Here is a 144,179-nt window from a genome sequence, read left to right as displayed (position 1 = left end):
CATTATGAATTCATCCTTGTGAGGATGCAATCATCCGTGACACCTCCACAGCTGCGGGACGACTCAACTCCTGCATTGCAGCTGTGTCTATGATAGACATAGTTTGATGAAAGTTGCTGTCAGTTATTTTCTGTGGCCAGTTTCACCTCCTCTCTCATAACGTTTGAATCTGCTGTTTACATTAGAGAGTGCTGATCTTAGATCAGTATGTAAAGTTTACAGTCTTGGAGGAGAGAAGCGCAGTCCTCGACTGCCCTTGGTCAAAGTCATCTGGCTGTGATCTGGCAGCACAAAGCCAGCTGTATAAATAGGGGAGAGTCTTGCATTTTACGGGTCACTCTGAATAAAACATGAACTAGAGAAGATTGATTATTAATGACCTCAGGGCTGGAACAGAAATAATCTGTTAGGCCTTGAGTCCTCCATTTTTACATTTTTTTTCTCCACTTTCTCTCCCACATTCTCAACGCACCTTCATCCGTTGTTCGTGCACTTTTCCTTTCTGTTTCCTGTCTGATCGGCACTGCATTAGTTGTTTATTTTAGGCGACTGTTTCCCTTTAAACTTGCGGTGGGAATCAGCAGGGACCTGGCGATACGATATTATAACAATATCTGGTTTGAGATACAGTATAACGATATATTGCTGTTTTTTTTTACATTTTGTTTCTCCCTTTTTTCCCTTTCTCTGTGTCATTGCACCTTCATTTATTGTTTACTCACTTTTTCTTTCTGTTTCCTCTCCGATAGGCTCTGAGAAACCTCAGCCCTTAGTGTCATTGGCAGTTCTGATGTTGCTTTGGTTCTGCGTAAATTAAATGCTGCATCAGAGCAGCCTTAAACTGCGTAGTTGTTATGATAGAGCATATATTTCATATTTCATATTCAGATTCAAAGTTTTATATTTAAAACATTAATCTCATAACATTATTTATGCCATTGCAATTGCTGTGTAAATGCATTTATGCCACCTCTGATCAGCATTAAACAGTCTGTGTAAATGCACCTTTTCATGGTATAAATGCCACTTCAGATACAGCCTCTGTACATTTGCAGTGTTAATCTTGTGCGACCCCGTGGCCTCATGCTAGGACTCGCTATTTTGGATTTGCTATACGCAACGCATCATTTAAATGAATAAAACCCGACTGAATACTGTTCACATGACTCTAGACTGTCATTTAAATGGTTAATTTCTGCAGACAGACAGCACACTGAAGGTTAAGTCATTCACTAAATAGTGAGCAAGGGAGTATCCTATAGCTTTCTATGCAGCTAAGTGCATTCAATCCTAAAATCCAAAAGTTCAGTTTCAGGCTGCAGATGATGTTTGGACCACTCACAAGTTTTATTTTAACATGGTTGGCAGTGATTAGATGATGCTGGCCTTTCAATAAGAATTATTTATTCAGCTTTACAGAAAATCGAGGAAGAATTATTTGAAATTTCAAAAACATGAATATGAACATGGCTTTCTATAGCTTAGTGTTATTTAAAACTTCACATCCTAGTCTCTCTGTCCACATATGTGGACATTAATATTTAGGGAAACTATTTGCTCTAGTAAAAAAAAAAAAAAAGTTTTGCTTGTTTATTAGGTGGTACTAGTTACAAATCAAAAAGGGAAATGGAAAATGTACACAGCAGCCATGCTCAGGACTCAGGAGGTTAGATGGCTTTGGTCATTTTATTTTATGCATCTGTTCCCTTTTTAAACTAGGGGTGGGCATCAGCAGGGGATGAACAATACAATATTATTAAAGAAAATGTGGTTTGCGATGCAATAATATTACGATTTCGGTAACACTTTATAATAAGGTTCCATTTATTAATATTAGTTAACTACATTTGTTAAAGGAATAGTTCACCCCAAATTTTTAATTATCTCATCATTTACTCCATCTAAGATCTGTATGACTCTTTTTTTCTGCTGAACACAAACAAAGATTTTTAGAAGATTATCTCAGCTCTGGAGGTCCATACAATGCAAGTGAATGGGTACCAACATTTTGAAGCTCCAAAAAGCACATAAAGGTAGCATAAAAGTAATCCAGATGCCTCCAGTGGTTAAATCTGTCAATGTCCATTCTTTTTGCGTTCTTACGTTCTTCTGGACTTATTTGACATCATCACCCACTTCCAAAAAAAGAAAATATTTAAGAGGTTGTTGAATCTTACATATCACTGCACATCTCAAAACTTGCATAGATGCGTTTTATGTCCTCAAGTCTTCCGAGTTTGCTCTTTCAGGGTAGTTAGATGACTGATTTTCACAAGAATGCAAGAACAAGAACACGTTCTTAGCATTGAGAAACACCCTGTATCTTCAAAAGCAATATTATTAGTGTGGTCGAGAAAAAGATCAGTATTAAAGTCCTTTTTTACGATCAATTCCCACTTTTACATTCTTCTTTTGTTTTTGCTAATTCACATTATTCGTGCATATCGCCACCAACTGGGCAGGGAGGAGAATTTATAGTAAAAAAAGGACTTAAATATTGATCTCTTTCTCACCCACACCTATCATATCGCTTCTGAAGACATGGATTTAACCACTGGAGTTGCAAGAATTACTTTTATGCTGCTTTTATGTGCTTTTTGGAACTTCTAGATTTTGGGACCCATTCACTTTCATTGTGAGAACCTACAGAGCTGAGATGTTGTTTTAAAAATCTTCATTTGTGTTCAGCAGAAGAAAAAGTCATATACATCTGGGATGGCATGAGGGTGAGTAAATGATGAGAGAATTTTCATTTTGGGGTGAATTGTCCTTTTAAAATGAACGAACTATGAACAATATTTTTACAGCATTTATTAATCTTGGTTAATGTTATGTTTATCATTTACTAACATACTTTTAAAAGTTGTATACTGTATGTTAACATTAGTTAATGCAATAAGAACTAACATGAACTAACAATGAACAGTTCTGTTTTAACAATTAACATGAACAAAGATTAATAAATTCTGTTTAAAAATATTGTTCATTGTTATGCTACCAAATGGAACCTTATTGTAAAGTGTTACCGAGATTTCTTTGTTTATAGTGTTTTGCAATTCAAAACTGTGCTATATTGTGATCTGTTACTCACTTGTTTCTCATTCTTCTTCAATGGACTTCGGTGCTTTGCGCAACAAGTGCTGAACTTGCTGCTTTACTTCATCGTAGAGCCACAGAAGTAGCTTAGCACATTGGCACGGCAGTTTAAGTAAAAAAATAAATAAATAAATAAACACGGGGAAATATTATACCTTCCAGTATGTTTATCATTACATGAAAAACCTCGCAGTCTAGTTGTGCAGAGGATCTGTACGGACCTCTTTACAAATTAAACAAAACTTGTATTCTTAGATTGTTGTGAGTTTGTATTTTGCTAGAATAGAAAAGAGTTTGTTGACCTATTGATGTAGTATGTTTCATCTTGTCACAGACTTGATGTTAATAGTGCTCAATGTCTTTTCTCCATGTGAAAATATCGGTTTTTGGAGTAATAATACGATACAGTATTGTGAGGTAAAATATTGCGATACTTTGTTACACCAATGTTTTCAATGTTTTTCACCTACTTGATTATTAACAGATAAAAAGTTCAATCGTGATTCATGCAGACCTTTGCAATGAATCACAGGCTCACACCTGTCAGGCCTGGCATCAGTTCCCTGTGTGGGCTCTTAAGGAAAGACTATTGGTTTAGAGCAACAGGAGCTGGTTCTGGATGAGCCCCCTGATGTGCTTTGCTGGCGACTACAGCGAACTGTGCCCAGTGGGGCAGGCTGACAGGGCCATGAATCCAGGGCTGCGTAAGTGCAGTGTAATTTAAACAGGCAGGAAATGGGGGTAAACATGGTGGAACAAGCCCACAACCCGCACGATTAATGAAAGCACATGGAGTCACCCCATATGTCTGTTGAAAGTAGGACTTTACATTAGGAGCTTCTCTCTCTCTCTCCCTCTTTCTCTCTTTCTGTCTTTTAGGTACTCACTCGCATCATTGATCTTGTAATGTTTGTCAGTAATAGCAGTAGTCATCAAAGAGTCACAAAGGTGTGTGGCTGCTTTCAGACAGTTTAATGTAGACGTTGGGAGGCATCTGTGAACAAACACTCCCTTAAGCAAACACATCACAGAGACTGAAGGTGAGACACAAAGATGTCATAGGCTGACCAGCTATTTAATTTTGAGGGGTGGATTATAATTAGTCATGCTTACTATTGCTCATGCTTGGGGTTAGGAATTTGAACAAACCCCTAAACAATCTCCTTTTGTTTTCCACTGAAGAAAGAAGGTCATACAGGTTTGGGTTAACATGAGAGTAAATTATGATTTAATTTTATTTTTTGGGTGCACTATCCCTTTAAACTTTGTAGTGAAACTCATCCCACACATTTGTGATACAGACACGAATGATACCTCAAATCAGAATACTTTAGCAACTGCAATGCAACACCCTGGCTACCACCCACAATAGCCTATCATCATGGCGGCGAGTTTTGCATAGGCAAGCACTTCCACATTTTCATATGTAAATGTAAATGTCTAGTTTTCAGGCTAATGTTGCTTTGGCTCCTTTTGTATTCAGTTTTCACAGCCCCATTCTCAAAACATTGTGTTTGTAATACCTTGTTTCAATGAATGCTAATCGGACCAAACCAACAGACTTCTCAACCGATCCCTAAACATCCAGAGCGAGGAAAAGCACAGCCCCATCTTCAAAGCATTGTGAGATGAGCCCATGGTGCCCCACGCTTGTCTGTTCCAAGACTTGCTCCTCCTTTATTTTTCCAACCATCGCAAATATGTGTGAAAGCGCATTGGACTCCAGACCTGGAATAAGGGCTCGTCTCTTACACTAGACTCCTGAAGCAATTCAGAACGAGGAAGAATTATATATGAAATAAATACCCCCAAATGATGAAACCATAAGTGGGATTGAGCCATCTCAGCTGGAGGCCGCCAAGGCAAACAACTAAATACTTCAGCAGGTTTATTGTGATTTTCACGCCCTGACGAATCAGAGCTTTGCATTGTTGCGTTCCTGAGTTCATTGCAGGCTTGGGTTACATCGACAGAGCCACAACAGCATAAACTACACCAGCTGAGTGGACATACCATAACACCAAATCTTTTAATCATAGCCCTACCATTTCTACTTTTTATGTATATTAAAGGGATAATTCACCTAAAAAATACAATTCGATCATCATTTATTCACCATCATGTTTTTCCAAACCCCAATGACTTTCTTTCTTCCATGGAACACAAAAAGAGATTTAACGCAGAATGTAAGCCTCAGTCACCATTTACGTTCATGGCATCCTAGTGTTCTTTTGTCGTTTGAAAGTAATCAGGGCTTCTGTCTTAAGGCAGCAAAATATTTCTGAGGTTTGTCACTCAATCAGCCAGCTGATGAATCATCCCGCCAAGAGGGAAGCTGTCAATCTGCTGCACTGCTTTTCTGATGGCTTTATTTGCGTGTTCGCTTGCGACAAAACCTATACCATTTGCAGCCATGGCATCTGTTTCAGATTGAACTTTGGCTTGGAAAAAGATACTCTGATGGATCTGACTCTTTTGCTTGCAGTCTGTGCCAATCGGCAGCCATATTATGAATCTAATAGCTCATTCAGGGCCTATCTGATTAATAACGGCCATTTAGAATTGAGGAGGGTTTTATGAAACTCCATGTTTGAAAAAGGGTTATTTTCCACAAATATTTAATAGCCTGTTGGGCTCTTTTAAAAGCCAAGTGCTTCCATGCTAACAGTCAAGCAAGTTTGTTTAGGTTGGGACATGTTCTATTAAGATCTATTGCTATAGAAACACCAGCAATTGGCGTGTTGACAGTGCTGTTTATCGCCTCATACAATAGTAAATTTTCACATTGCTTGGTTTCCCGATTTTGTGCAAATAAGGATTTGCAACAGTCTAGCCATGATCGTTAAGAGCGACTAGGAGAGTTTGTGCTGCCTGGAGCCTGTGGAGGAATGTGGTTGTAATTTATCCATATGCATCCTAAAGGCCCTGCGGCAATTTGGGCTGAGTCATTGAAGGGAAAAATATCTGAGCAGTGCAAAATCAAAACTGGGCTTTCATCATCTTGTGGTGGGTGTTAACACTGAAGTTATTTCGATCTGGGTTTTTGATCATGATTGCGTCCCTAACTTCACCGGCTTGACCACATACGTCGTAATAGTGCCCCTGCTGATCAAACCCCCCCTCCACTAAATTCCTTTAACCTCATTCATAGTTGCGGGGTGGGGTGCAACTCATTTGTCCGCATTCCCCCCGGAAACTCAATTAGACTTGACTGATGGGGTGCACAGATCCGCTGCTGCTGAGGTTGGTGGGCGGTACTAATTAGATGCGGTCGCTATAGACTCACTTTTTATAAATGGCCATGCCCCTCCCCCACTGAGAACTCTGACTGGCTAAGATGGGGCTGTACGGATAACTCCACTAAGCCTAGCCGCGTTTGAGAGCTTAGCTCTGAAATTGAGGCCAAAATAAGGGGATAGATGGAAGATAAAGTGGTATATTAAACTGCTAGGATTGTTTTTGGTGCTTTAAGGAGAGGATAAGAGAGAGAAAGACAAACAGAGAGAGATCCCGGTTTAAGTAGCTCTTAGCAAAGCCGCAGAGGCTTCCTGCTCTAACGAGGAGGAAGTGGGGGAAAGAGCTCGTCATGAGCTGATCACGATCCAAAGAGACCATTTTTGGAGATATGTGTATGTCTATGTCTGCTAAAGAAAAAGGGGGAGCCAAGGGAAGAATAAGACAAGAGTTAAGAGAACAAAGAGAATAGTGAATGGTTTAGTCTTAAAGATAGACCAGATTTCAGAGATATGAGCTTGTAGTGTAGCCACCCAACCATGACAGTCAAGCTGGAGCAAACATCCTCCTCTTAAAACTCTCTGCTAAGAGTTCTCGCTCTGAGACTGGTGTCTGCAAAGAGGAAAGATTTAAGCTTCTGAACATTTTGCCCTGGTGACTGCAGTATAGTGTTGCATAACCAGACTTTGCAATTTATACTAGGCAATAAACGCCCACTCAGAGAGGAAGAGATTGTTTGATTGACATGTAAAGCAACCAACCACAGTTTGCTTTGTTTTTACGTGTTGTTTAGGGATGAGTTTATCTGAAACAGTTGGTATCATAATAATTGACTCATTTAAATAATTGTACAGCAGTGTCGGTCAATGGTCTGTTGTTCCAGTGGGGGCCCAAAAGTTTTTGGAGGATTTTCTTAAAGGAATGTTCTATATTCAGTACAAGTTAAGCTTAAATGTCAGCATCTATGGCACTATGTTGCTTACCACTAAAATGATTTCGACCCCTTTAAGAATAAGAGGGGGCCTGGGTAGCTCAGCTAGTATTGACGCTGACTACCACCCCTGGAGTCATGAGTTCGAATCCAGGGAATGCTGAGCGACTCCAGCCAGGTCTCCTAAGAAACCAAATTGGCCCTGTTGCTGTGGAGGGTAGAGTCACATGGGGTGACCTCCTCGTGGTCGCTATAATGTGTGGTTCTCACACTCGGTGTGGCGCGTGGTGAGTTGTGCGTGGATGCTGCGGAGAATAGCGTGGGCCTCCACACACGCTACGTGTTCAACAAGCCATGTGATAAGATGCGCGGATTGACGGCCTCAGATGCAGAGGCAACTGAGATTCGTCCTCCACCACCCGGATTGAGGCGAGTCACTACACCACCACAAGGACTTAGAGCGCTTTGGGAATTGGGCATTCCAAATTGGGGAGAAAAAAAGAATAAAAAAAAGAAAGCAAAATGGTGGTTACAGTGAGGCACTTGCAATGGAAGTAAATAAGGCCAGTCCATAAATATTCAAATGCACACTGTTTCATAAGTATAGTCACAAGATGTAAACATTCTACATGTTAACATGATTTTAGTGTGATAAAATGAGGGATTTACCGGTGTTAGAGTGTTTACCAGATTACAGGGTCTACTGTCATTATGTCATCATGACAAAAAGCTGTAATATTGAAAATAACTTTACACAGATTAGCTTAGTAGATGATTTTATCACACTAAAATCATGGTAACATATACTGTAATGTTTATGTCTTGTTCATATTTACCTACATTTTAAGTCAGAAGTTTACATACACCTCAGCCAAATACATTTAAACTCACAATTCCTGACATTTAATCATAGAAAACATTCCCTGTCTTATGTCAGTTAGGATCACTACTTTATTTTAAGAATGTGAAATATCAGAATAATAGTAGAGATAATGATTTATTTCAGCTTTTATTTCTTTCATCACATTCCCAGTGGGTCAGAAGTTTACATACACTTTGTTAGTATTTGGTAGCATTGCCTTTAAATTGTTTAACTTGAGTCAAACGTTTTGGGTAGCCTTCCACAAACGTCTCACAATAAGTTGTTATTAAGGAATTTTGGCCCATTCCTCCAGACAGAACTGGTGTAGCTGAGTCAGGTTTGTAGGCCTCCTTGCTCGCACACGCTTTTTCAGTTCTGCCCACAAATTTTCTATCGGATTGAGGTCAGGGCTTTGTGATGGCTACTCCAATACCTTGACTTTGTTGTCCTTAAGCCATTTTGCCACAACTTTGGAGGTATGCTTGGGGTCATTGTCCATTTGGAAGACCCATTTTCAACCTTTAACTTCCTGGCTGATGTCTTGAGATGTTGCTTCAATATATCCACATCATTTTCCTTCCTGATGATGCCATCTATTTTGTGAAGTGCGCCAGTCCCTCCTGCAGCAAACCCCCATGCTTCACGGTTGGGATGGTGTTCTTCGGCTTGCAAGCCTCACCTTTTTTCCTCCAAACATAACAATGGTTATTATGGCCAAACAGTTCCATTTTTGTTTCATCAGACCAGAGGACATTTCTCCAAAAAGTAAGATCTTTGTCCCCATGTGCACTTGCAAACTGTAGTCTGGCTTTTTTATGGCGGTTTTGGAGCATTGGATTCTTCCTTGCTGAGCAGCCTTTCAGGTTATGTCGATATAGGACTCATTTTACTGTGGATATACAGTGGTGTGAAAAAGTGTTTGCCCCCTTCCTGATTTCTTATTTTTTTGCATGTTTGTCACACTTAAATGTTTCAGATCATCAAACAAGTTTAAATATTAGTCAAAGATAACACAAGTAAACACAAAATGCAGTTTTTAAATGAAGGTTGTTATTATTAAGGGAAAACAAAATCCAAACCTACATGGCCCTGTGTGAAAAAGTGTTTGCCCCACCTGTTAAAACATAACTTAACTGTGGTTTATCACACCTGAGTTCAATTTCTCTAGCCACACCCAGGCCTGATTACTGCCACACTTGTTCTCAATCAAGAAATCACTTAAATAGGACCTGCCTGACAAAGTGAAGTAGACCAAAAGATCTTCAAAAGCTAGACATCATGCCGAGATCCAAAGAAATTCAGGAACAAATGAGAAAGAAAGTAATTGAGATCTATCAGTCTGGAAAAGGTTATAAGCCATTTCTAAAGCTTTGGGACTCCAGAGAACCACAGTGAGAGCCATTATCCACAAATGGCGAAAACATGGAGCAGTGGTGAACCTTCCCAGGAGTCATCTTGATGATCCTCAAGACTTTTGGGAAAATACTCTGTGGACTGACGAAACAAAAGTTGAACTTTTTGGAAGGTGTGTCCCCCATTACATCTGGTGTAAAAGTAACACCGCATTTCAGAAAAAGAACATCGTACCAACAGTAAAATATGGTGGTGGTAGTGTGATGGTCTGGGGCTGTTTTGCTGCTTCAGGACCTGGAAGACTTGCTGTGATAAATGGAACCATGAATTCTGCTGTCTACCAAAAAATCCTGAAGGAGAATGTCCGGCCATCTGTTCGTGACCTCAAGCTGAAGCGAACTTGGGTTCTGCAGCAGGACAATGATCCAAAACACACCAGCAAGTCCACCTCTGAATGGCTGAAGAAAAACAAAATGAAGACTTTGGAGTGGCCTAAGTCAAAGTCCTGACCTGAATCCTATTGAGATGCTGTGGCATGACCTTAAAAAGTCAGTTCATGCTCAAACCCTCCAATGTGGCTGAATTACAACAATTCTGCAAAGATGAGTGGGCCAAAATTCCTCCACAGCGCTGTAAAAGACTCATTGCAAGTTATCGCAAATGCTTGATTGCAGTTGTTGCTGCTAAGGGTGGCCCAACCAGTTATTAGGTTGAGGGGGCAATCATTTTTTCACACAGGTCCATGTAGGTTTGGATTTTGTTTTCCCTTAATAAATAACAACCTTCATTTAAAAACTGCATTTTGTGTTTACTTGTGTTGTCATTGACCAATATTTAAACTTGTTTGATGATCTGAAACATTTAAGTGTGACAAACATGCAAAAAAATAAGAAATCAGGAAGGGGGCAAACACTTTTTCACACCACTGTAGATACTTGTCTAGTTGTTTCCTTCAGCATCTTCACAAGGTCCTTTGCTGTTGTTCTGGGATTGATTAGCACTTTTCGCACCAAACTACGTTCATCTCTAGGGGACAGAATGCGTCTCCTTCCTGAGCAGTATGATGGCTGTGTGGTCCCATGGTGTACTATTGTTTGAACAGATCAACGTGGTACCTTCAGGCATTTGGAAATTGCTCCCAATGATGAAACAGACTTTTCCTGAGGTCTTGGCTGATTTATTTTGATTTTCCCATGATGTAAAGCAAAGAGGCACTGAGTTTGAAGGTAGGCCACAGGTACACCTCCAGTTGACTCCAATTAGCCAATTAGCCTATCAGAAACTAATTGCCTAAAGGCTTGACATAATTTTCTGGAATTTTCCAAGCTGCTTAAAGGCACAGTTAACTTAGTGTACATAAACGTCAGACCCACTGGAATTGTAATATAGTCAATTAAAAGTGAAACAATCTGTCTAAAGAATTGTTGGGAAAATTACTCATATCATGCGCAAAGTAGATGTCCTAAACGAATATGAAATCTTTGGAATGGTTAAAAAATGAGTTTTAATGACTTCAACCTAAGTGTATGTAAACTTCTGACTTCAGCTGTAATGTTTATGGACTGGCCCCATTCACTTCCATAATAAATGCTTTAGAAATGACTTTCTTTTATATATATATATATATATATATATATATATATATATATAAATGAGGGACAAGATGGAATTATTTTTTATTGTAATCAACATTATGCCACTAATGCTGTTGATTGAGCTTAACTTGTATTGAACCTGGAACATTGCTTTTAATATGAGCTGATCTGGATTGGTGTCACCCCCTCCCCAAAAATGCTGAGGACCTTTTAATATGGTCCCATGATACAAAGAGTTTCCTGCTTAAAGAATTATTGTTTTCTCTCAAAATACTGTAGCAGTGTCACATTTAGGGGAAAGGCTGGTGTCTTTTTTTCTTTATGCAGATTTATTGAGTATGGTCTTGATTGCTTTAGCAGAGATGGTCAATTCTCCACACCCCAGATCTCGCTTTACTTAACGCTCGCTTTTTCTCTTTAATGGGAACTCAAGAGCTATACTGCAAGGAGTTATATCATTTTCTTAATTAGTATTTTTGTCTTGTTTTCCAGTAAACATATTTAAACATCCTTAAAACAAGACACACAAACTTGAGACACAAAATGGCATAAGATATAAAGTCTTGTTTTCAGAGAAATCTAATCAAATTTATTGAGGTAATGAAAAATAGTGTTAGTTATTCCTACCCCTTTGGCAAATAGTTTTTTCTTGTTTTAAGCATAAAGCTCACTAAATTTTGATAGATTGTTCCTCAAATTGTCCACAGGATCTGGAGGAAGAAATGTTGTGGAGGCAAGAGTGTGTCATCCAGGGTGATGAGCAGAGAGCGGATTTGCTTGAAGGGTTTGTTAGAAGGTTTGACTTTTGCCGTTTGATCTCCATGTGCCACTCCAGGCGTAAATGTGCGACGCAGGATTCATTGATGAAACACATCCTCTATGAGTCATTTTCTCTGATTCCTTCAATGCCACCATATGGAAGAGCATGATTAGAACTGTCAACACAGCCCAGACTCTGCCAAAACTCATGCGTGATGGTCATTGTCTTACTGGGATGACCCATTGCTGCCTACATTAATGTAGCTGCTGTTTATCAAGACTGACCATAAACATGCAGTCACATCTGATAACAATCAATGCAATGATAACAAACGTTAATGCACTCCTCTCATCATCTTCTCTTTCCTCCTGTTTTTGGGTCAAGACTGTGGAAAGGAGGTGGCATGGAGACTCATAATGTGACAGATATTTCCCCTGTATGAAGGGCTTTAAATGTTATCTTTACAGCTCTGTTTTTTCAAGGATTTCTGTTGAACACACTGTCATAAAAGAGGATGTCACAGCCATAGCTCTATTAAACTTTTGTCACACAGGGGAGCTTATTTTCTTGTTTGTGCACCTGCTTAAGTTTGTTTGGGTATTAGTTGGAGTAACCATTTATAGGTGCACTCCTGAACAATTCCTGAAAAACACTGTTGATATTCGAACTCAACTGCCAAAAAAAAAACACATCCCTACCTTCAGTGCTCCTTTGGAAGCTCCCCCCCAAATTAATGCACGCGAGACGGTTTTACGCACACCAGCTCCATACACTCACAACTCTTCTGCTACTAAATCTAACATCACAACAACAGCATATATGGGTTCTGTGAAACATAGCACAATTTATGTTACCCACCTATCGAGAAGAAAAAGAGCAATTCTGCATCCATCTTCAAGCCTTTTACCTCTCGGAGGTCTCTCCACCGCCAAAAAGCCTTGCAGATGTTGACGTGGCTCCTAGCCCTCAATTTATCATAATCCCTCTTTTTTTTAAATTTTTTTTTATATTCATCTGACCTTTTTCTCTTGGTCTGTTTCTCAGCCATTTGTCCTCCTTGGAGTTTAGAAAGTTCACATCAGCCGGATTTGCTGTCGCTCTTCTAATGAATTACCCTCTCGCTCTGCCCCCACCCCCCATCCTGTGCACACGCAAGAACCACCCCCAGTTGCTGATTGGCTGGAGTAGTGTTGTGTGGATCGGTCTGATCAACTTTGTTTTTGTCCCATTTATAGAGCCAGGGTTGTTTACAAATACTAGATTTTTTTCAGCCCATCCACAGAACGGCCAGCTAGCAGACTGTGAGGAGATATTTGTAGAATTTGACAGTGTATTGGATTAGAATTACTGAGTGCACCTTTAAATGAATATTTATTTATTGCTTGTATGGTTTATTTATTTATTTATTTTTTCAGATTAAAATTGTTTTATTGATTCACATAAATGATCACCGTAAAACAAAACATATACAGAATCAATCTTAACCCCCACTATTACCCCTCCCAATCCCAACCTGAACCCAACAACATCACAGTGGTCTCAAATGATGGATCTCAACACACCCCCAAAAGTCATGGGTTATGTCTCCGTCATCTGATTGGCATTGCCAGCAGGTGGGTGTGTCTTTAAGACCAAGCCTATACAATTTAGAGGGGGTCCAATAGAACCGATGTAAAATCATGAATTGCATAAGGCGCACCCTTGCATGTCGATATGCAGTTTTGAATTTTTTTTTAATTCTAGCCCACTCTCCCTCCTCCAATTCCAAGTTTAAATCTTTCTCCCATAATCTCTTAAGAGTGGTTGTAGCTCCATCCCCCAGACTCTGAATTAACAAGGAGTAATACACTGATGCCTCATGACCTTTTCCAAAAGCAGTAATCACCACTCATAGTATCTGCTGCTTAAGGGGGGTGTATGCTATTCCCAAAAATAGTACAGAGCAAGTGGCGCAGCTGTAGATATCTAAAAAACCGAGATCTGGGTATCCCAAAATGTTGAACCAAATTTCCAAAGGATCTCAACACACTACTCTCATATAGGTCACCGAGTGTAGTAAGCCCCTTCACAATCCACTCTGACCAGCAGAAAGGGAACTTATTAATGCATAGTTTGGGTTTAGCCATAAGCTCGAGGCAACATTTAGATAAATATCCGAATTAAACACTCTGGACACTTTTGTCCATACCGAGTGCAAATGCAAAATAATGGGGTGTGATTTTACTTCTCTGGTTAGATTGATAGAAAGGCTTTGCAATGGCAAAATAGGGGCAAGAACTTCCTGTTCAATACAGAACCAGGGAGGGGCTCTTTCAGGTGGAAGCGACCAATGAGCCAAATGTCTGAGACCGAACACTTAATAAATAAACAAAATCTTGGGTAGGCCTAGCCCACCTTTGTCAATCAGTCTGTGCAGCTTATTAAAATGTAATCTGGGGTGCTTACCATTCCAAATTAAAGACTTCGCTATGCTCTCAAATTGCTTGAAATAAGAGAGGGGGACATCTGTAGGGAGTGACTGTTGCAGGTAGTTGAATTTTGGAATACAGTTCATTTTAATAACATTAACCTTACCAATCATCGATAAATGTAATGAAGGCCACTTGCCCACATTGCTCGAAAACCTTTTTATTAAAGTGTCAAAATTAACTCTAACTAAATCAGACAAATTTGCTGAGAATAAAATACCCAATTACTTAATGCTCTGTTTGGGTCACTGGAAGGTGCCCAGTTGGAAGGCCGTTACTGGACAGTACGCTGTCAGAGCCAAAGCTTCGGATTTAGACCAATTGACTTTGTATCCTGAGAACTTGGAAAATGAATTAATAATTCTGTGGAGGCAAGGCATAGATCTAGTAGGGTCACAGACGAATAATAAAATAACATCTACATAAAGCAAAAGCTTATAACACCTCCCGCCACCATCCCTGGAAAATCAGCCTCCTTTCTTATCACGGCTGCTAATGGTTCCAGAGCAAGACAAAACAATAATGGGGAAAGAGGGCAACCCTGCCGGGTGCCCCATCCAGAGTAAAATAATCTGAAATTAAGCCATTGGTTTGTACTGCCGCAATTGGGTGTCTATAAAGTAATTTAATCCAACCAATAAAAGTATTCCTGAACCCGTACATTTCCAAAATCTTAAAAAGATAATCCCACTCTACCATAACAAACGCCTTTTTGCCATCAAGTGAGATGGCAGTGACCGGAGTCTGATCATTTGCCACTGACCACATGATATTGATGAAACGCCTAATGTTATCAGAAGAGCTACGGCCCCGAATAAACCCCACCTGATCTATATGTATAAGAGATGTCATAACTTTACTTAAACAGTTAGCCAAAATTTTTACATCTAGCTGGATCAGGGAAATTGGGATGGTAACTCTTACACTCACTTGGATCTTTGTCCTTTTTAAGAATCAGACTGATCTGGACTTGTGTCATGGTTGGCGGAAGCTTTCCATTCTTTAATGTTTCCGTATAAACTTCTAACTAATGTGGAGCCAGTTCTGTAGCATAAGATCTAAAAAATTCAGCAGCAAAACCATCTGGCCCCGGAGCCTTGCCTGTAGGTAGGGCCTTAATTACCTCGTCAAACTCCTCCAAGTTATCTCAGAATTAAGATAATTTTTTGCTCAGTCATCAATTTAGGGTGTTTAATGGTTCCACAAAGTTTCTAATATGTTCATCAGTAGACGAAGACATGGAACTATAAAGATCAAGATAGAACTCTTTAAAGGCATTATTAATATCAATGGCTGAGGTAAAAATGTCACCACCAGCAGATTTCACTGAGGGAATGGCAGAAAAAGACTCTCTCTGCTTTATATATCTGGCCAAAAGCTTCCCTGCTTTGTCCCCTGACTCAAAGTATGACTGTCTTGCCCTGAATAACCAAAACTCCACTTTCCGCGACAAAATAGTATTATATCTGTATTTCAATCGGGTCAGTTCTCTGAGGCTATCAGATGACATTCGACGCTTGAGCTCTGCCTCAGCACTTTTAATATTCCCTTCCAACTCCACGAGTTCTCGTGCTTTGGATTTTTTGATGAATGAGGCATACTGGATGATCCAACCACTAAGAACCACCTTAAGTGCCTCCCAAGCCACACCCACAGAAGATACTGATGACCAGTTGGACTCCATATAGACAATGTTCAGTCTTTTACATTTATTGGAAATCAGGATTTTGCAAAAGTGATACATTAAAGCACCAGCTGTATGATTTCTTTTTCTCCATATGTGGCAAAACCTCTAAACTCACCAGGGCGTGATCTGAGACCAAGATGCTTCCAACTGAGCAATCAACAACAGATGAAATGAGGGACTTAGATATAAAAAAAAAAAAATCTATTCTAGAATAAATCTTATGAACTGATGAAAAGAATGTATAGTCCCTACCAGATGGGTTCAAAAGTCTCCAAATATCTGCAAGACCAAGATTTTTACACATCCTGAGAAGCATCAGTGTTGCTCTAGGGGGCTTACACACTTTTGCTTCTCTATGATCAAGGACTGAGTCCATCAAAAGATTAAAGTCTCCTCCCAATATTATATCATGAGGGGTGCCAGCGGCTTGCAACATCCCTTGAAGATCTATAAAAAAAAAAGCCCTGATCATCAGCGTTAGGTGCGTAAATATTAGCCAAAATCAACCTTTGCCACTGAATTTCAGCTAAAACAATAATGACTCTAACTAATTTATCTTTAACCTGTTTGAGACATTTGAATTGTAGATGTTTACTTATCAATATAATGACTCCCCTGCACTTGAGCCAACACTAAAGAAAACATGCCCACCCCATATCTTTCCAAATTTTGCAGCTTCCTGCGGGGAAAGATGCGTTTCTTGAAGAAACACTATATCATATTTTTTACATTTAAGTAGAGAAATAACCTTCCTTCTTTCTATGGGGTGCCCCAACCCATTCACATTCCACGTGGAGAAAGACAAACCACTCCTATTAACATTTGACATTTTGAAAAAAATAGATTTTGTGTCAAAAATAAAATTCTAAAGACCACATTCCCCATTAGTGCAACAATCAAACCCCGAACTTCCCCCCCGAACCAAACAAACAGAAAAAAGAAAAACGTGCGCATTAACCCCGTACGCGACAGCGCCAACCGGCGTCATCCCTCAAACTCCAGGCCACAGGAGGCATAGGCACAAAGATTGAGCAGATTCATCCACAGCTGTCCTGAAGGAGTGTTATTCCACAAAACAAACTCCAGCCACTAGGCGGAACCAGCACAAAAAGAAACAAAACAGGCACCCAGCTTCCTCGGATGGTCAAGTGTATGTTCAGCGAGACAGCTCATGGTGTGTGAGAAACACACCATGACTTCCTCAGTCAATTGATTTTATGAAAGACATCACTTGCTGTGGGCATGCGAGTACCTGTGGCCATCCTTAGCATCCAGTTTCTCTCTTGTCGAATTCTCAAAGTCTGGGAACAAGAAAATGCTGTGATTCTTCTAAGAAAGCTTTCCTTTGCTCCTCGCCTCGCGTAACACGAGATCTTTATCGGATGATCTCAGAAATGTTGCCAGAATTGATCGGGGCCTGTCTCCCTCAGCAGATCTGCGAGCCAGGACTCTGTGAGCTCGCTCGATTTCCAGTTTATGGCCTGTTATGTCATGCAGACTCAGGAAGAGCTCGTCTTGGAATTTCACCATATCTCTGCCTTCTTCATGCTCAGGAATTCCAACAGTTCAGACATTATTTCGCCTACTACGGTTCTCCAAATACTCCAGTTTTTCCAAAACTCGTTCCAAATCTATCTTGGTCGCTAGCGGATTAGCAGCTACTTCCCTCTCCGATGACTCCAGATAATCAATCCATCTCTCGACTTCCCTGATTCTTGTAACCAACTCAGAGAATTTTGTTTCCATCGACGTAGTCAGCTACGACCTTCGCCAACATCAAAGACATGCTCGCCAGTTGCCGCTGGATTTCTCCCACCGCACCGTCCAAACCGAGTCCCTGGTCTGTGGGCCTATCTGAAGTTTCAGCTTGAGCACGTAAATGTCTTTTAATATCTCCAGAGCCTGAGGATTTTGAATTCTTTGACATGTTGACTTCAGAGAACAGATATATAGCAGGGTATATCGAATCTCACAGGTCTATGACATAAAAATGATCAAAAACTAGCAAAGTGCGCAGAGCTCACCGTTTACACGTCTGCTCCTTGCATGGCATCACGTGACTCCCTGTATGGTTTATTTTTAATTTATGATATGCTATCAGATCACTTCATCATTACCAGATTCATCCTTGACATGCAAACATTCAAACAAACTTTGTTCCAAGCAGTGTTGGTGGTAACACTCATCAACATGCATTGCATATTCTGATTAATTGGATGAGTAAATCTATGCGTACATCCTAATACCGGAGTTACTCTTAAAGTAGCATGCATTAGTTTAAAAAAAAAAATCCTCAATAATGTAATCACATTTACCTACGCAGTTGCAAGATAGATTTGCTATGCAACAAAATAAGATTGTTCGCATAATTTTGGAACTCCCACCAAATTTTCCTCCACACCATCACACTTGCTTGCCCACTCAAACCTCTGAGCCCTGTTGCAACCAGACCATATTGTATATGTAGCAACATTAGCCACCCCCTGCCCAGTCATTCCCTCTGCTCCAGTTCTCAACTGTCTGTTTCTAATGGGGTTTACAGCGGTGTGCTTTGCCAAGCTGCGCCCTCATGCAGCTACATACATCAGCCCCCGACGAGCCTCATTAACCCTCCTCTCATGACCCAATACTCTCCTTCTCTCTCCTTCACCCATTCTTCTCTATCATGCCCTCTCCTGGCTGACTTGTCAAGCTCCAGTCTCCCATGAGTGTTGTCAAAGGTGACAAGGTCAGAAATAAGTAGTTAAATCGGGGTAGGGCAGCTCTATGTAAGTGATGGGTCACTCAGATCGGACAAGATACGGAGGGCGATTTCCAATGGCTGTCATTATTTTTGTGGTTTATGTATTTTTATGCTTGCTATAGAGTATTGCACTGTTAGCTTAGCAACATGCTAATGTCAAACTTTATTGAAATCAATCAAAACTATTCCTTTTCTGCACGCAGAGTTGCTGCTTATGAAGAACGTTCCAAATTAGGCACTTATGAGGTCCCATGACTTGTTTCCATATCTTCCTTGGAAGGCAGCTGGCTAGATAGGCAGTGAGGCAGATCACTAGGTTTTGGAACAAAGCTTATTAATGTTTACTGAGAAATTAGCTCAGTTTATAAAAATTATAAGTAGTGATAGACTAAGATACACAGTATTAACCAGGCTGTTTATATGTCAGTATTGGGCCATTTTGAGATTATTGGCATTGGCTAATAACAATGTCCTCTTGGCCTATAAACAGAAGTGTTATAAGCGATAGTGTTCTCAATGTTTTAATACAAAATTAATTTAATACAAAAAAATCTGTTTTCAAAATTTTGTTGTGAATTTGGAGTTAATATTGTGTAAATTAAGTGTTAATTTAATTTCGGCAAATTCAAAGTGTTTATTTCAAACCACCCTGGTTTGAAAGCACTTTATTCAGAGTAGTGTTGTATTTAATTTCTTGACAGGAATGACAGCGAGACTGTGAGGGTTAAAAGTACAGTTTCTGCAATGGATTGTACTGTTGTTTAAATTGCAGTTGATCGTTCAGCCAACGAAACATTGAAAAAACAAATCTTCCCAAAAACATTCAGTAGACAAATAACTTTCTAGTAGAAAATAGAGTTCTGACAATTAGATGTGATCTAGGACTTTTATGCTGTGCATGCCATTGTACAGACTTTATTTCTGTCAAGAATTAAGTATGGTGTCACTCTGACTACAGTCTATTGTTATCAGCTCCGGCCATTGGAAAAACCCACATCAGTCAACCACTAATAAACTCACATAAGCAGTTGTATACTTGGGTGCGTATTTCACATGTACATCTTTGTCTTACGGTCTCCCTTTTACAAAAATTTGACCACTCAAGGAAAACATTTTTCATTCTTACGTAACATTCTGCTAGTCATAAATGTCAGTGCTTTGCGTTATGCCTGTTTTGCCTGCTTAAATCCTGGCCAGGTCCTATATCCATGATTTGACCAGCCCCCCCCACTTCTCACTCCTGGCTCAGTGGCCTTGAGATGGAAAGACTTTCCTGGGCATATCCATCACCTCCCCTTTCAAAACCCCTTTAGAGTCTGAGAGAGCCCAGCTTAGCTTTAGCACTAGCTGGGTGGCTCATGCAGGGGGCGGGTCTTTTTTCCCTGCACTGTTCGGGTGTGTTTGCCCTACAGTTGTGCAAACACCCATCTGAAAGATCGCTCGGCCTGCCCCCGGTGATCCACCATGGCATGTTTTGTTTCATTAATTATGAAATAGTAGTATGGGCCAGGCTTGCACAAAAACACACATTAAAGGGGAACATATTTTATGATATATGAATATTACTTCCAGTTATTGTTACAGATGTCTTTATCATTAACCTTGTTAAAGTTGCCGTTCATATGTCAGGAGGGCCAAAGAAAATACTTTTGTGGGTTTTTGTGAAATATTCCACTTATGGGCTTTGGATCAATGGCTCTTGTTCAGATCTGAAAAGCAATTTAAAAAGGGTGCAGTGCCATGAAACACCAATTGTAGTACCTTATTGTCTTTTTGTTCTTTTTTTGTCTTTTTTGATGCAGTTTTGTTTCTCAAGTAAATGCATCTTTTTTAGAGAGTGATTTGAGGGTGAATGAAGCCTACATTTAGAACCATTAAGTTTGTTTGCATTTTTTCTGTACACTTAAGCACATTGCCCCCCCCCCAATTGTCAGTACTTTACAATGCCTGGATATTTTACTTTGCTTTTCCCATTGTTTCAATGATGATTCACAAGATGCTGTTATGCAGTATTTTTTTTTTTTTATTTATTTAAATTTGTGAAAATGAAAGGGAGGACCAAAGGAGTGCTACTCTGATGTATAAATGCTTTACTATTTAAATAATATAAAATTTTTCATGTTATAGCAATTACAATTGGGGGGTAAAATGTGCGTAACTGTAATGAAAAAGTCTTAATGGCTTTAATTTTTTATGCGAAATATATTTTCATTTATTATTATTATTATTATTATTATTATTATTGATTTAGGGTTGCATAGAACCAGGACATTTTCTTGACAGGTTTCGTGAGAATCATCCTTAGATACTTTAGCTAAAAATCAAAAACTGATTAAGAAAATGATTTTACAGTGTAAAAGTAAATTGATAATCTATGCACAAGCAAATCTTCTGAATCAGTTCACTATCAATCTTCACTCTTTTAAAGAGTGTGTGAATGAATAGGTCTCTTGATGAGAGTATATTTATATCTTTTTAAAGCATTTGAAGGAAAAAAGCCTGAGTGCTACCCACATTTACATCTGTTTCCTGTGTCCGCATGTGTGTGTGTGCATGCGTGTGCCTGTGCGTATGCCTGTGTGTGTGTGTGTGTGTGTGTTTTAGTTAGTTAAAAGGCACCTGCTCTTGCCATGGCAGATTTCCTGGCATAATTGGCAATGCCAGCATCCAGGAATCCCCCTTCCCTCCTCTCTTCTTTCTCCTCCTCTATTTGCCAAACCTCTACGGAAATCATTTGGAAAAAGGATTTGAGCATTAAAGATAACCACACCTGTGATTATCGTTAGACAGAGGTGCCATAAAATGTTAAATCCCCTCTTTAGTTTAAGTTTCTTTTAATGAGCGGAAAATTAAACCTTTCGGGCAAATTCCAAGTGTAGAATTTTATATAATGATTTAAAAATAAGTGCTTTGAGGAGGCGATTAGTTTTCAGCCGGCTGTGTGCTAATGGGATTGGAGAGAGAGACAGTGACCCTCTTATTGAGGGCAAGTGGGGAAGAGGTGAGGAGTTGCCATTTTTTTTTTAAAGAGATCTTCATAAGCTCATATGTCCAGTGTCTGCGTCATCACCTGGACAGTTCTCATCTCTCATTCTTTGTTTGTCAGTTAGGCTCCCTCCTTTACATGCCTCTCTCATAGTTCTCTGGAACCTTGTTTCCTTTCAGTTTATGACACTTGGACTCAGTGGAACCAGTTTGTTATGGTTGAAAGAAAGAAATCTATATGGAAAAAAAGTTCATTACTAGAACTCATTTGTACTTTTTCCTTAGCATTGTCAGAAGAATTTAGACTTGGGTTGTATATATCACAGTCTTGCTGTATTAGAATTAAGCAATATAACATACATTGCTTGGCAGCCGTAAACCGCATATAGTTATTAAAACATGTATTTATTTAAAAGGGGTGTCGTTTATAGTATTGCTGTTGCTGCCATTTTATTAAAGCAATAAGCCACTCAAGTTCGCACATTACACAGATTGTTAGTGCCTAACACACCTTATGTGTGGTAAAAACACTGTAACGCTCAGCCTTTAACAGAATGTTATTCTATTGGTGCTGTGCATTGACATACATAGTAGCTAGATAAACAGGTGTTTTGCATCATAGTTGTTACTATATTGTATATTTTAGCAAAGCTGGAACAGCTGAAATTGACCAGCAGCATCCAGGACCGAGCGTTACGGTTCAATATGGATATTTTTCATATTAACACCCCTTAAAGGTGGTAAAATACCTGTAATGTGCAGCCTTTAGTGGGTCATTGCATTCATGAAATTGATTCCGGAAGTATTTTTCCCATTCACTTTTTACAAAGGGATTTCATTAAATCCTTCATAATAGAGTTCTAAGCCATGAACCAAAACAACCAGCTCCCAGGTGAATCTGTACAAACATTACAAACTTTGATTTGAAGCAAGAAAGTATTCGAAAATTGGACAAAAAAGTCAAAGGTAGAAGACTGCATATTTATTGTCTTTAATGACGGAATGAACTACTGTATAGTCTCATAAAGCATTGTGAATGATGCCATTACAATGGGAAAAAAACTGAATAAATAAAATGTTTTATTCAGAGTTGTTCATTATTAGTATAGAATCAACAAATTTAAAGTATATTGCAAAAGTGCCAGATATTTACAAACATATACAGTACTGTGCATAAGTTTTAGGCACTTGTGAAAAACATTCAAAGTGAGGATTTCTTCAAAAAACAAATGACATAAATAGTTTTTATTAATCAGTTAACATCATACAAAGTCCAGTAAACAGAAAAAGAGCTAAATCAATATTTGGTGTGAACACTTTTGCCTTCAAAACAGCACCAATTCTCCTAATTACACCTGGACACAGTTTTTCTTGGTAGTTGGCAGATAGGATGTTCCAAGCTTCTTGGAGAATTTGCCACAGTTCTTCTATCTATTTAGCCTTTCTCTTTTTAAATTACATTAAAATAATGCAAACCAATGGCTTCAGTAGAAGCATAAACCGTCGATTAACAACCTCTGACCTCACAGTGTGTCTGTGTTTCAAGGTTTATAAGTTATCATTAATAATCAATAGCCCTATGGAAAATGTTAATGGGATTTTTACTTCCGTAACCAGACTGTTGTGTTCTGTATGCTAAAATACACCAAAGTTAAAAAAATAAATGTATTGATAATAATGTGATAATATAAAATCCCAATAAACAATTATTCTGTTACTAATACCATCTGCATTAGTTCTGACTATTGTTCTGTTATGAGTGATACAGCTCATTGGCCTTACTGTAGTCTGTTTACGGATTTTATGGCAGTGGCTTGAAACATGGCCAATCCAATCAGATTTTAAATGTTACTTATATAAACTAATTTTGTCTCTCGTTCTGCAGCTAGAGTCTGAGCTGGAACAGTGTGAGAGAGAGAGTGCAGAACTGCAGGAATACGCAAACTCCGTCCTGCAGCAGATCGCCGACCACTGCCCCGACATCCTGGAACAGGTCGTCAATGCTCTGGAAGAGTCATGCTGACCAGACAACATCATGTAGAGGCACCAAATCAGGCCTCCTCCTCTCTTACTCTGTCTCTCTCTTTCTTCGGTTTTTCACTTCATTTCACAGCCAACGGATGTCAGCACAAAAATACAAACTCTTTCACCCACATGCACCCTCACAAGTCAAAGTACAGAACGAGCAGGAAGAGACATATATACGGGACAGACTGACGGCTCACAAGAAGTGAAGTGCACGCTTGAACTGCTGTCCCGTTCTTCAAATCCCTTCCTCTTTGCACCTTCACAATACTTTTTACACTTCATTCTCTGACCCACATAAACACAATGGGAAGGAGAAACCGAAGACAGAGGGGATCCAAGAGGCAGAGAATTTCAGAATTACAAGACATATTTGCATTGTTTTTAACGTCTGTCCTCAGTCTCACAATGCTGTCCTGCAGGATGTGGAGTTCTTTCTGTGTGGGGCGGGAAATAGGCTCCTTATCTTGATATACGCGATTGCCACAGCGTTTAAAAGCTGCAGATGCAGGATTTTGAAACCGTTTTGAAGCAATTTAAATTTTTTCTCCCTCTCTTTTTTTTGTAGATGTTTTGTTACTGACGTTAAATTATGGGTCATTCGCGCAGGGCAAAACTCCTGCACTCTCGAAACCATCTGGTTTCACTCAAAAGCTTCGTTAATGTTCCAGTTGTGCCAGCAGACAGTCCTCCCGGATTTAAACATACTTTTACTATCATAGTCAGTAGTGGGTTTAGATTACTGCAACCCCCCAACCATCTGGGAATTTACTATTGACTTGGTTACTGGCCGATTTCCTCCAAAGTCAATTCGTAAAATGTATGAAAGGGACAATGTGGGTAATGTTATCCTATATGCACCTGTCACCAGGTCATAGTATTTCTTTTGCAAAAACCACAGCCTGGTTTGTGTCTTTTAAAGATGAGAGGAAGAAAATTATTTGCCTTGGAAGTTGTTGGTTTATTGCTGCTAACATTTGTCTTTGCATGTGGCCTGGTTTTTTTTTTTTTTTTTTTTTTTTTTTTACATGGGCGGCTCTGCACAGGGTGTTATTATGAACACAGATGTTGTGAAGGCAAAAATGCCTAATCATCAGAGCAGCCACCACACATCACTGGGAAATAGGAAAACAGTCACCTATCATTCATTCTGCACTTCAAAATGTATGAGGTCCCACACTGGGATGAAGACTGGCAGTAGTTTCTCAATTTGCTTGCTTTTCCAAAGCAAAAAGTTTGAGACAGCAGCTTTTTGATGAAAAAAAAAAACTGTGATTTAGATGCCCTCTTGTTTTAGACCCCTCTCTTTAAAGGGATAGCTCACCCACAAATGAAAGTTTAGTCATCATTCATTCATCCTCATGTCGTTCCAAACCCATATGACTTTTTTTCTTCCATGGAACACAAAAGATGCTAGGGACCTTTCACTTTCATTGCATCTCTTTTCCGTTCAATAAAATGTGAATGGTGATTGAGGCTATCATTCTGCCTGACATCTCCATTTGTGTTCCATGGAAGACCGAAAGTCATACGGGTTTGGAACAACATGAAGGTGAGTTATAGATTACAGAATTTTTGGGTGAACTATTTGTTTAACTCTCTCTTTGAGATCAGATGGTAGTTGATGCAAGTTGGTACTGTTGATTTGTGCACTATTGCACCATCAGAGATACCATCATGTAGATAACGCTTTGATCCCATGCATATTGCTTGTACCATCATGTTTCTCTTTTTTTTTCTTTTACTGGCTTCATCTTCCAACTCTTTATATCTCTTTTAGCACAGTTTAGAGGTGTTTTCCTATTCACTTTATGGTTATATTGGTCTATATCTGCAGGGTCTGAGGTGTCCATCTCCGGACTGGCCACAAAAGCGATAAGACATAACCTCGTTCAACTCGCGATAAATGTTGTTGCTTCGTCTCGCAGGTTGGCTGTTGCTTTAAAGTCCGTAGTCGACTTCCCCTCCCATTGCTCTTGTGGATGACACTAGGCATAATGTGCCCTCTGCTCCTCTCTCTGTTCCCTCGCTCTATCTCCTCACTCTATCTCCTTATCCCATAGTTTATGGCTCTGACTTGCTGGGCCGTGTTAGTCAGACTCCTTTCTGCGTGATAAGCCTGGCAGACAAGACAAACAGCCTCAGAAATCAGCGAGAGATCGCAGCAAATATAATCATCTCACACTATTTCTCACACACTCCTATATCTTCATACCAACGCTCCTGATGCCCATACACACTAGTTATGAGGCAAAACAGCAATATGATACTGGGCCAGATGTTTGATGTACCCAGATTTGACTGGCCACATAGACTCTTGAATCATTCTATAAGTTATAAAGAGTTATTGAGAATTTATTTTTTGATATTGCCATTTCTATTTGAGTGTTGAGTGTGAATAATTTAGACTTTAGAGAAGAAAGTAGTATGGTGAATCTCATGAAAACATGTCCAGGTCAAATTTTAACCCCAAAATCATGAGAAAAATAAAAAAAGAGATGTTTTTTTTAAGCCTGTTTTAGGACCTGTAATATTGTTTTGTAGTGTGGCAATATTTTCATGACAATTAAGCACTTGTTAGAATTTTTTTGTAATTGCCATTATTTTCGGTGTTGATTCTAATGATATGCTTATTACTGTAATACATTAATTTTAATTGTATTATAGTAAAAAAATAAAATACAGTGTACATTTTTTTAATTTTTTTTTAAGAAAAATAAATTATAGGCAGTGCAACAAATATGTATTAATACTTTACAATTTATATAATATATATTTTTCTTTATATTGCAGTAATGAATTATATTTTTTATTGAATATTTTCAATGTGGATTCAGCTGATGTTCTTATAACTGTAATACAATCATTTTTACTGTGTTACAGTAAAACAAATTAATTTAAATCATCATAAATTAAAGGCAGTGCAACAAATGCTACTATGATGTATAAGTACTTTACATTTTAAATAATATATACATTTCTTTGCATTACAGTAATGAGAATGATTTTTCAATATACTAATGTGAATCGGGGGGAAATGTGCTTAATTATCAGGAAAACAATGTAAATGATTTAATTTAAGCAAAACATTTTTTTAATTTATTTTTTTTAAGCTTGATTTTGGTGTTGAATATGACCCAGACATGTCGTTTACAGCTTTCGTGAGCGTGAGATTCATCCAAAATCATGAGATTCATCCAAATGTATTTATAAGCCCATTTATAATGCATTTATAATGCAATTGAAAGCTAAATTTACCAAGTCACAATGTTTGGCCACTACCTTCAAGACCATATTTGCACACTTGCGCTGGCAATCCCAAGAAAACACCTATTTGCGTGCCATTATCACGGCTTGCACCGTAGATCTTATTGCAGTCAGATCCGTTGCATCTCAATAAAAGATTTTATGGTTTTATGCTCCTAAATGCCACTAATGGACTTCCTTATGAGGTCATAAATGCGACGAGCAGCCCTGTTGGGCTCTAAAAATCAAATCTGAACTGATTGATGACACCCATCCTGTTTTTCTCTCTCACTCTCTTTCTGTCCGCTATCTGATGCGCACACAAACACAGTTTAGCTTGTCACCTATGAGTCTCTGAAATATGGAGCTTGGTTATCTATACTGTGGCTGAATCTCTCAACTTAGACTAAACACAGACCCCTCGTGCACACACACTCGCTATCACAGACCCTCTCACGATTTATGTTCTTCAATACAGGAGCTGGGCTTTTAACGCAGCTCTCTGTGCCTCTGTTCAGCTTAGGGCACTCTGGAGAATTCACAAAGAAAACAAAAAGCAGGAGCGCTGTGATAACCATGAGTGGATCAGAGAGAGAGTGGCCCAGCACTTTGGAGAGGCTGTTATTGTGTGTTGAGTGAGTCTCTGGTATTTGTGTGATTGCTGGTTATAGACAGACCTAATCACACAGAGGAGTATGGAAATTCCCTGCAGGCTTTGGATCGCTTTGTATGTTTGGAGGCACCCCAGTCTGGGTGATTCCTCTGTTTGTTTTTGTAGAACTAAAAGAGATCAACACCGGCGCAATTACAAAAGCCAAGAGAGTATTTGGTAACACTTTCTATAGAGGCTGTATATTTAATGCATTAAAACGGTATTCTAAATATATTCATAATGTCTCATAACACACTGTGTGAACTGTTTTATCATTTCTAAAATATTGTCACCATGGTTTTAATACATCATACTTGCCTATTCATAGTTACCCCTTAAAAGACTGCAGTATAATGCATTATAATACATTACATTTTCTTTTGATCATGTTATACTCATTATAATGCATTAAAACTGAATATATTTATTCATAAGAACCTAAAACTAATAGGGTGTATTATAAAGCCGTAGGCTGAATTGGACCTCTTTTTATCACTGTCAAACTGTAAGGCCAAATTTACCTATACTCAGACTATATAATCACAATCACCCTAATTAATTCGCCCTGTATAATAGAAAGTGTTACTGAATATACTCTTATTTTAGCGTACTCTTAATTTTTCCCATTAATTTATTGCAGAGCAGCTCAAAGGATGTGGTCAGTTGACTTTCCATATTGTTTTAGGCTTTTTACATCTACCTGCCTTGGAAATGTGTTCTGCATAAGTGTGAATGAGCATGAGGTGTTCCTTCATGTTCTAGTATGAACATTTATCATCCTACTTAAATTCACAGAGGCATGTCTGCAGAGGAAGAGAGAAAGAAAGAGAGAGTCTAGCACATACTGTAAGGGTCCACTTTCTGATCTCTGCTTCATTTGTTCTGTCCAGATTTTTTTATTTTATTTTTATTATTATTATTTTGGCCTATTACAGGAGACAATTATCATAGTGACCACCTAAATACTTAAAAGACAAGTGAAATATGTCATGCTGTACATCCCATAATTCATAACGTTAATCAGCAATCCCTGCTCTTTTGGTCTCCGTAGTTTTGTTTTAGGATTCATATGGATTCTCTAGTGTGTCCACCATTTTAAATATGATCCTCTCTTACTGTTACTAAAAATAAAGACTTCTACACAACTGTTACTACACTGCCAGAGATCTGCCCCATTATCATGTACATGCATTTACAGATATTTATGTTTAAAATAGTTGATGCTTGGACCTAGACTTAGTTGAACATTTGCACAAAGTGTCTGAGGGAGAGAACATATCCGTCTGAGCAAAATGGCTGTCTGCCATTAAAAAAACAAACAGAAAAAAATAGAATGAACTAGTAAAACGTTAACAAAAAATAAAACATCCAAAGTGTCAAATCAAAGCTGTTAACAAAGATTCTTCAAATTGTTACCATGTGGTTGATAATGTATGGTTGCAATATGCATCTCTTTTGATTCTTGATTCCAACTCATCTTACAATTATTGTTTTAATAGTTTTTTTGTTTTTTGGGGATTTTTTGTTTTGCTGTCCTTGATAGTGTGCATGATTCCAATGCAATGCTGAAAACAGCGTGTTTTTTTATATCACAAAAACATGTATGTCTATTCATGGGTTTGGAGAAACTTCTGTGATTGTGCTTCAAGTGAACTGAAAGATGCCAAGACTTTTGCTTAAGAACTGTGATTCTAATAGCACTCTGGGTTGCTGGGCATTTGGTGTTATTTTAGGTTATAATCATTCATGCGTTTACGGGAGATAATAACCATCTTGTGTTGACCATTTTGGTTAGAAGAACGGTATTACTCAACATGAACCCTCATTTGTTTAGCATAGTAATTTATCACACAATTTAAACACTCTAATTTTATATGGCGTCTTAAGTAGATCGTCTATTAAATTGTTTACTTATTAACTCATCTTGCGTTGTCATTATTTACCCAAACAGTCCGTCAACGCATCCACATTTTTCATACATTACTTCCCTCTACTTACTTTGATGGACTGAGACTGTTTAAAGCATGAAACCACATAAAACATCCGCCGAAGGATTTGGCAAGTCCACGTCTGACTTTCCGTTCTCCATCTGAGTGAATCCGGTGCCAAACGAAACTAGTCTGCTCTAGAAAGTGCCACAAATAATAACTTGCCTGTCGTTCATCAGCAACCAAAGCCAGGTCATGTGACCTAATACTGTTTATATCATGTTTGCTTTATATTTAAACCTTTAAACCTTAACTGACACAATAAGAGGTCAAACTGAAACCAGGCCTGTCATACTCTCATCCAGCTAGTCTTCTGCTAGATGGAACATTTTGAATCAGGCATCAAGGATCTGAGTTGAATGAAGCAGCATTAATTACAAGGACCTAATCTTCATTTCAACTCAGATCTATGTATGTTGTAACAGTAATTTTCGAGACTGTTACCGAAGTTTTGAGTGCCTGTATATCTGGGTCAGCCATGACAATAGCTTAAAGTTGGAGCTTACCATGGTGTTATTTTTCTCTGTATTTTGTCCTATAAGAGAGTGTCAGACCTCAATATCAACCCATCCATATCCTTGTCTTTTGGCTCCAGCAACCCTGTATTCTGTCACGGAGTCTTTATATTTTCAAATTATTCATGCTCTTTTTTTTTTTTATGTATTACACAGAAACACTGTCATAGAGGATTCTCACCCCATCCCTTTTAATTTAATGAAGAAAAATAAATGGAAAAATGTAAACTTTAACCTAAAACTAGTCATCTTTTTTGTTGATATTTTAACATTCACAAAAATACTGCCTTATGTGCATCTATAAAACGATTTCTGTAAAAAGAAAATTAAAAGTAGTTAAAAGGCATATTGTATTCTGTTTTTGCCTTTGTATGTATATAAACTACATTATCTAGCTTTTTATCATTTTTGTCATTTATTGTGTTTGGGTGTTTTCTTACTGTCAGTTACAGTATGGTGCACTATTTTGTTTTAAATGCTACTTATGGTTGTTCTACTCCACAGGTCTGTTCCAAATCCTAGTGAGCTGTGTACCTAGACAACTTTTTAAGGCATCATAGGCACACTCTCGTTGTGTTCTAAAAGGTAACCAGCAAAATTATGCTGCCTTCTAAGATGCCTAGTTTTAGCCAGATGTTAAGGCAGCATCATATGTGTCCTTTGCAGCTAAAACAAACCCAGAATGTATTGCGACGGGTAAAAAATGCATCCAAAATTACAAATATTAATGTGTATTTTTATAGACTATTGCAATGTTAGCCTAGCAACTGTTAATGAGTGTGTCGTGTGCGCTATTTGTGTGGCACTCAGGGTTTCAGTCTATGTAGAGTGATCCAAATCAGTCACTTATGAGGTTCCATTTGATTAGGATGCTGTGTTAGAAGGCAGCCACCCATGTAGACAGCAAGGCATCTCACTAGGGTTTAGAACAGAGTATACATATGTTTGATGATTACTCTAAGTTCATTCCACCATTCAGAGGACTCAAATTTGTGTAGCCTGCTTTGTTCTTGTGGCATCCCTAGTGTTTAGCATGGGCCTCCAGTCCTCTTCTGTATGTCTCTCCTCAACAATTTCAATGGTTCTGTTGAGACAGAAAGAAGACGATTCCTCAACCCACAAAAAGGTCACAGATGGCCTATTGAGATGTCATGGTTTCCTCCTCCAGCCTCTTTGTACAGACCCCCAGGACAGGATTTACTGCCGATTACATATCACCAGTTAGGCCACCCAGCAGAGTTCCTTTTCAAGTTTACACTCCTCACTTACGATATACAACTTGCATGCAGTATATATCAAGTAGCAACTTGGTGAGGAACTAGAGCATGCCATGTGGGGAAAGACTCACTTTAGGGAAAATCACCGGAGAGGCTTGTCATGCCAAGCCTGTGTTTGCTAAACACAGGCAATGAGAAGAATATTACCAGCATTTAAGCCACCATCTAAATGTGCAAATTTCGGGGGAATTTCAGGGGAATCCAAAAACAAATGTGTATAAGGTCATTGAGAATGATTACAAACTTGATAGTCATGTAATCAAATTTACATGAAGAATGGGGGCCCGTTTACATCCAAATGGTAATTCATCTACATGGAACAGAACCCAAGCATCAAAGTCTAGCTATAAACTGCTTAAATCGTCTGTATTTACTCAGATTTAGGGAATAGAAAGTGCTGTTTGTATGCCTGTCACTACATGTGGAAATTTCATCAAGCCCAACAGCTTTTCAGACAATGGGTAATTCATGCCAGTAATATATGTTGCTTCATAAAAATCTATATTGAAAAAGAATGTATTGATAAATGCTACCATGCAAAGGCAAAATGCAGTAACTACACATTTAGTCAAAATTGAGTTATGTCCAAAATCAGGTCTCTTAGGTAAGTGGTTGCCTTTTTGACTCCAAGGCCTTCAGTTATAGAAGTTTACAGTTTTCATATTAATTTTTAGCAAGTTTTAGCATTTTTAGATTTATTAAAGCAAGTCAGATTAGTATATTATAGCTTTTAAACTTATTTTAAATTAGTAAGCCCCATTGTAAAATGCGGTGATAGAGAGCATTTTCTAAATGCAACGTTTTGGGTGGGGGAAAATGCCGTTCTAGTGTGGATTAGAGGCGTAAACCTAATGTGTTTTTGACTGAAAATGTTTGAGTATGGACGTGGCCTAAGACTATGATCTGTCCTGTGACAGATAGCTGAGTGTAAAAATTGTGGTAACTACAAAATCTGCACTAACACCAAGCAAATCTGAAGCCAGTTTTATGTTTTAGTGTTGCAGTTATTGCATTTTGCCTTTTTAGGGCAGAAAATTTTATTGTATTTTCAGTGTTTTTTGCAGAGTTCAGCATGCAATGAGCAACAAAAATGCTCTCGGCACCAAAACGCAGCACTGCTCTGCTTACGCGGCCAGTGTGAATACCATGGAGGCCGAAATAAATACACAGACCTTGTGAAACAGCCCTTGAAATCTGTTCTGCCATTCCTCAGCCTGGATTCATGACGCTACTCCTACAGTAGATAGTCCTGGATAAGCAGGCCCGCCACTGATTGGCAACCATCTCTATCCCATAAAGCCCTATATCTAAACAGGAGTGGCCTGAAGAGGTCTTTCTCTGTTTAAAGAGCATGTATATATAGAAATAATTCTGCATATGTTTTTTCAGAGGCACAGTGGATAAGAGGTCCATGTGTGGGTGTGGAAATGATGTGGTTTCAGCCATAGCGGCCAAAGCACACTGATTGCAAAAAGTAAGAGGAGAGAGTGAAAAAAGAACAGCAAGTGTCTAAAATAAACGGCATGTCCATAGGATGGAGAGGTCTGGAAAAACGTCTTTTTCACATAACTGATTTCATGAAGGAAAACAAGCCTCCATCACTTACATGAATGCGGTGCATTGTCTGGGTTTCATGGTCAGTTGCACTCAACAATTTGTCCGTATTACTTGGAAATGGCATTATCATAAGCAAACTTTTCTTTAATGCATAGAGCTACACTAACTGTGTGACTGCACATAGAAAAAGGCTTTAAAAAATGTAAAATGGAGCAAAACGTTTTTTTTTTTGTTGTTGTGAGTGGCTACCAGGATTGGGAGTGTTACTTTTGAAATGTATTCCACTACAGATTACAGAAACATGCTGTAAAATGTCATTTGTAATGTATTCCGTTAGATTACTCAAGGTCAGTAATGTATTCTAAATACTTTGGATTACTTCTTCAGCACTGGTAGATTTTTTCACTTGTTTTGTCTATAAAAACTCAATAAAACAAAATACACATGTTAAAAATACATTCTCTGAAAAACTTCAATATCTTATGCAGTGTTGTTTCTAAAACAAGATCAATCAAATTGATCTTGTTTTAAGGATTTTTAGATATTTTTACAGGAAAACAATACAAAAATTATTATCAAGAATATGATTTTTGCCCTAATATCAAAGGTCTTACTAGAAAAAAAGAAATGATGATCCAACGTGAATTTTCTTGATAAAAAATATGATCGTGTCTGGTAACGTGCATGTAAAATGGCTAGAAATAGCATTTTAGTTTAGCGTAAAGCTGACAATTTACACAAGGTTTATTTCTATTTCTTCTGCTCCAAACTTCAAACTTACTTCTCCGTCTGCTCGTATGAATGTAACACATCATAAGAAAGTGTTTCATCGCTGTTCAAATGCACTTTGGATCACATCATTTATATGTATAAATGTTTTCCATCTGAAAGGACTAAATATTAAACGAAACAAATGACAATAAAATGCAAAGTAATCTCTTCAGTAATCAAAATACTTTTTGAATGTAACTGTATTCTAATTACCAATGATTTAAATTGTAACTGTAGTGGAATACGGTTACTAATATTCTGTATTTTAAATATGCAATCCCGTTACATGTATTCCGTTACTCCCCAACCCTGGTGGCTACCCATGCAAAACTCTTCGCCACAATGTTAGGGCATTCTGAATGTTTGTCTGGGCGTTGCTAGGGGGTTGCTGGAGTATGCTGGCCCAAGTCAAAAATCCCACCCCTATATATGACTCTGGTCCCTACTTCAATGTACTGTGAGTCTATGCAAATTTTTTGTATGTTTTTTGTTCTGCCAGGCAAAAATCGTAAGATTGCTTAGAAAATTAATAGCATATCACTCCTCAACAACCGGCACAGTTTGAGGCATTATTTATGACCATAGCACAGTGTTGTTACGCACCAAATTTTCATACTTAGAGTTAGGGCTTTGTTGAAATCCCAACCCTTAGTTTGAGCAATAGCAATAATGATGCTTGCCTTAGCAAGCACAACTAATGATAGATTGAATGCAACAGGAGAGAGTCTGTTCTTTTCTGCTGACACTGATCTTTCTTCGAGAACATATCAACAAATTACAGACAAACCTGCACTGGGATTTTACCTACTGTAAATCACTATGTCTAGAGCTGATCTTGCTGCAATTAACAGGCTTGAGGAGAGTAAAACAACTAATTACAAGGCCATTATTAAGCGCACATACAGCGCAGAAGAAAGAACCAGACAAGTAACAGTCATTACAAGCTCTGACAGGTTCCTGGAGGATGATCTTACCTGGAGCTTCAAACAGCAGGGGATGATACAAAGCAGGAGAGATTCGCTTAAAAGAATGTTTGTCCTAATCAAACGCAAAGAGCAACAGACTCTTGTGTGGAGAACCAAAAAAATGGCAATGCAGACTCTGGGAAACTGATGAAATTGCTTTATTTCAGTGAATAAGACAAGCTTGTACTCATTGCATATAGAAGTAATGAATGGAGCAATTCTAAGAAGGGTTTTGGAACCATGTCAGGGCCTGAGGACTGGAGCTGGGCTTGATTATGTACAGAAGTGGGTCGTGGGATGTTTGTCAGATAAAAGCTGCAGTTCGAATGCATCACGTTTCTAGCTTGTCTTTATCGTGGCCGTTTTGACATGCTTACATTTTGCTTACATTTGATATGGCATAGCAGACATTAGGGAGTTGGTTCAAAGGCCTTGCATTCCCACGACAACTGCATTGTCAGTCAGTTCGTCGTTTCCATGGTGAGACGAGTTCCTTCACCCATACATAATGAAACTGTAGAAGGTCCCTTATAGTACCTTATACCACAACGCTGTTGAATGTTTGATTTTGCTAGGTTGACAGAAGGTGTTGATTAATTTTTTTTTATTAAATGCAATGCTATGAAGTAGTTTCAGGTCTGTTTACCACATAACAGTTCCATTTCACTTTGCCAGATTATTTGTTATTTTAAAGAGCAAATCTATAAATCTATCAAATACACTGGCCAAGTAAACTGGATAAAAAATAAACTTTTGAAAATTCCAGTTGCGTTTTCCTTTATTTTGCATTAACTTTTAATAATTCACCAGTCCATCATTAATCATTATTTGAAGGAACATTCTGGGTTCAATATAAATTAAGCTCAATTGACAGCATTTGTGGCAAAATGCTTTTTACCACAAAAATCATTTTCGACTCGTCCCGATCCTTTTCTTTAAAAAAGCAAAAATCTGGGTTACAGTGAGGCACTTATAATGGAAGTCAATGGGGTCAATCTGTAAACATTAAAATACTCACTGTTTCAGAAGTATAGACACAAGACGTAAACAATATGTGTGTTAACATGATTTTAGTGTGATAAAATTACTAACTAACCTTTTCTGTGTAAAGTTATATCCAATTTCATTGCCGTGATGAGGTAAATCCTAAAACGACCATAAAAAAGACGATTTAAACAACTTTATAGTTTACATAGTACATTATTTTTAACAGAAGAACTCGTGTTCTTTAATAAAATTCCAAGCTTTACATTTCTGCCTTTTAAACCCTCAAAAAATTGGCCCCATTCACTTCCATTGTAAGAGCCTCACCTTAAATTCGATATTTGCTCTTTTTCTTTTTTTCTTAAGAAAAGGAGGGATGAGTTGAAATTATGTTTTGTGGTAATCAACATTATGTCACAAAAGCTGACAATTAAGCTTAACTTGTTTTGAACCTGGAATATTCCTTTAAAAACCTATAAAGTTTATGTCTTTCAAAGGGGTGGGGAAAAGGCTTAGCAAATTGAGATGTTATCAATATGTTTGTCAGAATCTTTCACACAGTTTGCCAGCACAAAGCTCCAGATGTCAGAGGTGGGCATGCAGCGGTAGATCAGGCCCATATGTGAGCCGTGACTCAGGAGTTGAGCACTGCAGAATGTGTTCTGGAGAAATGGAGTTGGGTCTGACCCGCTGGCCCCTCTACGCTTTTAAACCGATATCTTCACATGTGGAAACTTGATATAGCTCTACCCAGTGGCGTAGCCCAAATTAGACCCAGGCCCACCCAGAATATTAGAGATTATTCTTTGACTTCAATTATATATTTATAAAATAGTCTAAAAATGCATAAATTCTGATTTCTGAGAGTGTGAAAGAACTTTTTGAATGTACCGCTTCTCTGTTATTAAGGAAATTTTTAGTAAAAAAAAAAAAAAAATTGGGCGCAAAGTTGGCCCATCCATTTTTATTGAGGCCCACCCAAAAGTAATTTTCTGGCTACGCTCTTGGCTCTACCATATGTTTGTCCTCCATTGTCATCTACTGTTCTACCGTAATGAATTTAAGGGGGCAGCGTTAAATTAGAAAACATATATTTTAACATTAGATGTTAAATTTCGATTTTAAATTCACTATTGTTTTATGTAGAATTGTTCTATAGTCTATACAGTATTTAACACAATTACATAATTAGTAACTAATTAAATGACTGAAAAATTACGAATAATCCGTTACTTTAATTTTCAATTAAAAAGTACTTTAATTACAGTAATTAATTACTTAGTAATGCATTACACCCAACATTGGTGTGTGGGGGTGACCAGAAGTTCCCATTTTCCGGGGACAGTCCTGGTTTTTGAGGGTCTGTCCCCGACTGGAGCTGTCCCCAGAAAATGCCCCGTTTTTGCTGCACATTCAAAGCAGCCCGCATAGTGAAAATACATGGCAAGAAAGCTACTATTGAAGCCTACAGGCAACAAGGTTTACTGTGTGTTGTTTATTTTGACCAACAGAGGGGGCTGCTCGCTATAGCAGCTTTAAATCGTTCGTCTTCCTTTACTGATTACTTGTTCGCGCCAGTTTTGCCATTAAGAACTGGACCAGGGAGCAAGTACAACTGAAAAGAATCATCATCATTGTTATCAGCTTCGAGGTGAGGCACATACTAGCTTTGTTATAAAGAAATTATATTGTTATGTATTATATACAATTTGTGCATTTCAAATAAGAATACAACATTAATTACATGGGAAAATAAATGAAATGTATAATATAGTATCTGCATAGAACAACAATAAATGTAAATCAGCACATTACAACATAGATTGCTTTGTGCTTTGCTGGGAAAGAAGTGACTGAAAAGAAGCATCATAATGCATAAGAGTTGATCAAAATAAAGGGCATAATTAAGAAAAACAGGTCCATAGGATATACAATATGAGATAACTGATAGAAACAGTTAGGTGAAATAGTGTAATAATAATAATTACATATCTTGCCACCCTAGTCTATGCCTACATTTATGCAAAATGATTTTTACGTGGCTTGTTGTATGTATCACGGCAGTTTCCTAGTGAAATGAACACTAGAGGTGCTAAAACAACAATAATTCCAACATTTAACTCGCTTTTAGTACTACACTGGGGACATGTAACATGTATATATATATATATATATATATATATATAGAATATCTTTGTGATATGACTACAAAGTGGAAAAAAATCAACAACAATATGAGGCACCTAAGAGGGGCAATCAGCCCTTCAGAAATGAATTTCAGGCCCTAATACATAGTAAGTGCACCGGCAACTAAGTTTACTGGGTGCTGCTTATTTTGACCAACAGAGGGGGCTGCTCGCTATAGCAGCTTTAAGTACTCTGCCAGTTTGCCAGCAAGCAAGTTAGCAGCCTACCATCTTACTTTTAGGAAAGTGCCAGGTAAAGGTGGAGGAGAAGAGAAGGAGTTTTAGAAGAGAGTAAGAAAAGTGATGTAAAGAGTGTGACCAAGGGCAGGTGTTCCTGTGCTGTGGAGTCAGCTGCAACAGTTCCTATATTCAATCACTGATTACTGATCACTGTTAAGTTCACTTTTATGACACAATGTCATCTACTGTATACAGTGTAGAAAGTATGAACTCATATGTAACAGAAGACTATTACAAATTATCAACTTTACCTCTATATCAGAATTTCATTGAGACATATTCAACAGAGTATGATATACCATAGTTCACATTACTACATTCACCATGGTTAACATACAGAACATATGAATTGTTATAGATAAGAAACGTGTGAAATTTCAATGACATATTTACTACTAAACTAGACATGTCACTTTGCTGTAGCTGCACCCCAGCAGTTTTAGAACAGCTGCAATCTGTGCAGTTGTGAAACTACAGCATGAAGCAAATTACAGCAGTGCAAAGCAGTTCTGTTAACCATTTTGTTTAACAATATTGCGATTTAATATATCGGGCAATACTTAATGATATGCAAACCTTAAACAATTGTTTTTTTGTTTTTGTTTTTATCCAAAGCGACTAGCACTGCATGTGAAATATTTATTTTTAATCATCATGTGTGCCCAGGGATTTGAACCCATAACCCTGGTGTTACATGCACCTTGCTCTATCAGTTTATTGTTGTATTATGTATAATATTAACTAGAATGTTGTATATGAGAAAAAAAAAAAAAGAAAAAAAATTACAAAATGATTAGATTCTCAAAATATGCCCAGGCCTGCCACAATAAACTTCATCACTCCTATAATAGCTAATTACTACAAGTTTATTGGCTGACTAATAGGAGCAGTGGTTAGGACACTGGTCCAAGTGTTCATCAAAACAGGGAATGCGCGTTCCCGCTGGGCTGTTAGAGGACTGTGGTTTCTTTCCCTCCCCTGTTTCGAAGCTGGAGAGATGGGGAGGGCAGGCGGGCCCATGAGTAGGCAATGCATAAACTAGTCCAAACTCAGTCAGTCTTTCACCCCCCTGCCCGCGGACTGAAGCAGTCGCTAGAGTTTCATCGTCTGCTTTTAGTGCTTTCTTCTAAGCACTGGGGGTTAAGGTTAAGAACCTGTGCAGTGACACATTTTGCCTCTGGAAAGAAAAGAAAAGGGGGTTAAGTTTAAAAGGTTTTCCTAATTTCCTGCGCAAACGGCACGAGAGGATTAAATGCAGAGGCTGGAGTAAAGAGAGAGAGAGAGAGAAAGGTTTGAGCGTAAAAGTTCAACAACTCAAGTTCATCAACTCTGTGAGGCGAACTGAATGACTCCAGACTCTTTTGTCTACGACAAATTTATTTAATAAGGAGATAAAAAGCGGTTTGTCTTGCGCGCGCTGCAAGCAGGGCGCATGCCTTAAGTTTGCGCGCTTGTCAAGCGATCGAACGTTTAATTGACACCTGTTGCATTGTGACGCGCGATACTGTACTGTATCCCGGTAAGTGGTTCGAACATTTAAAAAGTTGAATTCGAGTGATTTCTCTGGAACTCTTGTGGAATGGACAGCGCCGGACTGTTTGGGGAGTATGTTCTTCAGTTTGTAAGTGTATAAATGAGAGAGAAAACACACGGGGAACTCGAGCGCCAAGTTAAATCTTTCTGAGGTGGAATTGTTACATATTTTCAGAAGTAACTCCTACTTTGTGTGCGGTTCAAAAAAAAAAAGTAACTCAAAGAACATCACGTAGAGCAGAAGACCAGGTTCAGCTCTCAGGTCTTCAGCTTTGGAACTTTAGAGAAACTTTTGAGGACTGAACGGACCGTTGGTTGAAGTCGGCAAACAAGTAAGAATTTGTTGTTTTTATCATACCTAATACACGATGAATTGTTTATAAATGAAGTTTGTTCAGCGCTTTTGCTCTTCTGGTAAGTTTAGAACATACCTTGAGAACACCCCCTGTCAGAGAAAAAAACGTATATGCTTCATGTTGCTATTCACCTCAAAACAGCATTTACAAAAATAAGTTTTTTGAACAAAACATACTTCTATCGATTTTTATTTAACCACTTAGATTTTTTGTAATAGAATCATCATGCGGACTTAAAGAACGCGTATGTCCCGTTAATCGTTTTAGATTTTTTTTTTAATGACTCGTTTGGTTGTTTGGATGTTTGCTTTGGTTAAAATGACTCACTCTTCGAACAGTTAATTTTAGACTGGGGTACTAAAATAATCTCAATCACTCGTCGGCCTTTACAATCTCGAGGCCAAAAGATGTAGGGCAATTCTTTCCGAATTGAGGTCAAATGTTTTAAATGATTACTATCTGTATCGTGCCGGGATTTCCTCGCCAAAATGCCTTTTCTTGTAATGGGGTTGAAGCTGAAAAATGATTGACAGCCGGTGACTTTTGGTGCACTTTTTAAAATGAAAGCCGTCTGTAGTTTGTACGTTAAACCGCAATTGAAATGTGCCTCCTATTTGTGTTTTTACACGTCTTCTTACTTGAAGGAACGTATAGGTTTCAATTAAGTTTCTTTACGCACATTTTATTGTAAAATTGTAGAGTTTGTAGAAGAGTTTGGATATGGGTCAACACTTTGAGAAAGTTTAGTTTCATGCTCTACATATGAATGCTGCTGTGGACTTTTGCATCTTAAAAAAAATGAGTCTTTTGCGTGCAAACTTGATTAAATTTAGTAAATTAGACATTTCTTTGATAATTAAACATATTTCGAATTTCTAATATATGGAGAGATAATTTTGCTATATGCCTATATATATATACAGTACTGTGCAAAAGTTTTAAGCACTTTTGAAAAATGTTGCATAGTGAGGATGTCTTAAAAAATAATGCCATAAATAGTTTTCATTTATCAATTAACATCATACAAAATCCAGTAAACACAAAAAAAGCTAAATCAATATTCGTTGTGACCACCTTTGCCTTTAAAACAGCCCCAATTCTCCTAGGTACACCTGGACACGGTTTTTCTTGGTTGTTGGGATGTTCCAAGCTTCTTGGAGAATTCGCCACAGTTCTTCTATTTCAATTGCTTCTGTCTCTTTATGTAATCTCAGACTGACTCAATGTTCAGTGGGGGGCTTTGTGGGGAACATGACATCTCTTGCAGAGTGCCCTGTTCTTCTATTTTAATCTTTTCTATTTGCAAAAGTAATGTTTGCGAGTCTAAAATGTATTTTTCCTATTGACACATTAAAGCTGAATATATAAATAACCATCTTAAGACAAATGCTTTTGTGAAACATCTTAAGTGCCTAAAACTTTTGCACAGTACTCTGTGTGTGTGTGTGTGTGTGTGTGTGTGTGTGTGTGTGTGTATATGTGTGTGTATATATATATATATATATTGCAAAACTCTCTGTCCATTTAACTGCTTTTATAACATTACTTTGAATCTTTTATAAACTTTATGCAATTTGTACACGTACTGTACGTTGCCTCTGTTTTGTTTGACTGTTATGGATATTTCTTATTTTGCCTACCCAGTATTAGAATTTTTGTGTGCATTTGTGTAGCATAAAGCTACCTTTTCCAGTGCCTCTGGAATGATAAGACAAGAAATTCTAAAATGCCAAAATAGTTTCTAACCACAAATGTATAAACAGGTGTCAGTTAACCAAACACATGAAGATGTAAATGTACTCAGAGTCTTTCTTTTATCAGCTCAAACTGAGGAACAGACAGTGGGAAGCAATATTTTCTGTTTTGTGGATAAAAACGCTGGCTGTGGGTTTCATTCCCCATGTCGGCCGTATAATTCATGTGATTGTGTTTTATGTTGCCTTTTCTGTCTGCCAGAAACTGTATTTGTGCAGGTTTAATTGACATGCCAGGCTTGCGTTAAAGGTACAGTATAGGCCGTATGTGCTGTATCATTTCTGCATGTTCTCATCGATACTTAAATCTGTGAAGAAAACAGATTCAGGGATGTAATGTTGACCCAGAGTACTGGAGATCAACCACACACTTACCTCTATTGCCGAGTCTTTATCTAAGGTTGAGAGAGTCCACAGAATCCTTTACTTTCATTGGAAATTTGGTGTTCCTTTTCTTCCTATTGAGATCGTTATCCCCCATCTTTTTCTTAAAGGTGATTTGGGTATTTCGAGAGTGGCCCTGGTCTAACAGCAGATGAGCCTCCCATGTTGTATCTGTATACAGATTTGATCATTCCCATTTGTTTTGCAGTAAAGTGGTGCTGACACCCATTTGAATGTGCGTGAAGATGAGCTTCGACGGATTGTATCTATTTTCCGTGAGGCTGTAAATATCTTAAGGATATGTATAGATGGATGTTTGTTGAGGCTTTTTTTTTCATTGTTAATTTGTTTGAAAAGAGCAGGGGTATGCTAATGGCTGATTCCTTTGATCATGTCAAAGCAATCGTTGAAATGGATGCCGCTTTTCCGCAGCCAAAAGTCTCTTTCGCAAAGCGAAATGGGTTAGATCTGTGATCAAGAAACAGCTATTTAGCTGTCAGATGTTTTCAAACTTATTCCTACCTAAGTCCAGGGGTTTCCCCTCTCTCTCTTGCTCTCTTTTTTACATGTCTGTTTTTCTGTGGTATTTGGAATGTGATGGGGGGGTTGGGTTGATTAAGACATTGATTCATTTAATGAAATGTTTGAGTTCTGGGGCGGAATGAGAAGCTGCAGACACCAGCCATGTTTCTGTGGCCAAAGCTCTGGGAAACCTCTCACAAGCTGATTCAGAGAGATAAAACCGTCAACAGCCCACCTGTACAAGCCAACCTGCCTCTCTTGCCTGAGCACGCGCTACAAACACACACACACACACACATATACATGCCCCATCATTCACAACACACACTATTTGTCTCTCTTTGTTGTTTTTCTTACACAATCTATTATGTTGTTTCTCTTTCGCTCTTAGTAAAATGCATTCACACAAACCTGCACACAATCTAACCTTTATACTCCTGTAATTGCATATAAACATGCACAGTCTGAACATAGGTATCCCAGCAGTCCATTAAATGTGTATTTCCTCTGTGATTGTTGCATGCGTCCACATTGTTTGTTATTCATGTGAGATTCTGGTCTGATCACCATGAACCAGATGCTTCTCTAAAGTCTGACAAAGTACCCCGCCAGGCCCTGAAGTCCATTGAAAAGTTAGGACTCTTTCTTTAAAGTGCTAATAGTACCACCCCCTGCTCAAAAGCTACAACAACAGAGACCACACCACATCCTAGATACAAAACACCTCTCTCTGTCTCCCTTTACCCATCTCTGAGGACTAAAGCCTTTTGTTGCTTTTTGGCTCCTGTTTGTAAGCCTTTCTGTGGGTCTTCTGGGGACGTATAGGGGCGTGCTTGTGCCCACTGCCTGACCCGGGCCACTTTCTACAAGGGCTGATTTGTGCAGATGTTATCCTCATGCTATCCAAAAGACGGTGCTGTCTGCAAAGTGACAAAAATGAGGCTATGGGATCATCTTTACAGTGCGTTCAAAGCAACACTGCAATGATATTCCTGATTTTAAAAAAATAAATAAAATAAAAATATTATTGTTTTGCAATTAATTCAGCCCGAACTGCTTAACTGAATGTTCCTGGTTCAATGCAAGTTAAAAACCAAAAAAAATAAATAAAATAAAAATAGCAGAAGTGAGACTGAAATAATGTACAAAACAAAATTTGAATGGAGTCTGTGTGTTAAACAAATGTTCCAAGTTAAAGTTGAGATCAACCAACAGTGTTTGTGGCATAATGTTGATTACCACAAAAAATTATTTTGACTCCTCTCTAGTTTATTTAAAGAAAAAAAGCAACAATTAAGGCAATTGCAATGCAAGTGAATGGGACCAGTCCATAAACATTACAATACACACTGTATTGCCTTGCATTGCCTATTAAAAGAATTGCCACAAGATGTAAACATTATATATGTTAACATGATTTTAGTGTGATAAAATTGCATACTAACCTTATCTGTGTAAAGTTATATCCAATATTACAACTTTGTTGTCATGACAGTGTAACACCAGTAAACCATGTAATCTGTTAAACACCATAATGTAGGTAAATCCCTGATTTTATCACACTAAAATAATATTAACATGTATAATATTTATGTCTTGTGGCTATACTTTTGAAACAGTGTGTATTTTAATGTGTATGAACTGGCCCCCATTTACTTTCATTGTGTGCTTTATTGGAACCACGCATTATTATTATTTTAATAAACACAGGAAGAGTTGAAATAATCTTTTTGTGGTAATCAACATTATGCCACAAATGAAAAGTTGTTGACTGAGCTTAACTTCTTTTGAACCTGGAACATTCGTTTAATTTACAGACTCAATTCAAACTTTGTTTTTTAGGTAATTTAAGTTTGTTTATATATATATATATATATATATATATATATATATATATATATATATATATATATATATATATATACTTTAGAAATTAAAGCTTTAATTTTGAAAATCACCATTCCCCATTAAAAATCTAACAGAGTAATGATCCCATTGTAATATTTACATACTCAGTTTCAATAGATATTTTCTTTCATGCATATATTTAAAAGGAATATTCCGGATTCAATACAAGTTAAGTTTAATTAACAGAATTTGTGGCATAATGTTCATTACCACAAAAATAATTTCGACTCATCCCTCAGATTCTTTAAAAAAAAAAAAAAAAAAAGCAAAAATCTTGGTTACAGTGAGGAACTTACAATGGAAGTGAATGGGGCCAAGTTTTGGAGGGTTTAAAGGCAGAAATTTGAAACTTATAATTTTATAAAAGAACTTGCATTAATTCTTCTGTTAAATCTTTGAAATTATTTGAGCTGTAAAGCTGTTTAAATCATGTTTTTATGGTTGTTTTAGGGTTTCAGTGTTTAATGTCATCATTGCAATGAAGCTGTAAAATGTGATGTAACTTTATGCAGACAAGATAAGTGATTTTATCACACTAAAATCATGTTAACACCATATTTTTTGCAATATTTAGCTTAGTAATACTTAGTATTTTAACGCACACAGATTAGCCCTTATCCACTTCCATTGTAACAGAGACTTTTGGGTTGCAAAAAAGAAATTAAAAAAAATGAAATTTTGTGGTAATCAACATTATCCCGTAAATGCTGTTGATTAAGCTTAACTTGTGTTGAACCCGTAATATACCTTTAACCATCTATATCTGCCTTACACTGCAAAGACAGTGTTGCATGTGGCATTTTATGCAGAACCAAAGCCTAAAGCTATTGCCTAAATAAAACTTGAACACTATTCTTTCTCTGCCTAAAAGCATTTGTATTTCCTGTTTTTTGCTGTCCCAGTATTATATTACAACAACATAGCAGTGTTTTTCAGTAATACAGATGACCTGCCGGGCATCTATATAAAAATTTAAAGAATTTTGCATTGAACTGCACTTGGTTTAACCAATCTCACATCATGGGCTCCCAACTGGAGATGTTTTCTAGCTTGTAATCATATCAGAGACAGTTTAACTTGTTCAGATGCTCAATAGAAGCTCCCACACCTGGTGTGTACTCTTTAAAATAGCCCACTATATCAGAATAGGAGGCATTGTTCATTTATGTGAGGTGTTTGGGTTCCTGCCTTTCACCCATCAGAGGGCACAGCATATCGACATCATGTCCGAGTGAGAACGGGCATGTCTGTCTATGTGTTTACCTTCATCACTTGGGCCGTCTATTTTGATGGGCATCAACATCCATCGGTCACACACACACTTACATATTGACGTTCTGTCTGTATGCAGAGACAGTGATCAGCGGAAGTGCTGCATGCATTTCAATCGGATCATGAGCGCTAACGCTAAATGCTAAAACTGGAGCACTGTTACCATTTGTTTATTAGTCAGACCCAATTCACTTGCATCTTAAGTGAATGTTGACTGCGACTGCACATCGCACCTAACATCTCTTTTTGTGTTTTTATGCGAAAGCTTGCTCCTTATTTGTTGCATACAAGTGAAACAGTGGCTGGGGATGTAACCGGTAAAATAATACATACGTGATGTCTCCCCTCACCACGATGTATTGTCAGTGCACAATGGCATCGACCCAGTGTAAACACAGCTGTATATGACTCCTCTAGTCAGCTGTTAATTTGTGAGTGTGTGTTCACCTCTGGGTGTTAGAAGATTCCCCATCGGCTCTTTAGCAGAATGCTGGGTTATTCCAGCACATTAATCAGTTGTGCAAAAGTCTCTGTGCTTATATGTGTAAGATTTAGAGAGTTTTCCAGTAGAGAGGATAGACGTAACAGATACAGGCCGCTATTGCGTCCTGGGCAGCAGGAAGTTTTTGAAGCTCAGCGGGGTTTCTGGAAGTTGTTTAAGGCTGTTCAAAAGGATGGAAAGCCCTTTTTCTCTGGTTTTATGCCCTAACTGAGCTCTGCTAACGTCCAGAGACAGACTTTAGTTGCCTAATATTTGCCAATATGGGTGCGTAAATTTTTTTTTTTTTCCAATGCATCACGATCTTCATTTGAACAATCTTTATATCGATTCTTAAATCCCAAGACCGATCTTTTATTCTATTCGCAACCCTCCACTACAATGAGAGGAAATCACTTGCATTTGCAACCAAATTTCACCCTGATGAAAAGACCAGTTAAGACCGTATGAATTCCCATGCTGGTCCACCAGTGGTGACTGAGATTTTGGCAGGTAGGATGTTTTGCTGGATCAAAATCTTTTGTTGGTTTTGTTTTCCTGGAACAATATTCAGGTGAAACATAGTCCTAATCCTATCCATTAAAGCAAAAATGAAAATACTGTTCCAAACCTGTATGCCTTTTTTTCTTCTTTGTAATACAAGAGATGTTTTGCAGTATGATAGTCTCCGTTATCGTTTGCTTTTATTGCATCTTTATTCCATATATTGAAAGGTGATTGAGGCTATCATTCTGCTTAACAACTCCCTTTGTGTTTGACGGAAGGAAGTAAGTTGTAATGGTTTGGAACAACATTATCTATCTATTAAAATTTGCTTAAATATTTTCTTATTATTTAGGGTAAAACTAGGCCGTAGTGAATAGTATTTAGTTCATTGCACTGCAGATCTGCTTCACATAAAGTCATAACCCATTGCCTGTAGTGTTTATTTGTAGATCTAAACCAAGTTGACAGCAGGTCAACTGTTTTCCTTGCACTCTATGGGCAATTCTACAACACTACATGATTTCAGGCGATAGAAACATTTCATCAGAAACATTTGTTTCTATGAACACCGTTTAAGAGCCGTTGGCTAAGTATGCAATCATAAATGCATAAATAATAAACAGTTTGCTCATTTATTAGCATTTATGGCCCAGTCTTTTTTTAAAGGGATAGTTCACCCAAAAATGAAAATTCCATTCTCATTTACTCACCCTCATGTCACTTAATACCTGTGTGACTTTTTTTCTTCCACGGAACACAAAAGGAGATGTTAGGCAGAATGACAGCCACAGTCACCTTTCACTGAAAGATGCAATAAAAGTGAATAGTGACTGAGGCTAACATCTCCTTTTAGTGTTCTGTGGAAGAAACAAACTCACATGGGTTTGGAATGACATGAGGGTGAGTAGATGATGGAATTTTTATTTTTGACTAAACCATCCCTTTAAGTGATAGTGATTGGAGCGTTCTGACAGGGGCAGCAGCACTAAAGAGCTGGCCAGGGATTTGGGTGAGAACAAGCCGTTCTGCTCTGCACATTTGAACATGTTGAGTGTGGAATAGGGTTTAGGGAGTGAGCTAAGGAGATTGTGAGGGCACTAGCAGAGCGCTGGTAATAGACTGGTATAATAGCTGTGTAAATCCTGCTTGAGCCTATATACACACACTCACATATGGCCATGCTTTCTCTAGAACACACTCATTTTCTCCTCTCACATGTTTTCTTGTTCTTGCACCAATTGAAACACAATTTCCCCACAGTTTAGCTTTACACACACACTCTCACTAAACGAGAGACTGACCTCACTGCCCTGGCCCTCACAGCAGCCTTAATTGGTGTCATTAAGCGCTCTGAAAGCTGGGAGATAATTGGCCGGGCCCACTTGAGCAAACAGGACTTCAATGGAGTCATTTAACAGTGCGATAGGATGAGGGTCTGGGAGCCTTGGGAAGAGGGCTAACAGCGAAAGAGGGGGAAATGGGGTGTTTGGGTTAAAAAGGGTTTCTCTTAAACAAGATTTTGGGGGGCAAATGGTGGGAGTGCACCTAATCTAACACTGTGACATGGTAACACTGAAATACAATGCAGTGTTATGGTTTTCTCTGTTTTTATCACATTATTTGTTTTATAAAACATTTAGCACCCTATTTTATGTAACCCTCCATTTATATGCATGGAAAATGTGGTTCAGGATATGGATGTAAGCTCTGTTAAATTATAGATAATGTACGTATTATTAATCATTTCATCTACTGACACACACATCATGGCTAGTATTAACACTGTATTGGCACGCACTTTACTTCTACCGGTCGATTTTAATTTTGGAAAAATTAATTCATTTATTGAAACGTGAAAAAATTCAACCAAAAATTTTTCACAATTCAAATTACACTTTAAACAAATGAAAATGTAATCAAAATAACGAAGTGGTCAAAAAATCATACCACATCATATTTTATTCTGTCCAACTTCCACTGACAACAGGTAAAAAAAATACCAATATAAATTTGATCATAAATACAATTGTAAATATAAACATAATAATTGAAAAATAAACCATGACCTAAATATAGTTTAACACAAATCTAATAAATATTTATTTCATAAAACAACAGGCTACAACAGTGATTGTCAGGTACATCATTTGAAGTTCCTCTATATTTTCAGAGTTTGGACATGTGCTTTATCTCCAAACTGCAAATGCAGAAACTGAGTTTAGACTGCGCTGCAAACAGACCTGCTTTTGAAACGTCTTAGCGCAATTACCTATTTCTCAGGAAAATAGCAAATTGCGCTTTGCGGCACTTCGTTTACAGACAATACACCCATAGTTTGCACGCACCCACTGATAGCGCAAATACTCCCATCCACGACCTCTTGTGCTTTGCGTTGGCACGAAATTGCACATAGAATTTTCACTCTCACGAAAATTGGATAAGACGTTGCGCAGTCTTAGCACGTAGTGCTGCGCTTTGCGCACTCACAAAGATAGAGCCCTTACTTTTATCTGTGGATGTTTTAGAGACAGCATTATTCCTTAATATACTGTTTAGTATATTTACTGAAGTTTATAAGGACATTCCTGTATTTTTAAAGTGAAGTAAACTCAAAAAAAGAGAGCTCTGTTCCTCATTGCATGTTCTCCAGGAACCCATGGTTTTGTTTGCTAAAGTTCAGATCCAGACCCTGAAAGACCTCTATAAAGGGAATAGAGATTTGCATGTGTCCATGTCCTCCGCTCTGTGGAGTCGTGGTGGGCTCTGTGTGTGCAGCAGGATGTTTGGATGGACTCGGAGCAGCAGCAGGTCTTTTGTTCCCCATTTAAGACTGAGGTTTCCCACTCCACTGCCGCAACATTACAGCTTTTATTAGAGTCCCCTCACACATTCACAGCCAGATTCACACACTTCCGGAGGCCAGGTTTTGTGGAATAAACCCCAAATATGCCTTATGTCTGTTTCCCTAGTCTGTGTATGGTTTCTTGTATTCTTCTATCATCTTTTTCTTCAAAAGAATAGTTTACTCTAAAGTGAACATTTTATTTACTCACCCTCATGTTGTTCCAAGCTGTGTGACAGTCATACGGGTTTGGAACGACATGAGGATGGACAATTTTTATTTTTGGGCAAACTATCCCTCTTTTTATTGCTTTTTTTAAAAATGTACTATCTGGGGCCTGGGTAGCTCAGTGGTAAAGATGCTGGCTACCACCCCTGGAGTTCGCTAGTTCGAATCCCTGGGCGTGCTGAGTGACTCCAGCCAGGTCTCCTAAGCAACCAAATTGGCCCAGTTGCTAGGGAGGGTTGAGTCACATGGGGTAACCTCCGCATGATTGCTATAATATGGTTCGTTCTCGGTGGGGCGCGTAGTGAGTTGAGCGTGGTTGCCGCAGTGGGTGGCGTGAAGCCTCCACACGCGCTATGTCTCCGTGGCAACGCGCTCAACAAGCCATGTGATAAGATGCGCGGGTTGACAATCTCAGACGCGGAGGCAACTGGGATTCGTCCTCCGCCACCCGGACTGAGGCGAATCGCTACGCGACCACAAGGACTTAAAAAAGCACATTGGGAGTTGGGCATTCCAAATTGGGAGAAAAAGGGGAAAAATCCACACAAAAAAAATGTACTATCTTTTAGCTTTAATGTGTCTTGCTATTTTCTGCTTTCTTAATAACTCTTTCTCTTTCCCCCTCTCTCTCTCTTAAGCCTAAAGCCTTTGCCTTAGGTGCATTTCACGACTGATTTCACCTCATTGTGAGCTAGTTTACAGAAACATGCCGACTTCAACACATTAAAATGGATAGCCAGAATCTATGCTCACATTAATCCATAGACGAGGGTGTGCTGCATTTGTAAGCAAATTTTAAAAAAAATATATATTTTTTTTTGCATCAGTTTCTCCCCCTCTTTTTGCTTTTCCTACCTCATATACACCACACAGTCCACACTTTCTTCCACTCTCTTGGTCGTATGATGAAAAGATGGAATCTAACCTCGCCATTAATGAGGATTAGTGTGGCAGGGAATGTTTGTCAGCAAGCCAACCAGATCAAAGATGCTGCTCAGTGGACCGTGAACTCCTCCGAACCCATGATAGCGAGAGTCTGTGGTCGCTTACATGCGCAAAACCAACAGCAACACCCCTCTATAGAGCGTCGGGTGTTGCGGCCCTCACAGGTTGTTTTTATCACTAGCGAGGCACATCTTTACCGTCTGACCCGAAATGAAACAGCGGGGGCTGCTCTTTGCATCCCGGGTTGAACAGCTATGTTGATCTATTGTAAATCATGCCTCTTCCAGCCGTCCAACCCAAACATGAGCCTAGTAAATGGGTCTTGTTGGACTGCCGGTGTGGTCCTCTGTTTATTTGCCTCTACATCCACGGAGGCTTTTTTAAAGATCCATTTAGAGCGTGCTGAGGCCTCGAGACGGCGTTAAAAGCAGACATGGGGACTTAACGGAAGAGATACAGCACAGAAGACACAACAGGTGCTGCATTGTGCATCTGTGTGTAAAGCCAAATGTCCGAATATTTTGGTGTGAACTGACTGTGAGTTAAGGTTCCCTCGGTGGTGATCTACATTCCAGCATTGCTGTAATTTTCACGGTCATTGTTATTATCTAGCAAACAGGCAGATGTTTAGATAGATGGTGAAAGAACTTGCAGGCAGTGAGTAAGAAGGAAAAGGGCTGGGTGGTGTGATGGTATATACTGTGTGACAGAAATGTGTCAGTCATTCGAGGTTTTGCCCTACTGTGTATTTTGCGTTAGATATATTTTTATGGCTATTAGTTAGCAGGACTGCTTCGCAATTATTTACACGAGAACGACAAAGAAACATTGAGAAAAGCGAAAATACAGAACAGGACGTGTCAAAAGTATACAAGTAAAGTGCGAAGTGGAGTTTATGCCACATCCACACTAATCCAAACTTCCTAACTTCATAGTTTTTCGAAAGTATGCGTAATGTAGACCATTTTCAAAGTGCTTTGATTTGGGGGAGAAAAACAATGTTCTAGTGTGGATGAGAGGCATGAACTTAGAGAAATCAATGGCCGTGGCCGAACGCTATGTTCATGTCGTGTCAGAATTACTTTTATTTCGAAATGGCAACTCTGGGAACAATGGGAACTGTTCGCGTTGGACCTTGGAAGTTTTTTTGTTTCTATGGCGACAGTCATATCGGCAAAATGGCTTTGTTGTTAAGTTACTACTAGATTAATACAGTAATACACTTCTATATGTTCTTGCAAATACAAAAAAAAAAAAAAAACAAAACAAAAAAAAAGGGCTCCAGAAAACAATGGCATGGTTAAATGGCATATTAAACAGAAATATGTGTTCACTAACTTTAACTGTTGAGGGTGAGGCCGCCGTCATATTGAACTACATGTTGTACAAAGAAGTGAATGCTTCTTACAAGTCGGAATCTCGTAATTACGATAATTCCGAAATGACGTGAATGCACCATTTGTTGTTTACAGTTGCCAAGCTACATCACCACCGCATGAATATGGAATTCAATTGATGTGCGGTCACAGTTGTGTGGACATCAACTATTTTACAGCAACTTTGAATATGGCTCATCCAATCAGAGCTTAAAATTTAAACTACACTCATTGAGCACTTTATTAGGAAGACCTTTACACCTACTTACTCATGCGATTTATGTAACCAGCCAATCGTGTGGCAGTAGTGCAATGCATAAATCATGCAGATTCGGGTCAGGAGCTTCAGTTAATGTTCACATCAATCATCAAAATAGGGAAAAAATGTGATCTCAGTGATTTCGACTGTGTCATGGTTGTTGCTGCCAGACGGGCTGGCTTGAGTATTTCTGTAACTGCTGATCTTCTGGGATTTTCACACACAACTGTCTCTAGAGTTTACTCAGAATGGTGCCAAAAACAAAAAGCATTCAGTGAGCAGTAGTTCTGCGGATGGAAACATCTTGTTGATGAAAGAGAACAACGGAGAATGGCCAGACTGGTTCGAGTTGACAGAAAGTTTACGGTAACTCGGATAACAACTCTGTACAATTGTAGTGAGCAGAATAGCATATCAGAATGAACAACACGTCGAACATTGAGGTGGATGGGCTACAACAGCAGAAGACCACGTCAGGCATTTTTTTACAACCATAGTGTTCCTAATAAAGTGCTCACTGAGTCTATCTGTGTAAAATAACAATTTTAGTGTTTGAGTTACAAGGTGTCAAACCTTTTGCACTGATGTCAGGCTGATAATTTATTTGCTATGAATAGGCTTATATTTTATATTTTTAATTATATTTTGGTTTGTGTCCAACAAAAATAATCAAATGAGAGTATTAAATTATCTGTATTGTCCGAAAATAGGCATTATCATGTGGTTATTAAAACAGAAACCATTTTTTTTCTAAGCAAAAATAACTGTTATACGAATCATTTAAAAAATCTGCGAAAAAAAGTTAAGAGTTTAAACAGCAAAAGTTGAGAGTTTGGACAGCAGTTTTATTAGCTATAGGCTCAGACAATCATGGGAGAGTGAGAGTGCTGCACACATTGGAAGACAGCACAGACAGACGGATGGGTAGGAATTTGAAAGACAGTTGGTGTAGGCAGACAGATGGGCACACAGATAGACGTGATGTGAGGGGTGAAGCCTGCGGGGAGCACAGAGAGTGTAAGTGCCCTGCAGGCTTCTCTGCCTGCATGACGGCTCTCTGCTGAAGCTCTGTGCCCTCAGGTCCTCTTGTTTAGCAGTGAGGTGTGTGTGTTTGTGTGTGTGTGTGTGTTTGTGTGTGTGTGTGTGTGTGTTTGTGTGTGTGTGTCTATGAGAGAGATAGTGTTGTGCAGTGTATGCCAGTTACAGAGATGGGATTGTGCTTGCATGCGTGTGCGTGTAAGAGAGAAATGGGTGAGAGTTGAAGTTTTTGTGGATGCCATGTCAATACCAGCTATGCATGTGCCATTGTTTATGTGGCATTGCTGTATGTGTCCATATGTGCAGTGGGGTCCAAACATAATAGACCAAATTGGAAATTTGGGTTTTTTGTTCATTGGAACCTGGTAGCAAACAAAGTTTAGGATTTAACGTGTAAAACAGAGAAAGGTCATGAAATATTGAATATTTTGCACTATATCTAGGTCACTAATCAAATTAAGCAAGTTTGTGACATTGACCATGTTAGCTTCTTTGTATAAAAGGTCAAATTTTCTTTGCTTGCATTGAAGCATGCAAGATGCTCTTCGGAACATACTCAAATCATGCTTGGACCATTTGGACAATCAGGTTTTTCACAAATATGTGGAGTCCACACCAGCTCAAGTGCATGCTGTCATTAAACTAAAAGGGGAGACAAACCAAATACCAAATTTTCACTAGTGGTCTCAAACTTTTTTGGAACCCACTGTGTGTGTCTGCACATGGAAACTATGCCACATACAGAAGTTTCTAATTTACACAGTCCAGGCACTTAAACAAATGCAAGGGAATGCAAGAGAGAGAAGACAAGTGAATGATGGCGTTTGCGTGAGGGACATAGAGGAAGATGGACACACGATATATCTGTGGGAAATATCGCCCTTCTATGGCAACTTACTGTCACTACATCCCCATCTGTGTGAAACCGCAAAGAGAATTGAATTCTTTAAGCTGGAATGCATGAGAAACAGCACAGAGCAAATCTCCCTCCCTCTCTCTCCCTCTTTTGTTCTCTTTTTCAGCCTAGATGTCAGAGAAAAGATGAAATTATTAAAAAGGTGAAAAGCAGTATTGATATGAAGGGTTTCTTTTTTGTCACTGTGTACCATAGATCTTTGCATCGAGTGTGGTCTGTATTATTGTTTATATGAAAGATGGGGAGCCGATGGAAATGAGTATAGGAAGTGTAAGCTCTTTTATTGATCCAGAGCGTGAAGATCTTTGATACACCAAGGCATTTGCCAACACACGCCTCGCGACCTTAGAGCACAGTACATCAAATTCATAATTTCTGCATGTTTTTCATTTGCGTTTGGAATAAAACTAAATGTAAAAGTGCATTGTGTGTTAGTTGGTGCCAGTAAGAAATAACTTGACTTTTTATTTTATTTTTTTAAGTCCATTTACTTGCGTTATTCTGTGTGTGTGTGTGTGTGTGTGTGTGTGTGTGTGTGTGTGTGTGTGTGTGTGTGTGTGTGTGTGTGTTTAGATGTTGGATTTTATTCTTTCTCTCATTCAAGGATTTGGAAGTTATGATTTTACTGTTGATATCTTACCTCTGTGCTGCAAAAACAGCTTGAACCAGCTTAAGATGGTTAGCCAGCCTCCTAGCCTGGAAAAACAGGTTTGGCTGGTCTGTTTTGGTGGTTTTAGAGGGCTTTTGGGAGACCATATTTAGGTTCGAGGACAATGGCTTGTGTTTAAGAGCCATTCTTCCAGCTGCAGATAGAGGGCAGACAGAGGGCGCTCTCTCCTTTAGAGAAACCAAAACAAGAGCATAAGGGAAGAGTTGGAAGGAGAGATAGAGAGATCTTGTAAAGGAAACTTAAAGAAGGCAGGAGCAGAGAAAGAGATTGTCTTGAGACATTTTCTGATTAAAACATGCAGTGCGAGAGGATAGCAGGGGAGAGAAAGCAAGAGAGCACATGGTAAATAGACCATTGAGGAACAGACAGAAATGGCTAGAGAAAAATGTGGATGAGAGAGTGAGTGGCGATATCACAAGTGCTTGTATCACAGCTAAATACAGACTTGCTTTTTGCCTCCCTGATGTTCTAGTTCAACTCTTAGAGGTTGACTGATTTGGGTTTTCCCGTAAAAAAAAGGGATGTGTGTATGTATATAACAATTAGCACAGTCTATGTAACCTAATAATAAAAATACTGTGATTTAGCTATTTTACTATAAAACATAAAATGCTGCGTGGGGACGTCTGAGAACACGAGTGATGACTCGGTTGTGAATAATTTTTTGGTTTAATGAAACAAACCGTCCAAACAAACCGATTTGATCAATTCATTCTTCTCAAAGATTTCTCCATTCTACGTTATCAGCCAATGCAGATCATTTCATCATGACCAAATACTCAACAATTTAACAAGCTATGAATATTCCTAACCCCCAGCCTCGCTTACTTTCTTTCTCTCTATCCTTGCTGTAATTTATAGTGCGGCAGAAAGGCTGATAGTGTCTACGGCACATGCTGGATCATGCTAAGGCAGCATGTGTGCATGGAGATTTTTGCAGTTTAGTTAATGGTACATGTCATATCTGGATTTCATACCAGTGCTCCCCAGGGATGCAGCTATGCTCGCTGCAGTTAGGCTGACAGTGGGCAGGCAGGGCTCCCAGCAGATGCTCTGAGGACCGCTAATCAGCCCTGAAAGCACACTGGGGGTGAAGGAGCATCAGACCTGACTCAAGGCAGTGGATCCCAAGTTATCTTAATTCTGATTGGTCAATCGCAGCATTCTGCGAGCTAACATTTTTGTTGCTAAACTGTGTAGTTGAACGTTGTCCCAGGCAACCGATTTGTCTTTATTTATTTGGTAGGTTACTGTGTAATGAACAGGATCATGTAAAGTCAGCCAGTCATAATCACAGAATAATCCCAGACAGTGTGATCAGGGTGATCTTGTATCAACCCTGGAGGGGTTAACCATAACATTATCCCTTACATAGCTGTTGGCTCTAATAAAGTACTGTAACAGTAGATTCAGAAAATGAAGACAGAAATTTAAACCAGTTTTCGACGGGGGAAGGATAAGATTCAAACAGATAGCTCTGGGAATTCAAATTATGTAAATGGCCATAGAAAGGGATTTGAGCCAAGCTCAGAAATAGTAAAAGAGGATTCAAAGCAACTCAGAAACATTGGAGAGAGAACCAGGGATGAAAAGATTTAAGGATTTGGGAAATATTAGGTCTGTTTCTTAGCTGAAATGATTATTTGCTAGAGCAGTAATGTTTACCATGGGGATTTGTGGCAGTGAGCATGCGTCATAGATGTTTTCTGTAAAGAGCATATATATAATGCATGAGTAAAACTGTTGTGCTGGTATAGACACGGTTTTGTGGTCTTTCTCACAGTGAGTGATATATATTCAGCATCTGGCCATTCCTCTGCTTTCAGTGAGTGCAGAAAGCTGCAGCTCTTTTGAGCAGTGATGGTTGTGTTGCAACCCAAAAATGGGCCAATAAAAATGCAACGTATCATAAAATAAACATGCTTCCCAAATCTTTCATTGTTGATGTTGAAGGAAGTCCATCCAATCAAACTCTATGGTATTTTGGAGCAAATTCATCTGTCCCTTGGTAGAAGCGTGACAAATTTGGCAGATGCCAACATGGGTTTGGTGACATGCCCTCATTCTCACAAACTATGAACAAAACTATGCAAGATAAACAAAAATATGACCCAAACTACATTATAGTTCAGTTGCAACGAAGATTAATATGGATTGTGTGAACCACAATGATTTTTGTGTGGCAAATTATTGGCAAATTATATCAAGAGACTGAGAAAGCACAATTGTCAGTTTTCCTATTCTGCCTATACAAAACCAACATACTGTTAGACCACGTGCACTTCTACATTTTCATTTTATATGATTTTGCTAACCGCTGTCCTCCAGAAAGTTTCCACTCCATTTCAAAAATGCCCTTCATTACTGTTCCATTACTCTAGAAAATGATGATGTTAAGAACTTGAAAACAGAGTTTTCACTCTAAAACTGATTAGTTTAGATGTGGCCTTATTTTACAGACTTTCCAAAATCCTTAAACCAAGATCAAAATCATAATTTGTAACTCCTCCTAACTATGTCCACCAAACTCTGCACAGACCTTCAGACTGTTCTGAATTAGTGTGCTATGTATTTTCTAACTGATTGGGCAATCAGTTTTCCTGTAGTAGATAATCAAGAAATCTGTTAATGTGACAGTTTGTCTGACTTTCTATGTGATGGTCTATCTAACTCTCTAGCTAGTTTACAGCTGGCTCTACACAAGCTGATTTTTCCAATGATTTTCAGGTGTTAGCTTCATTAACATAATAACTGGCCTGGCAGAGTGAGACAGAGCACCCATTAGCACCTCTCAGCGGGAGGTGTTAATCACTTGACCGTCGGCCTCCCTGCTGAGTTAATGGCTTCAAACATTGAAAACCACATGTTTTGTTCGGAAAAAAATCATTGTCACTGAGAAGAACTGACAAGTTGACAAGCTGATTGGAACTTTTTTTTTTTTTTAATCACACTCAGCTGCATATCATCACAAACACTGATTAAAATCCATAGTGATTCTGTCATTCTGCAGAAATAATGATAAAAATGAATAACTAATGACAGATAAAAATAACCTTGATGGACATTTTACAGTTTTGGTGCATTTTAAAATAGAACCTTGTGAAAGCTGACCAAACCATGAAGATAATGCAATGCAATGCCCCTGTTTCGGAACAGTCAAGCAAGCTACAGGTCTGAAAATGCACCAAGTCACTCTAATGCAATAGCAATTTTACTCATGTTATTTTTTCAGAGAGAGATAGTTGCAGTGTGTCACCCCTCCACTATTTTTAATTGGCAAGTGTGTCATACCTCTGACTGAAAAGAGCTAGATCTCAGCAAAACAGTCTGCATGTGTGACACCCTCAGCCAAAATGAGTTGTTTTGAGTTTGCTAGTGTAGAACCAGCTTTACTGTAAAATCTATATGTGACCAGGAGGAGGGCGGGGCTGGGCCGTGAGTGCGCATGGCGGGCCCCCAATCGGGCTAATCAGCCAAGGAGAGGGATAAAGCCGAGCCGGATGCGGCAGTTCGAGAGAGAGAGAGAGAGCCATGCGCAGCTACCGTGTGTGTGTGTGCGTGTGTGTTTTTTTAAGATTTAATGAAAATATTACTTTGACGGTTCAGCCAGTTCCCGCCGCCTCCTTGCCCATTTTAACCTTGTTACACTGTATAACTATTAAACTTTTAAAACTACTTTACACTTTCAGACAGAGCTTTGTCAAGCCAACATCAAAGTTTCTTGACAAACTTTATCTATCTAGTTTTGCATATGGATGGGCGTACACAATTGCATGGTAATATTCATTCTTTTAGTTGGCGATGGTGTTGCATGGAGCTGCCACTTGATGTCCAATGTAAAATCTGTGTTCTCAGACAAAACCTGTTGAGAACCACTGCTTTAGAGCCTCAGAGTTTCCCATGTCAGTCACAGCCCATATCCTACCTTCAGTCTCAAAACTTCACACAGGCTCTCTCTTGCTGCCTGTCTATATGACTTCTCTTTCCCATTTACCTCTCCACACTCAACATTCCTCTACTCTCCATCGTGATCAGTCAGTATCTATACCCTGCTGGCTCCTCTCTACTCTGCATGGCTACAGATGATACTCATGTTCCTGGTTCAGGCCCAAACCGTTCCATTAGTAGCATGGGAAGGGGGTTGTTCTCTGCATGTAGGCATTTACCAGATGCTGCTGCCGCCACTGTGAGGGACCATCATCAATCTGGTTTCAGCTGGCAGTGGATTTCCCCCCATTGCGGCCCACATTTGCTCAAATGCACACTGATACGAATGCCTCTGGCAAATTGGTTAATAACTTTCAAACAATAAAAATTTCAGACATATTACGGAAATTATGCCATTTATTGCATTTATCTTTTTGCTCCCTACTGTTTTTCAGACCTATTTCAGTCTTTGACAGGACTGTTTTCCCTCTATTCTGGCTTGCTGGATCTCTCCCACCTTTTCCAAATGTCATCCTTTCCAGGTGTTGATACTGCTGCAAAATGTACACTAACAATAACTTGTTTTAACTTCATGTTAGCCACCAGTGTCTCAACCAGCCATTATAAAGTTTCCAGCACTTAGTAATGTTTGTGACCCCAATAAAAGTAAAAATGCTGCACTATCCAACAGGTTTTTAATGTTCAATATGCAGTTATTTTGAGTGGGATTTTGGACCGACCGATGAGATTTCACTGTGGATGGGGCTGCCAATTTGGATAAAATCATATGTTAAATGTAAACGTTTCACTGTTTAAAGGAGATTCCGTAATTATGATTTTAAAGTACTAGCAATAATTGTAACAATGGTGCGTTCACATAATGTTGGAATTACCGTAATTTACGAGATTCCGTCTTATATAAAATGCTCACATCTTAGTAGAACTAGTAGTAACAAGTTGTAAACTCGAAATTCTATGAAAACTTCGATTTTTGTGCCATCATGTAAAAACCAATATGACAAAGGCCTCAACAGTTAAAGGTAATATTGAACACATTTCTGTTTGAAATGCCATTTTAATATGCCATTGTTACAGGAGCGTGTTCTTTGGTTTTTAAACATTTTTCAAGAACATAGAGATGAAATAATGTAGCGATAAATGCAGCATAACAATGGGATTTTGTCAGAAACTATGGTTACCATGGTACATTTTTGAGACTGTTTACCTCGTACTGTGATAACCTCTGTCTAAGTCTGTTTCTCTCTATATCTGTCGGCCTTCAAACTGTCTCTTGCCCACCAAAGCAGCACAGTATTACCCGCTGAAGGGTTGAGGGAGGGTGTGAGTGAGCGAGTGAGTCGGCTCTGGGTGGCTGCCAGGTCTAGAGCTGTGGAGGCTGGAGCAGAGTGCAGGCAGAGAGGAGCCAGCCTCCCCAAGTAAGATGGGTCAAAACTAGGCAGCCATCTCCCTGGAGCCACGGGAGAGAGAGCCAAGCCTGTGTGGAGGAGGAAGAGGCAGGCAGCTGAGCGCAATGCTGTAGAGAAGAGTAACAAACATCCTGACACTCAGCACAGAGTATGTGTGTGTGTGTGTGTGGGGGGAGTGGATATGGATGTGTATTCTGCTGCAGGAAAAGCACTTGATATGGTGTTTGTGTGTGTCTCTCGAATTATTGTGCTAAGACCTTGAGAATGTATTAATGACAGACTAAGGGCGCCTACACACAAGAGTTTACGTTTACAAGAATGTTACAAATCCATTTAATTTCAATGGGGATTGTGCATCGCAAGGAGAAGAAAAACGCAAGGTTTTGTGACTAAAAGTTGAAATACATTTTACTTTTGCTGCAACGCACTCTTTCAGAAATCCAATTCGCTCTATTCCTGTTTGATTTGAAACTGACCCAGCTCTTTCCACATCCTCAAAATGGATCTTGCGTATTCCTATGTCAAATGATCTGTTGGAGCTTTCTCCGAACATGCACTAGATGGTTTTCTTTATCAATGGGAGATTTTTACATTTTAATCAGAATTATTATTTTTTAAGTATAAGGTTCATTATGCACAAAAATAGAATATACCTGCACTGTAAAAAGGAATTAAAGGTGCAGTATGTAAGATTCAGAAACCCTTGTTATTAATGACACCTGTGGCCGTTAAGTGAACTGCAGCCAGCTACCTGTTGCTCGTGCTCACGCACACACTCCATAGGGATGCGAGCATCGACCAAAACAGTGATGTAACGTACAAAGTGCCTGAAAGTGATTCACTGACATCATGCTGACAGATGAGGTAGCATAATTAAAATGTATAATTAAAATTATATTTGACTCTCCAGTGCTGGAACAGGGCTAAAACAAAGTGTGGATATAGGTCTGACTATGCAAGACTGTAGTTTGAAGTAATCACTTTTCTTTGCATGATATATAGGCTATCGTATAAATGCAGTCAATGTCGACGTTAGCTAGCTAGCCAGCTTTCTCAATAGCTGTCAGCTAAATTTGGTGGATGATGACAGTAGCTGTTTATAAAATAGACTGTACATTATAAATATGTTGACACAATTCAGTATTGATGTGATTCCATCACAACTGTCATTTTAATATATCGATGCGCTGTTGTTTTATAATAATAGAATGTATATATTTTCTGTATAACCAAGTTATGTTACACTAATGAATGGGTCTATTTGTATTATCTTGAACATTGTCTAGCATTCATTTCATGTGTTATTGTAGTTTACCATTGTTTATGCCAGTTACTGTGCAGGCAAGATCAAGTTAGCTAAAATTACACAGATCGATCCTTATGGCACTATATTTCACATGCTTTGCAGTTTTGTAAGCTTACCTGTCCAATAAGAAGAATGCCAATTCAGGGTCGGTTTTGATCCCCAAAACCGAAAGAAGGTCCTTCCAGGAATCAAATGCCCTGCCGATGTTCACTCTAGTTTTTGTTCAACCACAATCCCGTTTCCGCTTAGCCAGACTGGATTCAGTAGATAAATGTGTTTATTGTTATTTTTAATTTTTATTTGGAATGCCCAATTCCCAATGCGCTCTAAGTCCTCGTGGTCGCATAGTGATTCGCTTCAATCCGGATGGCGGAGGACGAATCTCAGTTGCCTCCGCATCTGAGACCTCCAACCTGCGCATCTTATCACGTAGCTTGTTGAGCGCGTTGCCACGGAGACATAGCGCGTGTGGAGGCTTCACGCCACCCACGCTCAACTCACCACGCGCCGAGAACGAACCACATTATAGCGACCACGAGGAGGTTACCCCATGTGACTCTACCCTCTCTAGCAACCGGGCCAATTTGGTTGCTTAGGAGACCTGGCTGGAGTCACTCAGCACACTTTGGGATTCGAACTAGCGAGCTATCAAACTCCAGGGGTGGTAGCCAGCGTCTTTTACCACTGAGCTACCCAAAGTTTTTTTTTTTTTTGGCTTACTCGGAGTTTGTGTAGGAGTCTGTGTTGTGCTGGGAGCCGGACGTTTGCTGGATTCCATCTCTAAGATAACGTTACCTATTGTTGCAGTTTGTTCCGCTGTTGAATAGCGGAAGAGACGCTACTGTCTGAGGCAAGGCTCTCAGGAGCGTGCATCCTTTAGATTTTCCCAGCAAAAGCGACCTGCTCCCTTCTCATGAAAATCAGTCTACAGGCTTTAACAGGCAACCTAGGAAGTCCGGGAAGGGCTCTTTTAAGTTGCGTTAGAAGCCATTCACACATTGGCAAAAAAAAGGCGAATAATGCATGAAAAATGTTACATATTGCACCTTTAAATATTCAACAGGAGAAATATAGCATTATACTTTGTTTCATATACCAATTGTGTTTCGAGGTCACACATTTCACGATTAAGAAACAAAGACTTGAGTCTGTAGTATCATATTGTATGTCTGCCTGCATTCACTATGTATGTTCTCTAGAATATTATAGAATTCTGCATATGTGTAATTGTGCTCGATATCTTCATGTCAATTTTGTCTGCTCTGCATGTGGTCTAATATACCGAATTTCAGTCTTTCTCTGCAAGAACAGACACCCAGGAGGCAGTTGGACACACGCACATCTGTTGTCAGGCAGAACTGCAGCGTCTCTCCTTCTGTTCCAGTTTTCAGCTGTCACTGTATTTTAATTGAGCATTTTATGTTATTTGTTTATTACACTTATGGACCCTTTTCACATTTTTGGGTTTGGAATACCAAGGTAAACTATAGCGGGGTAAACGTCTATAGCGGTGAATGGAAGACCACATCAAATATTATTTTTGCGTTCCCTTTTCTCCAAAAGCAAAAGAAAAATCCCACTATAACTTTTCAACAATAGAGAGGAAAAAATAAAGAGCAGTGCATTACAACAGTCAGAAAAGAGAAAGATGACAAATTTACTGTTACTCCTTTAGCAGGCGTTAAAGTAAACTTGTCCCTTAGTGGGCTCTGTACTATAGCGAGCATTAGCATAAATTGTTTTCCACGGTTAGTTTTCTCTCTCTCTTTTTTTTTTTTCTTTTTTGTTTAAACTGCTGTCATGGTGGAGCGATGCTTTGAAGAGAAACTTTGAGGAAGCGAGTTGAAGATAGTTAAACTGTCAACATTTTAATAGCAGCTACCTGAATAAAATCACATCTGTTATTATATATAACTCTATTTCCCCTTGAGTGCTGAGGTTTGCTACTGCACAGTACAATAACGCAAGAACGCGTGTTAGGTATGTACATGCCACACATGCAACAGGACCACACACTTGCACAAATTGTATTCACGTCTGCATTTGCACAAATACACAGTATGTTTATAATCTAAACCTAAGGTTTGTTACAGCATGTTCTTGTGTATAGGCAGAAAGAAACTATTATGCAACCGACGTGTAATATTGGATTTAATTTGTATATTTAACATTGCATACAGCCATTTTTATTAGCATCTAACCATAAGCCACAGAATATTTCTTAGATGGAAGCCTAGCTAAGACAATGCACAGGCCTGTTAGACATTTAGGGTGGATGCCACATGTGACTGAGCAGGACTGCCTATCCATCAGTGCAGGTCTCACCTCAGGAAGCAGTTTTAGCTCAACCTAGCCCTGTTAATGGAGGATCTGACGGAAGATTCACTGTTGTTCTTTTATTGGCTGGCAGATTATATGTGAGCCAGTGGGGAGAGGCTGAATGACCTTGTGGCTTGTTTTCCCATGTCTACCCAACTCCTCAGGACACACATCCAGTTTCCATCCAGAGTCCAACTATTACACCCTCAGAGTGTTTTGTTGTTGTTTGTACGTTTGACATGGTTAATTCCTAACAAAGCAGATGATGTGTCTTTGTGCTTTGCTCATGGAAGGCTGAAGAGAGGGAGGGAGAAATAGAGAGTGTTGGGATCTCATCTGGAGGTGTGAGTGTAGAGGAGTGCTCATGATGAAGTGTGGGAGAGAGTGATGAATGTGTGTCAGAATTAAGAGTGCCTCAGGGAGCAGAGCGGATCACACCTGCCATGGCCTTGGGGTTGCTCTCTCTCGCTCTCTCTTTCTCATTGTTAATCTGATCAGAAGCCTCTTTTTAAATAACTGCAAAACATGTCTTTTTCAATTTAATGCAAAATTAAACTTTCAAATCATTAATATTTTCTGCAAATGTGAGCAAGGAGTGTAATGGTATGAAAATGTCACGGTATGATAATCACAAAAAAAGCAGCAGAAATGTAATCCATATCTTCAGAAGTGATATGATGGGTGTGGGTGAGAAACAAAATCAATATTTATGTCCTTTTTTACTATAAATCTCAACTTTCACTTTCACATTCTTCTTTTGTTTTTGGCGATTCACATTATTTGTGCATATTGCCACCTTCTGGGCAGGGAGGAGAATTTATGGTAAAAAAGGACTATTGATCTGTTTCTTACCCACACCTATAATATCAGTTCAGACAACATGGATTAAATCATTAGAGTTGTATGGATTGCTTTTATGCTGCCTTTATATGCTTTTTGGACCTTCAAAGTTCTGGCCACCATTCGCTTGCATTTTATGGACCTACAGAGCTGAGATTTTCTTCTAAAAAGCTTTGTTTTTGTCACACATCTGGAATGGCATGAGTGTGAGTAAATTATGAGAGAACGTTTATTTTTGCGTGAACTATCCCTTTAAGTGTCCAAACCAATGCTCTAATACCCAGCTGCTAACCCTCCTTTATTTATCCCATATTCCGTGTTTTTTCCCCATCCATTCTCTCTCTCTGTGATCACTCTTTGGAAGGGAGCATAGAGGGTCAGTCTGTCTGGGGTCTGTTAGTCAGAACTGCGTGTATGTGTGGAGGGGCAGCTGCCGTTCTGTCTTTACCCAATACACCTCAGGGAATCATGGGTTTGCGCTCACAGGGGCGACACACGGTTACAGAATTTGCAGCGTGTTCCCTCAGGAAAAAAAGGTGTTCTGATCGGACAGTCTTCACAGTGGGAAATAACAGCGTGACAGGGCAATGATGAGTGAGTGTGCGCGAAAGGAAGAGGGGGAGAGAGAAAATAAGAGAGGAGAGGAAAAAAACAGAAGCAGTGGGTGTTTGGAGAAAAGTCACCTTGACAGCTCTATTTAAAAAGGAACGTTCGGAGGACCTTGGGTATTGAGCAGTTTTAGTCTAATTGTTTTTCACAGAAAGAGCTCGGCTGGAAAAACACAAGGGAGGGCTTACGTGTGTGTGAGAGAGAGAGAGAGAGAGAGAGAGAGTCGCACAGTTTGTTCGTTTTCCTTAGAAGTGTGCCGGCAGAAGGGTCTAAGCCCCAGAGGAACTCGCAGTTAAAGGTCAAAATCTTTGGGAGACAGTGACTTACCAAAGACATGCTGTCTGTCATCTTATCTAAGTAGTATTACCATTGCTTCATATGCTGAATTAAATCAAGCAAGGTAGAATACCAAAGCCATCATGTTCACATAATCTGGGATAAGAGTCACATGCCTTTTACACCTAATATATGCATGCGTCTTGGTGATCCAATCACAACTGGTCAGCTGAGACAGATCGCCATTTACACCTGGTATTAACACGCATTTCAAATGCATCTCCTGTGACCACTTCTGATTGGATTTCATCGAGAGAAGGGTCTCTACGAGTGAGTACTGTAAATGATCTTAAAAAAGATAAAGTCTATGACTATATTCATCACTTACTATGTCAGTCAGTAAGTACATTTACATGCACAATTAGAATCGATCTACAGCATCTGTCTGTCCAAGTATGCATGACACAATGCGTAATCGAATATTTGAAGGAAGGTCATCAGCTAAGATATCGTACGTCACTGGTGTTTCAGAGCATGCACACAATAACAAGTCCAATTGTGGTCCGATTAACGTGTATACATGCTGGAAGAAGCTGAGCTACAATTGCATTATCTAGGTCTGTTAGTCCAACTTTGCGAAAACTGACTGGTATGATTTCTGTCAGACCCAAGTGTTTACATGACATTTTAAAAAGAAAAATGATTGCTATTACTGAAAGCGAACTTTTAAAGTGAATGTTACTGGACTCACTGTATCTTAATAAAGCACCAAAATGTTGGCACACCGTTGCTCCCAAAAATTATTTACATTTTAGTTTCACCACAGGTGACATTTAAAGAAGAATGTTATTTTAATCGAGCATCTGCCTTAACTGAACTTGTTCGACTTTAACCATGTTGAACATCTTACAGAAGATGTACTGTGAAGTCTTGTTTATGAATGGGGTTTTTCGAAATTTTCAACGAGACAGTTATTTTCTTTTTTTAGTCATAATTACCACGGAAAGTTTTAAACCTTTGTTTTGGCATAATGAATGCATGTTCTGTGAGTTGGCGGTCATTTGCTGTCATCTGGGATGCTTCAGGGCGCATTAGTGTTTACGCTACTCATGCAAAGTAGTCACAAATGCTTTTCTTTTCCAAATGCAGTTTGGGTGGTTGTATCTCTAAATGAGATTTCCACTAAATTTATATTCATATATTATTGTTACCAGTTCACTGTTTCTATGGCAAAACTGTAAATTCATATTAGTCAACCACTGTCATAACATTTTTATTAAACTAAATTACAAAGATAATTATCTGAATAATTATGTTGGTTTGACAAAGCCTACATACTGTTATTCTACAGACTTGGGTTATTTCGTTTCCCCTAAACCAAAATAAAAATTTGATTAAGTCGTCCAAGAGCTTTCAAGCTACATTCACCAAACTTGGCACAGACCTTCATACTATTCTGACTCTGGTTGCTATGACTTCTCTAATTGATCATACAAACGGTTTTCCCATAGCTGATGATCAAATATCCCCCAAATCCCCTAGACTTATATTGGCGGTATGTTCAAATGGGCCAAGAGTCTTTAAACACCAGCTGTCAAAAAATTCAAATGTAAACAAACCCACACAAGAGACTTATTCTAAAGTGTTTTGGACTTCTGTTTACACCTGTGTAATGCTGTCCGCTTGTGATTAGTTCAGTTGAGATGTTACTGTGTGTAAACAGGGCCTTAGAGATCATAGATGCTTTGTCTCATGCCAAGCAAATGGCATGCCTTCCCTCATCTGCCCTGGTCATCCATCATAAAGCCCCAGCATGTCACCCAGTATCCAGAGCGGATCTGTTCAGTGTGCTGCAAGCTTGTCCCATATGCTTGAAGCCGTAGGAGGCTTTTGACAGTGTGTAGGCTGCAGGCATAGACACTTGTCCCCCCCACCCCCTTAGCATGAAATCATTGGACTCCACAGAGGCTGTGACATTGGTCATGGTGGAAATGCTGGGAATGAGAACGTGTGTGCTGCGGCCGTGTGGATGGCAGTAAGGGGTCACGTGGAGAACAGGTGCTGTGTGACCCACAATCCAGCATTACTTCACTTCTATGTCTCTTTCTCTCTCTGTTTATGAAGGAGTGAGATTGGAGACTGGCGTCACCTTTGTGGCCCCTGGAGCTGGCCCTGAGCTTTGACTCATTAGCACCTGGTTCTCCCCTGACATGGAGCTGCTTCAGTGGGGAACCAGCAGCCTTATGCTCTAGTGGCTGAAAGTGCGAAAACACACATTATACACTTTCCCAATGACACTGCAAGAAACATATTTGCTGAAAAGGATTTTTAGACTCTAATTTGATTATTATCTTTTTAATCAGGGAGATCTGAATAAAATCAGTGGTCACTTTAAAAACATTTTTTGGATGGTTTTTAGTTTTAATTGTGGGCTTTTTGCTATTTTATTCTCAGTTTAGTGAAGAAAGGACAGGGAATGATGGCAAGAAGAGGGGGATCAGGATCAGGAAAGGTTGCGAGCCAGATTTGAACTCCTGCATGCACATTTGCTACCCAGTGTTCGACCCATATGGGGTTTTTAAATGACCGATATCTAGAGAAAAGGGGGTTGAAAAGATGGCCAATATAAAATCATTGTGTACTATATAAAATACAACGTGCATTACACAAAATATGATTAAAATAATAAATAAATGCAATGTGTGCAAAAATGTGTACAAAAATAAAATAAAAAATAAGATAAATAAAACCATTATGTATAAAAAAAAAAACAAATATTAAAATGGTACAGAAAATGTGCACAATCCATTGAGAAGGCTGTTGGTAGACTTTTGAACTGACACTAGATGGAATCCGATCACTTCTAATCAGCCAATAAAGCGGAATTATCGGCCGATAAAGATGATTTGAAAATTGCTAAATATTGGACAATGAAAATGCCAATATGTCAGTCTATCATAAATGCCAACTACTAGGCTAAGGCTTTAGCATTGCTTTAAAAAAAAATTTTTTTTTTTATATTTTTAAATTTTTATATATCATTACATTGCTTTCATTTTTCATGGTCATGTTTTACTGAAGCTCTATGATTAATCTCCACCACACAACCAGAGCACAAAAATTCCTCTTGTGAAGGAGACAATGTTTTTCACAAGACAAGAGTCGAGAACTTAGGAATCTAAACACCCTTCTAAATATGCAGCGACATTTTGAGCTGCCTCTCAGTTCTTGTTTTTTGTTCCCGAAGCATATTCTGCGGTGACTTCAACTCGGGTCACGGCGTGCTGAGCTTTCACAGCGTCTCGGAGAGAAAGTTAAGCACAGGCCCTGTGGAGAGGAGCGCTCTGGAACATGATTGTGCCAGCAAGCGTGACAGACTGACAGCTTGATTTATGGTGTGGCTATAAGTAGCCACGACGTCGGCTGCCTTCAGTGGGGTGGAGTCCCTGCAGACACCTAACGCTGGCTCCTTGTGCCACTGTAGCACACACCCCTCACCACAGCAGCCTGACAAAATGCTGTGCCTTATGTGTGGATGTATGTGCGCTTAACGTGGCAGAGCAACAGTCCCCAGCCAAGGTGCCAAATCTTCATGTTTATCTGGTCGTGTGCCAGCCAGTAATCAATTAAACCCTGCTGTCCTCGAGGGAGGAGAGACAGAGGAGCAAATTAATCCTCAGGCTGCCTTGAGGAAAGAAAGAAAGAAAAAGAAAGTGAAAGAAAGCAAGCAAGGAAGTTAGCACTGTATTAATATTCCTATAACATTCTGGTTAGGGTTTTTTTTTTTTTTCTAATTATAATACTTCTGCAATTAATTCAGAACTGCTTAATGGACAGACTCCATTCAAACTGTTGTCTAGATAATTTCAGTCTTGGTATTAGCCAGGTGTGCCATGTTTTTAGATTTTGAAAATCTTCCATTGACTTGCATGGATAGAATGTTCAAAATGCATTCAAAGTGTAATCGACATAGATAACATTTTTAATAAATACTAAATTGGGATTGTGTGTTCTGCTTTCATCTATTTGAATACTGAATTGTGATTGGTCTTCCTTGCATATAATTAAACATTAATAGCTGCCTTTACACTGTGCAGTAACTGTTGGTGGGTCTCTCAGTCAGCTCCCTAGTTCTGTAGTCAGGGCATTGATTTCTAAATGGTTGTCCCAAGATCAAAATTGTTCTAGTGCACTAAAACGTTTGCTCCCAAAAATTCCCAGAATGATCCATAAAAACCAGGGAGCATTGCTGCTCACTATGTTCCCTTACCGGAAATGTTGTCAGGTCTTCTGAAGTCTCAAGTCAGAGGACGAATGCAAGGGTAAATATACAATGTTAAAAGGCTTATTTAATTTTTTTTTTTTTAAAGAAAAACCTTTCTTCAATAATGTTCATGAAAAGGAAACAATATTTTAAATATTAGTTGTTAGAAAAAGATTAAAAATGCACTCCTTTTGTATATTTATTTCTTCATTTATGTCATTTATCTTTCATAATAACACTATTTCTTAATACCTAAACGATAACACAGCGATGTTGCTGATTAACAACTACTGTGTTTAAAAGCACAACTTCGTAATCATGTTGTAAGTAATTGAGTCAAAAGTGTTCCATTGTTCAGTGTACTCTTGCCAGTGCTTGAATTCATGTTCACAATATACTGATTCACAACATATGGAGCTAGGGAGCTGATTGAGACGCACTGAGTGTGTTCATTTTTGTGTACAGATGACAAAAAACAAAACGCCTAGTAATTGCCACGGCAACAGCAAAGCGGCTCTAATGCAGGATTTTAATTTAAACTTTTACATTTTCTACCAAACAAGCTCTTGTATTTCTGGTATAAATAAAGTGCAGTAAATATTACAGAACGTATGTGTCGACACGTTTTTGTAAAGTTGAGATTCTTTTTTCCTGACACTTACAAGGGGTTCTCAAGATATCTTATTGTCTTCAAATAATTTAAAATAAGTTACAGTATATTAAAGATATGATAACTTCATTTAAATGCTTAAATTTGCTTAAATCATGATGTAGGCCTACAACATATAAACTGATAGTTCCTGAAACATCTGGAATCCTAAAATTAATTGCGAAAAGTATTTTAATCTATTGGCGCTCCAAGTTTCTGTGGTTTGAATTTCTGGGGTTCGAAAAAGGTTAAGAATCACTGGTCTAGTGCATCTATAGAAAAAAAAAAACATCATAAAAAAGGTGAGATTTAATGAGAACCCATGTTAATTTAGAAAGATTTTACTGTCACAACAAAAAGCATAGGAACCTTTTTCAGCAAAAACTATGGTTAACATGTTAAACGTTATTCTTTCACAACCTGTTCAATAGAATGAGAGCACTCTTGTGGCCTACTCCAGTTTTGGACATATTGTCCAGTGCTGTGGGAGGCTTGTGTGACCTGTGTGGCCACCGTCTCATTGGCTCGTGGTTGTCATGGGGATGCGTCTTGGCTGAGGTGCTCATGGATGTGATCCTGCTCTTAGAGTAGGTGCTTTGCATCTTCTTCCAGCTCAGAGAGAAACCGCGCATAACCCTAATTACATATTCACAATCTAATTACACGTATCTATGTCCTCATCAAGCCAGCTATGTCTTTCCTCAAAACATCTCTAGAATTATCTACATACCCTCATCCACATCAACAAAAAAACAAAACAAAAAACAAAACAAAACAAAAAGGGGGGTGGGGTGGGGGGGGGGGTCTTTGATCTGATAGAAAGACCCCTGCAGGGATGGAGGCCGGGGCTGGTGCCAGAACCCCTCTTGGCTGAGAGTCGTCTCTGCTGGTTGGCAACTTGAAGGCTTTGGTGATTAATTCTGCTGTGAGGATGAAAGCAGCTCTAGCCAGCGGCTCCCTGACTCAGAAGACCAGGGACATGGTCTAAACCCAGCCCAGTCCAGACCAACAGTGCTTCTCTGGCTGGCCAGCTCCCTGTCTGCCTGCCTGCTGCCTCAGGAACAACCACGGCAGGTGATGGACGAGGGAGAGTGACAGAGAGGGAGAAAGAGAAGGACAAAAGGAGAGTGATGGGAGAGGGAGAAAACAGGGTAATTTTAGTTTTTAATTTTTAATTAAGTTTTTATTTGTATAGTGTTTTCAGTTTGTCCTTTCAGTGTAGTGTAATTTTCGTTAGTTTTAGATTTCATTTTACAGTGTATTTATTTTTTATTTTAGTTTATGTTTTACATTTCTCAGGGCTGTCTATAATGTTATTGCTCAGATTGATCACACTGTGGGAATTCAGCATTAGGTTGAAAGTACTGTTGCTGAAATCGGTCTGTGCTTACCGACATTCTAACCACTGCCCCCACAGGCCAAAGCTGGAAGTGTTGTTGAGGTGAAATTTCCAAAAGCAAGTTGTTTTTTCAATTAATGATGTAATACGGTCAACAGGAATGCATAGTTTATTATTGCCATTCCCTAATTTAAATCCCAGCCCTAAACCTAACTGTCATGGGAGGAAAATTTAATTTAAGCAACCTCAGAATCACACTCAACGTTGTTTGTGAAAGCTATTACTTCCTGGTTTCCATGGAACCAGAACCTGTGTTTCAGAGATCAGTATCACCACAGGGAAAGGTAAACTCATTTGAATTGATGCAAAAATGTCTGATGGGGGATGCTGCTTGTCAGTAATTCGGCAGTATGGGTTTGATTTCAGGGTATATGAACATTCGGAAGCAGCATGTCGATTTCCCGTGTGACCATGGTGTATGACTAGTGCTGTTTTCATGTTAAATGTCCCTGAAAACAGCACTAGATAGTCATAGTTTCCAATTTTGTAATATAAAATATTAAATGTTTATTTTTTTACTAAATGTTTCAGTTTTTCCAATTATGTTAATAGGCCTGTTGCAATTACTAAATAACCGTCTGATTGTGATTATTGATCTAACCGCGGTAAATTGAGATAATCGCGATTATTGGGCATTCTAATTCCAATCACATTTTAATGCCCAAATAAGAGAAGTTTAAGTGAATATACTGTATCATTCAGTTGAACTCCGAGATCGAGCGTCACTGAGCCGCACCACGGATGTCAACCAGCTCCTGTCCGGAAGAGCGCACGAAGTGCTTCTAAAGTGCTCTGATTTGCTCGCTGTCAGTAGAGGTACACGTCAAACTCCCCCAAAAATAAAATGATCGTGTAGTGGCCAATGTTCCTGGTTCATACACGCATTGACGCACACTTACTCCGTTTCTGTGGACTTATGAAGTGATGAAACAAAATCTCAAAGGTTTTGCTTCATGACAAATAAGTGCTCGTGGGTTTAATCAGAGCATTAAAATAACATGTAAAAGTGAAGAAATTAGGTCAGAAATATTTTACTATCGTATAATATAATAAAATATTATATAAATATAGTAAAATATATATATATTTTTTTTTATACAAATTTGTCATGTAAAATTAATTCAAAAAACAACAGTGTAAATTTAAAATTTACCAAAAATAAAGTTGACCAAAAAGAGACATTTTAAGTATTTAGAAATATTTTGATAATTAAAACATTATTTCTTCATGTCATTCATAAGTTTTTAAAGCCTTAAAAGGAAACCATATATCCTTATTTTATTATTGGATTTATATATTTCAAGTTAAATATGTAAAAATGACTTCTTAAGGTGTATGAAGCACACATGCAGGAAAAAAAAGCACACCTTAAGAAATATGACAATTTTTGACAATCATCATAGCCCTAAAACAGACAATTAATCATCTTATTCGCAATTAATTTTGACAATTAATCATCAGCAAAATGTCATAATCGTGACGGCCCTATATGTAAATTATGTTGTTGGTTTTTTTTTTTTCAGTTTACAAAAATGGCTTCATTTATTTTTTTAGTTTCCATGAATGAAAATAACCCTGAAAGAAAGACACTGATCCATATGAACAAGCTTTCTTTCTGTTTCTCCCTCTTTCTCAAACTCCTGTTTTATTAGGTAGCATCTTTTATGTTGATCTGCTATGCCACGATAATCCCCTGAGACAGCGCCGTACCTTGTTTTAAACAGGAATATAAGGCACCGCTGACACCAGTGCAGTGAGCCCGAGAGAGAGAGAGAGGAGGGTTTGTGACAGATGCAGAGGTATAAAGAGAAATGCCGAGGAAGCAAAGATGAACTGCATAGTCATTTATCTCTGGCAGTCCACTAACCCAACGCTACAGAGACTCATATCATCCTCACCTAGCTGTTTCAAAATGAGTTGTGTCTGGTATGATTACAGCTCCGCCCTTTGACATCTTAGCTTTGCCTTTTAGGGACAGCTGGGGATTTCTGGGATAGCATGTATACTGTAGTTGTATGTATAGATGCAACCAGAGGAACATTTTAAAGGAATAGTTCATCCAAAAATGAAAATTCTCTCATTATTCACTTACCCTGATGCCATCCCAGATATGTATGATGGTCTTTTTTTCAACAGAACACAATTGAATATTTTTAGAAGAAGATAAAGCTCTGTAAGGTCCTTATAATAGAAGTACATGGGTGCCAGCACTTTGACGGTCCAAAAGTCACATTTAGGCTGCATAAAAGTAATCCACGCGACTCCAGTTGCTCAATGAATGTCTTCTGAATAGGTTTATGTAAGAAACATGTTGATAATTTTTTAACTTTAAATCGGCACTTCCATCCAGGGCTCTGATGCGGTTTGAAATGGCCGAACTCTCGCATGACGTTCGTTCTTCTGTTGTAAATAAGCGCCGCTTCCGAATTCTCATGTTTCGTGTCAGCTGCTGGCAGGAAGTGCTTTTTAAAAGTGAATAATGTTTTAATTATCTATTCATTTTTTACCCAAATGTATCGATTTGCTTCTGAAGACATTCATTGATTGATTGGAGTCACATGGATTACTTTTATGCTGCCCAAATGTGACTTTTGGACTGTCAAAGTTCTGGCACCCATGTACTTCTATTATAAGGACTTGACAGAGCTCTAACTTCTAAAAATCTTCATTTGTGTTCTGTTGAAGAAAGACAGTCATACACATCTAGAATGGCATCAGGGAAAGTGAATAATGAGAGAATTTTCATTTTTGGGTGAACTATTGCTTTAACTGCTTGAAGGTTGCGCTTTCATACTTCAAGAGACTTTATGGAGTTTAAAATTGTGTTTTATTTTGGTATCAACTTTATCTCACATCTATCTGCTTAAATTCCTTAGGAGAAATAAAAAACACACAAATTGGACCTTTGCTGAAATGAATAAAGAGTATAGAACTATAAATTGAATATGGATAGCAAAGCTCAGGTAATTTAGTTTAAGAATTTGATGAGCTGAGTTGCTTGAGTTCATTTTGAAATCTCTGACTAATCTCTACAGAAGTTAATGTCTTGGCAAGTATGAGTACAGCTTGAGACATTGTTGAGATCTCTCCTGAAACTCAAGGAGATGTGAGATTACTGGGAGAAAAATCTGAGCAGGAGACATCTCTATTTGATTTTTATCTCATTGCTGTTTTGGAGAAAGAATTTAGATATTCAGGAGCTCTCATTTGTGGTATTTCTTTCCAATAAGCAGCATTACTGTGCTTGCAGTAAAATGTACGAAGGCAATGCATGTTACATGTTCGCTCGTGTGTGCGACCTTGATTCCAGCATAGCATTCGATCTTAAAATCTTTAGAAGCATATCAGACCTTGACTCTATTCAATCCAATCAGCTAATCATTAAATTCAACTAGAACAAGTGCTTTTTTTACAAATCCATCCCTGGAATTTCTTGTGTGCAATGGCACTTTTCAGAGTTGCATAACTCTTCATGCACACACACAATGCAGTTAAAGGCAATACCCGTCGAGTTTTGAGCCCTGCAGTGAAATTAGATCTACAGAGACCATTATAACATTTGACCTCTAACCACAGAAACTAAGAGTACAGATAAATGGTAGGCTGTAATCTGTGTGATAAAATATCATTTTACATATCTTCGTAGCAACCTTGTGTCTGCTTCCAAGATAATTAAAGATTTTTCCAATTTTCAGTATACTGTCTTTTCTTTGCTCTCCAGATACACACACATTTTGATGAAATATGCACTACTGATTATTAATCTTCTTACATAGCAAAACTTATGAACAGATGCTTGTTTCAGATGCTGTTAATCCCTATGAATATTCAGTTTTTGGGACAGAACAAATTGGCCAGAATCTACAGAACTTTGACTTCTCTGGTTAATTATTACCGTTTATTGCTTAAATCATGATCAGGACCACAACCATTTTGATGTCATGCTTTATTCTGAAAGATTCAAGAGAAGATTGCATATTTAATTTGACGGAAAACAAAATTTTATGTGACACAGGACTAGGGCTGGGTATCGAAACAGATTTGAATATTCTGATTCATAAGCTCTCGATTTGATTCAGGTTTTGATACAGTTTGATTTTATTCTGATTTCGATTCAAGTGAACGTTCTAATTTGTTCTATTACTTCTGTGCACAAACTATGCAATTCAATTTCTGTTTATTTAACATATATAATAATCAACACAACCAAAACTGAAGTAAACTTTAAAGTAAAAGGTCGATCTTTGGATTTTAAGAATTACAGATGTGCAGTTCCTGTAGCTCAGCTGGTAGAGCATGGTGCTAACCAAGATCATGGGTTGGATTCCTAGGGAGCATAAAAACTGATCAAATGCATACCTTGAATGCACTGTAAGTCACTTTGGATAAAAGTGTCTGCCAAATGCGTAAATGTAAGAATCTATATGGAGAATGTTCAAATGAAGATTGTGATTAATCGGAATATATATATATTTTTACCGATCCCTAAATAGCACCCAACACCAAACACAGTTTGACATATTTACTTTACTCCTTGCCTTCGCAGTCTCATTTTTGTTTGTCAAATTAAGTATGATGTCAACAGTGGCCAAATTATATTGTTAAGTGAAGATTATTATGCCGTGTGTGTGTCCTGTATTGAGACACTACATAGAATATTGTTTATTTTAAGTCTAGCTACAGGACCTAAGATATACACTTTCCCTTATACATTCAGAAAAATTTTAACCTAAAATCTTGAGTAAAAAAATGAAAACATCCATGAACAAGTTATGCATCCATTCCCTGTGTCTGTGGTCTTGCAGCTGGCCTAGGCCAGGAGACGGCAGTGTGTGTGTGTGTGTGTTACTCTTCCACCCTTCCCTAGGAATATACCTCACTCTGCAAAAAGGAAATACCAGATTAAATCTACATTACTCTCAGACTGGTTTTCATCTCTCCCACTCGGAGAGCCCGCCTCCCTCTGTTTCTCACTTTTCATGTCTACACTCCCTCCATCCTCCATCTCAACTGTATATATAAAAAAAAAAAAAATATTTTTTTTTTTTGCGAGTCTTTTTTTGTCCCCTAAGACCCCCTCATTTTCTCTTTTGGCCTTTTCCTGCCCTCATTCTCTCCTAGGTTATTTTTTCTTTTTTTTTTTGCTCACCCTGTGTATGATTTGCACTATGCCTCACTCACTCACTCACTCTCACTCTCACACACACACACACACACACACACACATTATCTCTCCTGGGTGTAACATTGTTGGCAGTCTGTGTGAGAGGCAGCAGCCATGCCTGTAAGCATATCCTTTGGGAGATCAGTTTTCAGTGTGTGTGTGTGTGTGTGTGTGTGTGCATGCCACCATCGCATTTTCTTTCTTTCTTTTGCTCTCACTGTCTCTGTGGGGCATTGGGGAGTTTTTTCACCTGCTTGAGGGACAGACTCCCAGGTCTTAGAGGGGGCTTTATGGTGGGCGTGGAGAATGCTGCTAATGTTTCTGTATGTAGCCTGGCTTCAGCCATCTACTCTCAATATCCTGCCTGTGCTGAGTCCATACGGCCCTGCACACACACGCTCACACAGCCACAGGGGCCTGTCAATGATTAATAGCTTCTCCCTGAGTGGCATCTTGGGAGGCCCTGAGAGAGAAAGAGGCAAAACAAGAGCTCTGTTTTCCTCTGCTCTCTCCACTCTTCCTCTTGTGAGAGAGAGCATTCGCTCTCAATCCACTCTAGAAAGCTAGATTTAAAAAAAGACAAGGACAAACGTGTGTGTTATCAGGAGAAATTGCAGGAAGTCTCATGTCCTTAAAGCGATAGTTCACACAAAAATTAAAACTCTGTCATTATTTATTCACCCTCATGTCGTTCCAAAATCATATGATGTTACTGTTTTCAGTGGAACACAAAAAAAGATTTTTTTTTTTAAGAATCTCTGTTCTGCTTGTATTGTATGCAGCATATAGTGGCAGTTCATATTGATCATGTCTGTCAAGCTCCACAAAGGATAAACAACAGCAGAAGAAAAAAAATAAATTTTATATAAATAGATAGATAGATATAGATATTTAAGTGTCAGAATTACTCAACACACTCTCTCGGGTTGGTCCTACAGTGGTCTGACAAGATTTGGAGTCCAAACCAAATCAAGAGTCTGTTTTTCAAAGTCAGGTCATAATGAACTCGCCATCTCTGACATTTTCCGTATTTCATCAGGTCCAAAACGCTGTGTAATGCGGTCAGAAACATGAAAGAGTCTTTCATGCTTTTATGCAAGTTTTATCAAGGCCGAAGCACCAGGGCTTTTCAAGTTGCCCAGGATGAGACCATATGCGAGAATAAGTAGATAATGATTAGAAAAGTCTAATTCCTGTTTCAATATGGTGTAAAGTGACTCTTGGAATATACTTGATGTGTCAAAAGCACATAGATCATATAAGGATTGTATAGTTGTATCAACACTGTCTCAGATGTTTCTGCTAAATTTCTTTACGGGATCTTTCACACTAGCACTTTTGGTGCACACCTGGGGTCAAATGACATCAAGTTCGTTTTGTTTGGATAATGTGAACGCTGTTTTCCAAACTCGGTTGTGGACTCAAATAATGCACCCAGGTCCGCTTGGAAAGGTGGTCTGGGGTACAGTTTGTGTGAACTCTGGTACGGTTCGCTACTGATATGAACGCAATCGTACCAAATCGCGAAAGTGAACCGCTTGTAATGACTTATAATTCTTCTTCAAATAAGTCTTTGCAGGATCGCGATCGCAATTATTATGGTATAATGCATTTCTCATACCTGCTTCTGTCCAAATACATCGCTTTCAGAGAGCAGCTCACATTCTTCACATCTCTTGCAACGCATCCATGGGCTCGGCAGACAAACAGTAATATTCATCAAATAATTGCACATTCAATGCAACCATGGGACACAAACACGTGTTGTTCTGTGCATGGCAAGTTTCGTGGTAAATCCCAAGAGACAAACTTTAATACTTCACTTAACACAGTGAAGTCTTCTCAAGTTGTTACCTAGTTACAGTGGTAAACAGCTGTTGCTTGTACTCACATTGATAACGTAATCGGACTGTGGTTCGGACTCAAATAATATGATGTAAACCGAGACCAGCGCAGGCAGTGGGAGGGGGAAGAAACAAACTCTGGTTCGGTCCAAGTCGAACCAAGTGTGAAAGCACCCTAAGAGATTTTAAAATAGAAACATTATAGACTTTTGTAAGAGTGTAGGGCTAATTAATGTGAATTAAGCAGTTTTAATGATCTAATCTTGGAAGAATTTGATTAGAAATGACTGAGTTCATTGTGGTTGACTTTTGCTTGCAGACGTTGTAACACATCTGAGAACAGTTAAAGATTGCAAAATCATAATATATCGTTTGTCTTGGTTCGGATGAAAAGGCACAATTTTTAGACCAACCAATAAACAAACAGAATTTCAAATCGATACAATAAAAATCTAATTTTAGCTAGCCTCATAACACTTTATTTTAAGAAAGGAAACGTCAATGAACTAATTTGGTTACTCTTTCCAAACTTTTTGTTTTTGTACGAGTTGTCATTTATTATCATTTTTTTTTTTTATCCACTTTTTTTCTCCCTCGTGGTGGCACGGTTACTAACATCAATCCGGATAGTGGAGGACAAGACTCAGTTGCCTCCGCCTCTGAGACAGTCAATCCACACATCTTATCACGTGGCTCGTTGTGCATGACACCGCGGAGACTCCCAGCATGTGGAGGCTCATGCTACTCTCCGCGGTCCACGCACAAATTACCATGCAGCCCACTGAGAGCGAGAACCACAAATCGTGACCACGAGGAGGTTACCCCATGTGACTCTACCCTCCCTAGCAACTGGGCCAATTTGGTTGCTTAGGAGACCTGGGTGGAGTCACTCAGCACGCCCTGGATTCGAACTCACGACTCCAGGGGTGGTAGTCAGCGTCAATAAGCTGTCACTATTATTAAGACTTGTTGTGAGACCGGGTTGGAAATGATAGTGAAGTCTGCTTGTTTGTGAGGTGTATTATAGTAAACTACAACTTTTTATTGTGATGACAGTACTGCATTAGTGAATCCCAGACTCTGTACAGCTGAGCAGGGGGCTCTGGAGTCAAAGGTGAGGCTTAGAGGAGACAAGAGGCCCCAGGATCGAGAGAGTTCAGGCAAGTTCCCTACGCATTCTGGCCGGCTGTGAGACCAGGCTGAGAGGAGGAGGGAGAGTGAGAGAGTGGAAGAGTGGGGCCAGGAGGTGAAAACAGAGCTGGAATTTGTGCGGTATGCAGAGAATGATGGGATTTTTCCTGCTGGGCGGCTAAGAGCTGCTGTACTGCTGAGCATTGACCAGCGCGCGCGCACACACACACACACACACACACACACACACACACACAAAGAACTGAATCACCATCACCCCCACTACTTTCTCATTCTCTCCCTCACTCATACTCCATTTTTCATCTTTTTGTGGAATGCTCAAGGTTAGGTAATCTTTTTTCTTTATTAAAGGGATAGTTCACCCAAAAATGAAAGTTCTGTTATCATTTATTCACCCTTGTGTATTCCAAACTCAAATTACTTCCTTTCTTCCATTAAACAAAAGAAGATATTAGGTAGAATGTTACCATTCACTTTAAGTGCATCTTTTTTTCTATACAATAACAGAATGTTCCTGATAAAGTGCTCAGTGAGTGTGTATATAGGACATTTTCAAATTCTATTCTCTTTTTCTCTCTTGCTTGTTAGCCTCCTTGAATGAGAAACTGTCAGTTTAATTGGCTGTGATCTCGTATGCAAAGCTGCTTTCACTTATTGCACTCAGGTCTTATCCTTTTAAATATGGATAAGATGATGTGAGAATAAAACCACAGGGTCTTCTCCAGCCTGTATGCTTTGAATTACAGCCAGACACACTGGGGTTTGTCCCATATTATTTTTTTTGAACCATGATAAATATATTTTTTTTTCCTCATCCTAGTGCTGGAGATTTCCACATATTAAAAATTCCGCTGCAAATCCTCCTCCTCCTCTCTCTTTCTCTCTGAAAGTCTCTAAAGCATATCAGTGGGTAGAATATGTCGGATCGTAGGAGCACTGAAGTGGCAAAGACTTTTTCAGAATCACTTAACACACATAAACAAAACACATCTGCAACAAAATCTGCAATCATGTCGGCTCTAATCCTGAGAGACAGATCCGAGTTAGAGACGGAGAGAGATGGGGAGATCAGGACAACTGGAGTTGGTTTTATATGAACACATGGAGAAAGTGTTTGTTATTTCAATAAGGCTTAAAGAAACATTATTCTCAATGCATTTAGCTCCCAGAATGTGCCGCTTTCTAAGTAAAACGGAATATTCAGTAGGAATTAATAAGGTGGGGCTTTTGTCCATCAGGATTTGAATGGATGGATACATGGATTTGCTATGGTATTTAAACAATTTTGCAAGTGTGCTGCTACTACTGATACTCAGTATTACAGCATGATTGTCTGTGTGATATTGCATTTATACGGCAGTTGACGTGTGCTGCAACCCTTAATATTGAGTAACTGACATTAAGGACATAAAATGGGCAGCTTTTTGTTTTGTTTTTGTAACAGGTTCAGGATGAGCAAAGAGGCGGTGGGAACCGGCAGGACAGTCAACATAACTTTAATGATGTAAATTAACTTAAACACACACACACACACACAGTGGCCGCGTATGTCTCTCTCCCTCTCTCGAACACTGTCCCCAACTCCTCTTTATCCCTCTCCCGCTGATTGGGCTGATTCAGCACCAGGCGTCCATCGTTACGGCCCGGTCCTGCCCTCCTCCTCGTCACACTCCTCCGCTGCCCGATTCAGGCCAGGGAAACCTCCGGCATGACGTACTCCCCTCCCCTCCCTTCATGGAGGGGAGGTGTTGCCCATCCGGCTGTCCTTCTGCTGGCAGGTCTTCCCCGCCTCTCTGGAGCCAAGGGAGAGACGAGGGGAGGGAGAGGGAAAGAGCGAGGGGGAGAGCCAGAGAGACAGGAGAGAGAGAGAAAAACTCGCTCGCCGATCCCAAGACACGCCGTCACCTGGTCCTCAGCCACTCCTCTGCCCTCTGGCGGACGACAGCCGCTCCTCCCCTGGTGGAAGGCAGCGAGTCCTCCGACCCCTGGCGGACGGAACGGCTCCTCCCCTTCCTGGCGGACGGTAGTGTTTCCTCTGGCGGCTGGCAGCGGCGACTCCGTCCCCTGGCAGACGACTGCGGCTCCTCCTCTGGCAGACGGCAACAGTGAGGACTCCACAACAGTGCATCCCTCCTCCTTCCCGGGTTTGGTGACCAATGTAATGGGGTAAGGTGGGCAAGGAGGAGGCGGGAACCGGCTGAACAGTAAACGTAACTTTTAATAACATAAATGAACTTAAATCAATGTAAACTCAAACACATAGACACATGCCCATTGGCCGCATGTGTGTCTCTCTCTCTTTTGAACTGGCGTCCCCAGCTCCTCTTTATCCCTCTCCCACTGACTGGGCTGATTCAGCACCGGGCATCCATCATTACGGCCCGGCCATGCCCTCCTCCTCGCCACAGTATTACAATGTTGCAAACAATAGAATTGGACACAGACGAGTGGTTTTCTACAAAGAGTGAAACGTCCAAGTGCTAATCAAATCAGTGGACAAGAACTAACAGTCGTCTACTACGCTGATGAGCCAAAACATTATGACCACTTACAGGTCAAGCGAATAACGTTGATCATTTCCTAACAAGGTCACATGTCAAGGTCTGGGTAGATTAGATGGTAAGCGAACAATCTGTTCTCGTAGTCAATGTGTTGAATGCAGGAGAAATGGGCAGGAGTAAAGACCTGAGTGACTTTGGCAAGGGCCAAATTGTCATGGCCAGATGACTTGGTCAGAGCATCTCTGAAATGGCAAGTCTTGTGGGGTGCTCCCGGTCAGCAGTGGTGAGTACCTACTGACAGTGGTCTGAGGAGGGACAAACCGGCAAAAGAGTGTTGGGTTCCCAAGGCTCATCGATGCGCCAGGGCAACAAAGGCTATACCGTCTGGTCTGAACTGACGGAAGGTCTACTATGGCACAAATTACAGAAAATTGTAATGATGGTTACAAGAGGAATGTGTTACAACACACAGTGCATTGCACCCTGCTGCTTATGGGGCTGTTTAGCTGCAGACCGGTCAGAGTGCCCATGATGACCCCTGTCCACCGTCGAAAGCACCTACAATGTGTACATGAGTGTCGGAACTGAACCTTGGAGCAGTGGAAGAAGGTTGCCTGGTCTGATGAGTCCCGTTTTCTTTTACATCACATGGACGGCCATGTACGTATGCGCCGTTTATGTGGGGAAGTGATAGCACCAGGATGCACTGTGGGAAGACGACAAGCTGGTAGAATGAGTGTGATGCTCTGGGTAATGTTCTGCTGGGAAACCCTGGGTCTGGCATTCATGTGGACTTAAGTTTGACATGTGCCACCTAGGGCTGGGCAATATATCGAATATTAACTATATAATCGAGATAGTTTTGCTGACAATATAAAATTGACCAATATCGTGATGATTTTAATGTGCTTTCATTTGGCCATTAAGTTTCATAAAGAGTGCATCAGTAGACTAATTTCACAATCCTTCAGGGCTGCACAATAAAACCAAAAAACATCAAAATGGCAAGTTGGTCATATGTGATTATTGATCCACAAAAGACTTTGATTTAAAGACAGATAAACATGGTCTGTGTGTGATTCAGAACAAACCAGTGACACAATGATCTGTTTGCACGTGCATGGTGATGCTCTCAGATCAGTTCACGTGCATTGTGAAATCAAAGTAATGCAGCTTCAAGCATTCATGCAATTCTAAACATTAGTAACAGTTATAAATTATAGACCTTATTCACACTAGCACCATCTTTCATTTTTAATGGGAATGACAATGAGGCTGTGAGGGATAGACTTACCATCTCTTCAATGGCACGAACGGTATAAAGCACCTATATCTCATCTGACTTTCCACAACTCATATTGTCTGGAGCCTTTGTATGCTGAATGTTCCTGGACAGATGTTTTATCAATGTTTTGTCCACTGAACAATCCAAAAACACTTTAAACTTCAGTACAGTCCATTGAAGAGACTAAGTTTATCCCTCACAGCCTCGTTGTCATTCCCATTAAAAATCAAAGATGGTGTTAGCGTAAATAAGGTCTATTGTACAAATCTACAAACGCGGCACAGAATAACAGAAAAGGAGATTACAGCATTTCAGGAAATGCGGAACATTGTAAACTCAAATACACATTGCGTTTTCTTTGTCTAAATAAAAGCTCCTTGTGAAGTTGAAGTAAATACTACAGCACTTTCGGTGTCAAAATAAAAGCCCCCAGGTAAAGATGAAGAAATATATTACTTTTGTATAATGCAAATCTAATAATCAAAATAATAATGATAATTCAGAATTAAGTTATAATAGTCAACCTGACGTGTCCCACAGTAATAATTTATTATTATGCAATGTTCAACTGGGGTTTCAAAATAAGTCAGTGAAGTAGCTTTGCACACATTGTTCATTCACAAAAACGTATTAGTAAAAACATTTGAAGGTAAATAATGCTTTTTATTAAGATACTATGTATCATTGTGTATGAAATATAAATATAAAGTGCATATCGATGTAAATGATAGAATTTCATTCTCCCTTGTGTTTACTTAATGAAACACTCTTTTAAATAAACAGTTAATCTACTTGCTACAATGGCTGTTTGGATGAAATGATGGTTCCTCTGATTAAAAAAAAAATATAAAAAAACCCACTTTTGAGCCATTTTAGAGCAAATACATAATTATCGAGAAATATATCAAATATCGCCAATAGGCTAAAAAAAATATAGGGATATAATATTTTAAGACATATCGCCCATATGAGCATCTGTGGGATGTGCTGGACCAACAAGTCTGATCCACGGCGGCGCCACCCAGCAACTTACAGGACTTGAAGGATCTGCTGCTAATGTCTTGGTGCCAGATAGCTCAGGACACCTTCAGAGGTCTTGTAGAGTTCATGTTTCAGCAGGTCGTGGCAGGTGGTCATAATGTTTTGACTCATCTGCATATATTGTTTAATATTACATGGCCTTGGTCACACCAGCAGAAAAGATTGTGGAACAAAACTTTATTTCCTTTAGAATAACATGTGCTGATAAATCACACACAATAAGACCATCCAATCTTATTGCCAGCAGTTATATCACCCTGGAGCTCTAGACTGGTTACCCACTGAAGTTAAGCAGCGTTGAGGTTGGTCAGTACCTGGATGGGAGACCTCTTGGGGAAAACTAAGGTTGCTGCTGGAAGGTGTTAGTGAGGCCAGCAGGGGGTGCTCACCCTGCGATCTGTGTGGGTCCTAACACCCCAGTATAGTAATGGGGACATTATACTGTAAAAAGGCACTGTCCTTCAGATGAGTCTTTACACCGAGGTCCTGATTCTCTGTGGTCATTAAAAATCCCAGGACACTTCTTGCAAGAGTAGGGGTGTAACCCAGGTGTCCTAACCAAATTCCCCCCATTGGCCCTTATCAATCATGGCCTCCTAATAATCCCCATTCCTGAATTGGCTATATAATTGTACTCTCTCCTCTCCACCAACAGCTGGTGTGTGGTGAGTGTATTGGCACACTATGGCTGCTGTTGCATCATCCAGATCGATGTTGTACACTGGTGGTGGGTGAGGAGAGTCCCCTGTTCAGTATGTTAAGAGCTTTGAGTGTAGTGTCAGAAAAGTGCTATATAAATATAACATTAATTAATTCATTAAGAAAGTAAATAGAGTCGGGGGGGCTGGGTTGCTCAACGAGTAAAACACTGACTACCACACCTGGAGTCGCAAGTTCTAATCCGAGGTGTGCTGAGTGACTCCAGCCAGGTCTCCTAAGCAACCAAATTGTCCTGGTTGCTAGGGAGTGTAGAGTCACATGGGTTATCCTCCTCCTGGTCACTATAATGTGTGGTTCTCACTCTCGGTGGGGCGCGTGCTGTGTTGTGAGTGGATGCTGCAGAGAATAGTGTGAAGCCTCCACACACACCACGTCTCCGCGGTAACGCGCTCAACAAGCCACGTGATAAGATACGTGGATTGACAGTCTCAGACGCAGAGGCAAATGAGATTCATCCTCCCCCACCTGGATTGAGGTTAGTCACTACGCCACCATGAGGACTTAGAGTGCATTGGGAAATGGGGATTCCAAATTGTGGAGAAAAGGGGAGGAAAAAGAAGTAAATAGGGTCAATTTTGATTTCATGTTGTCTTCAAAGGGTCAGATTGGTTGAAGTATTTTACCTATAGCTACAGAGCGGCTCGTCCATGGTAAGGAGTTAAATCCAGGCTGTGAGTTGTCTAGGGGCCATTGTGTATATCCTGACTGGCCCAGGTTTAATTGAATTGACTGAAGTCTTGAGTCATCGTTGTAGAACTCAAGTGGCTGGATATTACTAAAATGTGTTAATATTGACCCCGTAATAGGGTCATACCCGACAAAACCCCTTTTCCTCTGGAGTCTCACACCATTTCTGACTCTGTCCATCTTAGACACATAGATTTAGATTCACAAATTTGTGTTGCCTTTCTCTTCCCATGAAGCAAACAATAAGATCATATAGAATTTTGCCTCTGTTTAATTCTACCAGCATTCTAAATGTATAGTCCATTTTAGTAACTATTTTACTGCTGGGTGTTTTTTCACCTTCGGGCACTTTTATGTCCCAGTGGTTGATTTTTATTAAAATGAACGGATGTAAACTTAAAAGGGTCTCATTACAACTGACTTGGAAACTTTTCACCAAGCCTTCATCATTTTTCAAGTGCCTTTTATGTATAGATTTTAGTGTTTTAGCCTTGTCCCAGACCCAGACTTTCAATATTATACTATGAAAATTCAATATAAAAAATTTTATTGTTACATGTTTAAAACTATGATAATATAAACAAAGAGTGCAATAAAAAAACATTTCAATATTTATTGTGAAAATTATTTCTATATATTTTTCAAACATTATGACTGTCCCACAGTTGTGGCATCATTTCCACCTCAACAAACAATTTTGCCCCTAATTGGGGTTTTTTCTCTCCAAAACTAGTGTACTTGTTTAGCAAGTCAACAAATGTGTCAGTGAAGAGCATGCTTGAGATGAGTGTAAATCACTTTTATGTGTAAAGTTATATCCAATTTAACAACCTCGTTGCCATGACCAAGTAACGCTGTAAACCCTAAAACGATCATAACAATGACTATTTAAACAACTTTACAGCTCAAATAATACACAAGTTTTAGCAGAAGAATTAATGTAAGTGCAATTATAAAATTATAAGATTAATATTTCTGCCTTTTAAACCCTCCAATAAAAAAATCAACCCCTTTCACTTCCATTGCAAGTGCCTCACTGTTACCTCGAATTTTGCTTTTTTAAAGAAAGGGAGGGATGAGTCAAAATTCAAAACATTACGTCACAAATGCTGTCGATTGAGCTTAACTTGTATTAAACCCAGAGTATTTCTTTAAAGCTAGATCTTAATATGGTTCACTCATCTATATTGTATCCTGTTTTTATTTATAATTCTACCAGAATTCACAGTCTGTGGTAAGGCTAATTTCATTAACAAGACAAAGGAGGGGGCTGTTTTATTTCAAATATGTAAAAAAAAAAATTTAAAACAAATTACAATGAGATACTGTGGAAATGTCACTGTGGTGGGAATTTAAGACTTTCAGATTTTATTTTTTTATTTTTTTATGCATGGAGACAAACTGTTGGACAGTGTTAGTAGACACATTTGAAAAGACTGTGAAAAAGCGTAAAAAATGCTTTAAAGAGACATTACTTTCTAGAAATCCACAGTGCTAACGTGCCCAAAGTTGAAGAAACACCCTTCTATTTTGTGGGAATACTGAATAATCCTGATTGGATTCTTTCTCAATTTTCATAAATATCTGTAACATACTCATATACCACGGTATTTACCTGGTATTCAAAGGTACATCAAAGGAAGGCATTACAATTATGGTTGTGTAGTCCACAAATTTATTTTGCTTTTCTATTTAGCCTGCCATGTGGAGATCCCTTTCTATGGAGCAAAACATACAGTATATATCATACTGAAAATGGAGATTATTGCCTCTATCCCTACCCCAAACATCTTCGTAGGTAATGGCATCAAGTATGCAACATCATTAACACTTGTCTAGAATCAGGAGCTCTGATACACTCACAGATAAATATGCAGTGCCAGCTTGGATTGGGCTAATAAACACCAGCACAAGATTGAGTTTACAATTCCTGCTCCAGAATAGACCCTGGGCTGAAATGAGAGTGAGGGAGAAGGAGAATGAGAGAGGGAGATTGAAATGTGGGAGAGAGTGTGAAAGAGAGAGAGGCAGCCCTCTCCAGCCCTGTGGCTGTCAGAGTGAATGGACCATGTGACAGGACATGTCGCGTTGAGTGACAAAGCAAAAAAAGAGAGTGAGAGAAGTGGCAACACAAAAGTAAAACACTCTAGTTTCCCAGCATCCAGCCTCAGCACTGAGAGAGAAACAGGAAGGGGGAGGAAGAACAGATGGAAAAAGTGGCAAATGCACAGCAAACAGGAGGGCAAAATAGTAGATATGGTTGTTGTATGAGTAGATATACGTGTGCATATGTTTTTCAAGTTTTGTGTATGTGAGAAAAGAACACAGTGGAATAATTCACCCAAAAATGTAAATACATTTCACAGAGGGAGGAAGGCAGGGGTTAAAGAAGTTAGAGAACAGGGCAGAAGATGTCAAATGTAAAATGGATTGGAAATGGGGGCGGGGGGTATTTTGCATACCGCATGGCGATAACGTCAGACACTTTATACATTTCCCCGGCTGAATCGGACTGATGCCTCAAGGCAGACACAAGCTGTGCCTCTCCATGTCACACTCAGAGCCTCTAAATCTCAGAGCGAGAGGGCAACAGCAAGGCATTTACAGTGAGCTGAAAAAGTGGAGGAGGAGATGGACGGCCGCCATCGAGTTCGTAGGGAAAGAGGAAGGATGGAGAAAGAGAGGAAATGAGGTGAAAAATGGGCTCAGCGCTGCCCAGTGTGTGTGGTTTAATTTTCCTGCATAGCCCTCAGCTCTTTTGCTTGGCCCAAATGGCTAAAAGCAAGGCAATCATCTTGTAAAGCATTTATTTAAGGAGCAGAAGTAGTTTCACCTTTGTTCTTTTTCCAATACAAGTCTCTCATATCACAATCATCTTGAGAAGTATGAGTATTTTGCCTCATCATTATGGAGAACTTCAGATGGTGACCGTCCTTTCTTGAATTGAACTTCCATCAGAAGAGTCTAAGCTGTGGAGAGATTCAAGTTAGAATTTCACACCTGTACTTTTACCTTATAGTGGTTACACTTTATTTCTCCCATGGAACACAAAAAAGATATTTTGTAGAATGTTCATGCAGCTCTTTTCCATATAATGAATGCATGATGAATAATTGCGTGTGATAGTGCTTTGAAACAACAGTTCTTTAACCCTCAGAGACCAAAGCATCGACATTTATGATGTATTTTATTTTTTTCTACTAGGCTAAAATATATATTTTAGCCTATTTTATTTTAGGGTGAATTTTGGTGTGATAGTTATTTATTAATATATATATACAGGTGCATCTCAATAAATTAGAATGTCATGGAAAAGTTCATTTATTTCAGTAATTTAACTCAAATTGTGAAACTCATGTATTAAATAAATTCAATGCACACAGACTGAAGTAGTTTAAGTCTTTTGGTTCTTTTAATTGTGATGATTTTGGCTCACATTTAACAAAAACCCACCAATTCACTATCTCAAAAAATTAGAATATGGTGACATGCCAATCAGCTAATCAACTCAAAACACCTGCAAAGGTTTCCTGAGCCTTCAAAATGGTCTCTCAGTTTGGTTCACTAGGCTACACAATCATGGGGAAGACTGCTGATCTGACAGTTGTCCAGAAGACAATCATTGACAATCATTGAGTGGAAGGAAAAAGTGTGGAAGAAAAAGATGCACAACCAACCGAGAGAACCGCAGCCTTATGATTGTCAAGCAAAATCGATTCAAGAACTTGGGTGAACTTCACAAGGAATGGACTGAGGCTGGGGTCAAGGCATCAAGAGCCACCACACACAGACATGTCAAGGAATTTGGCTACAGTTGTCGTATTCCTCTTGTTAAGCCACTCCTCAACCACAGACAACGTCAGAGGCGTCTTACATGGGCTAAGGAGAAGAAGAACTGGACTGTTGCCCAGTGGTCCAAAGTCCTCTTTTCAGATGAGAGCAAGTTTTGTATTTCATTTGGAAACCAAGGTCCTAGAGTCTGGAGGAAGGGTGGAGAAGCTCATAGCCCAAGTTGCTTGAAGTCCAGTGTTAAGTTTCCACAGTCTGTGATGATTTGGGGTGCAGTGTCATCTGCTGGTGCTGGTCCATTGTGTTTTTTGAAAACCAAAGTCACTGCACCCATTTACCAAGAAATTTTGGAGCACTTCAGGCTTCCTTCTGCTGACCAGCTTTTTAAAGATGCTGATTTCATTTTCCAGCAGGATTTGGCACCTGCCCACACTGCCAAAAGCACCAAAAGTTGGTTAAATGACCATGGTGTTGGTGTGCTTGACTGGCCAGCAAACTCACCAGACCTGAACCCCATAGTGAATCTATGGGGTATTGTCAAGAGGAAAATGAGAAACAAGAGACCAAAAAATGCAGATGAGCTGAAGGCCACTGTCAAAGAAACCTGGGCTTCCATACCACCTCAGCAGTGCCACAAACTGATCACCTCCATGCCACGCCGAATTGAGGCAGTAATTAAAGCAAAAGGAGCCCCTACCAAGTATTGAGTACATATACAGTAAATGAACATACTTTCCAGAAGGCCAACAATTCACTAAAAATGTTTTTTTTTATTGGTCTTATGATGTATTCTAATTTTTTGAGATAGTGAATTGGTGGGTTTTTGTTAAATGTGAGCCAAAATCATCACAATTAAAAGAACCAAAGACTTAAACTACTTCAGTCTGTGTGCATTGAATTTATTTAATACACGAGTTTCACAATTTGAGTTGAATTACTGAAATAAATGAACTTTTCCACGACATTCTAATTTATTGAGATGCACCTGTATATATTTCTCTAACAAAAATATTTTCAAAAGAAGACAAAGCAAGTGAATATCGACTTAAATTTCAGTCCGTTCCTCACAAAAAGCTATCATATGTAGGGATGTGACAAATAGAGTACTCGTACTCCACCAGCTAGTTGACTATTAAAAACACTACTCGAATATCGAAAATGTTCTTTTCCTTTGCGCATTTGCCTGCCGTGGGCAATGCTGAATTATCCTGTACTTTCCCTCTGGATCTCTCACCAAATCTCACAGTTACAATTAAGTCCATTGGGGGTGCTGTGGATGTGTGTCATTGAGGTGTTGGATGAGAGAAGAAGATATAATGGTGTCTGTGCTTTTAAGCAAAGCCAAGTGTTGTAATACTTGTAATATTTAGATTCTTACTGAATTCTACTCTATTGGTAGTCTGTTCTTGTTGGAGTCATGCAAACCAATGGACAAGGATCTGTTTTTATGGTGGAAAAGAAATGCAAAGTGGTACGAGAATCTCAGAAAACTAGCAGAGTGCAATTTATAAAGTCAACTTTCACCATTTGTTTTTCTGAATAATAACATGTGAAATAAAAAAAATTTTTATATCCTTTATGTAGACTCAGATTATATATATATATATACACTTTACACTACACACATTACACTAATGCCATCAGTATTGGTTTCTATGTAAGCTCTGGGTGAGCGCAAATTTTTTTTACTGAAGTTTTAAGATTTTTTTTATTATTATTATAATTAATGCATATTGTTCTACTACTTTAAGATCAAAACCATATGAAGACTTTATTTGTGAGCCTCTTTTACTGGCAGCACCAGGCTATGTTAGTCACATGTATCTCTGCTCTGTATGCCAGCCTACACCCCCACATCCTGTTGGCAGTGATGTCCACTCTGTGTTCTTTGGACAAGCTGAAACAATGGTAGCTGCATTTATGCTGACACTACAGCTTCAATTTACTAGATTCGGTTCTACTATTCTGTGTGTAGACCTGTGGATGCTGCTGTGTTAATAAGCATGTACTGTTAAACCTAGATCTTAATATGATTCACTCATCTATATTGTGTCCTCTTTTTGGTTATAATTTTACCAGCATTTGCAGTCTGTCATCTATTTTAGTAACTGTTTCAATGTTGTTTTTGTGCTTAGGTTCTGGGATTAATAACCTAATGGTAATACCGGGGTCATTGATGTGATGTATACCATAGTACTGAATGCTTGGTATATTTATATACCATGGTATTTAAATGAAACTCCAAAGTACTTCAAAAAATACCATGGTGGTATCATCCATGGTGGTGTCCAAAAACCATTGTACCATGATATTTTGTGTGTATGTGATGTCAGAACAGAATTTTTATAAAGAAAACACCAGAATGTCAGTCTCTGTAAAATACTTCTAAATCTCAAAGAGGTACCTTCCTAAATTCTTTTAAAATTGTTTTTTAAATCCATATATGTCAGGATTCTAAACATTGATTTAGATTGCATAGCTGTGATTCTCATTGATTTTCAGGTATCAGCCAATAATCTGGCAGTTAAAAGAGAGAGAAAAAAATGTAACGTAGAGTTGAATCAGGCAGGATGTTATAAGCATTCCTTCTCTCATGGCACTCTCCTGTGTGTTTGTGTACTAGAGCTGGTATTGAGAGGTGGGCTCAAGAGAGCCCAGCACTTAACTTGATCAAACCGGTCTATTTGTCTTTAAAGCTCCCGAGACATGCCTCACTTCCTGTTGTGTAACACTGCTTTTTTCAGATCTCTGACAGAGCCACGCAGTACCCATGCCCGAGAGAGAGAGAATGAGAAAGAAAAAAAAAAATCACAATTTTGTTGTCACAAAACACATTCCAAATTGTGGTTGTCTGGTGCTCTTCCAAAATATTCCACTCTTTCAAAAGCAGAATGTTCCACAAACCTTAAACTTGGTCTAAAATATATAATAACAGAAAATGAGTTTGACAAATCATATTGTGGAATATTTAAGAATAGCAAGGTCTTTATATTAAGGATGATAAATGGGTAACACTTTACAATAAGGTTCCTTTTGTTAACATTAGTTAACATGAATAATGAACAACACTTTTACAGCATTTATTAATCTTGGTTGATGTTAATTACAACCAAGTAATACATTTTTAAAATCAAAAGTTGTATATGTTAACATTAATGCACTATGAACTAACATGAACTAACATTAACAAAAATGCTGTAAAAAATATACAATTCATTGTTAGTTCAAGATACCTAATGAATTAACTAATGTTAACAAATGGAACCATTAAAGTGTTACTGATAAATGTTAAAGGGACAGTTCACCCAAAAATATAAATTCTGTGACATTCGTCAGAAGGCACGATTTTCAGTTAATAACAATTAAAATTTTGGTCTGTTCCTCACACAAAGCTACCATACTGTTTTGGAAAGGCTTGGAATATAACGCACAAGTCATATTGTTTACTTTAATAGTGCTTTTATGGTACTTTTTTGTCCTTTTTTTAGCTTGATGCAATAAATCATCATCCACTTTCATTGCATGGAACAAAGCAGCAAGGACATTCTGCTAAATACCTTCTTTGTGTTCCCACTGATGAAAGAAAATAAAACCGGTTTTGAATGATGTGGGTGATAGCAAATAATGACTAAGTTTTTATTTGGGGTGATCTATCCCATGTACATTTTATCATTCAAATAAAGATCTCACCGTTTTTGTATATTCCACAATGCCATTTGTTTCTGTCATTCCCCGGATTCATGTCATCAGTCTGTGGGACGGTGGTAAAGTCAATTTCTTTGTTATGGCTACTGTGCCATGTTGGATCTACTCTAATTTATCTAATCTAGATTTTCTGCTTTTGCTGGCAGTAGAGGCTTTTTTCTACCTTGCTCAGGATACATCTTTATTCTATTTTGACCAATACCTTTGATCTAACATTACTGAAGGACTCTTGGCAAGATACAAATTCCACTGGATTTATAAACCCATTGGACCTACTGTGCTTTTTGTATATATAGCGCTTGAAAAGTGTCTACCTTACCAAAACATTATAGACTGCACCCCTTAGATGATTCCAAATGCCATTGTGGTTTAAAAATATATCTCCCTGAAGAGAGCAGCTAAACCAGCTGTGTGGGGTGCAGCAGATGTTACGGGCAGAAGCTGCTGTATTTGTGTTGAGGTTTTAGCTACAGTAGTGTGCCTCCCCATGTCATCCATCTCTCACCCCCTTTCTTCCTTTTAGCGCTCTCTCTTTCCACCTATTTCCACTCTGAGTGGATCCTGAGCAACAAACACACACAAAATTCATGCCCTCTCTACCACCCACACTCCAAGTAACAACACATCTCCTGTGCAGTCAGAATGTAGCCCTGGATTTTAAGCATACACATCTTGTCTATGAACTCTTACTTTTTAAATTACAAAACCAAGCCAAATACAAACACAGAGGTGAGAAAATAAAGAAAATACAGTTTCTTTCCCCAAGTTGAGCATCTCTTCCCTTTTACCTTCATGTTTCCCAAACACCTCTTCCATTACACCTTCCCGATTCCTAAGCACCTTTTCCTGTTTTACCTTCCTGTCTGACTTTGCTGGCTCTCTAGCACACACAAAGAATAAAAGAGAATACACTTTTATAGGATAATTGAAAATAAGGACGATTAGCTTTTTTCCCTTTGCGTCCAGTGTGGCAGTAGTGTAGTCTAGTGCATACGCAAGCATATGCCGTATGCTCACCTATATTTCTAAGGATTTTGTGCATGCTCACCTAAAATCAGTGAAGATACGTATGGCCGCCAGAACAGGCGAGTAGGCTTTTAACTCGTAGCTTTTCAATCTGCTGACGCAATGCCACAGCACCGTTGAGTAAATTGTGATTTTCATATTTTAAAAAGTGCATGGTCAAGATAGACAGTCCGACTTATCTGAGCAACCAATCAGAACATTAGTTTCAGCCAAGATAGGATACTGAAAAAATGGAAATCAGCTCTATTGAATACACTAAACCAGTACATTTAAAATCAACCTAATACATTTATGTTTGAGATGAGAACATAATTATATTGTGTAAAGTCCAAGTAAAATTCAACACGGTCATAAAAAAAGTGATATGATTACATTGATATGAAATTATCAAATTTCGGGCTTTTAAACGATAGTGTTCACTCAACATGATTTTTCTGCTTTCTCCAATTAATTAAATTGAATTAATCCAATACAATTCTTTAGCATTGGGTCTTAATTTCATTGTGTACAATTCAACTATGTTTACTTAATCCAATTGTGTTGGGAATATGTGAAAAAGATTTGTTGCATCAAAGTATTTCTGAAATGGGACAGGGGATTTACATTTCCCAGCATGCTTTGCATGAGACTGGATTGGGAGAGTACATTTTGAAATTAAGTGTTATTTTAATGTATTTCTACACAAAATGAAAGAAGTAGGAGGCTTGTACTGGAAGTGTTTAATGTTCTCTTATGTTGAGATTTAGAGAATTTTCTGTCATGGTGGATATTTTTCGGAGGTTACCATTGTGGAGAAGAGTGAAACTAATGGTTAGGTCGAGGATGGGTGATTTGCAACATTGTACTTTGCTGAACAATATGTGTATATTGCTTCGTCATGAAACAAAGACTGAAGGATCGTCAACATTCAGACTGATTGCGGATCAGCAAACCTTCAGCAGCACCATCTTTGTCATTCTGAACAAAAATCGATCTATAATATGCTAATGTGAATTGTTGCTAGTTAGCAGCAAGTTGTTAAATTGAGTGGAGTAATTTGGACAGATCTAATTTAAGTGAGATTAACTTAATTCCTTCGTGTTTATGCAACACAAAACATTTAAGAAGAGCGAACATTTTCATTTCATATTAAGGAAACCCATTTTCATTAGGTGGAACTAATGTCCATAATTGGATTACATAAAACCAATGAAAACATTTTTTCAGTGTATCTGCTTACCACTCATACTTTCTGTTTCAGTAAGGGGCGGGACATTTCTAGCATCTTCAGTCAAATGCAGATGCACCAGCTGCGCTAGAGTTGTAATAATTTGTGCTGTAAGTTTACTTCGGTGCTAAACATGAACATGTTTATGCATTTAAATATATCTTATCGGAGTTGTCCCGTAATTATATCAAATGTCCATTTTTTTTCTGACTTTTGCTTCTGTTTGTAGAGATATTTTTTTACACCGAGATCAAATAATTTCAATTTATATTTTTTTGTAAGAAAAATATTTTATTGGCTGATAAATTCGCAGTATGCCCACCACTTCTGCCACTACCACACCACTGCTGTGTGGGTATCATTTTAGCTTTTAAACCTATGGAAGAATGTATTAAGGTTAATTTAATCAGTCAACTAGTCAGTTTTTTGAGTATTGTTATTGTATTATTTAAGCTATAAGATAAAAGAGGACATGCTATATTGTGAATATAGTGTCATGACTAAAGGGTATTGTTAGGCATAATGTGCAGCTATGTTAATGGAACTATCTGTTTTATAATGAAATTTATATTTATCAAAAGAGTGTGCTAGCTCAGCCTGTCAATTTGAGGGCAAGAATTAACGTAAAAATAGGTGGTTTAGAACAAACAAAGCTTCCAGACGCTGGTTGTCTTTTTTTTCTAAATTGTTTTTGTTGTGTGGTGTGGTTTTCAGTCTCACACTCAAGTTTCTTTCATGCACAGATCTCCTGCCTCGAGAGTGCTGCCGGAGAGCTGCATTTCACTGCATATGAAAGCAGATACGACCCAGAACATGTGGATTCGTCACCTAATACAATCAGAACAAAGAGAAAAACTGGTGCAACATAAGCCAGAGATCCATTTTTCAGGAAAGCAATAAAGATATGCCAAAAAGATGGACATAAGAGGCTAGGAGAGTGAGTTGAAAGTTTATGTGTCTGTCTTAGAGGAGGGAGAGTCCACATGCACTCACTAAAAAGACAGAGACATGCCTATACCAGCTAAGTCAGACATTTTCCTAAATTTTGCCTAGAATTTGGACGGCGTCTGTGGATTTGTGCACCTACATAAGGTACAATGTTGCCATTGTAAATTTGTTTCTTTCTCTGCGTGTGTGTGAAGGGTGGGGCGAGGGCGACAGATTGGGTCTCCTGGCTCCGGCCCCTCTGTATTCACACTTCCAGCAAGGTCACATGACACCAATCAAACTCTGTCACAACCTCACCGGGGGAGTGCTGGCAACAGCAAACCAGTGCAAACCTAAACATTGCCCACAAACCGATCTACTTGCCTATTCACTTGCAAACCTATCTTTGTGTCCGGATACTTTAAGAAAAAGCACTTGACGCACAGTATACACAGTAAAAAAGTTTGCCGGTACCAACTGCTTGTAAAAATGCCATATGGCTGTCATCCAGCCCCAAGTGTGAAAAGACTGCTGTGGATTAGCTCTAATGAGAGGTATGACTAAAACCTGACAGCCATGTGTGACAGTTTGCAATCATACATGCTTGCATCACAAAGTTAATACCACTTCTTTCTTAAACCGAAATCTGTCTCTATACCCTTGTGCCACTAACCTTTATGGGTGAGTATCACAAAAACATGTCCAGGTCACATTTCACCCCAAAATAAATATGATATATGTATATACACTCACCGGCCACTTTATAAGGTACACCTGTACATCTACTTATTCATGCAATTATCTAATCAGCCAATCGCATGGCAGCAGTGCAGTGTATACAATCATGCAGATATGGGTCAGGAGCTTCAGAATGGGGAAGAAATGTGATCTCAGTGATTTGGACCGTGGCATGATTGTTAGTGCCAGACAGGCTGGTTTGAGTATTTCTGTATCTGCTGATCTCCTGGGATTTTCACGCACAACAGTCTTGAGAATTTACTCCGAATGCTGCCAAAAAGAAAAGAACATTAAGTGAGAGGCAGTTCTGCAGACGGAAATGCCTTGTTGATGAGAAAGGTCAACACAGAATGGCCAGACTGGTTCAAGCTGACAGAAAGGTTACAGTAACTCAGATAACAACTAACAATTGTAGTGAGCAGAAACATCTCAGAATACACAACACGTCGAACCTTGAGGCGGATTGGCTACAACAGCAGAATCCCACATCGGCACTTTATTAGGACCACAGTGTTCCTAATAATGTGCTTAGTATATATATATATATATATATATATATATATATATATATATATATATATATATATATATATATTAGGAATGGGCATTTTGGTCATTTTGTGTACTCAAAGGGCAATGACATGTACATAACTGTATAAATAATAATATGTCTGACAAATGTCTTTGGCTGCTTCATTGCGTCTCGTTGTTCCAGTGTATCGTCTATTCATTATTATAGGCTGTTATAAAGTAATCTGTTACAAAATGATTGTGTTTAGATTGCATCATATTCTGTGATTATGTGAAGATTCGCTGCCCAACTCAATGAAAGAATGTGCACAACGCATGACTGTCTGTTCTTCCTTCAGGTTACCGTAGTAATCTTAGTAAGCGTGCACCAGTTTTTTGAGTGACTCTCTGAACCATCTATTTTCAAATCGCGGTTGGCTTAACAGGAGATGCCATAACATCGCGTTTTTAATATGCGTGTTAAGTTGAAGTTCAGTTTTGAAGACGCTTCATTCTGTTCCATTTAGCTGCGATCTGTCTAGCTGTTTGAAGCACTTGCAGCACGTTGAGTCCACTGCCACACCCCTGGTGTGTGTATGTGTGTGTCTCCCCAAGTGTTCACTCCTGTGGGGAAAGCCATGATGCTCCGTGTTGTTGTTGCTGTGTTGATTCATGAAGCGTTCCATTCAACTCGGAGAGTCATAATTTCCACCTGTCAGCTGGGGAAAGTGCAACGGAATGACACTTTATGTCGGACTTCTAACTTGGAAACTCGTGTGGAAATCTTCAACTCCCATTTTGTCGAGATGCAGGTGTGTGTTACATCATATAAACATGTTGGTGCCAAGGGCAGGGAGGTTTACAGTCAGTGACAAACATTCACTTTTATTAAATAATATCTATTAACTAGTCAAAGATCTGACATTAAATGATAATAAAACACGTTTAGCAAACATTTTGCAGAGACAGGTGTTCAAAACACGGTTAATTACACTCTCTTTTGATGATCGTAATGATAGCATTGCAGCGTTGTATATCAGTTTGGTTGCTATGAGACGTCTCTGACAATCAGTCTACCCCTCAAAATTACAACATCATCTCAAAATTAAAAATAAGATCCCTCTTTGATACGTTTGTGTGTAGTTGTCAGGTAATTGTCACTGAATTTCGAATTAAGTGTGAAGTCACATCATGCATGATCAGCATCGATCATCGTTTTCTTGATCGATCATTCCTGCCACGTCCGAGTACCTGAGTACTCAAGCCCATCCCTAATAAATATATATAAATATATATATATATAATATGAAATATGACCCTGGCACGTATTTCGTATTACCTCAGAATTTGGGGATGTACTCTATTAAACCTCCAACACACGACTCTACGGTTTTAATGAGCTTTACACACTATAGTTTTAAAATGTTGCCAATTGTTGGTTCTCAAGAATGCCGATTGCATACTTTTGCACAAATTAAAGATCTGCTTTTCCTGATTAGCTAAATAAGTTTCCTGTAGCTCAAATCACACACAGAGACTTCATTCAAACCTCATTCATTCAAAGTATTTATCCAGTGCATAATTGTGCAAAAGATTCTGTTTGCTCACCATGCCCTGTGCATCTGGCCTTATGCCATTGTTCGGAACAGATAAACAGCAATGCCACACACATAGAAAGGAACATGAGCAGCACCTTGACACAACTTAAGTATCTCTCATATGCCATGTTTGCTAGATGGTGCCGGTCTCCTGAAGTCAGACAGGGTTCCTGCACCACACACACATTTTTACAGTGCAAAGTTAAACAGTGACTCACAAATTCCTCTCTATTTTCCAGCAATGTGGCAGGCTTGGCTTTCAGCAATCTTTTCTAAACTCTCAAACCTCTTCTGCAACCAAATCAGATTTTTATAAAAATAAATAAAAAATAAGTGCCTTTTATTAGATGAATACACTTTTTGATCTGAGCAAATAACATGTACCTTCTAAAATGCCTGGAATTTTAGACAAAGCAAAATAACTTCCAACTCCAAGCCCTCCACTCCCCCACCTTACTGGAACCTTCTGAAACTTCAAAGTGACTCTCTGTAACTTGGAGACACCTTCAACCAGGTGCTGGAAGACCCTTACAGTTCGCTGCAAATGTTTGTTAAAATGGCCCTACTGCCAGCAGTAAAATAAACTTGCATTTACATTTCAAAAAAAGGTGTGAGATTTCTCAGATGTGTAATAATTTCGAAGATTTTTTTTCTTTTGCAAAATCATACACTAGTATGGTTTTAATACACTAGTGTCAAATAATATGTTCAGTAATAACACAGTAGCATTAAAGCATCTCATTATTAAATATCTAGCAGGAGAGCATTTGACTTTGTTAACGTGCTATTACATGTTATGTTGCAGACATCTCCAACTGTATAAAATGCAACAAGAAATGTCGCTTCCGGGCAAAAAAAAAAAGATCTATGAACTCAGCCAAGTTTGTGAAAAAGAGATGGCGGTAACCTTCAGATGGGCTTAAATTCTCTCTCATCAATTGGCCAGCAACCCCGTTTAAATCCTCCACCCCTTCTGGAGGGGAGCATAGACTTAAGATTAAATGTTTTGAATGATGGTGAGGAATGTTTAAAAGTGTCTGTTTGAGGAAGGGGGTGGGCTTTTGAGGTTTCTTCAAGGGGGGAGGAAGACTCCCGTGGGACAAACCCCATCTCTTAGATCTGGTATGCGTGACTGAGCAAGGAGAAGAAGAAAAAAATCCAAAACCTGGCTTCTTAACTTAGGGAAACAATGGCAACTGTTGAGAGCAGGATTTATAATTTTTGGGGGGTCTCGGAGTAACTTAGTGAAAATTTTCTACCAGTTTCGTCACTGAATTGATATTGGATTCTGGAAGAGAAAAAATTATCGGATTAGATGCATTCGAAAAAAAGAAAAGAAAGAACACCTAACTAGCACAATCAAGGGGAAGCATCCATTTTGTTGCGCTTCATAAATAATGTACCCGTAAAGTGCAAATATCATCCTCTAAAATGCTGATTTTTCAAATTCCCTACATTACCTGGCAAACAACAAAATAAACCCACACATTTTGGCACCTCTTGTCCTGCTGATAATACCATACCAACATTTGACTCTGATACCATCTAAACATTATGACATTCACCTGCTTTTAAAAGGGCACAAAACAACACTAAATGCATAAGCTTAATGAAACAAATCACGAGTTATTCCCCCACAAAAACAGTTTAACGAAATTCCACGCTGCTCTTTTTATTTATATAAATACCAACTTTAATGTTTTTTACTTGTAAGAATATAAAACATTTTAATTCGGGATTTTTTTTACAAATACATTTACAGTACAATAGAACACAGAAGCTTCTCAGCAGGACTCAATACATGTTGCAGGTCGATACATCATGTTTACATATATAGGCCTGACACTCATTTGCTTGTTACCCGAAAAAATATCAATTGCTCCTCGTTTCGACCATGTCCTTTATATATAACATTGAATATTCATTTATTTAAAACGGACATATTGGTTTAATAACATTGTAGTTCCCTGTGTAGCCTTGTGAAGAGGCAAACCAGGTATCAGTGACTTGCAACCAGGGAACTCGAGGTTTGGGTTTTTTTTTGTTTTTTTTTTCGGGTCAAATTTCACTTCAATTTGAAGTACAACGCTCTGAATAACAGCCATTAATTAAACAATATCTGCTTACATAAGCATAAATATATCAGCAGAGGGAATCTCTTATTCAAAGCAGGAATTAAAGGCTTTTATGCCTGCAAAATTAAGCTAAAATAAAAACTAAGAGATTGGAAATATAAAAGCTTTAGTGTACAAACCCAGTATTTTCGTCTGTCTTTGCATAAACTCGCCTATTTTTGCTTGCGACTCCTTTTGTTGGCTATTTGAAGGGAAGAAAAATTAACAAAGGTTGTTTGAATCCATTCTTTCAGTCTTTTTTGCTTTTCTCAAGCCAAAGAGGAGATCATGGGGGAGGGGGGTTGTTTTTCTAGGCACAAATACGTATTCTTTTTAAGAATAACCAGATATAATACATCTAACGAGGTAGCCAAAATATCGCGATACTTAGGGAGGAGGAGGTTTAATATTGCGATTTGTTAGGGAAAAACTTGTTTTAGTGTTTCTTACACTGGCCGGACTCTGTTGTTGTTGTTAATAATAATAATAATAATAATATCTGAAACATGTATCACATTCAGCGTTTGCTTGCCAAACGCACAAGCTTTTATGTAGTTTGCTGTACTGAAATCCAAATAACTAGAACCGTAAGTGGACGTATTTTATTTAAATAAAGAAAAAACTCTCCACCCACCCCCTCCTCCTCCATACCCCTCCCCAAATCCCCTCCCTCCAGAATCTCACGGAGTTTCACCTCACTTTTTCACTTTCAGTCATCTGCCAAAGGCCCAGGTTCAAAACTTTAAGGCAGGGGAGCTGCGTGATCCTCTCCAGTCCCCTCTTAGTGATTTTCGTACATCCATACAGATCAATGCCGGTCAGTTGAGTCAAGTGGTCGGCGATGAGCTCCAGTCCTTTGTCTGTAATCCGCACGCACTGGCCGATGTTCAGCGTCCTCAGCTCGTGCATCTGGCGCACCATCCTGTTGATGCCGTCGTCGCTGATGTGGCACGAGCACAGCGACAGCGACTTGAGCTGGTACAGACCCTGCGCGATGTACGCCAGGCTCTGGTCGCCGATTTTATCGCAAAAAGACACGTCGAGCCCGGAGAGTCTCAGGGTCCCCATGGCGAGGTGCATGATGCCCGTGTCGCTGATGTTGTCGCACGAGCGCAGATTAAGGCTCCACAGACTCGTCATGTGCGAGAGGTGAATCATGCCGGCGTCCGAGATGCCCCCGCAGAAACTCAGGTTGAGCACTTTGAGCTTTGTCAGGCCTTTAGAGATGTGCTTGAGGGACAGGTCCGTCAACTTCTGACAGTCCTGCAGGGTCAGGTATTCCAGACTGAGGCAGCCCTCCGCCGCGCTCCGGGTCATGCCAGCCAAATGTCCGATCCCCACGTCCGACACATGCCGGCAGCTCCTTAGATTAAGGCTCTTGAGCCTGTGCAAACCCCATGCAATGAGTAGCAAACCAGTATTGGTGATGTTGCTGCAGCCGCCCAGTTCCAGCACTTCCAAGTTTTTCAGATACTGGGCTATTCTGCCCAAACTGGAATCCGTGATCTGTTTGCAGAGGCTCAGATTGAGCACCCTCAGGGAAGGGATCTCCTGCACGAACGCGTGCCCCAGGCCGTTATCCGTTAAGTTATAGCAGCCGCTCAGATTCAAGCTCTCGATGTTGGGCATTCCCTGGATTACGTAGCTGAGGCTGCGCCGTAGGCTGAGGATCTGCACCCGCCTGATGCCCCGCGCCTGCAGGCTGGGGAACAGGGATGGGTTCGCCCTCCTCAGATGCAGCTTGGCTTCCACCCCCCTCCACACAGACTTGTGGTAGGACGCGTCCCTCCACGCCGTGCACACTTGGGCCACCCTGCCTTTGTCCCTCACGTCCAGGTAGCTGAAAATCATCGCTAAAATCTCCGGGAAGAGACACGAGATGTGCGTCTCCATCTTCCACGCGCGCGCCTACGAATATAAACGGCGGCAAACCCCCCCCCCCCCACCAACGGTCAGAATACAGTCCCCTCAGAAGAAAAAAAAGGTATTTTAAAAAAACCTTTGCTTGCTTTCTTTTCACATTTAACTGTGTAAATTGATCAACTCCACGTCCCACGTGATCCTTTCGGTGGCGCAGTTAGGATTCAAATGTAAAAAAGCCCCCAAAAAGAAGCTTGAATCCGATACAGACCGACAGCAAACGGGGGAAACGCTGGCAGTCAGGCAGCGCTGCTGGCCGTTTGGCGCTCCGATAATAGTCTTCGCTCGACCCGGGGATCCAGACGGTCGTACATTTTAAAAAGATGTCTAAAACTGACACAACCCTCAGGGGAAGCAAATTCAGTCCGATTCGATCGTGTCTTCAAACCGCTATCAGATAAAAGAGTGAGGTTTCGTTTTGCGTTTGAGCTCCGCTCACACTCATTGCCAAGCCGAGGGGCTTCCTGCTGCCTTTGTCTGATCTTTTCAAACTGACTTGGCAGGGCCGCCAGCACAGAGCGGCTGTGGGGGAGGCGCACATATAAACCCGTTTAAACTCCACAAATTGTTAGAGAAGAGTCTGAAACGTATAAATCAACACCGCGTATGGTTTTGGTGGTGGTCTTTGTGTGTGTGTTCTGTTTACCTGAAAGCTCATTAAAGAAATTCTTATTGTCTGCGTTTGGTCTCCCCCCTGTATGGAAATGAAAGTGGTTTAGCCCAACTCAGCTGGAACAGTAAGAATAGTTCCCCTAGAAACCAACTTCTTACAATTCAGTTCACTTTACCCTTAACCCTTCATCTGCCAGGTCAGATGGTGATATTTTTTTATTTTACTTTATTACATTTTTGCTGTTGGTATTTCCTTTTTATTTTTCAGAGTGAAGTTTCTTGTTAAAGTGACATTTTAAACTGAAAATTAAATTATGTGAATTTGTGTTTTGATCATAAACAGACAATAGAAAAAGCCTTCTGTGACATTTAAAATGTTGTGATAGTCACATTTTAACATTACATTTATTGATATAATTGATAGTGATTTATTACATAATATTTTCTCTGTACTTTGTCTTAGATTAAGTCCAGTAGATTAATATCAGGATTTTTTTGTCTATTGTAGTACATCGTTACATAATTAGTGTTATTGCTGTTACTGCCATTCACTTATCCTAAAAGGAACATTGTTCAGTAAAACCCATACAAAAAATGCACATAATGTTTAGCTTAATGACAGCTCTATATAATAGACAAAAACAGTTAACCTTGTTGCCCTGCCAGTCTTACGTAAGGTCATTTTTATTCCACCTTTCGCATATTTCCCCGTCTTTGGGCCTCAGGCCCCCCTCTGTGGGCACTTTGGCATTGTTAGCTGATATGACGGGAGCATTTGCACAAGGTACTGGAGTGTAGCAGAGAGACAGAAGGAAAGCAGCACACACACACACACACACACACACACACACACACGTTTGTGTTTACAAAAGAAAATGCAGCACAACACAACTGACAGCACAAGTCCAACGTTCCGCCCTCCCCAATCTGTCTCCGTCTGTCTGTCTCTGTCTATCTCACTTTCTGTCTCAAACCTTTCCTCTTGCTCAGCACATGTCTCTCTCTCTCCCTCTCTTTTTCTATCTCTCTCTTTAATAAATGTAACTTTTCTGTTCCCCCTCCCATCTCTATAATTGTGTAATAAACTAGCATTTCTATCCAGTTATTACATTACTTCTGAAGAAGTGCAGTCTTGTAGTTTCAAGCTTTTTGAAAGTCAACATGAAATCGAAATAGACCTTATTTACTGTCTTAATACATGTTCCTGGTCTTATGTATGATTCATGAGTGCATGTTATTCAGAAGATAAACATTCTTTATAATCTTAAGTCAAAAGGTAATAATTATCAGTTTCTGAAACAACTTTCCTTTTCAGCTGCCTTCACCGATCCCTCTTATTTTTCAACCCCTCCCCTCAACAACTTTGCTCCAGTACAGCCTGATCTCGTGAAAATTATGTGACTGTGATGTCATTTTTGCTAAATGTTATTACATGGTTCCTTATGTGTAGGGGTGGGCGATATGACCAAAATCTTATACCACAATATGAGTAATTGTATTGTGTTTCTTAAATTCTCTCAGTCTCACATGAAGCCCTGCCCACTGATAGATAAGCCCATGCTGTGCACATGGATATTTACATATTGCGATATACATGAAATAGTAAAATTTACACTTTATATTGTCCCCACAATATATATCCTCATATCACCCAGCCCTGCTTACACGTATCGCAGCAGTTCCCAGGTGAAATGTCCACTGAGTGGTGCCAAAAACAAGTTGAATTTTCTTCCAAACAGATGTGGTTTTGTTTAAATTCAACCAAACCGAGCTACCTACCCTAAACCTTAAAACTTTTCATGTGAAACGAGACATGATAAACCCAACTGCTGAAGCAACCACGTTATTTTGTGACTGACCATTTAAGCTACTGCACAATCAGCTACAGAAGTTGAGCTTCAACAAGCTTGTAAATGTAGTTGGTTATGTAATGCAAACTTTAAAATGTATCACTTTACAAGTAATGCACTATCGTAAAAGTGTTATAAGATAGCATTTTATGAGGAATAAGGAGAAAAGTGTTTATGAACTGAAAATCTGCCTTTTAATAGGGAATAGAAGTCACTGATGTTGTTGCACCTCTAGAGTTCATTTCACCAGACAAACCATGTAAAAATCTTTTTGCAAAATTTTGTTATAGTAACATGACTATATGAGACCAGATTGCTCCACTGTGGTATGAAACACCCACTTTTCATGATCCCTATGGATACAATAAATGTTTCTAATTGAATATCCTTTTTCACTCTGAAAAACATTAGCCAATGTAAGTAAAATAAGTTATGAATTTTGTTTTCATGAGTTTGTTGGAGTTGAATTCGTGCACTCATGGGCAGCTCCTGAGTTTATATGGTGGACAGATGAAGGGCTCTGAATGTGCACTGAGCCCCAATGCCCAGCGTGTAAGGGGGTGAGAGGTCTGTGACAGTGGCCCCTCTCCCTAGCTCCTCCAGCCGGCCTCACTGCCAGAGAGAAGGGCCGCTCCAGAACTGCACTGCTGTGAGTCAGAGACTCTCAAAGCAGGCCTGCAGAGCCAAAAGCAGGACTCAAGCTGCTCCTGGAAATAAGCAGAGAGAGGGAGGGAGGAGGGGATGAGTGATGGTGAGAGAGAATGTGAGAGAAAAGGGAAGGGAGGGGCTTGATTTAGAAAGCAAGTGAAAGCTAACAATTAAAAAAACATGCACTCACCACAGAGAGAAGGAACTATTAACTTTACAGTTTATGATCACTCAGGATAAATTGAACCAAGTGAAAGGACCTTGCAATCTCCCAATAGACTGAAGTCAAAAAAAAAAAAAAAAAAGAAAAGAAACAGCGAAGCAACAAAGGAAAGTGAAAATGAAGCTGAGAGATGTGAGAACTGGAAGGACAAGTGCTACATGCAAATGCGAAGGTGTTGGACCTTGAAAAAAAAAAATCAGTCATGTGATTTGATTTGCTGATTCAGGGGAGGGAGATAATTGGATAATTGCAAGCCACAGAACTGCGCTGATAACTGCGCTCGGGGCACCCGTTTCCTAGGAGACGTAGGCATGTGTCAACATGCTGTTGAAAGCTGACACCTCATGAATAGATTTTAGGCTACTTTGTAGTTTCTCTCTCTCCGCCTTCACGGATTCGTGTATGACTCCAATCAGCTTTTTTGTATTGCAAGCAGTGGCAGTTTGAGGAAAGATTTTGGCTGCTGTAACTTGAACAAACCACACATATATCCAGCCAGCTGAATGGGCTTTTCATGAAATCAGACAACAGTTGCTTCTACAGCAGGGCAAACCACATTACTCTATTCAAATCAGGTTGAATCTCACTAGTAGCTGCAATCCACTGGAGTACAACAGGGGAAACACTAAGAAGTCGATGCTCTCTGTGTGTCTGTAAAAAACATGCAATGATGTAATACTAGTCCTGCGTAACTACATTGTAATAATCAAACATGAATCCATCCACAGCGACTTACAAAGCATTCAAAGTATATTTTATCATATTTTATCAGTAGGTGCGTTCCTTGGGAATCAAATCCATGACCTTGGTGTTTCTAGCTCCATGCATTACCAGTTTAGCATTCTTAACATAATTCTATCTTTAAAATACTAACAATCTATAATAACAATTCCCTTATTTTTTCCAAAATAACATGGGGAAACATTTAATGACGGGACACTCGAGTTTACACAAGGTTATACAAAAGAGTTAACATGGTCACAAACTTGAGCCTAATCTCATGAAAAAACCTGACTGTGGCAATATTTTAGCAAAATTATGTTATGTGTTTCCTTGCGGCAGTTCAGATGTGAAATATCCACTGGGTGGCGATAAAAGTGAGTAAAATTTTCTCCAAAACAGATGAGGTTTTTAAGTCTCTATCGAGTTGTAAATCACAAAACTGACCTCCCTACCCTAAACCTTAAACCCAGACCTAACCGATAGTGTCATAAAAAGCAAATGTGACATGAAAAACACAATTGCTGAGCTACCATGTAATTTTGTGGTGCTTCTTTTACACTTTCGGCTCATGTGACAATTTGCATGCTCTTAAGGACTCGTAACCCGATCCTTTGCAACACAAGTGCAACGCTTTATCAGTTGAGTTTCTGCACAATTCGATCACTCACAAACATGCTCAAAAATAAAAATTTGGCAATGTAGGTATAGTAACGTGTTTCTTTGAGACCAGGTTTGGCAAATTTACTTACATTTGATAAGTGACCTATGTAGAAATAGTGCGGAATCTTAAATATTTTAGATTGTGTCATAATATTTCTTTGTTTTAAGTTTTTATAAATCCAAAAACATTCTTTATTTCCAGGTTTAAATGTAATAAACAATATTTTTTTTTATTTGTACCCCACTGTATTTTAAGTTTCACCCTATTGCCCCATCTTCTCTTTCTTATCTTCTGTTTTTTTCATGTCTTTCCTTCTCTTTCTCTGTCTCTCTTTTTCTCTCTCTCCCTCTGTGTCTTTGTATGCCTGGAGCCCACAGCCAGGTGAGGCCCCTCCAGAGAGTAATTACAACCTGAAACAGAGATCGGAGCCCCGCGGCATTCACCATCAAAGCAGTTGCAGGGAACAGCCCCAGCTAATGTGGTGAAGGAGAGAGACACTGACAGAGCAGAAAGCAATGGGTTCAAAACACACGCAAACATACTAAATAAACGCATAACTCAACCTCTCTCTCATAGCATGACCGATAATAACAGGCCATTTGCCCGCACACTTTGCTCACCTGGGACCTTCAGAAGACAAAAATTAGAAAAAGAGAGGGCAAAACAGACAGAGAGAAGAAGAGGGAGAGAGATGACTAGTGTGCAGCATGTCTGAGCCTGGAGAGAGGGAGGGACCAAGAACACATTGAAAAGTGTTCTGCAAACAACTGTGTGACTCAAGGGCAGGTTTTGGCTGCAGAATGTACATGCACCAGCCACCCAGCTAGTAAAGCCAACAGTATCAGTGGTTGAGAGACTTAGTACCAGCAGATGCCATATCCAACAACCACATGGAGAAGTTAAAGCTCTGGCAGTGAGGTCATGAGGTCCTGCTTTATCCATAAAGACAGTTTGGTCCTGCTTTACCCATAAAAATGATGTGTTTAATTTTCTATGTAAAATACTTTCTCCTGTCCCAGCTTAATATGCAGTCAACTGTAAGCCTTTCATTTAAACACACTGTGGCGCTATCAAAACATTGCACTGTTTGTTTGAGCATCACGATTAGCCCGACAATATTGGATTAACCAACAGTGTGAGTTTGGGGTGGGGCTATCTGCTGATTTGACCAATAGAACATTGGGGGAGTGTTAATAAAACAGGTTTGAAAACTGTCTTTGCAATTTCGTTTGGTGACACTAAGGGAGCAGACACTGCACACTTCAGCTTCAAGTGAAACCATGTCTTATATTCTTATTTATATTTATATATATCATTTATAACTGCAGATCACACAGTAGAATATATTTTATTTCTTACTTTTTGATGTTTATATCTAATTAGTGAAACTGACAATTAGTTTAAAGGAATGTTCCAGGTTCCATACATGTTAAGCTCAATCCACAGCATTTGTGGAATGATGTTGATTACCATAAAATAATAATTTCGACTTGCCTCTCATTTATTACTAAAAAATAAATAAATTGGAGAAATTGAAAAAACTTAATGGGGCCAGTCCATACATTTTAAAATACCCACTGATTCAAAAGTATAGCCACAAGACATAAACATTATATGTGTTGACATATGTGTCATATGTGTCTTAAATGATTTTAGTGCGATAAAATTGCTTGCATGGTTAACCGGCAATGCCTCGTCATAGCAAGTAGTTGTTATATAATATTGGATGTAACTTTGATATGGTTAGGAAGCTATTTTATCACACTGAAATGTTAACACGTATAGTGTTTACATTTTGTGGCTATACTTTTAAAACAATGTGTATTTTAACGTTTATAGGCTGGCCGCATTTGCATTTAACCATGATTTTTACAGTTTTTTAAATAAACAAGGGACGATTCAAATATTTCTTGTGGTAATCAACATTATGCCACAAATGTTGTCAATCAAGATAAGTGGCAATTTCTCAGGGCCAGCAAAGCCTTCTCTGCTGGCGTAACATGCCTAATAAATATATATATATTTTTTTATCATTTTATACTCATTGACCTTTTTGCTTATGTATTCTCAATCGGTTTCCACTCCTAATTCATCTACAAACGAATAGCAAAAAACAAAATGTTTATCCAATCAGAATTTATTCCTCGATGCTTACAAGCAAAGTGTGACTACTGTTTCACAAATCGCATGCCCGAAGCTGAGCTCGTTAGCCAGAGCAGCGCGTGAGTCTGAGCTCCACCCCGTCAGGCCTTCAGAATTTCTGCAGAATCCCTCAACACTGTAAGTGAATAGGCATCTAAAGTCAGATTGTCAGATTTATCAGCCAATCAAATTGATTTATTTGTTCTTGGTGGGTGTGTTCTTTAGGATATGTCGCAGTCCAGGCCTTCTAGCTTGCTAGCTAGAGTGACTTAATCACGTTTTAAGTGATGTACGTAATTTGACGAGTCGACTGTCATCACTGCTGTTATTGCCATTGAGAAAGAGATCCTTATGGATTTAAAAACCTGAGATGTTCTGCATGATCGTGCGATTGATTAATTAAACAGAAAAGGAGGGCTGATTTTCACTTCAAGCAAATTGGTAAGTGCTTTTTGCATTGTTATAGCAACAGCAGGAGTTTTCTATGTGTAAATTAGGCTGCTTGAGCATTCAATGTCGGATCAAGTTTTGAAAAGTAACCATGTACCCTTACGAAACAAAATTTATTGCAAGCAAAATTTAAATCGGAAATATTATTATAGAGCTTTTTCTTGGTGTTAGACCTCCTTGGTTCTGGTTTTTGTGCGTGGACGTGTTTTTAAAATGTCAATTGGTATTATTAGTTGACTGCCACATAATGTATGATAGGCATACGGTGTCTTATTCATTGTGAAACTGTGTTTTCTGTAATGGCATGAGTAGCACTGAAGGCGTAGACTTAAAATGCACGGGCCGCGGCTGATCAAGATTAACTTGTATTGATCTCGGAACATTCCTAGAATATGACATTGTTTTGTGTTAATAGTGTGAACAAAAAACACAACATTAAAATCCAACCCGATCTCATGAAAATTCGTACATAATTCACGAGTTGGATATTTCGTATGGTCTTGCATGATGTTGTTCACATAAACTCGTACGACTTCATCACATGCAAATTCCCAGATGTCTAATGCGGAAGAATGTGCGAGTTCCGCGCACGAGGCGTTAAGGACATACTTATTAATATTATACAGCTGTAAAAATCAAGACTAATAAGCATACCAAATTAGTGAAAAGTAAAACAAATGCATAAATTAGGAAAAGAGTACAAAACAATATCCAAGCATTTGAATGTCCCAGTGGGCAACTGTTAGTTTAATCATCAAGAAGTGGAAGCTACATCAAACCACCCAGTAGCGGTTCAAGCTTGTATGGCGCCTTGGGCGAAACCCGCTTCATCCCGCCCTCAAAGTTGTTGACGTGTGGCGGCGATTGAAAATGAGAACGGCCAGAAGTTGTTGACCGGGTGGGGGGGTGGGGCAAAGTTGTTGACCGTGGGGAGGGCCACAAGATGCTGCCCTGGGCAACTGCCCATGTTGCCCATGCCTAAATCCACCCCTGAAACGACCCCAGATACCTAAATGAGATCATTCCTCAAAACAAATGTGGTTAGATGAGGCAAAGATAGAGCATTCAAAGTGATATATGTGGTGAAAATCTAACACTGACTGCCACACCTCCAAAAAACACCATGCCTACTGTGAAGTTTGCTGGCGATAACATCATGCTGTAGGGCTGTTTTTCATCAGCAGCTACTGGGCATTTTATTCTCCTTGTAAAATACAAAGAATGGGTGGTGCAAGAATGGGCGGTGCAAAAGGTGGTACAGAGAAATATTGCAAGAAAGGCTGTTTCAATGTGCAAAATAATAAAAATAATAATCAATGGAAAGGGTGAATGACTTAAAGTTGTCTCTACACATTATGCTGGGATGTAAGAAAGTACTTAAATGCTGGAAAAATGACAACCACAGAAAGAATATTTTCTAACATAAAATATTGTTACATTTATTTTGAGTTTTATTTTCATTTATTACAGAGTTTCAGTGCTTTGAAATAGAAATGTAAAAAAACAAAAACAATTCTATTTAGGATTTTTCAATTAAGGTTAATCTCGCCATTGTTGATCGTAGAGAAGAAAGCCGAGCTGTTTCTCTCTGTGCTGGAACTCAGAGACCGCTGTATGCTGACAGAGCAGCAGTGCTGCCCTCATAATAACAATAATGAAAACCTAAATAATTGAAACAGTCTCGCAAAAATGCATTTGAATTAAACATTACAAGAAGGTGTATTGTGTTTGAGAGGAAAAAGAAAGTTCCAAACATAAAGTATAGGAGACGCAAAACTTAAAAGAGAGGATTAGAACGCCACCGTTTTGTCAATGTTGTGCTGACCTGCAAGTCTGGTCTGGTTCTCTTTCTCTTCCTGTACGATACCTTTGCCCCCCTCCCACCCCGTTCTTGTGCCTCTCATCTCATCCACTTCAGGAAAGTGGGCTGCGCTCACGTCCCGAGGGGTTGATCCGATACAGGTCAGGTTAATCAATCCAGTAGGAGTAAGAGGCAGCGCTGGGACTTTTAATCAGGGCGAGACGAGGGAAACTCCGACCTCTCCACCCTGTTTGTATGTGTGGTCACGTTTAAAGACTTGCCCTCTTTCCTCTCCCTCACACACACTCTCTCTCCCCCTCTCATTCTCTCTCTCTCTCTCTTTCTCTCTCTCTCTCTCTCTCTCTGCGTGTGGGCTCATGTATAAGCAGCACATTGCATTTATGTACCTTCATGCAGCCACATTGTGGCTTATGCACTTATTACCTGTACTCTATTCCATTGTGAGTCTGCAGTCATGGATGGACAGACAGACAGATAGATAGGTAGTGTGATAAAACGTTTTCCTCTGGGTCTTACCACCGCAGGGCCTACTGTGTTTCAGAGGCCTTCAGTCTGTGGACCTGGATGGTGAGTGGGAGGCAGGGGAGAGGGAAGAGTAGAGGAGGAGGGTGGTAGGGAATGAAAGGGGCTCTCCAGGGCAGTGCAGGAGGACTGATGGGCAGCCAGCCGACTGTCAGCATGCCAGGACTGAAGTGGGCACTGAGCCCAAGCTGGCAGCAGCCTCCAAGCTGCCTGGGGACAGAGTGAGCCCCCCCATCTTCTGCTGAGATAAGAGTAAGGGAAATATACACAGAGACGGAGAGAGAACGAAAAGGAAAAGGAGAAGAATGCAGCAAAATACTTGGATGAAACTGACTTGAATACTCCGATGCATACAATTTCATGCAGGGTCAGATGATCAAAGCCATACATTGACTCATCTGACTCCTAAAACAGAAAGTGGATCGAGCCTTTTAGTTGGCTAGCTGTTTACCATTTAGTTAATGCCTTTTCAACCAATGCAACTGACTCTAATTGTAGCCACTGGAGAATTCCAGGGTTCAACCAAGATCGTGGTTGCAGTCACTGGTAAACACTTCCTAATCACTTTTCTTTAATAAGTAATCTTATGATTAGTTAGATGAAACAAAAATTTTAGGACACCTGATTATAAGCTATAATACTTCAAAGGTATAGTTCACCCATACAACTTATGTCAATGGGGTCAAAAACTTTGAAGCACCAAAAAGCACATAAAGGCATCATAAAAGTAATCCATGCGACTCGAGTGGATTAATCCGGGTCTTCTGAAGCAATATGATCACTTGGGTGAGAAACAAATTCAAATTTAAGTCCTTATTCATGGGTAGAAATTGGGTGTGGCGGGTAACTCCGTCACTCTTACTAGCCACTTTGGCAGGTGACATTTCTATGGCTTTTCCCTGTGGCGGGCTGCCAAAGCAAATTCAATAATATACATCTTGTGTTCAGTGCTTTACATGCACTAAATATATTTCTCGTACGAAATATAGGTGCGTCTTTTGCACAGCGCAATTGAAACCTGGTTTTTTTGTGAGTGTGGCGCAAGCCATCACAGATCCACTCGTGCACGTGAACCACTCTGCGCTATCCCATCTCTGGAGCATGCACATCAACCGGGCTTCCCTAATGATCCACGCTTTATGATTATGTGTGTTCCAGAGACAGGATAGGGCAGAGCTGATCACATGCTAGATTCAACCAGGCATTCCTTGATATTGCAGTGCAGATCACAAAACCTATGCAACCCCGTAGAACATTTACACAGAATGTTCTACATCATAGCACTTTGAAGGAAGTCAAACATCTCAAATGGCTAGACATCCTCAACACTGTACACAGCACTGACGAGTAAAAGCGGGAAACAACACTATGGCATGTACCAACATAAATTACAAGATGTTTCAGACTACGCATCAACACCCTTACTAAAATGTATCAGGTTTGTACTTTTAGTAACACTAACTGATATTTTGACAGAAATGTTACATGTTCATTTTAAATCTATTAGGGAGAATCTATTAGACTTCATTTTTATTACAACTGTGAAAGCTGAAGTTAAAGTTTCTAAATGTGTTTAGGCTATAGTGTTTTCATAACAAATTCTATAGTTTCTTTTTTTTTATAAAGACTATCTATATTGACCTAACCACGGTAAAGAGAAGCCATCACTGGTCTTACCTGTGCCTATGTGATAAAGGGGTATACATCTGGACTTCCATATATCATGACAAAGGCAAATTCTTGACAAAGTTTTCCTCCTGTTCTCTCCTACTCCTGTTCTGACTGGTCATGTTTGCTTTCAGATATTCCAAGAGATCACTTAATTCATTAAGCCTGTGTCCTGCTAAACTCATATCATTCTCGTTCAAATAAAACATCCAAACAAATGCGTGCTGTTAAAGTCTCCATTTACCTTTATCACTTTTCTTGGGGCGGGGGATTTTGGCTAGTGAAAATGATGATGTCTATGACTTTGAAACACCTCTAGCCACAGTGGCGTGTGAGCCAATAAGTTAATGTCAAGCCCTGTTTGCAAATTTCTGCCTTTAATCTTTTTAACTATATAATTTCAAAATCTCATTTAAACATCATTTTTAGATGTTGGTTTATTGATTTGCATGATCTGACACAATTATGCTTACTAAGCTACATGTAAAGTCATGTAAATGCCTTAAACGGTTTTATTATGGTAGAAGGGTCATAAGCAAAACCCATTGACACACCTTGATTTTTGTCCATTATGCCGATTTTCACTCTGCATGTAAACACGCTTACTGGTGTTCTGACGGTATATTTAATGTGCACTTATTGTGCTCATGTCTGTTAACAATTTGATGTCAAAATTGAAGATAAACCAGACAATTTCAAAATCTCATGTAAACTAATTTTTCTTGTGTTGTCTGTTTTTATAATGAGCTGATTCATGCAAACACATTCAGTGTTCATTTCAATTTGCTTTTCCTGGAAGAACATGATGACACAAACTCCAGCAGTGACATCAAATCATCACATCACCCCTTGGACAACCCCACAAATCAATAATATGTGCTGTGTTCCCCATCACCCTGGGAGAACTGAACCCCCAGACCTGTCCTGTGCCCTTGAGGAGCGGCTGTCAGTGCGTCCCCTCTTTACATCCTTTCCCACCCCCACTCCCCAGTGAGGAACCTGGTAGACACATGGTCTCTCCAACAGCCACAGGCCCCCGACTGCTGTGGCCATTTATTTATTAGAGAATAAAGTAGCTCTAACCAGCCCCTGTGCTTTTATAGCTGGATCCCTGCTGGTTCTCCACACTATACCAAGTCCTATCAGACTCCTTACTGGGAACAAATTGACGGAAAGGAAGGAGAAGAGAGAGCGAGAGAATGAGAGGGGGCTGTGTGCGTCATAGAAGAGAGGGAGTGACTGATGTGTGGCCAGTTTGGCCTTTGTCTGATTTCCTGAGCAGTCAGTGTAGAAAGCCATATGGGCTGGGAGGAGAAAGAGACAGAGACAGAGAGAGAGAGAGAGACAGAGAGAGAGAGAGACAGAGAGAGAGAGAGAGAGAGAGAGAGACATGCGTTCACTTTCACAACAAGAGCTGCTTGCATGAGTCATCTTATTCCAGCGAATGTTGTGGCAAAAAGAGTGGAAGAGGTTTAGAGGTAGACACAGGTACAGAATACAGTAGTGGCCAAAAATATTTTGGCACCCTCGGTAAATATGAGCAAAGAAAGCTGTAAAAAAAGATGTATTTATCCTTTTGATCTTTCATTCAAAATATATAACTTTCATTCAACATAATTATATACTTTTCTCCAAAACACGTTTGCCACAATTATTTGATCACAGCTGGAGAACTGCAAAAATTAGTTGGGTCTTGGGGTCGGAAAGTCTCCAAAACTACAATCAGACGTCACCTACATCACACCAAGTTGTTTGGGAGGGTTTCAAGAAAAAAAGCCTCTGCTCTTATCCAACAACAAATTCAAGCATCTTCAGTTTGCCAGACACTACTGGAATTTCAAATGGAATCGGGTTCTATGGTCAGATAAAACAAAAATATAGCTTTTTGGCAGCAAACACCAGAGATGGGTTTGAAACACACACAGAGAGGCAGCCATATGGAAAAGTACCTCATGGCCACGGTTAAATATGGTGGTGGATCTTTAATGTTGTGGGGCTGTTTTTACGCCAAAGGTCCTGGACATCTTGTTTGGATATATGGCATCATGGATTCTATCAAATACCAACAGATAAAAAAATCAAAACCTGACTGCCTCAGCCAGAAAGCTTAAAATGGGCCCTGGTTGGATCTTCCAGCAAGACAATGATCCAAAACACAAAAATTGTTCACTGACCACAAAATCAAGGTTCTGCCATGGCCATCCCAGTCTACTGACCTGAACCCCATAGAAAACCTGTGGGTTGAACTGAAGAGGAGAGTCCACCATGTGGACCTCAGAATTTGAAGGATCTGGAGAGATTCTGTATGGAGGAATGGTCTCAGATCCCTTGCCTTGTGTTCTCCAACCTCATTATGCATTATAGGAAAAGTCTCAGAGCTGTTATACTGGCAAAGGGAGGTTGCACAAAGTATTGAATAAAAGGGTGCCAATAATTGTGTCACATGTATATTTGACAAAAAATATTAGTTTTTTGATAAAACTCGTGTCGTGTTTGCAATTGTTTGATATCCATTACAGGATATCCATTATTTTTTTTGTGTGAATATTTTGCATGAAAGATCAAAAGGATAAACAATAAAGACATATTTTTCACAGCCTTCTTTGCTTCTATTTACCAAGGGTGAAAATATTTTTGGCTACAACTTTAGCTACAATAGAGTCCTGTGGTCACGTTCACACAGCAAAATGTTGTGAGTGACAACCGTATTTAATTGCTGTAATGAATCCCCAAAAATTAAATTAGGGTTTTCCCAAAATCCCTAAACAAAATAGCCAAAATTATGAAATGTAACTCTTCCTAGGGCTTTTAAGCTACATCCACCAGACCTGGTACAGACCTTTAGACCTTTCTTCTTATTTATCTACCTATCTTTCTTTCTTCCCATCCATCCATTCATACCACTTTCTCATCCACCCATCCATCCATCTCTCTATCTCTCTCTCTCTTTCTTTTCTATGTGTGGCTGGCTGTTTGTCTGTCTGTCTGTTTGTCTTTCTGTAAGGTCTGTTAAACCTTCCAACATCAAGCTTTTAAAACTTTTTAAATTTTCTGGCCAGGACTTTGTCTTGACAAACTAAATTTAGCTTTTTTCTATTTATGCTCTGCTCTAAAATATTTGTCAGCTAGAAATTGTTCTTTGTAAGTGCAATTTCTATAAATCACACACCACATCAATGGTTTGTCGCCTTGCAGCTGTCTAAAAGAGAGTGGTGTCATTGAATTCAAAACTATTTTTTCATTTGGATTCTGTACACATTACATATTTTCAATGAAAATGTGGTTGTCATTACCTGAATTGTCAGGAGTGAATTTGGTTATCACTTCTGTAAATAACCGAACTGTTATTTAGCACTCAATAACAGGTATGACTAAAAGACAAGAGAGAGTGTGACATATAGAAAGAGGGGGGCATGAAACATCTGAGAGGCAGCTGTTGGATAAGAAAAAAAACAGAAGAGAGAGATAGATACTGTATCATATTTTGCATATAAAATGTTGTACATACCGTATCTCGTAGCTGAAATTATCTCCACTAAATTCAAATGTATTCTTTTTTTTCTTTTCTTTTTTTTACCTGGTCCCTTTCATTTTCCGCTGCATTTCCTATATTGCTTTATTTGCTTCTGTATTGCATATTTCTGTGCTATAAGTACTGTGTAAACATTGACACCATTGTAAATATCTTGCCAGTCAAGCTTTGGTTCTGGTATATTCTGACTTTGAGAGACAAGGCGTAAGACAGTATCAAAGAAATGACGTGTAAAATTTAAATTGTAAAATTTTGGATTTTAAGCAAGATTGTGGAATGGACTAAAATGATGGAATCTCAAGAGCACAGTGGAAAATATTTCAGAGTGAAGAAAAAAAAATCTAAATGGGGGTGGGAATGATGGAGTTGACAGTAAAGAAGAGAGAGAGCAGAAGTGTTGAGATGCATTGTGTATTTCAATGTGTGTGTTTGTGTGTGCGGCCCACGTCTTTGATTTGAACCCCGTCTGCTATCTGGGTTAGTCGCAGACAGCCTTACGGAGAGACGCTGCAGTTTTAATGAAATACAGCAGGCTGCTCGCTTAGACACCTCAGCATGCTGATCTGTCAGGCCTCCCTCACCATTGATCTCACAGTGGCTGATGCAAAGCACCCTGGGAAACACAGCTGGATGGGTTAACTCCATCCCCAGCACGTGTAGAGCTCCTTTCAGCTGCCCCTCCTAAATTTCCACCCTACTCTTAACCACATGGCGGAATTTATGTGTGTATGTGTAGAAAGAGGGGGGCATTTACCGTATGTGTGACTCAAAGGGGAGCGCAGAGTTTTACAGACTTGTGAACACATTGGTTATTATTAGTGCTACAAGTTCACAGCCAGAAAGCTGTTGCACATATGACTGTTTGATGCTTTGTGTTTAATGGCAACATGAAAGGCCATTCGCAACCCATTTTACCTTTAGAATGTGATATATTTCTAAGAGAATTTTTGCAGATTTGTGTTTTTGTTTTGTTTTTACCGTTGGAAATTGATTGTTGGATATTTTTTCACACCCTTCAGCGCTGAACAAAATAAGTATGTTTATTTGTAATCGATATTTCTTTCACATTTTTCACCATCGTTGATTTATTTTTTCACTGTGTTCAAAGCAATGCGTTCCGGGATTGTCTTTTGCAGAGCATACATGTGACGCTGCCTTAGGCCTTTTCAACACTGCATTTAGTTTAAAAATATTATTATTTATTTATTTTTTTGCTATGTTTACGTCTCTCATGCACACTAGAATGGCATTTTCCTCCACCAAAAATGACAAAATCCTCTGGATTGAGGGGTAGAGTTAATAAAATATGCATGCCTTTGAATTTCGGTAAGCACAAACCAATTTCAGCAGCAGAACTATTTGACCTGCTGTTGCCGAATTCACAGTGTGATTAGTTTGCTTAGGAGGCTCCAAGGTCAGAAATAAAGGGGGTCAAAAAAATCTTAAAAATTGTATAAAATTGTATTATTATTTTTTCATAGCATCTGATGTAGTTCTTAAAATTCTATTCTAAGCCTTGTTATACACTTTAAATAAAATATGATTTGATGGGAATTTAATTTTATGGGTAGAAGGTAATATATTCTTCATCAATTTGATTAAATTGAAGTATTTGGGGGCCTGGGTAGCTCAGCGAGTAAAGACGCTGACTACCAGCCCTGGAGTCATGAGTTCAAATCCAGGACGTGCTGAGTGACTCCAGCCAGGTCTCCTAAGCAACCAAATTGGCCCGGTTGCTAGGGAGGGTAGAGTCACATGAGGTAACCTCCTCGTGGTCGCTATAATGTGGTTCGCTCTCAGTGGGGCGTGTGGTGAGTTGTGTTTGGATGTTGCAAAGAATAGCGTGAAGCCTCCACATGCGCTATGTCTCCACGGTAACACACTCAACAAGCCACGTGATAAGATGCGTGGATTGACGGTCTCAGACATGGAGGCAACTGAGATTCATCCTCCGCAACCCGGATTGAGGCAAGTAACTACGCCACCACAAGGACTTAGGACGCAATGGGAATTGGGCATTCCAAATTGGGGAGGAAAAAAAATGGAAGTATTTGAATAAAATATGGATATTTTTGTACATGTTTGGGGGCATTTTTTGTCATAAACAAAAAATGCCTCTGAAATCAAGTACAGGGGGCAATTATTAACACTGGAGGTACCACAAATTACTAACATTTTGGAACAGCTTTTGTGCCAAGAACATGCCTATGATCCCTAGGTTTTGGAAGCATATACACATGTGGTTGTAGGGGAGGAGTTAAAAAATAATTGAAATCAAAGTCGTTTCAGAGGCGTAGCAATTTATTACATTGTGATGAAAGATTACGAAGACAAACAAGTTTCTTTTCTTTGTCATAATGTGAATCATTCACAATAAGACCAGGAATGAATATTAAGAAATTATTTTGTGTCCATTGTGATTTTATGTTGATTTTAAGGGCTTTTCTTAATTATTTTGTGTTCTTATTTATCCTTGTGCGCATTGTGTGAGGGAGAGAAAGGGAGAGGCATTAAATTGTGTTGCAGATTGGTTTGATTAGCGGCTGTTTTTCATGCTAGTTGGGATCTTTGGTATGGGTGGCATCTTTTGTCTCTCTCTCTCTAACACTTTGTGTCTGTCTCTCTCTTTCTCTCTGGCGCCTGAGCTCTTTGTGTTCAGTTGTGTAACTCCAGTATCATCACAGAGTTCAAGAGCTCTCCTGAGCTTCAGCCAGGCTGTCTTCATCTTTCTCACTCACTCATACATACACACGTCTTCTCGGCTGCAGTGTTTCCCCTGTCTTCTCTCACCTTTACTACTTTCCTGTTCTCTGTCAGACACAGAGACATGGAAACTGTTTACATAATCACTCAAAATCAGATGCAAGCCATAACTGATCTGCCAGCATTGGCAACTGTGCTAATGTAAATAAGAGCAAATCTAGATTCTAAAGTCCAGCAGAAACTGGATGGTTAAAAGGTGTAGATTCTATTCATATGTGGCAGTGACGTCATCATTTAGCAAACTACAGCTGGCAGGGACACAGATGGCATAGAATGTGTCCATTAAAGGTCACATTGAAATATGTATAGTTGGTCGCAAATTTAAGGCAGAATAAGCAATGCATCTGTGATGTACATACATGTAAGCACACATTTATTCATATCTAAAATGAGACTGCTTGCTATTCAGTTGTGTTCAGAGTGCATGCTTGTTTTTCAGGTTCTGTTGCTCGCAGTCAGTTGTGACCAGGTGGAGAGAATCTGTCTGGTCGACATAACTTTCACCTTAGAAGATCCCACAAGAGCTTTTAAAAATAAACAAAAACAATAATTGTTTTTTTTTTTTTTTTTGTGCTCATTTATTTTTGATAACTCTAGAAAATATACAGTATATGGCGCTTTTTCTTTAATGCCTATTTGTATGTAATACCTACCCAGAGCCTAATGCATTTACTGATAAGCTTGAGTCTATGGTATCAAGTGGTGTTTACTGTGTTACACTGACATTGCGCTGGGTTGCGCTGCGATTGCATATACCTCGTGAGAAAATGTAATTGCAAGATTTAACAATCTTTGCTCATTACTTTATACAGCGCGCCCCCAAGTGGTAATGTACATTAATACAGTCACAAGAAGTTAAATTAAAAGTTGGTGCATTAGAATGGACTCTTATAGCCTATAAAATATATGCATTGTTTTTGGAATAAAAACTGAAATATTATGATTTTATTATGCATTATTAATTATGCATTTTGGTTTTTCGATTGCAATTTTTTTTTCTTATTAACAATCAACATGGTAGCTAAGGATTTTTTTTTTATTGCTTTATAAAGTTCAACTGTTCATTATAATGCGTTGAAGTCACATACACTGTAATCTTCATTTACACATCTGTTCCTGTGTAAATGCTTGCTCACTGGGGTTCCAAATACAATTATTATTTAGTTATTTATTTTTGTACACAATTTACAATCATATTTAATCAAACTACACAAAGATGACTCTAAGACATTATAGATATTACATTTTCTGTTAATGCCTTATTTTCTGTAAAGCTGCTTTGAAACCATGTTTGTTGTGAAAAGTGCTATACAAATAAAAATGACTTGACTCTACATTTAATGCTGTACTGCACTAATTGTTGTCTATCAATAACCTCTCTGCAACATTTATGAAAAATAATAAAAAATTTGAATGGAAACTGAAAACCTAAAAAAACAACCATTAGAGAATGTTTTTCTCTGTTGGATTATTATTAGGGTCACACAAAACCCTACCAGTAACTTTCTGGGAGGGTTGGTTTATGGTTATACAATAAAACTGAAAATCACCATTAAAAAACATAATGTATAAGTTATCATTAGGTTTTCACACAAGAACTTCCCTGCAATGTTCTGGGAAGGATAGTTTATGATTATAAAAATAAAACCTAATTTATTGTATTATGTGTGGCCTTCAGTTTTTATAAGGGAACAGTTTTTAAATGGTGAGAGTTATAAATTTGTGTTTGGTCTGCATAATAAACATGATGTTCTAGTCTAATGGTGTTGTAATTACTTAACCAGTACACCAGGGGGAGCACACAGAAAGCCTTTATTATTGTCACACATTGTACATTTTCATATATACAGTGAAATTTCTTTGTTTTCACATATCCCAGCTAAGCTGGGGTCAGAGTGCAGGGTCAGCCATGATATGGCACCCCTGGAGCAGATAGGGTCAAGGGCCCAACGGTGGCATCTTGGCAGTGTTGGGGCTTGAACCCCCAGCCTGCTGGTCAATAACCCAGAGTCTTTAACCACTGAGCCACCACTGTCCCTAATAATTAATAATTGTGAACCAATCTGAATCATGAAATATAATAGTGGTTCTACCCAGTGTGCATTGATTGCGTTGTTTTTGGCTTTTGGTTGAACAAAGTAACTGTTTTAAATAGTAAGAGTTATAAACGTGTGTTTAATCTGTGAAATAAACATTCTCTACTAATGTGATTGTAATGACTTAAACAGTACACCAGAGGGAGCATAAAGAACTCAATGATAGTAAACTCAAACGCACCTCCAAGTATAACAGACTAATCTCGCTTAAAAGTAAATCACGGATACATACATTTACTTGCATAGTCAGTTTAAAGACATCTCTAATAAGAAATCTGTGATAGCCCTAAATTAACCTCTTAGATTAGCCTGCAACACTTTTTTTTTGCCATTTGAAAAAGTACAGAGAAATGCGTTTTGATATTTAATCTCGTTTACAAAAACAGCATAGTCGTACACTACACAGTGCATAGTGTAAAGTAAAATAAATAGTGTTTATTGCTCACTATGTCAGGGTCCCAGGGTGAGGGAGGGACACTGGAGACGGGCCTAGGTGATGGCTGGGCGTGTGGATTAGACGAGATGAAAGGGTCTGGAGAGGCCGCTTTATCATGCACAGACTGCTCGGAAATTGAGTGGCGTCTCTCACACCAATTCTGATATGTCTGTAGGTCGGCACTCAAAAGAGAGGTGTAGGGGGAACAGATGTGGGGGGTGATGCTGGAATGGGACAGGGCTCTCTAATAGTTCCCAAACCTCTCCAAGGTCTGGCACAGTGACTGGAGCTGTAAAACTCTCATTGTATTTGCATTCCTTCCCCTGCACTTCTGAAGGATAGGGTGCAATGTGGCTGTTTATGTCTGCAGTATTGGTTATCAGTCGTAAATTCGTCCAAAATGGGTTTGCTGATAAAAATGTTCCCCTCGTTAGAACGTAGTTTAGTCTTGCTTGCTTACAATGAGAGCGGATATCTCATGCTCAAATGCGTTTAATGCAACTGCGTCTTTTATGTGCAAAGTGATTTAAAGGGTAGCAGGAGTTGAGCTGTCAAAGATTAGATGTGTGGCTTTTATTTCTGATGTCAAACTGGGATTTTTTGTTTTTCCCTTTTTCGGATTTATTGCATTAAACTATAGAGCCGAAGAGAAAGGAGATTATACGCATGTGAACTTTGATGGAAGAATGATATTTTCCAAGCCGTTAACTCTTTTATTCTCTCTCTCTCTCTCTATCTCTCTGGGCTTCATGTGAACTTTTGCCTCTCTGACTTTTTTTGTCCAGAGACACATTTTCATACAAATGCATGGAAATCCACGAATAACTCAACGCGTTATAATGTACCGTGTCTCCAAAACGCGCTTTTACGCACAAGAGCTGCCGAACGAAGTTTCCTCCATGAATCTCTCTCAAAGGAACTCCTGGCTGTTCTCATTTGCTGCCCTCTTGTGTTGTTCCGCACACAGTCCATCGGCCTCACCAAATTCCTCTCCCAAGTTCCTCTGCTCCCCCTGCGCTCCACCTCTTCTCCATTGTATCCTCGTAAAAGACGAAGGGGGTGCGGAGAAATGCTAGGGGAAGGAGGAGGGAGGTTATGTTGTGCCATAGGAGCGGAGAGGTGTTAGTCCATACTAAGAAAACCAGCAGAGACAGAAGAGAGTTTGGATTCTCACATTAAAATTGCACTTGTGTCTTTTTTATTCGTTTTAACTACACCCATGTGGCGCTTACATGCAATCTCGCTCTGACATCAAGTTTTGTTCCATTTTACGAACCAAAGTTTGAGCAGAACAGATGTCAGACTCCGTTAGTGCCTCCGGTCATATAGGTGTTTTACGCACAGCTGGTGCTTCCCTGTGCTTCAAGAGAGTTTAGTTGTTTTTTAGTAAAGTTACATCTGAAGAAAGCGGCTTGTCCAAGTGGATTACTACCTTTTTCTTCAATGTTTCCCCAGAGGAGGCTTTTCCCATTTCTTGGACCAGGAAATATGGATGTGAGGATGAACCAAGGACATCTACTTCTGGCCGTGACCCTCATCGCCTGCAACTCACAGCTGCTGGTGGTCGCCAACTCGTGGTGGTAGGATCGCATTTTATCGCAAATATATATTGTAATTTAGAATGCAAAAGGAATTTTCTAAATAATATTGCGCTGTGTTTTGGAGAAGAATGAAACGATGCATAAGAAAACTTTTAGCTGAGAACAAATGTGGAGGCTCTATCACAATATTTACCTTTGGCAACAAATGGTCAAACTGTTTATAAATAAGGGGTCCAACATGTCCTGAGGACGCAACAGGTTTTTCCTCCAGTTAACTTTATTATAGGCCTACGTTTTGCCACAATCCAAGCTGTGCAACCCTTAACTCAGTAGGCTATCATAATATCATAAACTGCTCAAAATTAAGCAGGTTTATAATTATTGTAAAAATTACAACAATTCATTCCAATGCTTTGGTTTACAGCTATTTGGGCAAGAACAGCATACTTTATTGCCATGTGTGCAAGGAAGAACACTTGAATTCTTGTGCATATTTATTTCTTATTGTGTTTACAAAAACAGCAGCACAATAACAGTACGATACAATACATTTAGACCTAACTGGGCATACTATACTGCAGTGTATTAGTTCCATAGCCTCATGGCAATTTACGGATTGAAAATGTACTTTTATGTTTAGACTACAGCTTTGTTGTTTAAACTGTGTTTATATTAAATCCAGTTCCTGTATTTGGTCTTATTTGGGCGACTTCGCAGGTCATTAGCCATGAACCCCATCCAGAGGCCGGAGATGTACATCATCGGAGCGCAACCTTTGTGCAGCCAGCTGACGGGCCTGTCTCAGGGCCAGAGAAAGCTCTGTCAGCTCTATCAGGACCATATGGTTTATATCGGAGAGGGGGCGAAGACGGGCATCAAGGAGTGTCAGTATCAGTTCAGGCAGAGGCGATGGAACTGCAGCACGGTGGACAACACATCGGTGTTCGGGCGCGTCATGCAGATAAGTGAGTCGAATAAACACTCACATGCACTCAAAATGTCATCAAATCAAATTTAATGCATCAAATGCACAGGAATAAAGCATGCATCGGCGATTATTTGCGACGTGTTTATATATATATATATATATATATATATATATATATATAAGTAGTCTATAGTTTGAAATGGCAAATGGTACGGTTATAGTTAAAAAAAAAATAATAATAAAAAAGAAAGTGCACATAAATGTAGCTACATATCTATAAATGGGACACTCTCAGCACACATCGAACCGTTCCAGATAATATTTGCGCTTTGTGCGCGTGATATTTGTTTATTTATTTAGTTTCTGAAAACAGCGAAACATGTTTGTTTAGATTAAAAAAAAAAAAAAATTCTCTATATAGTTTATGTATGCTTATATGCGTGTATATATATTTTTTATTATAACATCTTAATTAACCGAAAATAACGTGCACTCTACTTTATGCATGCTTGTATGCGTGTAGGTCAATAGAGTGTTAGTTCCGCTCATCAGTGAAACAAGGTGTAAGACGTGACTTGCCCCCGCAGTCAATCGCGTGGTTTATATTGAGGTGTTAGTTGGGCCATTGTCCAGCGTCGCTTTTGAAATGCAATGACGCGATGACACAGAGTCTGGATATCCGGGACTCTATTTGATGTCTGGGCACCAAAGGCCAATAAAAGTGGCTCTCCGAATTCATTAGGCTCATCGCTGGAATGCAGGTACACACCCGTTCAAACGCGCCTCATTGTGTGTTTCTATCTATCTATCTATCTATCTATCTATCTATCTGTCTGTCTGTCTGTCTGTCTGTCTTATTAAAGGGTTACTTCATCCACAAAAGAAAATTCTGTCATCATTTATCTCCATGTGATTTCAAACCTGTATACGTTTCTTAAAGGGATAGTTCACCCAAAAGTGAAAAGTTTTCATCATTTACTCACCATCATGCCATCCCATAGGTGTATGACTTTCATTCTTCTGCTGAAAAAGAAAATAAGAATATCTCAGCTCTGTTGGTCCATTCAAGGCAAGTGAATGGTGGCCAGAAATTTGAAGCTCCAAAAAGCACATAAAGGCAGCATAAAAGTAATTGTACGACTCCATGTCTTCTGAAGTGACGTAATAGGTGTAAACGAGGAATAAATCAATGTTTAAGTCCTTTTTTACAATAAATTCTCTGCCCTTCTCAGTAGGTGGCAATATGCACCAAGAATGAGAATCACTCAAAACAAAAGAAGAAGAATGTGAAAGTGGAGATTGATAGTAAAATAAAGTACTTAAATATTGATCTTTTTCTGACCCACACCTATCATATCACTTCTGAAGACATGGATTTAACCACTGGAGTCTTATGGATTACTTTTATGCTGCCTTTATATGCTTTTTGGACCTTCAAATTCTGGCCACCATTCACTTGCATTGTGTGGACCTACAGAGCTGAAATATTTTTCTAAAATCTTTGTTTGTATTCAACTGAAGAAAGAAAGTTCTACAGGTTTAGGACAACATGTTGGTGAGTAAATAATGTCAGAATATTTGGTGAACTATCCTGTTAAGAATGGGGTAAACTTACATTATATATGGTTGGTCTGATGGTGCCAGTTTTGTGCTTTTTTTTACAGTTTCTCTCAATCACTTTGGCTCATTTTTCGAAACAGTCTTAACATTCTCTAAACTGTAAGTGCAATTGTCACAACTGTTTAATGGGACATCACAACTCTATTGCAGGTCTGCAAAATGTAGTAACTCACCCAAAACATTTAATTCATGCTTTAAAACCTAGTTATTGTGTCAGTAAATTGGCCAATGCCACCAAAATGAAAAGTTTTTTTGTCATTGTGTGAGCCATACTGGTCAAAATGTTTAGATGTTTTTTTCACCATGGCAGTAAACCCTGGAAATGTTTGTTAAATACAAATTTCATTTTTGTTCTACTTTTGTGTTGACACTGACTGCTTACTGAACTATACAAAAATGTCAGTTTCGTCTTGCTGAATGCTACTGTGTACCACACTGAGCTTTTTAGATATCGATTTCAACAGTAGGTAAAAGTGTACTGGGAAAAGTCAATACTGTACAATACTGTAGTACACAGAAAAAGGATATACACATTTGTATGTATACAATAAATGTATTTTTGTAGCAATGTGTTACAGGTAAACAGAAAATTCACATTCACATGTCCATTTTTACAAATTGCTTACATGTAAAGTCAAATATAGTGAACAGAAAATTGCCACAAAATGACATCCATTAAAAAATAAACAAAAAACACAACAATGAAAAAACATTCCATGTCATAGATATTTATGGAATATACATGTATGTCTGACAGATTTTGATAATTGAATGGATCATTTTGCATGTGATGGCTCACACGATGAAGAGTTGAAGTTGTGAAGAGTATGACAATTTTACTGAGAATCAACTCAGTTTTGATCAGCAAGCTATGTGCATTTAGTTATTGTGCAAACTGTACATACTCTTTTGCACAATTGTGCCAAAACACATGCAATTGGCTTAAATGAATAAGAAATTCAAATCTGGTGTGAACAAGAAACTAATTGTTGAGAGATCTGAACTTAATGTTTAAAAAAAAATAATTCTCATTCGAGAATTGAGCCAAAGCGATTGAAAAAAACTGTAATGCACAAAGCAGTTACTTGTGGCCCATCTAGTCAGGGGCAAGTTCACCTTCATAAGGCACAGAGGAAGAACGGATCATTAAAAAGGAAATCTCAAGCCCTGCAGTTTGAGAACATTTTTTTTGACAGATTTCCTCTTATTACCGTTGTGTTGTTGAGCATTGATAAAGAGTGTTTATCTCTAAACATGGTTGTACCAGCAGATTTTAAAATGTTTAAACGGCTTTTAAACGTTAAATGCTATTAACTGTATTGCCTGTGCTGTTGAGGTATGTGCAGTCTGCATTCCAGATGGCTTATTAGATGGAATAAAATCAGGTAACACATGCACAACAGATGCGAAAAAGAGCACACATTTTTATAAACCTGGTGCCTCTTTGGCAGGAAACCTTTGCGGTTTATCATATGCCTCATATGAAGTGTACCAAAACTTGAAAAACTGTCAGTTCTCTTTTTCTCATGCTTAAATATAGATTTCCATTGAGATATATTTATAACAACAATGGTACGATGAATCAATGCTGTCCGTGTACATGTACTCCTTTCTGATAATCTTATCTCTCTCACTGGAGGGCCTACCAAAAGGATTGTTACCATATGTGGGTGTCTGGAATTGAGTTGTTTTACTGTTTGCCTTACTAATGGGTGAATAATCAAGTATTACAGCAATGTAGCATTGTGGGTGATTTAACATAAAGTGATTTGTAGCCCTTTCCATCTCTAGAATATAGGGTAGAACTGTATTCATGTCCTAACTATGTGTTTGTGTGTCTTCTGCAGGCAGTAGAGAAACAGCTTTTACATACGCCATCAGTGCAGCGGGCGTAGTGAATGCAGTAAGTCGGGCATGCCGTGAGGGCGAGCTTTCCACCTGTGGCTGCAGCAGAGCGGCCCGTCCCAAAGACCTCCCAAGAGACTGGCTTTGGGGTGGCTGTGGGGACAACGTCAACTATGGCTACCGTTTCGCCCGGGAGTTTGTGGATGCCCGCGAGCGGGAGAAGAACTACCCACGTGGATCAGTCGAGCATGCGCGCACACTTATGAATATACAGAACAATGAAGCCGGGAGAATGGTGAGCAACAAAACACACACACACACACACACACACTCAGTTGGTTAAATGATTTATAATGTTCCTGTTGTTCAATTGATTCTAGCAATGCCAAGATCATGGGTTTGATTCCTAGGGAACACACAGATTGATAAGATGTATAGCTTGAATGCACTGAACGTTGCTTTGGATAAAAATAAATAGAAATAATTTAAACTATAAAATGTTCCAAATGCATAATGTAAACAAAATATACTGATTGGGAAGTAATAAGTGTCACAAAAGCAAGATATTTCTGTTGCGGTTACAATAATTTTCACCTAGTCATTTTGTGTTGTGAGTCTACAATGCACTATTTTATTTTTTATTTATCATAACAGGTATGGAATAAAACATAACTTACAACCTCTGTTGTGATATTAAGAAATAAATGTCCAGATATACACAGGGCTGTTCAGGATGTCCTCAAGGGTAATAAAAAAAAGGTTCTTCATTAAAATAAATAATGTTTTTTTGTATTTCATGTTTTTGAACTTATCTAAAATGTTATCAGAATGTTATCTTTTGGGGATAGGGATTGGTAGTAATTATATTTAGCTGTATATTTAAACAAAATTAATATATAGTATGTCCTCATTTAGACCGCTAAATCAACATGTGTGTAAGTACACGGATGAGTAGCCTGGGCTAAAGGAAGAGCTAATTTAATGGAAGTGACCAAATGGCTCCCGTGCTAGGCCAGTGCCCTTGGAGTCTGGTGGGGGTCAGGAGGTCAAAGCCCCACAGCCAAGACAACCCCTTTATTCGCTCTGTCCATACATTCCCTAGCCCACTGTTTCTTGTTGCCTCTTTATTTAACATCTGCTGTAGTTCAAATGCTTGTTCAATCTCCCTTTTACCTTTAATTAATTTAATTGTTAAGTCCATGCCAAACTGAATAGTTTTAATAAGGTGATGTGTGGCAAACATGTTTAGTATTTGTTAACTCTCTGACACTGCACATTTTCTTTTTGAATGGCTTCTTGCTGTTTTATAACACAAGCTATATGCTAGAGACATTACTGGAACATATCCAGATGTGTGTGTGAGTGTGTCTGGCTTCAGCAAGCTATGGCCCCCCTACCATGTTCAGGTGGGCATAAAACATGAGCGGGCTGCCAAAACACACTATCAAGCTGAAATGTGTTCCTCGTCCCCTTACAAGTCCCACGCTTTGTCATACCACACCCCGGTTCCATCCTCTTTGCCTTAGTTATTTGAGTGCTTTTAAAACGAAGCAGTCTCATAAAAAGTCCATTTGCTTGCTGATGTGGGTGCTTGCCGTGGCAGGGCTCCGCTGCGTATGTTTGTCTTAGGGAAGATGAGTGTATTTAAGGTGTTTACAAAAGAGAGGGCCCCTTCTTTGGAGTTATGGCACTTCTGAGTTCCCTGCCTCTTCTCCTGGAGGTCCCAGAGGTCAGAAGGTCAAGGCCTGGATGGGTTCTGGAAATTTGGACAGAAAATTTGTCAAAAATGTGAGCGGAAACTGTTACTTTAAAAACTAATAACAGAATCTTTGACATAGATATAAAGCTGATCCAGGTGTATTTGGATCTTATGTAAATTTAAATGATGATGGATGATATATTGACAAAAAATAGGTTGTGTTTACAATTCTTGCTGTATGTGTGGAGAGACTCACAGAGAAATCCAAACGGACATGCGCAACAGCACAGAGTTTGTTTAAAATCAATATTGCAGCACGTTCATAATTGTACTAATTTACAATATTTTTAAAGTTGAAGAATAAGTGTAACCACTTATAAAACTATTGTGATATTAATAGAATTTGTAAACTGCCTAGAAAGAGTCTCTTTGACTGACAGGTTTGGGTCAACTATATTCCGATTAAGAGAAAAAAAAATGAGACTATATTATATATTATTATACACTGCTGTTCAAAAGTTTGGGGTCACTTGACTGAATTTTTTTTTTATCTTAAAAATCTTTTGATCTGAAGGCGTATGCTTAAATGTTTGAAATTAGTTTTGTAGACAAAATATTATTGTGCCACCATATTAATTTATTTCATTATAAAACTAAAATTTAATAAAAAATAAATAATTTTTTTTTTTTGAAATTGATGACTTGGACCAAATAATAAAGAAAAGCAGCCAATAAGTGCCCAGCATAGATGGGAACTCCTTCAGTACTGTTTAAAAAGCATCCCAGGGTGATACCTCAAGAAGTTGGTTGAGAAAATGTCAAGAGTACATGTCTGCAAATTCTAGGCAAAGGGTGACTACTTTGAAGATGCTAAAATATAACACAGTTTTGATTTATTTTGGATTTTGTTTAGTCACAACATAATTCCCATAGTTCCATTTCTGTTATTCCATAGTTTTGATGACTTTACTATTATTCTAAAATGTGAAAAAAATAAAACATAATAATAATAAAGAATGAGTAAGTGACCCTAAACCTTTGACATGAATTATAATCTACAAAAAACTGAGGCCTTTTTGTCAGTTTCTGTGTTGGCACAGTTACTAGGTTTTGGCAATAGTAGGGCAGTATAGTTCTTCTAAACGCAAGTTTTAATTTCAGTTATGTGTCCAAAATGATCGTTTTCGGCCAAAAACTTTAATTGTGGTGCATCAGTACAGACTATAGCTTATGGTATTGCGAAGAAACCTGACCACCCTCAACTTCTCCTATTGAAATGTCTTTTTTGTTTTGAGGTATTGGCACCTGCCTTGGTGAAAAGGTGCCTTTATTTGGGTTTTTTTTTTTTGTCTTTTTCTTTTCTTTTCCCCTTATCACTGGTGGGCCGGCATCACAGGGTGGACGTGAAGGTGTGGTGTGACCCTATTTCATCTGTATGTTACCCCGAACGAGCTTCCACCCACCGCTGCTCCCTTTGTGCAGGTCTTTCTGCAGGGTCTGTTCGCCGGAGATTTGTCTTGCTTGGAAAGGCTTAGTGTTGGTGGGCCTTTTGTGGGAGCATATTGGATGCCCCACGATGTGGAGTTAGGGCGGGGGGAGCTGTAAGGGTATAGTGAAAGATTGTGTGTGTGATTCTGGTATTGTGGGTCACAAAGACCTGTGACCCAGACAGTTCCGATAGGAGGCCTCCTCCTCCATAAAGATCACCTGTCTCTTTGTGTCTTCCAATATACTGTAAGTCAACTAGAGTGAACACACACACACACACACACACATACACACTTATCTAAAGCACTTTATTACTCTCACCCACAAACACATGAGGTCCATCATGTTCATGCTCAAGCTTTCTGTATTATTAATGTTTGTATGTTTTTGTATCCACACACACACACATACACACTCATGGCTGTTTATGTCCTCATTTCTTTAATGATGTTCTCTGGGGACATAGATAGGCCTCTATTGTTTTTATATATAATGCTAATAATGCTACTTAGATGGGGCTTGGGTAGCTCAGCGATTATTGACGCTGACTACCTCCCCTGGAGTTGCAAGTTCGAATCCAGGGTGTGCTGAGTGACTCCAGTCAGGTCTCCTAAGCAATCAAATTGGCCTGGTTGCTAGGGAGGGTAGCGTCACATGGAGTAACCTCCTCGTGGTCACTATAATGTGGTTCTCGCTCTTGTGCGTGGATGCCGCGGAGAATAGCGTGGGCCTCCACACATGCTATGGCTCTGTGGTAACGCACTCAACAAGCCACGTGATAAGATGCGCGGATTGATGGTCTCAGACACGGAGGCAACTGAGATTCGTCCTCCACCACCCGGATCGAGGTGAGTCACTACGCCACCACGAGGACTTAGAGCGCATTGGGAATTCCAAAAGTGGAGAAAAGGGGAGGATTTTTTTTGTTTTGTTTTGCTAATTAGAATAAAAAATGTATATATAGGACTAGAATAGACCCAAAAACTTTTTACTTTTTTTATCCGTATGTCCTAAGGGAGGTTTTGTCAGATTTAGCTAATCACTAATGTTAGGTGTAATCTAATTACAAAGTAATTAATTACTGTAATCTAATTACTTTATAAGTAATAAAAGTTGTGTGCTCAGTACATTTCTAATTCTTGTAATTACAAATTACATTAATATGAACATCTGTTTTCGTTTCTATGACATCTTAAGGGCGTGCGCTCCCTAACGAGTCATTGAACAAGGAGGAAATATAGACATTACTTGGAATTTGTTGAGCAGACAAACAAAAGCTTTTTGAAAGTAACTTCAAAGCTGATAGTAATGTGATTAATTTTTTTATTAAGTATTAAGTAAAGTCAATAATCTGATTACAATTTTAAAGAAGTAATTAGTAACTTGTTGTGAATTACTTTTTTACGTAACTTACCCAACACTGAACATCAGATTATATAGTCACAATAAACAACATTAGCTGTATTATAGACTCTTAAAGTTACCTTGTCCTGTTGAGAGACAGCACTATAGCATGCATTTTACCAATAACCCACAAAGAATCCACGGAAATGTAGATGTATTATGAATCTATTTTTTAAATGCGGCTCGTTACCGCAAATACATTTTTGTGGTCTTCAACACTGCTACATTTTCCTCATGTATCCCAGCGCGAGATCGTATTTTTTTTACTTTAACTTCTTTTCCCCCATCTATCGTCTCTTATCTTTACATCTCGAGGGATGGTTATTTGCCATCTCTGCACTCCGCCCCGACCCTGCCCAGCAGCCAACCCTGACCCTGTCTGAGCGTGCTCCATTGTGTGCAACACAGCATGCGTGTCCTTACCACGCATCAATGAGCCTGTCTATCCATCACACCTTGGTCACTTGGCCCAAAAAAAGAAAAAGAGACAGAGAGAGTGAAAGGAAGGAGGGGGAAGAAGAGAGAAAAGAAGAGAGATGAAAGTGTGGATGAATAAAGGAGAGAAATAGAGGCCTTTATGTGAACAGTTTCAGTTGGATACACATGTTGCGAACAAATGTTCAAAAACGCTTTTGGTCGAGATAAGTTGGTTGAGATAGTGAACTGCAAACAAAATGTAACTTTCAGCTTGACACGCAAGATAGTAAATAACAAGGGGCGTCACGCCCTTTTTTTAAATTTATTTTTTTGAGGGTGCACAAATAGCACTCATGGCTCAATTTGTGCCCTAGGCAAGATAATACATGACCAAAAAACACTTTACAATAAGGTTGTATTTGTTAACATTAGTGACCTAAATTAGTTAACATGAACTAACAATGAACAATACTTTTACAGCATTTATTAATCTTGATTAATGTTCATTTCTGTACTAATACAATTTGTACATTAAACGTTATATGTTTTAACAGTAGTTAATGCAATATGAACTAACAATATAAATTAACATTAACAAAGATTAATAAATACTGTAAAAAGTCATTGTTCATTGTTAGTTCATGATATTCAATGTATTTAATTTTTGTAATTTAACCTTATTGTAAAGTGTTACCTTTAAAACTTAGTAGTCCCTATTGTAAATATAAGACATGATAGTGAAGCACTACAATTTCCATTTAGATTGCAAGGGGACCCAGATTCATATTCTCAACCTATTATATCATTTATTTATTTATTTAATAAACCAAGGAACATTTTAACTGAACTTTTCACAATCAGTGATCACTATGCATTTTCGTTATGTGGAAAATAACAGCTCTGACATTTTGATAACCAATTTTTTTGTTTCACAGAAACAAAAGTGGGTGTCATGAATAATATGATGATAAAATGAACTATACTTTTAAAGGGATAGTTCAACCATAAGTGACAATTCTGCCATCATTTACTCACCCTCATGCTGTTCCAAAACAATGTCCTTTTTTTTTCTTCTTCTGTGGAACACACAAAAAAAGAGTGTGTGCTAGAAGTGACCATTCACTTTCCTTGTATGGAAAAAAGGTGCAATGAATGACCTCTTCTTTTTGTGTTCCATGTAAGAAAGAAAGTCAAACAGGTTTGGAACAACATGATGGTGAGTAAATGATGACAGAATTTTCATTTTTGGATGTACTGTCCCTTTAACCATTGAAGATATATTTAAAATCCATTTCATGGATCGATCAAAAATCGGAGGGGCCATATCTGTTTGAATGAACATTACACTTCTGTAAATAACCGAGACACGAGTGCGTTATTCGGGCCATTGCTGTGTGGGAAAAATGTGTGTTAATGTTAGTGTGTGTGTGTGTGTGTGTGTGTGTGTGTGTGTGTGTGTGTGTTGTTTCTGGATTGCAGACAGGTATGCAGGTAAGGCCGGTGATGACAGTTCCAAGGTGTTGGAACTCCCCTTAATAATGTCTGTGTGCAAGCAGGTAAAAGGTAGGGGGCTTAAACAGCTGCCACTAAAGGGGGGTTGGAGAGTCGTAGCAGGACATCCTCAAAGACGGCCATTAAATGTTCTCACATGAGGTGTTAAAGGGAGGAGCTCTGCTGGGACTTAAATGACAGAGAGGGAGAAAGAGAAATGTCTTTTATGTTCCCTCGTTCAGGACACTAAACAGGCACAAAGACACAACAAACAAGAAACACCACAGACCAGGTGGGAAATACCCACATCGTCCCACCCAAAGTTGGTGGAGCCCAGACATGGAAAGCGACTGTACTCATTAGTTTGTTTTGTGTTTGTGTGTATGAAAGTCTTTAATTCGTAGGTTTTCTACAAAACTTGCATAGACCACTTAGGCACATTCACGCAAGAGACGTTTTTGCATTTAAAAACTGCAAGACGCAGTGCAAAAGAATGAAACCGAATGCAGGAGTCTCAAGATGAAGTTTTAAACGTTTAAAAGTTCCGGTGTTGATGTGTATCTTATTGAAACAGGAAGTTCGGGCAGGGCAAATCGACTTCAAGGCCATGAACCATACTTGCTGGTCGGTTACAGGGGGTGGGGTGTCATTTTCTTTCTAGAGAGCATTTGATTGGATAAAAATGTGTTTAGTGCATCATGAGTCATCATTATTTTTTTTGTCTGTTTTCCCGTAAGAGAAAGAGTGTACATTTTAAATACTTATATCTGCTTAAAGTGCACTTTGTGAATGTTTAGGAGCACACCTGCATACAGATGGCCTCAAAGCTATCAGACCTGGACTAAAAGCCACAAACCGCTAATACTGATTTCACTGGGTCTTCAAAACTGGGTCTGATAAAAACAGTGTGAAGCGAATAGTAGCACAGACGGAATGCAAAAATGCTCCCAAGTCTCTGCCGCATTGTGGTCAGTTGATAAAAAGTAATAGTCTGTTAATGTTACGTGTAAAATAATAAAGTTACAAAAGACAAGCTCAAGAAGAAAAGAAAAGAAAAAAAAAAACAGCCACTAGTTCAGTACAACAATATGTTGAGCATTTCTTTATTGATTCAGCTGGGGGTTTTATTGAATTTAATCAGCAGGAAGTCTACTGTCAGTGGACATGGGGCCCTCTGTGTGTTCTAGAACAGAATGACTATTCATCCCATTGTTCTCCAAATGCTTTCACTGCGTCTCTTTGTTTGTTAAGGGACCATAAACTCAAAGGCCTCAGGAGGCCCCACCAGGTTCAAAAAGACTCTGTGCATGTAACGCATTTGTCCTCTAGAGGGCAGTCTTGTTTTGTGAAAGTCCATTTTGCAGTCATCAGCTACCACTGTTCAATGGCTTTGCCTTGCGCCCAAATATGTATAATAATTTCATAAAATGTTTTAATGTTGTAGCATCCAAAAGTCTGAGACCAAATTTTTAATTGCAAATTATATTATCAGCATAACTATTTGAGTGATAAATTGAATTTTATTAATACAGGGGTCTTAAAGTCTGAGACCACATTAAAAAATGTCGAATTTCTTTCATTTGTAAAATCTGGAAATAAACAAAGTTTTAGGATTTTGAAACTTTTAAAACAAAGAAAAAGCAAAAGAGGGACATACCAAATACTAAGAAATTCTGAAATTGAGGCAAATGTTTCAATTCAACTTTTAAAATTTGTTATGAAAATCAGTATTTAAAAAAAGAAAAGAAAATGTAAACATTTTATGACCTTTTGTACACAGGTGTTAACATGGTCAATGTCACAAATTTGCATTTGATTAATATTATTCCCTCTTCATTTTACATTATAACTTATTTATAACTTATAAATTAATTATAATAACAATTTGAATGATGTTTACAATTAATTATTTTACTCTACGGGGGTGTCCAAATGTCTGAGACCACATAAAAAATCAGGGATTTCCTCTATATGGAAAATCTGGAAAACAAAGCAAGACATTTTGAAATCCATGCAAATGTTTAAAAATGTTTAAAAATGTTTAAAAACTTTAACCCAAATTGAGTAACACTTTAATTTAAGGGTCCACAGTAATACATTAGTAAAGCATGAATAAGATGGTAATTATCTTAGCCATAATTTACAACTTATTAAATGTCTTATTTTTGTGTTTAAATTAATGTAATTAACGCTCAATTTCAGAGATCATATATCAAGTTTAATAAACAATATTAAGCCGGTAATTAAGGCGAATAAGTATTGGTTTTACAAAGCTGTTCTAGTAAATTAATAACAACTTTACCCCCTGTTCTAAAGTGAAAGTTTAAACTACTCAAGTTATGGGTTTGTTTTGCACATGTTCCAATTAAATAAATTAAAGGTGCACTCTTGGATTTACACTGACAACTAGCAGCTTGGATGCAGCATCATTTAAAATCAATAGTTTTCAGTTTCAGATGACATTGTAGAAATGTAGTATTCACAGTCAGCCATGATTACTTTAATCAGTGAGTGAAAGTGTCAAATAACAGGACGGTTGCTGAGATTAAGTGAGTAGTATTCGGCTGGTCATGTGATTCTAACGTGGCAGCCCACATGTGCGGACCCTCTCCATGTAGAATAAAACAGCTTTCATAAGGTTACTGATATGAGATAAACTTTTTATGAGGAAAAAATTACTGAGTGCACCTTTAAATTTACTGCAAATACTGTAATCACCTAATAAATGTCAAAAAAATTAATAACTTGTGTAAATAAATGTTTCACTTCAGAACAAGGAGTCAACCCATCTTTAAAATTTTAGCAATTCTTTAGTAACAATTTAGTAATACCATTACTGAAGACATCTTTTGTACAAAGACGTTAACATTGTCAGTGTCACACATATGCTGACATTTGATTAGTGATCATGAAGTAGTGTAGAATCATACATATTTCTTCCTTATTTTGCGTCATAGCTTTTCTTTGTTTTAAAATGTTATAAATGCTTAAATTTCCAGGTTTAAATAAATAAATACGTTTTTAATGTAGTCTCAGACTTTGGGAGCACACTGTATAGAGGTATAAAATAAGTAATCCTTAGATTTGAATGAGTTGTGTAAGATGTAAATATCTATTAGTGCAACAGTTGACATCAGCAGTTCTGTTATATTCCATATGCAAATGATTACAGATCTGTGAAAGCTTATCTGTACAGAGAAATTTTTGTTTAGGCCATAGTATACATGGCTTCCTGTCATGCTTCATTTGGTGTTGATTATTTTTCCAAGGTAAAGCTGTAATGAACTACGCTCACAACTGCTCTAATTCTTTCCCCCTGTCTCTTTCTCCACTCAAAGGCAGTGTACAATCTGGCCAACGTCTCGTGTAAGTGTCATGGCGTCTCCGGTTCATGCAGTCTGAAGACCTGTTGGCTCCAACTGGCCGATTTCCGTCGTGTTGGTGAGTTCCTAAAGGAGAAGTACGACAGCGCCGCTGCCATGCGTATTGGCCGACGAGGCAAACTGGAACTGGTCAACAACCGCTTCAACCCCCCAACACCTGAAGACCTGGTCTACATCGATCCCAGTCCGGACTACTGTTTGCGTAACGAGACCACTGGCTCCCTGGGCACCCAGGGCCGTCTTTGCAACAAGACCTCTGAGGGAATGGACGGATGCGAGCTAATGTGCTGTGGTCGTGGTTACGACCAATTCAAGACCTACAAACATGAGCGATGCCACTGCAAGTTCCACTGGTGCTGCTACGTCAAATGCAAGCGCTGCACATCACTGGTAGACCAATTCGTCTGCAAGTAGCACCCTGGGAACGGGACAGAAGCCCTGGAGAGGCACTGAGCAATTAGTGGGAAACGAATAGGACCCTTGGTGGACCCCTAGGGGGAACTTAGAGATAATTAAATGTAAAATGAAATATTAAATAGCGACAAATTAAAGTATATAAATAAGTGTACGTGTGCCATTGATAGTAATTTAATGACTTTTTCTGACTTAAGGATCAAAAGTTGGACGTCATTGATGAAACAGAGGCACAGAGTGCTCGTTTATGTTGTCGTCAAGGTGTTCTCTCTACCGAAAGTGCCCGGCGAACACGCTTGTGTTTGAATCAAGAGACGGTGTGACCCTCTGCCGTCTTTAGAAGGAAGAGCCTACAAACTCTTAAGAGACTCTGGAAAGAGGATGGAGAACAACATGGCACACGGTCCATCGCCTTTTCTAGACCTTTGTTTCACCACTTGCTTTGAGACTGTGCTGATTCTTGACAAGACCTCTACAAACACAGTCCACCTTGCCTATAGCAGAGCTCTTAAAACCTTAAGTCAAATGGGGACACCAGGGATGCAGAGAAACGCAGAGTTATTGGACATTGTGTTCTATGATGTCATGTTGATCTTTGAGATATGACAGAACAGCATGCTGCTTCTAAACCTCATGTTATGCGAGCCACTCCCCCCCACTGATTCTGGAGAGACAAGTGAAAGATGAAACCAGGAACAAGTACTGCCTGGAATGGAGTTGAAATCACCGCAGACTCATGCTGCTCCCTATAAATCTTTTCCATACGATCTAAAACGTCTGTCATTTGATTTTTGACACAAAGAATCCTTAATATAGGCTTTCAAATGTCTGTTATAAATTTTTGATGCATTTCAGGGTCTTCCAAATGTCATATCTTGGTATTAGAGCTGATATTGAGGAGAATATTGTGTTGTTCTGTCACAGTGATGAATGTGTGTGTGGAAAAAAAAACAACAAGGCTACATGATAAGGACTGCAAAAATATTATTGTAACCAAATACTAGTGGTTCAGATTATATTTTATTAATTGCTTCTCATTGTATACATCATATGTATTGTTCTGATTATAATTTTTCGATAAAGAAGCTTTTTACTGGGGATTTATATAATAACAGAGGTATTACTGGCCCCCGGATGAAATGGGCAATCATAACCAACCTTTTCCACTGTCAGGCCTTAGAACAAGACAAAAGATGTTCTGTTCATTTCCGAGTGTTTTGGAGGAAAACTACAATTGTAAATAACAGTCAAGACATACTGTATATGAAAATAACACTTAAAAATGTCTACAATTTCTATGACGTTACATGTCAGTCCAAAATGTTTGCTGCCCAGTGATCATATGCTTGTTGTGTGTATTTTCCCCTCATTCAAACCAGTAATATTAAAAATATTAATAGTGATTATTATTACAAACGTAGCTGCTTTAATTCACTTTCACTCTCTGTGTTTGTTCTGTTAACTTTGTGCATTTACTGATTTTATCATAATTATAAATGAGTTATATATTGCACATTTATGCACAATCTAATAAGCATAATAAATGTGTAAAAGTCAAGACAATGAAAGTAGTATTAACCGTTCCTATGACTTAAAGGCATAGTGCACTCAAAAATGAAAATCCTCTCATCATTTACTCACCCTCATGCCATCCCAGAAGTAAATGACTTTCTTTCTTCTGCTGAACACAAACAAAGATTTTTAGAAGAATATCTTAGCTTTGTTGGTCCATACAATGCAAGTGAATGGGTACCAATAATTTGAAGCTGCAAAAAGCACATAAAGGCAGCATAAAAGTAATCCATAAGACTCCAATGGTTTAATTCATGTCTTTAGAAGCGATATGATAGGTGTGGGTGAGAAACAGATAAATTAATTCAATTTTTTCCTTTGCATTCTCCTCCCTGCTCAGTAGGTGGTGATATGCATGAAGAATGTGAATTGCCAAAAACAAAAGAAGAAGAATGTGAAAGTGGAGATTGATAGAAAAAAAAGGACTATTGACTATAATATAGTAAATATTGATCTGTTTCTCAACCACACTTATCATATTGCTTTTGAAGACATGGATCAAACAACTGGAGTCTTATGGATTACTTTTATGCTGACTTTATGTGCTTTTGGAGCTTAAAAATGTTGGTACCCATTCACCTGCATTGTGAGGACCTACAGAGCTGAGATGGCATGAGGGTGAGTAAATGATGAGAGAATTTTAATTTTTGGGTGAACTATCCCTTTAAGGATTCACTCAGCCTATTCATTGTCACGGATATTTTGGTAACACTTTGCCGAAAAGGGAAAAGCATTAGATATCATGAACTTACAAATGAACAATTACTTTATATATCATTTATTAATCTTGGTTAATGTTAAATTATTTTGATACTATTGTTAGTTCATATTGCATTAACTTATGTTAACTTATAACATAAAAAAAGTGTATAAGTATGTAGAAATTAACATTTTATCAAGATTAATAAATGATGTAAAGGTATTGTTTATTGTTAGTTTATGTTAACTAATGTAGATTAGGTATATAAGGTTAAGGTACAATAAGGTACCATAACTAATGTCAACATTTTGTAAAGTGTTACCGATTTTTCTTTACACTAAGTATTTTGGTAGTGGAGCATGACCTGTATATTTCACCTTAGTTGAAATTTAAATACAATCTTTAACTGTTTATCATATTATACATAACACATTATACACTATCTATGGGTTGTAAATTAATTTTAGACTGCAAACTTTATGGTCAAACATGTTTTTTTAAGGTTTTGTCATAAATGTATAGCTTAATTTTAGGTGGACACATTTATAGATTCAAGAAAGGCATTTCAGAAAAGCTTACATCACAAATACATGTCAAGGCAACAGTTTCTACTAATTTCTATTAATAACATTAATAACACAAATTATTATAAGCATTACAATGCTCAGCAGATGATATTACGTGTGCATTAAAATACTCTTTAATCAAGATTTTGATTTCTATAGATTTATATTTGAATGTAAACTACTGAAAGCATTAGGCATAATGTATATAATGTTTTGATAAAGACTTATTAATGAAAGTGTTACCCAGGTCTCTGTATTATATAGTTTCTCTTAGTTTAATGCATTTGGGTGGGGCTGCTTTTACCTTTGTATAAAGCTTACCAAACAGAACAGCTAAATTCAGATTGGAACTACTTGGTTCACACCCTCTTTTTCACTGGTCTGGGCTAGTTTCTGTGCAGTTAGTATCTGCGTTTCTCACCGCATGATTAGTAGATCAGCTCAGTGGTTTTGTTATGCAATTAGTAGACACTGGCACAAAACTGCATGTACTGTGCGAACCGTATTCAGGTTGGGAGAGTTCCACTGCATTTGGCTCAGTACCAAGGACTGTAAGTATTGATAGGTGGGGTGCTGTCTGGATGCCCTCAGCTAACATCAGTTTTGTGAGTGGGTTTTTTTCCTGTTTGGAAGACTGTCAACTTCATTCAATGTTGGGCAAGAGCTACATTACACAAAACCTGCAGTTCACCCCAAAATGGAAATTCTGTCATCATTTATTCACTCTCATGTTGTTCCAAATCCACATTACTTTATTTCTGTTGTTCTGTGGTCTCCCATTTGGTCTGTTTGGTCAAATTGGAAAGTCATGTGAAAGCTCATATAGGTCTCAAACCACAGCAAGCAAATATGACCACACAGATATATATATATATATATATATATATAGTTTTAAACTGAAAAATATCAAA

General features: G+C 38.8%; 3 protein-coding genes across 4 annotated transcripts in view; 2 read left to right on the top strand and 1 right to left on the bottom strand.

Annotated features, from left to right (window-relative positions):
• LOC127435251 (ELKS/Rab6-interacting/CAST family member 1-like) overlaps nucleotides 1-29,559 on the top strand; it is a 294,247-nt gene extending 264,688 nt beyond the window's left edge. Inside the window, exon 19 of the mRNA XM_051688552.1 lies at nucleotides 23,600-29,559. Coding sequence (XP_051544512.1) covers nucleotides 23,600-23,737 — 138 coding nt within the window. The 3' untranslated portion in view covers nucleotides 23,738-29,559. The remainder of the gene's footprint in view (nucleotides 1-23,599) is intronic.
• A 9,630-nt stretch (nucleotides 29,560-39,189) lies between these two features.
• wnt5b (wingless-type MMTV integration site family, member 5b) lies at nucleotides 39,190-141,528 on the top strand. Of its 2 annotated transcripts, XM_051688568.1 has the most exons (5): nucleotides 39,190-39,985; nucleotides 125,656-125,780; nucleotides 126,459-126,706; nucleotides 130,137-130,429; nucleotides 139,972-141,528. In XM_051688568.1, exons 2-5 carry the CDS (start codon nucleotides 125,689-125,691, stop codon nucleotides 140,428-140,430), a joined length of 1,092 nt encoding a protein of 363 aa, XP_051544528.1. In that variant the 5' UTR covers nucleotides 39,190-39,985; nucleotides 125,656-125,688; the 3' UTR covers nucleotides 140,431-141,528. The 2 variants fall into 2 exon arrangements, with proteins under 2 accessions (XP_051544528.1, XP_051544527.1); XM_051688567.1 differs by lacking the exon at nucleotides 39,190-39,985 and having other exon boundaries at nucleotides 125,629-125,780.
• Nucleotides 99,840-104,578, bottom strand: fbxl14b (F-box and leucine-rich repeat protein 14b). The gene has a single exon (XM_051688566.1). The coding sequence runs from the start codon at nucleotides 104,023-104,025 to the stop codon at nucleotides 102,823-102,825; it is 1,203 nt and encodes a 400-aa protein (XP_051544526.1). The 5' UTR covers nucleotides 104,026-104,578; the 3' UTR covers nucleotides 99,840-102,822.
• Nucleotides 141,529-144,179: the final 2,651 nt, after the last annotated feature.

The sequence above is a fragment of the Myxocyprinus asiaticus genome, chromosome 45 (genome assembly GCF_019703515.2).
Source record: "Myxocyprinus asiaticus isolate MX2 ecotype Aquarium Trade chromosome 45, UBuf_Myxa_2, whole genome shotgun sequence".
In the NCBI taxonomy this organism is placed as follows: Eukaryota; Metazoa; Chordata; class Actinopteri; order Cypriniformes; family Catostomidae; genus Myxocyprinus; species Myxocyprinus asiaticus.
The sequence above is the reverse complement of the archived record's forward strand: the minus strand, read 5'-3'. Positions and strand labels throughout refer to the sequence as shown.

What these genes read in the sequence shown, in the direction of transcription:
- fbxl14b (XM_051688566.1), bottom strand. Translation starts at nt 104,025, where the DNA reads ATGGAGACGCACATCTCGTGTCTCTTCCCGGAGATTTTAGCGATGATT.
- wnt5b (XM_051688567.1), top strand. Translation starts at nt 125,644, where the DNA reads ATGTTTCCCCAGAGGAGGCTTTTCCCATTTCTTGGACCAGGAAATATG. An exon ending in CGGGCGCGTCATGCAGATAA is followed by an intron (nt 126,707 to 130,136) that starts GTGAGTCGAATA and finishes TGTCTTCTGCAG; the next exon opens with GCAGTAGAGAAACAGCTTTT. An exon ending in ACAATGAAGCCGGGAGAATG is followed by an intron (nt 130,430 to 139,971) that starts GTGAGCAACAAA and finishes CTCCACTCAAAG; the next exon opens with GCAGTGTACAATCTGGCCAA.